The sequence below is a fragment of the Rhinoderma darwinii genome, chromosome 2, assembly GCF_050947455.1.
Source record: "Rhinoderma darwinii isolate aRhiDar2 chromosome 2, aRhiDar2.hap1, whole genome shotgun sequence".
NCBI classification, from domain to species: domain Eukaryota; kingdom Metazoa; phylum Chordata; class Amphibia; order Anura; family Rhinodermatidae; genus Rhinoderma; species Rhinoderma darwinii.
In genome coordinates, this window is record NC_134688.1 from 266,536,395 (window position 1) to 266,639,026 (window position 102,632).

Below are 102,632 nucleotides of genomic sequence, written 5' to 3' on the forward strand. Positions count from 1 at the left end.
TATGAGAGACATCTGTGGCAGGCATTCTTGTTGTGTATCTGTTGCAGACACTCTGACAGACATCTTTGGCTAAGGCTTCGTTCACATCTGATTTATCAATGGTGATGCAAATTTAAACCTATGGTTTCCGTTTGTTTCATTCAGGGTTCCGTTCAAGGGTTCCCCTGACGGAAAGCTCAGACGGAACGAAGGAATGGAGCCCTGACGCACATGTGACGGAAGCCCAATGCACTTAAGTGGCATCAGAGACTTATGCACTTATGGGGCATCTGGGGCTGGCACACACTGCTAGGGGAACCTCAGTGGACTACTCTCAGGGACCAAAAGTTATTGAAAAAATATTGGTACAATTTGTTTTGTTTCAGTGTTGGTATTGTATAAATAATTTTTAAAGTTTGGAGGGTATGTAAAATATAAGAAAAAATGCACTTGCTCATGATATCATCTGTTATGGACGTTTATATGTCACTTCATCATAAACTTAAGGCTACGTTCACACAGGGCAGATATGCTTCGTAAAGGTACACAGCGTATCCGCCCTGGCGACTGCAGGGAATTTACGCTACGTGTGAACTTACCCTAGCACCCATCTTCGTGGAACGATTTTTCCATTGGTGAACAATTCGTGATTTGAAAAGTTGTTCCTGATGATCCTATGGACATTTCCATCCTACCAATCCTTGCAGTCCCAACCAGATGAGAAGCGTCATTTTATCTAATGAAAGCTCTCGTGACAGCCATGCGTTAGGCAGCGTGACATTTATGTTTACAGGTCATATAGATAAAACGCCAGAAATTATGAATGCAAAGATATTTACAGTCATATGAGTAATTTTTCATGTATAAAATTGTTCCAATTTTGCAATGATATAATGATGTTTCATTATTTATCAATTATAAGAATAAATAAACCAAAATTAAATCAATGTGAAGGATACTGCCCTGCTATCTGTAAACATCTGTATAGCACTCATAGTACTCCAGTACTTTATTTTGTATTGTTAGAATTTTTATTGTAATTATTGCTACATGAGTATATACAAGACACATATAGTAACAGCAGCTATACAATTCTGTACATTTTCTGTAAAGGCACATCACAAAAAGTGTCTTTGTTTCCCATAACAACCAAAGTCCATTATTTATATAGAATCTAAAGCCAAGTTGCTATATACCCTTTTTACTAAGTCAGCTTAGCTAGTAGGTTCTGTAGCACCCACTAAACAGCTCCCCAATTTACTTGGCTGATTGACAGGTGGGACTGCAGACACATCTTACAGCATATTTATAAGAAGGGATTCATAGAGCATATAGATTGATTCCTCCCTTCCAATCTGTGCGTACAATAACATCCATTACTTCGATCTATAGCGCCCAGTAGGTTAACCCTTCATGAGCATCCTACAGATGCCACTATTTAAAGTAAATCTGGCTCATGAAAAAGCCACTAAAAATAAATTATTTATCTGTGCACTCATTTTGCTCCAAGTTTATAATGTATGCATTGTTTGTTCATCTTTAATACAGTATATGATGGAGCAAGGCATAATTTTTTTTTCTCCCATGGATTCAGGCAGAATCCATGAAAAAAAAATTGCTGTCCGCCTCCATATAAAATCAGAAGCTCATGGAGGTACACTATGGGCCCATAGTATTGTGTTGTGCTGTATTTCATATCCCTACCACACGAATATGTAATACAGTTGTGTACATGAATCCTTAGGTGACTGGATTTCAATGTAGTGTCTGTAACAAACTTTGAGTACATATGGTTCACACTAATATTAGATTTATTTCAACTGAAGACATTACAAAACGATCAAATAGTAAAATTAATAAAAAAAAAGGTTGTCAGTCATGTTTATTGTTTTCATAGGTTTTTTTTTGTGCATCCGCCTCAATGTTTCTGCCCCCCTTGTGGTCTTACAAGTACATTGGTACCCAATAAAGTACATGATAAAGTAAAAAAATTATTATTCATACATTTTTGGTAAGCATTAATCATTAGATTTGTTTTTAATGTCAAATGTGTAATAATCTTTAAGCACATATTTGTTAAGCAATTATTAGTCAAAGAGGTTGTCCCACTATTAAATATCATATTCATTATATACATCATAAAAAATGAACAATGTTTGCCATTTAAATGCTGTTAAAAATTATCCAGTGAAGAGTTATGACATTTACTTACATAGTATGGCGCTACCTTATGTTCAAAGTCTATAGCAATGCACACTTCAACTTGAGCTGTAGGACACACATACTCAGTCACCCTTCTCACAGCCAGGTCTCTGCATAGTGATTCTCTGTTCACTGCAAAGCTGCCAATTGAAATACCTTTCTGAAAAAATGCCTGAAACAACATCATACCCAGAGCATGCTGCATTTGGGGAAAAAACCTCACTAAGCACATAAAGGCCAAAAAAAACAAACACCACAAACAAAAAACAGTGTATGTAGTGTTTTTATACTGTACTACAGAGTTTAAAGTGGGTATCCCATTACAACAACTTATTACCTATCCACAGTATAGGTGATAAATGTTTGATTGCTGGGGGTCCCAACGCTGGAACTCCCACCGATCAAGAGACCAGGGGTTCCAAGTTTTCTGTATGAAGGGGGCATAGCTGCCACGCCATTTATTCTCTATGGGACTGCTAGACATATCCATTCTCTATGGGAATGCTAGACATATCCGAGCTCGGCTATTTATGGCAGTCCCATAGAGAATATATGAAGCAACACACACGCATGACCTGCCACTATTCAGGACCCCCATTGTCTTCATTATTCTAGTACTGTATCACTGTATCATGCGTGTGCGATCCCAACATGAAAACTTCACAACCAGCAGCCATCTTTTAACGACGCCTGGATTCAAAGCCCAGTTACTTCTGCCGCCTTTGTATGGCAAGTGCAGGTAAACATGTTAAAGTGGCTCTGTCCCCACATTTTAAGTGGCCTATATTGTACATGATGTGATCGGCACTGTAATGTAAATTACAGCAGTGGTTTTTATTTAGAAAAACGATCATTTTTGACGGAGTTATGACCTATATTAGCTTTATGCTAATGAGTTTCTCAATGGACAACTGGGCGTGTTTTACTTTTTGGCCAAGTGAGCGTTGTACAGAGGAGTATATGACGCTGACCAATCAGTGACTAATCAGCGTCATACACTTCTCTCCATTCATTTACACTGCACTAGCGATATATCTATATCGCTATGTGCAGCCACATAAACACACTATAACGTTACTGCAGTGTCCTGACAATTAATATACATTACCTCCAGCCAGGACGTGACGTTTATTCAGAATCCTGATACTTCGCTAATACAATCCCGACACTACAGCACAGGAAGCGTAATCTCGTTTGAAATGACAGTTTACAGCGTAATCTCGTGAGATTGCGCTTCCTGTGCTGTAGTGTCGGGATTGTATTAGCGAAGTGTCAGGATTCTGAATACACATCACGTCCTGGCTGGAGGTAATGTATATTCATTGTCAGGCAGTAACGTTATAGTGTGTTTATGTGGCTGCACATAGCGATATAGCTATATCGCTATGTGCTGTATAAATGAATGGAGAGAAGTATATGATGCTGATTGGTCAGCGTCATACACTTCTCTCCACAACGCCCACTTGGCCAAAAAGTAAAACACGCCCAGTTGTCCATTGAGAAACTCATTAGCATAAAGCTAAAATCGCTCATAACTCCGTCAAAAATGATTGTTTTTCTAAATAAAAAACACTGTTGTAATCTACATTACAGCGCCGATCACATCATGTAGAAGATAGGCCACTTATAATGTGGTGACAGAGCATCTTGGGCCAGTGCTGTGTGCTTGCCCCGCAGGATAAAATTTGCCAGCCCCTGGAAGGGGAAGTAAGAGGAGACTATATGGTCAGCTGCCATAGGGGAAAGGAGACTGATTCTGTTTAGAGTCTCTTCCCCAGCAGCACAGATTAGAAGCAGCACCAAGGGGGACACATGAAAGCAAAAATGATAAAAAAAAAAAAGGGGATTTAATTATGCTAGAAACACTGCGAATTACATTAAAAAATCTATTAACAGCATTTCTGGACTTTTTGTATGAAATTGATTCTTGGGTCAACCCCCTTAATTATGTGTATGGCTTTCATGGGGAGAGTATAATAAATATAAAAATATATTCCACTATATATTTTTTTATGTTGTATTAGCTTGCTTATATTGTTAATATCTACATTGCCATGAATCTAATCACAAATTCTCATATTTCCGAAATATATGTTTTTTTTGTATACTGCATAATAAAATAAATTACATTGAATGGTATATAATTAGAAATTGTAAAAAAATGCATTCCATCAATATAAATATGAATGGTTTATGTATCGTTCTGCCAAAATTGAATCTAAACATTTATTTCACTTTGTCCAACAGATTTTCATAAAGAACAAATGTTACGTCACTTATTATGCTACATTTGGATCCTGGAAAGATATATGTATTATTATTTCTAAATATATCAATTTATATTTCATAGAAAATTATTTTTACTTAGCTTGTTTTTAATTTTAGCAATAATATAACACAAATTCCACCATGGAAAAATATGAAAAAAGATAATTGACTATGAATACCATGATTATTTTTTTTTAAGTGTAGTACTTCATAATAAATTAGCAGAAAAAAAAAATCCCAATGTTGGCCTTTTATATTTCATTGAGGCAGGATCAACCACACAGTTTTGATGCAGTTTTTGTGGCAGTTTTTGACTCTGCTTTTGGAGCCAAAGCCAGAAGTGGATCCATAAGGAACAAAAGGTATAAAGAAAAGACTGATGCATCTCTTTTCTTTTGTATCCACTAAATTAAACTGTGTATGTGATCCTGGCCTTATGCTGCTCCTTAAAGGGTAACCGTTGTTTCAATTTATTCCCCATAAATCAAAAGTACAAGTAGTGATTAGAAACTTTGTTATAAATCTTATTACAGAAAAATGCCTCTGTCTTAACTTACAGACTACTCTACTTCCTCCTGCACTGATCACTCTCTCTCTCTCTCTCTCTCTCTCTCTCTCTCTCTCTCTCTCTCAATTCACTGGTAAAATTAGTACACAGGAGTCAAAGGCAGGGGCTAGACCTAGACTTTTATTTTGTAGTGAGCGATAAATCAATGTCCATAGGAATGCATTAGGCTAGAGCTAATTATCCCACTACAAAAAAATCGCTGTGATATCACTGTGATCATTTGTTGTCCATAGGAATGCATTGAGTAGCTTTAAAATCTCTTCAAAACCGTAAAGAGATTTTCTAGCGATTTATTTTTAATCTCTACATTCTGGAATTTCTGAACACACTTGTCTGGAGCGATTTTTAAAGGCTACGTACACCTTTGAAAATGATTTTTTTTTTTGCTTGTTTTTTTTAATAAAAACTTTGGATCAGTGTGTTTGGTGCAACTTTCTAATTACTTTTTATTAAAAATAATTTTTATTTTTTGATATACAGCTGCTTTGTATCCTGTATACAAAGCAGCTGTATCTTGTGCTGAGACCTGAATCCGTCAAGTCAGCAGTCCCCAGTGCTGGATTCAGATGCTCCTGCTGCTTTTGTAAGTGTGTGTGTTTGTGTTAGAGAGAGAGATAGGGGAGCAAGATTTGCTCTTTTTTCTATGTGCTGTGTATAGTCTGCCATCATAGCAGCTAGTCTCCGTGCCCCCTTGAGATCAGCTCAGAGTAAACGGACAATTAAAAATAGAGTCTGCAGCGAGGGAAAGTGGTAATAAATGTAAAATACAAGTCATATAATGGTCACATATTATGTTATTCCTATACACACAAATAACAGCTTATATTGAAAAGTCACCAGAAACAACAGTTACACTTTAAAGGCTATGTAGACTTTTGAATGTGATTTTTTTTTTTTTTTAATAAGAAGGTCAATCAGTGTTTTTTGTGCAACGTTATAATTAGTTTTTATTAAAAAAATATTTTTACTTTTTGAGATACAGCTGCTCTGCATTCTGTCTACAGATTAACCTTTTTATTTAAAAAAATTCCCTTTCAAAAGTGTACATAACCTTTAAATATAATCAACATATCATAATGAAGAACATTATTATTTTTTCTTACTAGTCCCATCAACATATTTTCTGTTGAAGCATGTCTAGCAACCAGCTCTCTGCCAACTCTGGGACCACAAATGCAGCACAGAAAATATATGTACTGAACTGGTCACCAGACATCCAGGCTACTACTAAAATTGGAAGATATTCTACCCACAAAAAAAATCTTCTCTATTGTGACAAATATGAACTTGGGTGGTTAGTGTAAGGATCCATAAGGAATTAGAGAAGGGCTGGGGAACCTTTTTTCTCCCAAGGGCCATTTGGATATTTATTTAATCATTCGCAGGCCATACAAAATGATTAACTTAAAAATTAGCCTGCTGTATTTGGTCAAACATTTAATTAACTCACCCCTAATGTGATGTCTGGAACTGCTTCTCTTTGGTGATGTTAGCCGGTATTAATGATGTTGCTACTGCGTCGGTCAGTCTGGAGAGCAGTCGACTACTTGGTATGTTTTGAAAAGAACTCGCAGCAATACGTTTTTCCGACTTACTTACTTAAAGGGATTTCCCATCAGGGATGTTTATGACATATTCACTGGATATGGCATATATGTCAAATAGATGCAGGTCCCATTTCTGGGACCCGCACCTATCTCTAGAACAGGTCCCCCTAAACCCCGTTCTATCTCTTTGTGCTCCGGGTGATTTCCGACCATGGAGAAGAAAACAGCGTAGCTCGCTGAGCTGCGCTGTTTCCGTAACTCCCATAGTAGTGAATGACAGTTACAGAAGCAGCATAGCATGCAAGTTACGCTGTTTCCGTAACTACTATTTAGTTCTATAGGACTTACGGAAACAGCGTAGCTCAGCATTCTACACTGTTTTCTTCTTCATGGTGGGAAATCACAAGCTCAAGCAACTACACAAAGAGGTAGAACGGGGGTTTAGGGGCAATGTTCTAGAGATAGATCTAGGACCCAGAGGTGGAACCCGCATCTATCTGACATTTATGACATATCCTGAGGATATATCAGAAATGCCCTTGATGAAAAAAAAAAAACTTTAAGCCACCTGACCTCACTTCGAGTGAGTAGGGCAAGCGGACGGAGCCAAGGAGGGAATGACACTTGGCAGTGGTGGTCAGAGTGATGTTGGGGCATGCTGTGACATGAGTGGACCATTCCAGTCACCTGACCTCACATCAGTGACGTGTGGTCAGGTGAGTGGACTGTGCCAGCCCGAGAGTGGACCAGTCCGGTCAACTGACCTGAGTCACCTGACCTCACGTCCCTGACACAGGTCAGGTGACCGGACTGCTCCACTCTTGGGGCGGGCAGAGCAAAGTAAAGTGTGACTCGGCAGCAGCGGCGGTCAGTGAGTGAGGTCGGGCCAGACCAAATGATCTCGTGATCCTTATACGGTCCACGGGCCGGACGTTCCCCACCCCTGAATTAGAATAAGACCATAAACTCATTATGGTCTGAAAAATTGGTACCATACGGCACTCTATACAGATGCGAAAAATGTGAACTCTTATATGATACTTAAAGGGGTTTTCTAGCCAGTAATATCAGTATCAGGATAGACCATCGATAGCTGATGGGTCGGGGTCCGACTCCCGGGACCCCCGCCGATCAGCTGTTTGGAAGGGGTGCAGCGCTCGTACAAGCGCTGCTCCCCCTTCATTTCTACTTACTCACTGTGAATATTTGACACACACATTTAGCGGCGATTCATAGGTATTGCAGCCTTTTCTCCCATTCACTTCAAAAGCGTGCCGAAGATTCACAGTAAGTGAGTAGAAATGAAGGGGAAGCAGCGCTTCCACAAGCACTGCACCCCCCTCAAAACAGCTGATCGTGGGGGTCCCAGGAGTCGGACCCCGACCCATCGATTTTTACTGGCTGGAAAACCCCTTTAATGTTTTCATATTTTGTACCATACAGGTACCATCTGAGTTTCGATAATTTCTACTTCAAAACCAGTATTCTTGAAGTTTAGGGCAGAAAATGCATACTCCGTTTTCAGACGGATCCATACACACAGTTGCGGGGCATGGCTGCACACGGAGTGTGTACAAAGAAAACCTCCTTACAAGCATTTAGCGCCACATGAGGCCTTAGGATTTAGCTAAGCTTTTTTTTGTGCTTTGTTTCCCTTACCTTTTATAACGTTATCAAGAATTCTAAAATTGTAGTTACCTTATTACTAGAATTTTAAAATCATAGTTACTAGTTTTTATTAGATATTTAGAAATGTAAAATTGTTATACAATGAAGGGAATCTTTTTTTCATATTTTAAAGCCCTCTTTTTCATATTTGTCTAGGAGCATTATATAATAAAGACATTTAAATTGATTAGACACTAAATACAGCAATAAGTATATGTTACATTATGTATGATGCCTCAGTGAAAGTGTGGGCTTATGTTCTAGACAAAACAAATTAAATACAGGAAGGTTCATCTGCAATGCTCATTAACTAAAAAGAAAATACATTTATGCATGTGAAGAAGAAATGAAGCGAGAGATGAAAATAACAAAGAAGGCACAAGTGATTATCTTCAGGATTGATCCTTTGCGGACTAGAGGAGCAGTATTAAAGTGCACCTGGCCATCCAATTTCATGCAGCATACAGCACTTGTAGCATTACAGCATTCCTGGAAACAGTTGCCATTAGTGATGGCGGTGCAGGATTTAGTACTAGTGGAACAGGTATTGCTGCAGCCTCCCTCATAAGAGATGGCACTGTTTTTCACAATTTTTTGCAACTGCATGGCGAAAAAAAAAGAAATGTTTTAGTTTTATTGTGATACACCCCCCCCCCCTTCCTTTTAAATTCAAACATCTCATGTACATGGTTCTATTACGAGTCTGTGCAGGAGTCATATATTTAGTGCCAGAAACAGGTTTGGATCAGGAAAGACTCCCCCCACCCCAAAAAAAAAAGGTTTTAGGAACAGCTGTCCTGATCTATATATATTACTCCTACATAGACATGTAATGCATATATATGCATGAGCCATAAGCCTCACGTTTCTGAAGTGCTCAAAGAAAAAGTAGTCCATGACAGCCAATACGAGTTCTCCAAATATGCTCCCGGGAAACATGACAATTCATGGTACAATGTATTTCTGCCAACATCAATGATCATAAAATACACAGCACAAAAATTTACTGCCATCTTTTAAAGGGAATCTGTCACTAGGTTGGGAGCCACTAAACTACCAGAATGTCATTATGGGTTAAGTGTTCCAAATCTGGCACGTTGAACCCTCAAGTTCAGGCAATAGGAAAAATGTTCCATGCCAGAAAACTTTCTGTCCAGAAGAACAGATTTCCACTTTTTAGATACAACACAATAATCTGTAATGTCTGTCCCAGTCTTAAAATAAATATTTCCCCTTTAACATGTTAATCCAACATTCTGTACTGTAATTTCTTTATAGTGTTTGGAGTTCTTCTTCTCGAAACAGAGGTCCAAATCCCCTGCAAAGCCATAGAGATAACATTCTGTCTCCCTACAGACACCACTAGAGGGAGCATATAAATGTAACTATTTTGAGCCTTAAAGTGTACCTAATCTATCATTTAAAAACCTGAAAAAAACAAAAAAAACCCTGACTTGTGCCTCAACACTGCCGCAAGAACTCCTGACCACGTCGCTAACCTGGTTTGCAGTACTTTTCCACCTGTAAACACGGCGCCATGATCATTCAAAATTTGTGCTGCTGCCTGGCTAAGGCGTGTGATCACACTGCAGTGTCTACCAGTACATTGCGTACAAGAACTGATGCCCTCAGTACCAATAAAACATTTTGACCAGAATCGTGAGCCTGCACCACACTGTTATATGACATAGCAACAGAGTCGCAACCGTCCGTAAATTTACGGATGATCCACATAACCCATTGTTTTTTCTGACATCCGTAGCGTCTGACAGAAAAAAAACTGTCCGGGATTTCTTCCGTTCCCTCTGATAATTTGCACTGCGCATGTGGCAAAATTTACATGCGCAGATGCAGTGCAAACAATAAGGGAAGCGGGCCCGCGGCAGCCGGAACCGGAGTGGACTTGGAGCAGGGGAGGAGTTTATGACAGTCTGTGACTGTCTCTGACTTAGATGACCACAGTCAGAGACACTTCAGTGGGTCGGTGTCGGGACCAGTAAGTCACCTGGTCCTGACCTCACGTGACATCACGAGTCGGGGTTAAATACACGGATTATGGGGGTTATATACAGGTTTGAAGGGGTAATATATGGGATAATGGGTGTTATATACGGGGATGATGGGGGTCCCTGTATATAACCCCATCATCCCTATTTATAACTTCCATCATCCCTTTATATAACACTTATGATTCCTGTATATACCAGCCAGCCATCACCCCTGTATATAACCCCCATCATTCCTTATATAACCCCCATTATCACTGTAAACAAGGTCAATGGGGGTAATTTACATTGATGATGGCTGGTATATACAGGGATGTGGGGGTTAAATACAGAAACGATACGGGTTATATACAGGGATGATGGTGGTTATATACAGGGATGATGGTAGTTATATACAGGGATGATGGTAGTTATATACAGGGATGATGGCGGTTATATACAGGGATGGTGGCTGGTATATGCAGGAATGATGACGGTTATTTACAGGAATGATGGCGGTTATATACAAGGATGCTGGCGGTTATATACAGGGATGATGGGGTGATATATAGCGAGATGATGGGGTGATATACAGGGATGATGGGGTACATCAGGTTTATCACTAGCTCTTGATTTTGTAATGTGTCCTTAAAAATGTTGGTCTGTCTGTGATTTTTAGCTCAGTTGTTCAGAAATTACTTAAATGGAGGTTGGCAACCCTGCATAGCAATAGATGATATTAATTCGAAATATTTTATATATCATTGTTTTCTTGTTGATACTGACAGTGCCCTTTTGTTGCTGCCACAATACATTTCAAGGAAAAATTTGTAATTCACCGTACTAAGTTCTTATAATGTAGGGCAATGCACAGTCTAGGTGGTGATGCCCCCTTACTGCTGGTGGCGCAATTACAGTAAGCCTTTTCCCCTTCCCTTTCTATTTGTATGACAGCTAAAGTACAAATGTGCTTTGTGGTTCTCTGCAATTAGATGGGGCTATGCTGTTGAGATTGGGTCAAATTAAGCTCAAAATACATATTCCCTTTCAAATAATTTTGATTGTTCCTGGAGGGTATATACTTATGGTTATACTCCTCTTCCTCCTCTTTTTGTGGGTACCTCATTGAAACTTTGAGTCGCCTGTCGATCCTGCTTGTCCCGGTCACAGCTGATGCGGAGCTCCTTTCAGCAATTCAGGCTAAGTTACAGACTGAGCGTGATGGTTGCTGACCTCCCTTCTAGGGCAGGCAGTCTCTCACCCTTTGTGAGTGGCCAGTGGACCGCTCACACTCCTGCCCATTTTTGGCTATACATTCACACGAGTGTGACAGATTTACGCCCGTAAAAAACACGCGTTAAATCTGTCCATGTGCATTGTCTTATGCATAAGAGTGCTTTGTGAGTGGCATGTGTTTATCACGCACTCGAAAGCAATTTTTTTTTTTTACTGTAATTGATGCGTAAAACATGGATGTGCTTCTGTGTGCTGTCCGTGGTTTTCACGCACCCATTGACTTCAATGGGCGACTAGGTGTATGAAAACGCACCAATATAGGACATGCAGTGAGTCTCACACAACGGACACACGCCACGTGAAAAACTACGCATGTGTGAATGGCCTCATTGAAATCAATGAGTCCGTAGGCTGTGCTTTGTTTCAAAGCACAGCACACGGACGAGAATCACACTCGTCTGAAAGAGCCCTTAGAGTCCTATGCTCCTTCACTCTGAATCCTCATGCCGCAGGGTGTATCAGTCGGATGCAGCCTCAGTGTACCCACTCCTGAGGTGCGTAGAACGGAGGCTTGCGTCCTGGTGCCTATTGCCACTCCCCCTCTTGCTCCCGACATCTCATGGACACTACAGAGCCGCTCTACTAACATGCGGCAGTTTACCGCTCCCCCTGCTACTATGGGTAATGCCACCAGTGCTAGCGCCTATTCCTCTGTGGAAAGCACTATTAATCCCCCTGCCACTCAGCCCCCTGTGGAGACGCTGTTGGTCGGTTCCCAGCCTCCTCCTATAGTTGGTATTGACCCCCTTAGAGCTGGGGCCTGTGCCTAAGCCTATATTGTGATTGATCTTGGCTGTGCCCAGTTCTTTTCCTTTTTCCGAATTAAGTGGTTATTTGAACACGAAATAGCAAAGCTGACCTCGCTCTTCCTCTGGGGCCACTTCACGTAGTCCTGTCTGCAGCTGGCGCAGATTTTTTGGGTGCCTTAGGCACTGGTCCTGTCTACGTTCCCGGTCTTCTGCTCGGAGCTGGCAGTCTGGGCACTCTAGATTTTCAAGGTGGGGGTCTTCATCATCTTCACGGAGCTCCTGCAGCTCACGGAGCTCTGGCCGTTAACCAGGAGGCACAGCAAGAGGTTGGAGCCTAGTCGTTCCTCAGAGTCCTGACGTCACGTTTCCAGCAGGATCTGCGAGGTTCCTGCAGTTCCAGATGCCGTGCAATCTGTTCCTACTATTCCCAGTGAGTTACATTTTTTGGGGGATGGGTGACTTGGGTGGCAATATACTCCTTGATTTGAAGGTGCTAGTACAAAAATGAGACTCCTTGTTTACTGTTGCTGCGCCAGCTTATAAGACTGTTGCAGCCGGGTTCCGCTGACCTTCCTAGCATTTAGTCATCAGGGCCAGTGTTCATAAAGACGCTTTTTTTTGTGGGAATAGTCCCCTGGGTTCTTATGTAGATGACGACACGAAGGAGAAAATATGGGTGAATGGTTACGTTGATATTTGGTCCTTTGTGTCAGTGGAGCAGCACACCACTGACAAGGAGCATTGCTCTGAGAAGCCGTCTCAGCGGAAGCAATGGGCAACTGGCTTCAGGCTTTCTCTTTACTGGGTTGCATTATGGGCCAGCAGCACCCCGAGCGCTGTGCGGAGCTTTTAATTTACATGGATTCTATTTACATTGCGTATAAGTCGCATAGTGGTAGGCAACTCGCGTTGCAGCCGGATTTTGGTTGGGGATAAAGGCCACGATTCCGAATATGTGGCTTCGTCTCATGTTGGCTCAGAGAACTTTGTCCTTTCCAACATCAGCCGCTGTCACCTCTTAGTCTCCGGGGTCAGTGGCCGTCCATCACCTGGCTGTTATTTAAGGAAGGGCATTGTAAGTTCTATGATTTGTGCAAATACAAACATGAATGTTCATCCTGTATTGGCCCCATGCAGTCCTCTGCTGTTCCACTCTGTGAAGGCCTTGCCCAAGCCTGGCCAAAGTGACACTAAGGACCCCGGTGAGCGTAACCCCGAAGGGGACGTGGCTAGGCCTGCATCCCAAAAAGCAGCAGCAGCGTTCTGCATTCTGATTTCAAGTTTGGATACTTTATCCCTTTCATTTAAAGCAAGTGCCCGGTTTTTTTTCCTGCCAATTTACAATCTGCCAGGCAGCACCCCGAAGTCCTTCTGCACAAAGTGTTAAAAGGGATCTCCCTAAAAAGGCTAGTTGGTCCCTTACCGACTCTCCCTTTCTCTAATTTGCGTATTTCACCACTGGGAGTTGTTCCTAAGTAGGATCCTGGTAAATTTGGGCTCATCCATTACCTATCTTATCCCAGGGCTTTCTCTTTTAACCTGTTCCAGCGCTGCGACGCAACTGTACGTTGTGGCAAGTGGTTACTTCCCGCACCGGGACATACAGTTACTGCGTGGATACTGGGGCATACTGCCCTAATTGACAGTGTCAAAGAACCAGGAGGTCAGCTGTCCCCGACAGCTGACACTCCACTCTTACAAGCCAGCAATTCATCGCCGCTGATTTTGTCAATTAACCCCTTAACTGCGATTGCCGCATTTAAGGGGTTGGTAGCACATCGGCAACCCCCACAATACGATCGCAGGGGCTGCCGACGGTTGGAATGCCAACCAGAGGCCAAACAATGGCCTCCGGGTCTGCCATGTACAGTAACTTATAGGCTTTCTATCAGAGTGACTGTCACGTCACACTGACAGTTATAATACATTACACTATGTAGGTATAGTAATTTATTATAGCAGCTATCAGTGCTGTAGGTCTTCAAGTCCCCTAGTGGGACAAAAAAAAAGTTACAAAAAGTTAATAACAGTGCTTTATAAAAGTGTAAAAATAAACATTATAAGTTAAAAAAAACAAGAACTGCTTTTTTTCCTATAATAAGTCTTTTAAATTATAGGTAAAAAATTAACACGTTAAGAAAGTACACATATTTGGAATCACCGCGTTCATGCGACCCAAACTATAAAACTGTAATGTTATTTTTCCGGCACGGTGAACAGCACAAAAAAAAATGTAAGAATCACAATTTTTTGTTCACCACCCCTCCCAAAATATAGAACAAAAAGTGATCAAAAAGTCACATGCGCCCCAAAATAGTACCAATAAAAACTACAACCCTGCCCGCAAAAAAACAAGCCCTTACACAGCTTTTTTGACAAAAAATAAAAAAGTTATTAAAATAAAAATTTTATTATTATTTAAAAAAGCGATTTTATTGTGCAAACGCTGCAAAACATGAAAAACTATTTCTATTTGGTATCTCTGTAATCATATAGACCCACAGAATAAAGTAAAATTGTCAGTTATAGCGGACGGGGAACACTGTAAAAAGAAAAAAAAAGCATTGTCAGAAGTGATGGTTTTTGGTCAGTTTGATGCCAAAAAATGGAATAAAAAGTGATAAAAAACATTGCATGTACCCCAAAATGGTACTAATGAAAACTACAGATTGTCCCGCAACAAATAAGCCCTCAGACAGCTCCGGTGGAGAAAAAATACAAATCTTCTGGCTCTCAGAATATGGCGACACAAAATGTGCAAAGCGTTCCAAAAGCGGACAAGATTGGGCGCCATTTATCAGTGCCACACCGGCCACACATCTATGAATTATTATTTATTTACCGCATTATTATACCCTCTTATTATGACCTCATGTATTCTGCACAGCTTACATATGGCCCCACATTATAAACTGAAATACCAGCAAAAACCCAAACAGAACTACTACCAAGCAAAATCTGTGCTCCAAAAGCCAATGGCGCTCCCTCCCTTCTGAGTCCTACAGCATGCCCAAACCGCAGTTTACGTCCAAATATATGGCATCACCATACCCGGGAAAACCGGCTTAACATTTTATGAGGTATTTCTCTTCAGCAGCACAGACTGGGCACAACATATTGTGCACTAAAATGGCATATCAGTGGAAAATTTCAATTTTGACTTTGCACCATCCGCTGAGCATTAACCCATTTGCACTCTATGACTAACCCGGGACTAATGGACAGGAACAGTGATCGCGCTGTTACAGAAACCTGTAAAAATGACAATATACTGCAATACATTAGTATTGCAGTGTATTGTACCAGCTATCAAATGATAGGTGGTTCAAGTCCCATAGGGGGACTTATAAAATGTGTAAAAAAAAGTTAAAGTTATTAGTAGTGAAAAAAATATTAAAAGTTTTTCCTCTAAAGTAATCTAATAAAATAAATTTAAAAAAATTTGTATCGCTACATCCATAAAAGTCAGAAATATTACAATATACCATTATTTAACAGGCGTGGTGAACGCCGTAAAAAATAAAAACTTTAAAACAACAAAATCGCTGTTCTTTGTCCACCTTAGCTACTAAAAAAATGTAATAAAATCTGATCAAAAAGATGTTTGTACCCAAAAATGTACCAATAAAAACGACAGCCTGTCCCGCAAAAAATATACCCTCACACAGCTCAATCGACAAAAAATTAAAAAGTTATGGCTCTTGGAATGTGGTGAAACAAAACAATTATTTTTTTTAACAAATAGATTTTTCTTTGTAGTAAAATAAATTTGGTATCACCTTAATCGTATTGAGCCACAGAATAAAGTTAAGTTGTGGTTTTTACCGCATGGTGAAAGCCGTAAAAACGAAACTCAAAAAACAATGGAGAGATCTCAGTTTTTTCCAATTTGAGCCTGAAAAGAATTTTCATATAGTGTTTCAGTACATTATATGGTACTTTAAATGGTGTCAATAGAAACTACAACTTCTCCAGCAAAAAATAAGCCCTTACAGCACTCTATTGGTAAAAAAAGAAAAAAGTTATGGCTCTTGGAAGGTGGGTAGTGAAAAGCGAAACTGAAGAAGAAAAAAATGGATCAGTCCTGAAAAGGTTAATTCATTTCTAATGAAAAAAACACTTAAGACCACATGTGGGGTATTTCTGAACTCGGGAGAAATTGCTTTACAAATATTGGGGTGCTTTTTATCCTTTATCCCTTTCGAAAATTAAAAAAATTAAACATTTTAGTAGAAATAAATGTTGATATTAATTTTTACGACTTCATTCTATAAAATTCTGCAAAAGACCTGTGGGGTCTAAATGCTCACTATACCCCTAGATACATTTCTTAAGAGATGTAGTTTCCCAAATGGAGTCACTTTTGGGTGTTTCCACTGTTTTGGTTCCTCAGGGGCTTTGCAAATGCGACATGATACCTAAAAACCATTCCACCTAAATTTGAGCTCCAAAAGCCAAAGAGCGCTCCTTCCCTTCTAAGCCCTGCCGTGTGTCCAAACAGCAGTTTATTACCACATATGGGGTATTGCCCTAATTGGAAGAAATTGCTTTACAAATGTTGGAGTGCTTTTTCTCCTTTATTTCTTGTAAAAAAAATTACAATTTCTATGTTTTTTTTAGAAAAAAAAGTTGATTTTCATTTTTACAGACTAATTCCAATAAATTTATCAAAACACCTGTCAGGTCAAAATGCTAACTATACCCCTAGAAAAAATCCTTTTGGGGGGTTTCCACTGTTTTGGCACCACAAGACCTCTTCAAACCTGACATGGTGCCTAAAATATATTTTTTTTTAAAAAAGAGGCTCCAAAATTCTCTAGGTGCTCCTTTGCTTCTGAGGCTTGTGTATCAGTCCAGTAGCACACTAGGGCCACATGTGGGATATTTCTAAAAAATGCAGAATCTGGGCAATAAATATTGAGTTGCATTTCTTGGGTAAAACCTTCTGTGGTACAAATGAAAATGTATTACAAATGAATTTTGGCCAAACAAAAAGATGAGATTTGTAAATTTCACCTCCACTTTGCTTTAATTTCTGTAAAACGCCTAAAGGGTTAAGAAACTTTCTGAATGCTGTTTCGAAAACTTTTAAGGGTGCATTTTTTTAAATAGGGTGATTTATATGGGGTTTCTAATATATAAGGCCCTCAAAGTCACTTCACAACTGAACTGGTCCCTGCAAAAATAGCCTTTTGAAATTTTCTTGAAAATGTGAGAAATTGCTGCTAAAGTTCTACACCTTGTAACGTCCTAGAAAAATAAAAGGGCGTTCAAAAAAACAATGCACACATAAAGGAGACATATTAGAAATGTTAACTAGTAACTATTTTGTGTGGTATTACTATCTGTCTTACAAGCACATACATTTAAATTTAGAAAAATGCTAATTTTTGCAATTTGTCTCTAAATGTTGGTGTTTTTCACAAATAAATACTGAATCTATTGAAAACATTTTTTCACTAACAAAGTACAATATCGAGAGTCTGGAAAAAAGATGTTCCTTGTATCGGGCACTCCTGTGCGGCTGGTTGAGCAATTCCACAGAACCATCGGATAGATTTAAAGGGAAGGTGTCATGAAAATTATAAATTTTTTATAATATTGTTTTTAGTATGATATTAAAATAAATTACATTTATTTGTGTTCTTGTGTTGTACTTTTTTCTTGCTTTTACTTCTCTATGGGGGTTGCCACTTTTTTTTCATCTCTGTACAGAGATGGAATATGGCACATCCAACCCCATAGAGAATGCGAACGGGAGCCGTTCCATTTTCTGCAGTGTACGCCGTCTGTGTGGGAACGGCGCATGCTCCGCTCCCACACAGACCAAAACGAAGGTGTTTGGCAGAGCGAAATCCGGCGCCATTTTCATGTGGACCAGAAGCCGTTGCCGGACAGTAAGATGACGACTTCCGTCTGCAGCTTCTGGCCATATGTTCAAGGAAGCGAAGGCGCAAGGAGTGGGAGCGGAAATGGCAGTGGCGGCAGGAGCAGGTAATATATGTTCGTGTATGTGATGTGTGTATTATGTTTGTGTATGTTTGTGTTATACTGTATCTAATCCTCCTACACTGTGCAGTCACTCAGAAAAAGGCGGCAGACAGTGTAGGAGGTTTGAAGATTCAAACCCTTCAAACCCTTCCATCTTCTGGCACTAGCCAGAATAATGGAGGGGGGATTGTGTGAGGACACTAGAGCGAGTGTGTCTAGCCCAAATTTGCAGCATAAAACAATGAGGTTTCTTTACCACATTGACCATGCTGCAATTTTGGGATCTGCTCCGTCTAGTGGCCAGCACATGAAAATGTTATAAATTAGAATCTAATTTATAATATTTCCTGACTTGTGAAAAAAAAAAAGTTAAAACAATGTTTAATCACTTACATAATAATTGTTTAACTAAAAAAAAAAAAAATTCTAGCGACACATTCCCATATTAAAACAATAAGAGTAACTGCTGCAACGCGTTTCAACCTTGTGCTGAGGTCTTCGTCAGGCATATCAAATTTTAAAATAGACATCATCTTAAATAGCCATGTCCTATCGTTCACGCCCAGGTGAGAGTTCATTATAGGGGTTTACTGGAGGTTCATATATTGTATTGTTTCTAAACCTTTTATTAGTTTATTTGTGATTACTTTGTTCATAGTGTCTACTTGTTAGTTTTGGGATGTATCTCTAAATAGAGTGAAAAAGGGACATATTGAATATTACACCTTATATTCCAATTTCTCTTGTTTATATTTATTTATTTGTTTCCCCCCTCTCTCTCTCCACACTATGTTATTGTAGAGTTTTGATGAGTGGTTTTATGTTCACAACTTTATGTTAAAGGTCCATTATACTGGTATGGGGTGCCTCATTTTTACACATTGGTGGAATCATGGGTTACATAGCAACATTGTTTGTCTCTGTTTAAAAACAATTCTCATTGAGTCCATTTGGGTTCACGGATTCAAATTTAAAAATCCAAAACCCTTTTTGGCATTGAAGCGATGACCATTAAGTCGAAAAAGGAAGTTACATCAAATGTAACCAACTAAATTTTTCAAATTAATTATTTTATGAACTGTGACACAGACTATGTCATATATATATGATTGAATGTGAATGCGGATTACAATACATAGGGAGAACAACACTGACATTACCGAGTAGGCTTAATGGTCATCGATTCAATGCCAAAAAGGTTTTTATTAAACACAGTCTATCAAGACACTTGTTACAAAATCATCAATTAAGTTTTAAAAATATAAGAATCTCTCCGTTGGAACAAATAGACCCAAAAATACACAATAGAATATCAATATTAAATAAACGCGAATCCTATTGGATTTTTACATTTGAATCCCTGAGCCCAAATGGACTCAATGAGAATGTAGACTCTGTTTGAGCCATTTGAAAAAATAGAATTGTTTTTAAACAGAGACAAACAATGTTGATATGTAACCCATGATTGATTAAAAGCAACACATTATCCTTTAGAAAATGATGCGCTACCCAGTTAGCAAAAAGAAACAATATATCACCGCACCCAGAAAATATTAAAGAAATCTGTGATATAAGTCACGCTCAAGACACATGTAAAAATAATAACATAGCATCAACATTACCTTGGATGTCTTTCTTTCGTTTCGATCCCTCCGGGCTTGCAGAAACGTGACAATCGAAATAAATTTAGAAAGAATTATAGAAAGAAACCTAACATCAGTTACACCAACGTGGAAAAATGAGACACCCCATACTAGTATAACGAACCTTTAACATAAAGATGTGAACATAAAACCACTCATCAAAACTCTACAATAACGTAGTGTGGAGAGAGAGGGGGGAAACAAATAAATATAAATAAGAGAAATTGGAATACAAGGTATAATATTCAATATGTCCCTTTTTCACTCTATTTAGAGATACATCCCAAAACTAACATAGACACTATGAACAAAGTAATCACAAAGAAAATAATAAAAGGTTTAGAAACAATACAATATATACGAACCTCCAGTAAACTCCCATAATGAACTGTCACCTGGGCGTGAACGATAGGACGCGGTTATTTAAGATGTCTTTTTTTAAATTTTATATGCCTGACGAAGACCTCAGCACGAGGTTGAAAGGCATTGCAGCAGTTACTTTATTGTTTTAGTATGTCCAATTATATTGATTTAAATCTATCCGATGGTTCTGTGGAATTGCTGTACCAGCCACACAGGAGCGCCCAATACAAGGAGCATTTTTTTCCGGACTCTTGATTCCAAGTGACCACGGAAAAGAAACTCCACCCTTGGAGCTCAAAACCGTGGGTCAGCTCCAGAGGCTTGCTCAAGGAACTTGGGTGAAATCACCTGATAAGTATCAAAGTCAAGTTGTGCTGATGATCCTGCACAACTTAACCAGGTGAGTCTACCAACACTTACCTGTACGTTATCACCTTAGAGGAGTGCCGTCTTTTCCCCTTTTTTTCTCCACATTTCGAGCATAAAGTACAATATGTTATGAGAAAACAGTCTTAGAATCGCTTCGATAGGTAAAAGCATTGCAAAGCTATTACCACATACATTAACACTTGTCAGATTTGAAAAAATCGGCTGTGTCCTGAAGGTCAACGTAGGCTGTGTCCTGAAGGGGTTAATGATGGTATCTCCAAGGAGGAGGCCTTTGTGTTCTATGTTTCTTTTGACAGGGCAGTTCCTTGCTGCGAGCTCTGACGGTGATGTCGGATATTTACCCTTTCCCGCTTTGGTCACTTTTGACCTTCCTGACAGAGCCTGATTTTTCAAATCTTACATGTTTCACTTTATGTGGTAATAACTTCGGAATGCTTTTACCTATCCAAGCGGTTCTGAGAATGTTTTCTCATGACACATTGGACTTTATGTTACTGTTAAAATTAGCTCGATACATTTAGTATTTAATTGTGAAAAACACCAAAATGTAGTGAAAAATTGCAAAAATTTGCATTTTTCTACATTTGAATGCACCTGCTTGTAAGTTAGGCAGTTATACCACACAAAATTGTTGCTAATTAACATCCCCCATATGTCTACTTTTTGGCATAATGTTTTAAACATCCTTTTATTTTTCTAGGACGTTACAAGGCTTAGAACTTTAGCAGCAATTTCTCCCATTTTCAAGAAAATATTTAAAAGGCTATTGTTTCAGGGACCAGTTTAGTTGTGAAGTGGCTTTTAGGGCCTTATATACTAGAAACCCCCAATACATCACCCCTCAAAGTATTCAAAACAGCATTTAGAAAGTTTCTTAACCCCTTACACGTTTCACAGGAATTAAACCAAAGTAAAGGTGAAATTTACAATTTAAATTATTTTTTTGTAACACAAAGTTTTACCAGAGAAACGCAACTCAGTATTTATTGCCCAGGTTATGAAGTTTTAGGAAATATCTCACATGTGGCAAAGGAGTACCTAGTGTATTTTAGGCCTCCTTTTTATTAGAATATATTTTAGGCACCATGTCAGGTTTGAAGGGCTCTTGCGGTGCGAAAACAGTGGAAATCCCCCAAAAGTGACCCCATTTGGGAAACTACACTCCTCAAGGAAATTATCTAGAGGTATAGTGAGCATTTTGACCCTACAGGTTTATTGCAGAAATTATTGGAAGTAGGCTGTGAAAATGAAAATCTACGTTCTTTCAAAGAAAATGTAGGACTAAAGGCAAAAAAGCACAACAACATCTTTAAAACAATTTCTCACAAGTAAAACAATACCCCAAATGTGGTCATAATTGGCTGTTTGGACACAGGCAGGGCTTAGAAGGGAAAGAGTGCCATTTGGCTTTTGGAGCTCAAATTTAGCAGGAGTGGTTTGCGGAGGCCATGTCGCATTTGCAAAGCCCCTGAGGGGACAAAAAAGTGGAAATCTCCCACACGTGGCCCAATTTTGGAAACTACACCCCTTGAGGAAATGATCTAGGGTTATAGTGAGAATTTTGACCCCGCAGGTTTTTTGCAGAAATTATTGGAATTAGGCCGTGAAAATGAAAATCTACATTCTTTCAAAGAAAATATAGGTTTAGCTAATTTTTTCTCATTTCCTCAAGGATTAAAGGAGAATAAGAATGACAACGTTTGTAAATCAATTTCTCCCGAGTAAAACAATACCCCACATGTGGTCATAAACGACTGTTTGTACACACAGCAGGGCTTAGAACGGAAGGAGTGCCATTTGGCTTTTGGAGCTCAAATTTGCAGGAATGGTTTATAGAGGCCATGTCGCATTTGCAAAGCCTCTGAGGGACCAAAACAGTGAAAACGGCCAAAAAGTGACTGCATTAATGAAACTACACCACTTGTGGAATTGATCTAGGGGTGTAGTGAGCATTTTGACCCCACAGGTGTTTCATAGATTTTATTAGAATTAGGCAGAGGAAAAAAAAATAATCTTGACAAATTTTTCTTCCATAATTTAGCTTTAGCTCAAAAATTTTCATTTTCTCTACAAATAAAGGAAAAAAAGAACCCAACATTTGAAAAACACCTTCTCTGGAGTATGGAAATACCCCATATGTGGTCATAAACTGCTATTTGGGCACATGGCAAGGATCAGAAGAGAAAGAGTGCCATTTGGCTTTTGGAACACAGATTTTGCTGGATTGGTTTCTTGACACCATGTCGCTTAAGCAAAGCCACTAATGTACCAGTACAGTGGAAACTAATCAAAAGGGACTCCATTTGGGATACTACACCCCTTGAGGAATTAATCTAGGGGTGTAATGAGCATTTTGACCCCACAGGTGTTTCAAAGATTTTATTTGAATTGGGCAGTTAAAATAAAAATTACATTTTTTTCCAATAAGACGTAGCTTTAGCTTAAAATTTTTTATTTTTTTAAAAAATAAAAGGAGAAAAAAGCACCCCAACATTTGTAAAGCAATTTCTCCCGAGTACGGCAATATACCCCATATGTGGTCATAAATTGCTTTTTGGGCACAAGGCAGGCCTCAGAAGGGAAGGAGCACCATTTGGCTTTTGGAGTGCTGGATTGGTTTCTGGTCGCTATGTAGCATTTGCAAAGCCTCTGTGGGACCAAAACAGTGGAAACTCCCCAGAAGTGACCCCATTTTGAAAACGACACCTGTAAAGGTATTCACCTAGTGGTGTAGTAAGCATGATAACCCCGCAGGTGTTTTGCAGAAATTAGTGTGCACTCGATGTTGCAGAGTGAAAATGGGATTTTTTTCCATAGATATGCCATAAATAAATGCGCTGTGGATGGTGCAAAGTAAAAATTCTAATTTTTCCCCAGATATGCCAATTCAGTGGCAAATATGTCTTTCCCAGCTTATGCCACTGGATACACATATCCCAAAAATTGTTAAAAGAGTTCTCTCAGGTATGGCGGTGCCATATATGTGGAAGTAAACTGCTGTTTGCGCACGCCGTAGGGCTCAGAAGGGAGGGAGCACCATTTGGCTTTTGAAGCGTAGATTTTGCTTGGTAGTAGTTTTATTTGGAGTTTTACTGGTATTTCCGTTTATAATATGGGGGGGGGGAACATGACACATTTAATATTTTCTCCTAATATTCAGACTCATCGTGTACATGTGCGCCAAGTGTTACAGCGTCTGCGACAGAACTCTCTGTTTGCTAAACTGGAGAAATGCCTCTTCGAGAATAACAGCCTGCCTTTCCTGGGGTATGTCATTTCTGACCAGGGACTTCAAATGGATCCAGCCAAGTTATCCTCAATTCTCAACTGGCATCGTCCGCAAGGACTCAAAGCTGTCCAACGCCTGTTGGGATTCGCAAATTATTACTGCCAGTTTATTCCTCACCTCTCCTATGACAGCTCCTATTTCTGCACTGACCAAAAAGGGGGTTAATGGCAAAGACTGGACCACGGAGGCCGAAGCCGCATTCCAAGCTCTTAAAATTGCCTTCTCTTCTGCTTCAGTCCTACATAGACCGGATTCCACCAAATCCTTTGTTCTGGAGGTTGATGCTTCATCTGTGGGAGTCGAAGCTATTCTTTCACAAAAGACTTATAGAGGGAGACTTGTGGCCTGTGGCTTTTTCTCCAAATCTTCTACACCTGTTGAAAAAAATTATGGTATTGGAGATAAAGAACTTTTGGCTATTAAATTGGCCCTGGAGGAGTGGAGACATTTGCTAGAAGGTGCGCGGCATCCTATTATTATCTACACATATCATAAAAACCTCCTTTACCTGTAATCTGCTCAACGCCTAAATCCTCGCAAAGCTAGATGGGCATTATTCTTCTCCAGATTTGATTTCCATCTTCACTATAGACCCATTGGAAAGAATACCAAAGCTGAAGCCTTATCTCACTCTGAGCCCAGTCCTCAGTTTATTATAGATCCAAAACGTATTAAGATCTCTGCCCCAGCTGAAGTGGTACACATTCCCCGAGGAAAGACCTATGTACCCCCTAAACAAATGGATTGTGTTCTTCGCTGGGGTCATGTCTCCAGGGTTTCTGGGCACCCTGGCATCAAAAGGACTCTCAATTTGATTGGCCGTCAGTACTGGTGGCCTTCCATGTCCGAAGATAAAGACTTTGTTTCAGCCTGCTCCACCTGGTCTCAGAATAAAGTCTCCCATTTAAGGCCTGCTGGTCTTTTACATCCTCTACCCGTGCCTGACTCTCCCTGGTCGCACATTGCCATGGACTTCATTACTGATCTGCCAAGTTCTCTGGGGTGTACCGAGATCTGGGTAGTTGTGGATCGCTTTTCCAAAATGGCGCATTTTGTACCCCTTCCAGGCCTTCCATCGTTTTCCCGACTGGCTACACTGTTTATCAAGCACATCTTAAGCCTTCATGGTCTTCCTAAACATATTGTGTCTGACAGAGGAGTACAGTTCACATCCAAGTTCTTGAGAGCCTTGTGAAAACTGCTGGAGGTTAAACTTGACTTCTCTTCCGCTTACCATCCTCAATCCAATGGTCAAGTAGAGCGGTTTAATCAAATACTTGAAAGTTTCCTCAAAAATGTTGTGTCTCCACGACAAGACAACTGGGCAAGTCTTCTTCCATGGGCCGAATTTGCCTACAACAACCATAGGGGGAATCTACCCGCTCTTCTCCTTTCTTCTTGGTGTATGGCCAGCACCCAGGAATCCCTCTACCAATCTCTGTGCCTTCTGAGGTTCCAGCGGCTAACATGGTCCATCGTGACTTTGTACGTATATGGCAGGAGGTCAAGGACTCCATCAACAAAGCCGTAGCCAGGTTCAAAAGTAACGCGGATAAAAAAACGCAGGATTCCACCGCAGCTTTTTCCTGGGGATAAAGTCTGTCTGTCCACACGTTAAATACATCTGAAGACCCCTTGTTACAAGCTGGCTCCTCGTTTTCTGGGTCCTTACGAAAAAACGGAACAAATCAATCCAGTAACTTTCAGACTTCAATACCTATCACGAAATGTGAGGACATATGATGTATCCACAACTGGATGAATGACACACAGCACACAATATGTACTATGAAACTATGGAACAAACTTTATTGAAATACACATAATAACATATTGGCCATCAAAAAATAAAATCAATGATACAAGCAATAAAAGGATAGCGTGGAGATACAGCAAGGGCACATATAGATGACATGCCACTAAAATGTAAACATCATATGATGTGGTAAGGTACAGAAATCTACATACCAGCACAAGAGTATAACATATGTAGTATAAAACACATAGTTGTCATATAGATCTGACCAGGCATATAGACAAATGTGCACAGTTATAACCATACACAGTCTACTAACATTATATAGGAGACATAGAGAGAAGCCTAAAATACAAAGCTCAACAATCTGTACCAACCCGTGGATTGCATGATGTGTCCCACCAAAGGTATCTCCACGGGGGCGTTTAGTGTGGAGATCCTAGATGTCAAAAGAACTCGGGGGAGATTGTGGTACCTGGTGGACTGGAAAGATTATGCTCCTGAGGAGAGATCATGGGAGCCCGTGGAGAATGTCACCGCCCCCGATCTCATCAAGGACTTTTAACGCAGGTTCCCTAGCTAGCCAAAAAAAAAGGGGGCGTAAAGGGGGGAACTCTAACTGTAACGGCTGCCGCGCCGTTCCCCGCCTCTTCGACGGTCTTTGCTCTGGCTCCTGCACCCTCCATTTCCTCATGCTTGTCCCATGCTCCACTCCACCCGATCCAGACGCTCTGCAGGCTCTGGGCGTCGCATCTCTCACCTCCATCCATGGCCGTCATCCACGATGTGCGGTTGCAGCCACTAAATGGCGCGCGCGCTGACTCTTTCCTACTTAAAGGGCCAGCACGTGCCAAAATTCCTAGACTTCCTATTTAAGGATCCTCCTTCCTCTCAATCCTTGCTTGTTCAACCAAGTTCCCCGTGACTTTCCCTGTACCCTGGTTCCCTGTTTTCTTGCCTACTGCCTTTGTCTGGATTTCCAGTTTTTTTTACCTCTGCCTGAACTTGACTATCCTTGCCTGCCGCCTGCCTTGACCTATTTCTGTCGATACCCGTAACGACGTCTGCTGCCTGTCCTGACTTCTGGCCTATACATCCGACTGCCTCTAAACCTGCTGTGCCAAGCGTAACTAGCACCATCTCCTGGACGACACAGAGGATCCACAAACTAACCAGGTGAGAACTGTGACAGTTAGGAGAGAATCAAAGCCGTATGTGGATAGGAGATGATACAGCGTGTGCTATTATAGTTCCCACAATAGAAGTCTGTAGTTGAATAAAGGAGGTAAGCAATATTGATAGTGCTAACCTATTGATCAGCAGAAAAAAATTGGGTCTGTAGCCCTTTAAGTGGATGATGTACCTGACTGTAGCAGGTATTGCGCTGTTATAAGGCCTCTTTCTCTGGAGTGAGGTGTAATATCATATGGGGACTCAAGTACTCACACTTCTCTTGGACTGATGTGAGGGCTGGGGTCCAGGTAATCTGGGCTGTAGATCAGTCAGCTGTGGTAGGGTGCAGGGACCGTCGCCGGCTCCGTCTTTTCCCCAGGTGTTGCTGCTCCACTCTCCTGTCTGTCTCCGGGCAGGGGTATGAGCAGTTCAGGAGTTGCCCTCCATGGGTGGTTCACCCTTCTAAAACGTCGGAGGAGGCCGCGACTGAGTCCACGGCCGCGCGGCTCCAAAATCGAGGCTTAGGGATGTCTGGACCGGAGCTCTGAAAAAGTGCGTCCAGCTAGCCCACCTGGGATGTTTCTGCTTGTTTGTTTCTTTAATGCTTTGGGATACATAGTCCCTACCCTCTGTCAAACACTATAGATGCCACAGTCGCTATGAACTGCGACATCTAAGGGGAAAAATGGCCATCGACACAGGTATCTCAGATCCTGGTCTTTACAGCGGGAGCCCAGCTGCTAATCACAGCTCCTGTGCCAGCACGATCATAATGACGTACATCTACAGTATGGTGCCTTAATACAAGACATTTTATGATGTATAGTACATATAGGTCAAGATGTGTGTATAGGTTAATGCATACTGTTTTGTTATGAAGTTGGATCTATAAGTCATATTCAGTTCGCTTCTAGGGCCATTTTCAGATGTGGCGGAATTTTTCAGCTGAAAATTTTACTGCAGATTCTTTGCGAATTTGCAGCAACATTTTCATATATGACAGGTAATTCAGACGTTGTGGATATCACAGCAGACTTGCTGCAGATTTCAGCCTTTGCAATGCAAATGCTGAGATCCGCAGTGAAAGTCCGCTTCTTCTCCGCAACATAATGAGAATGCTGCGGAGGGAAAATTCTGCATCGCAGCCTAATTTCCGCACAGTTATTTTCCGCAACGTCTGAACTAAGTTTCCTAAAAATGTATAGAAACAAATGTAAAAAACGGCTGCTGCAGAATTCCACTGCGGACTGTCACGTGTGAATGTGCCCAAGGTATGAGTGCAGGCAGCTAGAATTGTATCTTTTATCTCTGTCTATGCAGGGAACTCTGACCAATATAAGAATATATTAAGAAATGAATCAGCACAGAATTTTGGACCCATTTAGAATGAAAAAATAAATAAGATAGGGATCAAGGGTGAACATTCACTTTAAGACTTGTCATCTTTATTGTAATAATGTACTAGATGAGATACACAGTATGAGGGATATGTATTTAAACTTCGCCAGTCTTAATAAAAATCAAGCTGGAGTAAGTTGCAACAAATTTATTAAGAGGCGCCTCTTAATAAATTTGTTGCATCTTCACCACTGAATGAAATGCTGGCTGGCGTAGATTTCCACTATAATTGTAAATTCTACTAAATGTGTTAGGCCATAGGTGACCATGTCCCCTTTTGCTAAGTCCCGCTTCCTTTTTTTTTTTAAAAAAAAGTGGCGAGAGCAGGGAAATCTACCCAAAAGTCTCTATTTTGGGACTTTTGGGTTTTTTTTGCGACATTTCTACGCCAGGAAACTGGGGTAAAAAAGTTGTTACATTCCCTTTTGTATGCTTAAAATCTCAAGATTGTAGAATATATCACATATAAATTACCTCACAATGATTTATTCCAACTTGACATTGTATTGTTTGTGAAGCAGTCTTATAACAGTCCGTTCCATCACACTTAAATGATCTACATTTCTTATCCTAGAGAACAATAGAAGAAGAATTCATGGAAAAGTTGGTGGTTGAGAAGAAAAAAAGTGGTAAATTCTGCAAATTATCTATAAACAGGGCCGGAGGCACCATTAGGAATGGAAGGTCTGAGCCTTACAGCTTTGGAATGAGGAACCTTGCAATGCACATTATAAATGTCAATCTTGTATCTTTTACTGAGACTAGTAGTCCTTCTGCGTGGATCTATGACGGTAAAATTGCCAACCAAAATTTAATTGGTCCAGTTAAATTAAATTAAATTATCTTTTTTCTTGCTTCATATGAATGAACACGGCATAGCTGCACATGATTGGACATTTCATGGCTAGAGTGAGGCTGGATCTGGCAGGTCACATACTACTATGCAATTGTACAAGGCTATCTTTACTGGGGGAAACCTGAAAGGTATTTTTATTATGTTTTATTCCTGTATGATATGGGGTGCTTATCAGAATACTGCAATTCTACAATCATAAATCAATGCAAAAAGGACAACTCCCAGTAAGAAAACTGTAGAATATTAAGAACATGGTACAACACATTATTATACGGATATGCATTGCAGATGGGCGATACACTGAAAACCTTTGAACTTATAACTACTTTATCTATCTAAAAGGAGATATGTAGAAGTATATAATGCAAATTATTGGCACAAAGGGCAATGCAAAAAAAATAAAAATAGCTACAGACAGTTTTGTGTAAAAACATTGTTCCACTTTATAGTATTTGATAAGAGCCTTTAAGGTCAACTATAATAGAATATAAAGAGATATCATACAAGGTCAGGGGTAGACATGCCATATGGATGTAGCCATCTTTATCTTGACTGATAACTTGCTGCAGCGTGATATCACACAACAAAAGCCAATGAAAAGTCATTGAAAAAATCAAGATAAAGGATCTTGCCACGGTGTATTGTATTTAATGCGTTAAAAGTCAAGATAAAGACGGCTACATCTGTATGTGCAACCTGTGCAGTTACACAGGGGCTCAGTAGGTAGAAGGTCCCGCTGTCACCCTAAAAGCAGCTTCTTACTGTCTTAGATCGCTTATGAGGGACTGTGCCAATGAATATAATGGCTCATAATTATTGGTGGACTGTTGACTGGATAAAGAGACTCGAGGTGGATGCTCTATTCTGGGCTATTCAAGAGCAGTATCTGCACAGGGGTCCTCTGATATCTGTGTCCGCCACTGCACAAAGTGGGAACCCTTAATAGCAGTATACAGGTCCTTAATTTGCTACTAAAATCTACAAGCTCGACAATTGGGCTTGGCTGGTGCTTTGTAATTATTTTGTGGTAACAGAAGTAAGTAGAATTTTTTTAACATTAATCATGTTACGTAATACTTACACTGTATACAATTGTTGTTGTAGTGGTTGAAGACATGGTAGAAGCAGGTGTACTCATAACTGCTGTGCTTGACATCGCTGTACTGTTATCTAGGGTGCCTATAAAATTAATTTAAAAATAAAAAACATAATGTGTAACTTTTTCTCAGAGACCTAACCGTTCATATCAGAATAGATTGATCAGTATGGAGGAAGTAAGAACTACTTTTTTTAAATTTATAATATGTAACTTAGTTCAACTAAAATCATAGCCGTGGCTATAACATAGACTTACCTTTCAAAACGTATATATGTATTGCGTTATTTTGCAAAATGTAATTTGTTTTAAGTGAAATAAAATAGAATTTGCCTACAAGAAATATTACACAGGCCGGAATGTTCTGCTTTGAGCAACAAGATTGAATGTCTTAATATACTCTACCTTACGACAATACGTTTCAACAATAATGTTCTTACTTGTGTCTAGCCATCTTATCTTAAAGGGATATGCCCATCATACAATGTATTGGCATGTAGCTAGGATATAACATTTGGATGGGTGAGTGGTCTCTGGATCTGCAGGGATCTCAGAGGTTGGACAAAGTAACTGAGCTCCCTTTGGCTTTTCTCCTGCACAGCTTCACACTCGTCCACCTGTTAAAAGGAAATTGCAACACATCCGCATTTAAATGAATAAAATTCAAGTGTATTGCATTTACCTGCAAAACAAGGGCCCAGGAGTTGTAAAGGAGCCAGATCCTTACCCAGGCACTGCCGTCCCTTTTTTCTGAGAATCAGTTTGGGTCCTGGCAGTTGGACCCCCACCGATAAGTAAGTGATGGTATATTCTAGCGATATGGTAACATTTAAAATGCTGGGATAACCTCTTCATCAAACTCCGCAAATCAGTGTACGCTGTTAGTGATTTATAGAAGACATTTGCCTAATTGTTCATTAAAACAACTAACCACACAATCTTAAGGTTTATCACACACACTGAATTAAGAAAAGTATAAAGTTGTAGTAGCAAAGGAATAATAATTAACCATGGAACCCATAGCAAAACTGTACATAGGGCCCCACTCTGTCATGACCACCATCAGCGCCAAGTGTGTTCAGGAAATTAAACGATCATGGTTATTATGTTTTTCACTCTGCACCCTGTGTCTTTTCCTCCCTTCCTTGGCTGCTCAGGGATATGCATCTCCCCATGCACAATCCGTAGAAATGTATCTCTCAGGCAGCCCCTCAATAGATCTAAGTAAAAAAAATTCTCCTATCTCTTTAAAAATTGTGATCTCTCTGTCTCTCTTCTGGGGAAGAGGATTTTTTTTGACCTGAGTTTGTGGCTTGCCGGAACAGAAGAATAAGGCAGAAAAGTTGTAGAAATTATATTGGTAAGTATATTGTTATGCCACCAGCCACACATTAGAAGCCATTTAGAGTAAACTGGCCAACCCCCTTAAGGTTACTTTGGTAGTAATTAAAAACCGGAGCTGCGTTCATACCATTATTGCGAGTGTTCGGTGACATTGTGCATTCCTTTGAATTGCAGCAGCGCATAGTACATCCATCTGGAGCTGATTCATTACACAGGTGATGGTTGCAATGTTCATCACACTTGGACTCATAAAAGGAACTGTTGTGACGATATAACTGAAATGAGAAAAAAAATACAGTTTTATCTATTATAAGAAATTGTAGCTTTCTAATCTCTGAAACCCGCAGTGAGCTACCAAGGGATACCTTTGAAACTAGTGTGAGCAACTGTTGCAAAGTAAAGTGATATGAAGGGGTTGTTTCAGATCAGAAATAAAAAAAAAAAATTATTTTTTGCAGAAACAGTGCCACTTGTATACTTGAATGAAGTGATCTGTAATACCACTAACAGATTATGGACAAGAATGTCCCTGTTTCAAAAAGAAATTTCAATATTATCGTAAATGTTTTTATAGCGTTAACAAAATCCTTCTGCTTTGTCCTCTGAAACTTGCAGAGCGGTATAATTTATTCTTTTTTTTGTAACATGGGAGCCTATAGGTGATGTATGCCACTGTACAGCATATGTCACAGCTATACGTTTAATGTAAATGTCACAGGCTTGTCAATAGCCTTTCATTACAAATATGTTAAATGAAAACCATCATAGTCTATGGGCGACAGATACGTTAAACGAATACAGAATAGTGGCATCCGTCACCCATAGCTTTTTCCTGGTGTATATATCAAATGTAGGTAAGAAACGTGATGTCAACATAGCACATTGCACAGCTGCAACAAAAAACATGTTTAGAAAATAGAGTGTAGCAAAATGTATTGTCAGAAGACATTTTTTTTCTTTTTCTGAAAAATAGAAGTGGGTAAGAAACACAACTGTTTCCATATGCCTGTACATATCAAACGAGAAGATATCGTCACGTGTATCTTTTCATCAAATAAAATAGTACGCACAATGTAGTAGTAGTAGTAGTAGTAGTAATAGTAATAAAATATATAACTTTATTTCATAACTCTCTAAAAACAGGGGTACAATCACCACTGTGAAAAGCCCCACCGTGTGTATTAAAAACGTATTAAACAATTACTCCAAGTCCTGATTCAGTTGCGAACCCTCTATGACTGGGTGTACTACAAAGATACCAATCTGGAATCAGCGTTTAAACATTGGTGTAACAGTGGTTTAGACCCTCAAACACACCGGAGCCCACGATAACCGCACCAAAAACTCCTAATGCTCAGGTACACAACAATGCCACTGTCCCCTACGCTAAAATTCCTCACTTGAAACCAACCCTACGCGTTTCTATACTTATCATCAGGGGTCTGTAGCTTGGTCACTCTGGCCAGGGTGCCAGCGATATTACTTCAACAGCAGATATTCTGCTGTACACCACGGAAGCATGCTCGCATAGATATCAGCGGCATACTTCACTACGGGACTCTGAGTTACTATGAACACATAACTCCTCCCCCAAGCCTCAGCGGCGCACTCCGAACCAGCCAATCACACTCACCCACCAGATTCGTGACGCCTGACCATGTGACTCCCGGCTGTCATCTGACATACCCGGAAGCAACATAGACAACATCAGAACGAACGCGCAGGCGCAGTGGAGGCTGTAGGAACACCTCATTGCCGTACAGGAGCTCATTGTAATCGAGGATGGAGTATAACGATAATAATAATTTTGGATAATTAATGCGGGTCAGCTCAAAACTGCAACTGGACTACCATCGATAAAGCACCATCCCTGTAGATACATATTGTATGAATGATTGAGCAATACAATGTCTACCGCGCTTTGGAATTTTGATTCACTTCCTGAAACGAAGAACCATGCCTCTTAACATTAAATGGCATAATGTAAGCTGCTGTACAAAGACTTGGCACAACGGCCATAAAGGACATAAATCTATCTAGAAAACCCTCATGATATACAGACGATAAGGATGCATATTTATATGAAACAGGCATAATTTGTCTGCTCATTTAACCCTTCAGGCTGTACACATTCCAATCTGTAAATCCATTGGGCTTCTTTACGCAGAATAAGGTTGTCCCAATCCCCTCCACACTTAGGAGGACGTATTAGTTAAATTGCCTGAAATTTTAAACATTCTGCTCTGCCCTGATGTTTAGCATGTACATGTTTGGATATAGGAGTATCTCTCGAGTTAACAATATCACCAACATGTTCTCTAATCCGGCGCCGAAACTGCCGCACCGTTTTAACCACATAATTCAGGGGGCATGGACATGTTATTAAGTAGACCACTCCTGCTGTTTTACAATTCACGAAGTCTCGAATATCATACTCCACATTTGTAGTTACACTTTTGAATTTTTTCCCACTCTGGATAAAATCACAAGCTTTGCAACTGCCACATCTATGTGTGCCCGGTACCTGCCTGTCCAGCCAAGTTCCTTCTTGTGTAATGGGGTCAAAGCAACTCTGCATCACCCTGTCCCTAATGTTTTTACCTCTATGGAATGTTACTGAGGGCCATTGTGTGATCTGATCCGCCAAGTCTACATCAGCACTTAGGATGCGCCAGTACCTTTTTAAAATTTGCATGATTTCAGATCGAGCTACAGTTCCGGCGTACTCTCATAAACTGGCCAGTTTATGAGAGTACGCCGGAACTGTAGCTCGATGGATGATTTTGAGATACAGGCGCAGGACCTCACAAATAGATTGAAGGATAGAGGCTTCCCTAAGGGGGTAATCAGAAAGGCCTATGAGGGAGCGAGGGATGCAGATAGGCAGAGTCTTCTTGTCCCTAGACAACGAAAAGAGGAAAGAGTCACGAGACTCATAGGTACTTATGACTCCAAACAATCTGAAATCATGCAAATTTTAAAAAGGTACTGGCGCATCCTAAGTGCTGATATAGACTTGGCGGATCAGATCACACAATGGCCCTCAGTAACGTTCCGTAGAGGTAAAAACATTAGGGACAGGGTGATGCACAGTTTCTTTGACCCCATTACACAAGAAGGAACTTGGCTGGACAGGCAGGTACCGGGCACACATAGATGTGGCAGTTGCAAAGCTTGTGATTTTATCCAGAGTGGGAAAAAATTCAAAAGTGTAACTACAAATGTGGAGTATGATATTCGAGACTTCGTGAATTGTAAAACAGCAGGAGTGGTCTACTTAATAACATGTCCATGCCCCCTGAATTATGTGGGTAAAACGGTGCGGCAGTTTCGGCGCCGGATTAGAGAACATGTTGGTGATATTGTTAACTCGAGAGATACTCCTATATCCAAAATGTACATGCTAAACATCAGGGCAGAGCAGAATGTTTAAAATTTCAGGCAATTGAACTAATACGTCCTCCTAAGCGGGGAGGGGATTGGGACAACCTTATTCTGCGTAAAGAAGCCCAATGGATTTACAGATTGGAATGTGTACAGCCTGAAGGGTTAAATGAGCAGACAAATTATGCCTGTTTCATATAAATATGCATCCTTATCGTCTGTATATCATGAGGGTTTTCTAGATAGATTTATGTCCTTTATGGCCGTTGTGCCAAGTCTTTGTACAGCAGCTTACATTATGCCATTTAATGTTAAGAGGCATGGTTCTTCGTTTCAGGAAGTGAATCAAAATTCCAAAGCGTGGTAGACATTGTATTGCTCAATCATTCATACAATATGTATCTACAGGGATGGTGCTTTATCGATGGTAGTCCAGTTGCGGTTTTGAGCTGACCCGCATTAATTATCCAAACTTATTATTATCGTTATACACCATCCTCGATTACAATGAGCTCCTGTGCGGCAATGAGGTGTTCCTACAGCCTCCATTGCGCCTGCGCGTTCGTTCTGATGTTGTCTATGTTGCTTCCAGGTATGTCAGATGACAGCCGGGAGTCACATGGTCAGGCGTCACGAATCTGGTGGGTGAGTGTGATTGGCTGGTTCGGAGTGCGCCGCCGAGGCTTGGGGGAGGAGTTATGTGTTCATAGTAACTCCCGTAGAGTCCCGTAGAGTCCCGTAGTGAAGTATGCCGCTGATATCTATGCGAGCATGCTTCCGTGGTGTACAGCAGAATATCTGCTGTTGAAGTAATATCGCTGGCATCCTGGCCAGAGTGACCAAGCTACAGACCCCTGATGATAAGTATAGAAACGCGTAGGGTTGGTTTCAAGTGAGGAATTTTAGCGTAGGGGACAGTGGCATTGTTGTGTACCTGAGCATTAGGAGTTTTTGGTGCGGTTATCGCGGGCTCCGGTGTGTTTGAGGGTCTAAACCACTGTTACACCAATGTTTAAACGCTGATTCCAGATTGGTATCTTTGTAGTACACCCAGTCATAGAGGGTTCGCAACTGAATCAGGACTTGGAGTAATTGTTTAATACGTTTTTAATACACACGGTGGGGCTTTTCACAGTGGTGATTGTACCCCTGTTTTTAGAGAGTTATGAAATAAAGTTATATATTTTACTCATATATCACTTCAGTGAATTTACAATTTTTTCATATTTTGTGGGAGCGCAAATCATATGTATCGTTCAATACAGTGAATTAGTAATAGTAGTAGTAGTAGTAGTAGTAGTAGTATGTGTATGTACGGTTTTGAATTAGGGTATCTGTAAACATTACAGAAAAGGAAAGCTAGCTATGATAGATGCCTGATGGAACTAAGCCGAAGTCAATTGTGTAGTGTGTCCTCAACATCAATGAGTCCTCTTAGCACAAAATGATGTCCTACTACACTTACTGACATTTCAGTCATCTTGATTCATGTGGCGCACAACGTTTGCTTACTTCAAGAGTGTGTTTAGAAGGTGCCAAATGCATCTAATAGCATTTCTATATTATGGCATCTTATGGATGCCTTTATTTAAAGTGAAACATTTTCATAGTTAGTAAAATGGAGGCACCAATTAAATATACCAGGAACATTCATTCTGTCAAACTGGTCCCTCAAGTGCAAATTTTTGAGGTGCTCTGTACACTATACTGTAGGTCTCTAATACCACAGGAAATAACAAAATGGCTTCATGTTACTGGGCTGTACAGCAGACGTTGGCAAAACAACACCCACTTCTCTGACATCACTTCCTACTCTGCAGCCAGGGGCGTAGCTAGGGGTGGCAGGCGGGGCATGTGCCCCGGGCGCAAGGGAAGGGGGGGGGCGCCGAAGAGCAGCTGATCGCTGTTGACAGGCGCCCCGTATGTTGGACACCTGCAGCAGCTTAGGAGAGCAAGGAAATTAGGGCGTTCTGACTGGGGTCTGTGACGGCCAGGGAGTGGACCAGTCCAGTCACCTGACTTGTCACCTGACCTCACATCAGTGACATGAGGTCAGATGACTCAGGTCAGGGGACAGGTCCACTCCCGTGCTGCAGCCTTCCAGCTCTTAAGTTACACATGCCGAGAAGCAGAGAGGAAGCTCCGCCCACAGCCGGTCCTGACCTGTCAGCAAGGAGACATGGTGAGTGTCTTGTGTGTATATGTGTGTGTAGTGTGAATACAGTGTGTGTCTCTGTATGAGTATGTTACAGTGTGTGTGTGTGTGTGTGTGTGTGTGTGTGTGTGTGTGTGTGTGTGTGTGTGTGTGTGTTTGTGTCTCTGCATGTGTTTGTCTCTTATATCTACTACATTATCAGTACTCAGAGAGTTATCACTGTGCTATCTGTAGTGTTACATAGGACTGCAGGTAACATCTACTACATTATCTGTACTGTGTAGCAGAGCTGAGATTGTAATTTAGCACAATGTGTTATCTGTGCTGTTACATAGGACTGCAGGGGACACAACTACATTATCAGTACTCAGAGAGTTATCACTATGTGTTATCTGTGGTGTTACATAGGACTGCAGGTAACATCTACTACATTATCTGTACTCAGAGAGTTATCACTGCGTTATCTGTGGTGTTACATAGGACTGCAGGGGACACAACTACATTATCAGTACTCAGAGAGTTATCACTATGTGTTATCTGTGGTGTTACATAGGACTGCAGGCAACAGCTACTACATTATCTGTAATCAGAGAGTTATCACTATGTGTTATCTGTGGTGTTACATAGGACTGCAGGTAACATCTACTACATTATCTGTACCCAGAGAGTTATCATTGTGTTATCTGTGGTGTTACATAGGACTGCAGGTAACATCTACTACATTATCTGTACCCAGAGAGTTATCATTGTGTTATCTGTGGTGTTACATAGGACCGCAGGTAACATCTACTACATTATCTGTACTCAGAGTTATCACTGTGTTATCTGTGGTGTTACATAGGACTGCAGGTAATACTACTATATTATCTGTACTCAGAGTTATCACTGTGTGTTATCTGTGGTGTTACATAGGACTGCAGGTAAAACTACTACATTATCTGTGCTGTGTACATATGTGCCTGTGTGCGTATATATTGGTCTGTTTGTGAATGTGTCTTTTTGCTTGTATATATGTGTCTTTTATGTATTTGTATATGTTCCTGTCTGTGTATTTATCTGCCGGTGTGTGTGTATATGTGTCTGTACGTCTATATATTTACCTGTATGTATGTATTCCAGAACGTGTGTTTGTATATTTTCCTGTATGTCTAAATATCTGTGTCTTTACGTATGTACAGTATATATGTTCCAGCGTGTCTATATATGTGGTTAATTTTTGGTTTGTGTAGGGGGCGGCAATAGAGAGTCCCGCACAAGGCGCCATCCAACCTAAGGCTGGCCCTGGCGGTCACCAACCCTAGTCAGAAGCATGACCTCCTCGGCTCCTCCGGTAAGTCACACCAGGCAGAGCGGAGAGTGGTAGCGGTAGGCTACCGCTCACCGGTCTGTTCACAGTGTGGCGCTAAGTACAAGGGGTGGGAGTGTGGCGCTATTTAAAACGGGGGAATGTGGCGCTATTTACAAGGGGGGGGGGAGTGTGGCGCTATCTACTAGGGGGGAAGCGGGCTGTGTTTGGCACTATGTACAAGGGGTGGGGGGGGGGGGAGTGTGCCGCTATCTACAGGGGGCTGTGTGTGGCCTCTTTAATTTATTTTCTGTTAATTTATTTTTATGTTAATTACATTATAGAACTATATCACTTGTAAAATGTAGAAATGCTTTTATACTCGCGTTACATTAAAAAATTGTGAAAAAAAAATTACACCTCATTGATTGGTAGGGAAAGAAAACATGGCGAGGGGGAAGGAGATGTCGGGAAATAAGTTGTGGGGGGGGGGTGCCAATCTGAATCTTTGCCCCGGGTGCAGGAGAACCTAGCTACGCCTCTGCTGCAGCTATTTGCCGAAACTGCATCTCACAGACTTCCTGCTTGCCAACGCTCTGCATGCACCCTGTACATAATACTGGTAATACTCACGTTCTCTGCTCAATTTTATCTGCCTCCTCCGGCATTTGGACCAGAAATATAAAAATGACCTGAAATCAAGCAGTGATTACAATATTATGTGCAGTATAAATGCAGGGGGCGGATAGACCAGGAATTCTGTAAGTGAAGCTTCAGAGAAGGAAGTAATGTTAGAGAGTGCGGGGGGGGGGGGGGGGAGTCTTTTTTACAACCTCTCCTGTACAGATAAATAACATGCCGCCATTTTATTATAGGCTATATTGTGTCGTACATCTCGGAAACCTGCATTTGAGAGACCAGAGTGTAGTTTTTAATGGTCCTGGTATGTTTAATGACCCTAATAGGTTCTTGACTTATTATGAAACTTTGCCCGAAGTTCCCCTTTGTGCTAGTACCACCATTTAAAGAGGCTCTGTCACCACATTATAAGTGGCCTATATTGTACATGATATGATCGGCGCTGCAATGTAGATTACAGCAGTGTTTTTTATTTAGAAAAACGATCATTTTTGACGGAGTTATGACCTATATTAGCTTTATGCTAATGAGTTTCTCAATGGACAACTGGGCGTGTTTTACTTTTTGGCCAAGTGGGCGTTGTACAGAGGATGGAGAGAAGTGTATCACACTGATTGGTCAGCGTCATACACTCCTCTCCATTCATTTACACTGCACATAGCGATATAGCTGTATCGTTATGTGCAGCCACATACACACTCTATAACATTACTGCAGTGTCCTGACAATGAATATACATTACCTCCAGCCAGGACGTGATATGTATTCAGAATCCTGACCACTTCTCTGCACTTCTCTGTGATTTACAGCACAGCACAGCGAGATCTCGCTGTAAATGACAGTTTACAGCGTAATCTCGCGAGACTACGCCTGCTATGCTGTAAATCACAGAGAAGTGCAGAGAAGTGGTCAGGATTCTGAATACACATCTCGTCCTGGCTGGAGGTAATGTCTATTCATTGTCAGGACACTGCAGTAATGTTAGTATTTGTGTATGTGGCTGCAGTTAGCAATATAGCTATATCGCTATGTGCAGAGTAAATGAATGGAGAGAAGTGTATGACGCTGATTGGTCAGCGTCATACACTTTTCTCCACAACGCCCACTTGCCACTTGGTCAAAAAGTAAAACACGCCCAGTTGTCCATTGATAAACTCATTAGCATAAAGCTAATATAGGTCATAACTCTGTCAAAAATGATAGTTTTTCTAAAAAATACTGCTGTAATCTACATTACAGCGCCGATCACATCATGTACAATATAGGCCACTTATAATGTGGTGACAGAGCCTCTTTAAGTTACAGTATGTGACCATTTTTCTTATCTAGGTTTTGGAAAAAGAATCCTCTTACCGCACAGTAAGTAGTGCATGTGCCATTGGCAGAATTTTCAGGTAGTGATTCATTCGCGTAACAGTGCTCTCCCATGCAGTTAAAAAGGTGACACTTTGCTTCCTGTGGCAACATTGATAAATAAGATTTGTTAGTAAATTATTTGTCAACAGAGCAAATTTGGCATAAATTGGCAGTAGGCATATTTATGAAATTTATTATTTTTCTGCATGATAAAATAAACATTTTTTAATATGTGGCCTTTTTCTAAATGATATAGTCATTTTTTATTAAGTACATTACAAATTCAAGAATCTCAACCAGAGTGTGAAGATTAGAGCAGAGTACATACATTCTCTCCATTATAATCAGTGTCAGGAATTGTTTGATCTGGAAATTGGTGTGTGTACCAGCCCCTACACACCCAAAACTAGTACCATTGTTATGTGTGGTAGACATGCCATTTAATGATGTAACTGAAATATATATTTAAAAGGGTTGTCCAGCAATAATTGAAAATATAGTATTTCTTGAAATCAATTGATGACTGTGTAATACATAGTCAAGTCAAGTGAATAGATGAAGGGGTCCCAAGCAGAGGACCCCTTGTGGTGATATTTATATGCTCTTGTAGGGCATACAGATAGGTGTTGACCTGAGCAGTTTTTTTTGTTTTTTTTTTGCCATAGCCAGAAGGGCATCCAAAAGGAATGGGTAATACAAAAAGAAAAAAACGTATGCTTCTCCTTCCTGCTGGTTCCACTTCTGGCTTTGCCTCAAAAAAATGCATCAAAACCGCAGTGTCATTTTCCAAAAAACGCTGTGTGTGAATGCATCCTTAAGAGTTCATATAGAAAAGTGTCATTTAGCGCTACTTTTTATCCTGGTGCATTCACAAATACACATTTCTGTGACAGAACTGCACTTGGCAGTAGGCAAAAAAGAACATGTTCAGTACAACTGCTATATGCCTAGGATGTCCTCCTGACAATGGTAGATAAAAGACAAGACAAAACTGCTATACCTTTCGTTAACTGATGGTGTTGAGTTCCCTAGTGAATGTGTGTTAACAAGTGTAACTTTTAGGCTAAAAGCTACACTGGTTAACAAATGTGCACTAGAAAATACAACGCAATCCTAATTGTGTGCTTTACAATGTTAATAATATATTAAGACAGAAGAGTGACAGGACTGACTAACAAATTTCTATCATGAGCTAAATGTAAGAAGACCCTACACAAATAATAGTGGGCCTATTGTATTTTAGTGCCTGTTCACATAGCGCTCCCGGCGTACACATCGAACCCATTCATCCTCCGTATGACCTGCCAGGCTGGTATGTATCTGCATAAATTTTTTTTTCTGCTGTATAGAGTAGCATAGTAGACTACACAATTCTATATAGATGAATAAAGTAAAAAATAGTATACTGCGCAGTATGTATTTTTTTTTACAATTGGAGTTCATGAGCGACGTATCCCACTGTATGCCTATACAGTGGGATAAGTTGCAGCCTCCTGTTGGAGGAATCTCTTGGAAGATCCTCCCGATGTATAGATTCAAAGTATGGCTGTTAGGCCCTATTCACATGTTCCGGAATTCAAGCTTAAAAAATAGGCCTTAAATTTCTGTGGTGGATCTGAACATAGCCTATCATGTAAACAACAGCTTAACAATAGCAAAACCGTTAAAATAGGTTGACTAGGCTTCTGTTACTAATGTTTTATCTTTGAATAATGAAACGTTGTAATCTGTCTAATACTTTGCATTTCAGTTCCTCACTATTTCCTCAGTTTTCTGTCAGTGAATAGATGCATTGTTATCTACATTCAGAGGCTAAAAAGAAATACTTACCTAGTGTAGCTGAAAGGCTATTAACCTGTAGTTTAGGATAGAAGAGAGATTTGTGCTACTGTTGTGTTATCCCTTAAAGAGGCTCTGTCACCAGATTATAAGTGCCCTATCTTCTACATAATCTGATTGGCGCTGTAATGTAGATAACAGCAGTGGTTTTTATTTTGAAAAACAATTATTTTTGAACAAGTTATGAGCAATTTTAGATTTATACTAATTTGTTTCTTAATAGACAACTGGGGGTGTTTTTACTTTGTACCAACTGTGCGTTGTACAGAGGAGTGTATGACGCTGACCAATCAGTGACTAATCAGTGTCATACACTTCTCATTATTCCAGCCCAGCTTCTTTCACTGCACAATCACACTGGGCTGGAAGAATGAGACGTGTATGATGCTGATTGGTCACTGATTGGTCCATGTAATACACTCCTCTGTACAACGCCCAGTTGGTAAAAAGTAAAAAAAAACACCCAGCTGTATAAGAAACTAATTAGCATAAATCTAAAATTGTTTATAACTTGCTCAAAAATGATAGTTTTTCAAAATATATTTTCACTTATAATATGGTGACAGAGCCTCTTTAAAGGATTTTTTTTAACCAAATTGCAGCTGTGTGAAAGTAGCACTAGGTCAGGTCAGTGACTACACAGCTATTTGGAATTGTGTTATCAAGTGACAATCCCTAGTAACCATTGACCTCCTAGAGAAATCCCTGCATTGCCCTTTGTTTCCAGACAACATGTTTCTTTTAACATAGTGATCAAGACACTCACATGCCCTTGTGTTTGTGTAGCCTGAGCTGTATCTCCTGGCCAATCAGTATTTGCCATTGGTGAACTACCTATAAAACAATGAAGATACAGGTGAAATAAATCTGAACTGTACTGTTACCATGTGTAGAAGCCAAAAGTACTTGTAATAGCCGATTCTCACATAGTTTGTGCGACATATGCAATGTATTAAATACATTGCATTTAATTGAATCCTGCAACCATTTTTAATTTGTTTATTTAGTGCCAAAATATTCCACAGAGCTGTACAGAGATTGTTTCCATTCATATTAGTCCCTGTCCACAATGGGGCTTGCAATTTACACTCCTCAACATTGAAATTGCAACACAAAGAAGTAAATGTTTTGGAATTGTGGAAATCACAGGATCTATAGACATGTTAATGATATGCAAATAAAAAAACAAATAGAAGCAAAATAGTCCAAACATCCTGATTTATTCAGTATGGAGTATGAGCGCACAGGGATACATGCACTTACACATCTTGGAATGCTATCAATGAGGTTATTAATGGTTGACTGAGGAATATTATGCTACACTGAATGCACTTGGACACATCAAGATTGGCTGCTGGGAGCTCCCTTTGCAATTGCCGATCAATGATGTCCCAGATGTGCTCGATAGGAGACAAGTCCAGAGACTCTGCAGGCCATGGTAGAACGTTTAGGCCACGCAGGCTGCTCACAGTAGCACAAGCAACATGCGGCCTGGCATTGTCCTGTTGAAAATCGACTTCTGGGACACTTTGGAGAAATGGCCCTATTACTGGTTCCACGACAAAATCAATGTAAGGCCGAGCTGTTAGTGTACCTGAAATGAAGACTAGAGGGGGCCGGCTACCATGCATTATGCCACTCCACACCATAATCCCGGAAGTAGGATCGGTGTGACGTCCCTTGTGAAGGCCTCTTTATGGCATTGCCCATGTGGTCTCCAGACCAATCTCCGGCTATCATTGCATCTGAGACATAAGCGGGTCTTATCACTGACGAGGATAGACGTCTTTTCCAGCCTCCATTGCCGTCTTGCTGTGCACCATGATAGCCTTTGAGAGCGGTGGCGTGTAGTCAATGGAACACCTGTAGCTCGACCTCTGGCTTGTAGACCAATATCGTGAAAACGCCTTCTGATGGTATGTGTCAACACTGGTTGCCGCCCTAGGCTTGGGATGTGATGTCCAATTTCCCTTTCAGTACAGAATGGATCACTACGTGCCATTTTTCCAATTGGAAGATCAATTCGTGCAAAGGCTCGCCTTCGCGTACCTCTTGCTGTCATTCTTGCTCGTTGCTGTTCTCCCAACCTCGGGACATGCACTGTTGAACAATGCTGACATCCCGACCTAGGCGTGTAGCGATCTGCCCGAGTGATAAACCAAGGTCTCTCAGTTCAAGGATTCTGTCGCTCTCAGCTTGCGACAAGCGGCGATAATTGGCAGGTCGACTAACAGGAGGCATCGGACAATCATCCCACAACACTTGATCTGATTTTTGAGGTTTCATGTGGCTAAAAAACGTTGCTTTCAATCTGGCCCTTATGCCCCTCCCACATGCCACAGATTGGAGCTAGCTGTTTGAAAATGCCCTTCTTGGTGTTGCAATTTGAATGTTGAGGAGTGTGTGTGTGTATATATATATATATATATATATATATATATACACACACACATAAATGTATGTAAACATACCAGTGGGAGAGATTTATCAAAACAGGTACAAACGAAGGTATAGTGGTTGCCCATAAGATTACACCTTTTATTCCTCGGAGGGCTTTGGAAAAACGAAAGCATTTATTTATCTATCTTTCTATCCTATGTTTATCTATCTATCTATCTATCTATCTATCTATCTATCTATCTATCTATCTATCTATCTATCTATCTATCTATCTATCTATGGATCCGGACGGTTTGCCTCGGTTTTCCCGAACCGTTTGTTAAAATTACAGCCTGTTCGCAGAACCGGGATGTAACCGGAACCCGGAACCGGAAGTACGGAGACACTTTAGGCCACGCAGGCTGCTCACAGTAGTATGAGCATGCGGCCTGTCGTCCTGTTAAAAAATGGCTTCTGGGACACTTTGGAGAAATGACTGTACCACTGGTTCCACGACCAAATCAATGTAACACTGAGCTGTAAGTGTACCTGAAAAGTAGAGTAGAGGGTTTTGGCTACCGCACACAATGCCTCCTCACACCATAATCCCAGGATTAGGACCGATGTGACATTCCCTAGTGAAGGCCTCTTCATGACGTTGCCCACGTGTTCTCCAGACCAATCTCCAACTATCATTGTGTCCGAGACAAAAAGCGTGATTCATCGCTGAAGAGGATAGACCTCCATTCCAGCCTCCATTGCCGTCTTGCTGTGCACCATGATAGCCTTTGAGATCGATGGTGTGTGCTCAATGGAACTGGACATCTGGCTCGTGGCCCAATTTTGTGCAAACGCCTTCTGATGGTTTGTGTCGATACTGGTTGCTGCCCTAGGCTTGGGATGTGATGTCCAATTTCATTTGCAGTACAGAATGCATCCCTATGCACCATTCTTCCAATCAGATGATCCATCCGTGCAGAGGTCCACCTCCACCTCTTGTTGTCATTCCCATTTGTTGTTGTTTTTCCAACCTCCGGGACACGCAACGTTACACAGTGCTGACATCTCGGCCTAGGCGCATAGCGATCTGCCAGAGTGATAAACCAAGGTCTCTCAGTTCAAGGATTCTGTCTCTCTCAGTTTGCAAAAAGTGACAATTGTAACGCCGGAGGCGGACCCCACATCTGACAGCGGTCCCTGCCACTGGGTCTCACAACTTTCTCAGCAGCCTCTACCTCCACGAGTCCTCAGTGGCTTACGGATTCCTTGTGCGCACCCTGCTGCTTCCCAGGACTACTTAATGTTGTTGTACTAATACAGTGTTAGCCTGCAAAAGTTCTGAATCTTGTGTCAGTTACCAGTTGGTATCCTGTGTCTGTGACCAGTCGGTATCCTTGTTGCAATTTCAATGTTGAGGAGTGTAATTTTCTCAATTCAGACACAAGCACTATGGTCATTTTTATATTATAAGATGCCAATTAACCTGTTTGTTTTCAAGTATGGGAGAAAACCAACTACCTGGAGGAAACCTACACAAACATGGGGAGAACATACAAACTCCATGCCACCACACAGCTACCATGTATTGTAGTTGTACCTGTGGGACCTGTAGAGCTTTCTTCAATCGTAACCTGAGCTACAGATACTGTAATCCCAATCCACAGGAGGAGGCAAACTGGAAAACAGATGAAAACATAATTTGGTGATATATATCCAATATAGGAAAAAATTGAAAACTTTCCTCTAATTAGTGCTAAACTCAATTTAGCTTTGGTAACAGAAGAAAAATCATGTAACTCAAAATCCATATAAGTAAAGTATTTACAAAGATGCTCACATTTCATGTATGAAATATTGTAAAATGTCTTCTGTACTGGTTATTAATAGTCATCAGTATCATTATAGTTTGACTTGTAGCAGATGCTTGTGATCACTAGGAAGGCTTCTTGACAAGTAAAGGGGGGGGGGGTGGATCTGGCAGTAAGAGTTTAATTTCCCTGCAGCGCCAACACAGGGGAATTTAAGCATTACACAGTGCCTATTCAAATCAATGGGTTGTCTGCGTAATACAGGACACGTCCTCCAGAGCAAGATATGCTCCTTATAAGGGCCATCTTACATGGGTCAATGATTGGGCAAACAATTGTTCATAAGAATGCTCATTCCCGATCATCTATAAAGACCTGAAAGTTGGCGTGTACAGTAAGTAGACTAGACAGTTACAGTATATCAGTGTAAAGCTAACACAATTGATGCACATCTAATACTCTTTAGAAATATCCTTATGAGGAAAATGAAGCAGCTGACTGAGGCATATAGGAAATTCATTAAGCTAGTGCTGATCTTTTTTAGGTAAATTCCTATATTAGAAAGTTCTAGCTTGTATTAAGCAAATTATGAGGGGCATGCAATTTCAGTTGACACATGTCAGTGGAACTAAGCTGACTATTCCAGGAGAATAAGATTTCAGTAAAGTTGCACAAGATAGTACAAAGAATGATGAAACCAAATTTCACGTAATATGTCTCCCTGGAATAATTTACCACATGCATTACTATATCCCAGGAGATCTTTCAGTTATGTTCCTTGACTTAATGTTCACACACAGTCAAGTCTGTAGGGGATATTACTGAAACTGCCAGGTCACTTTTTTTCCCGTAATAATTTTCATTGTATATAGAAAACATAATCCTTGTATTAAATTTCAGTTTCATATCGTAGTAAAGGCCTGAGAAAACCAATTAATTTTTATAGCAGATTTTTCTGAAAATAAAAAGCCACGTGAGTGGCTTTTTAGATGGCCATATGTGTTTATTTGGCCATATGTGTTAATTTGCGGGCACAGGCTCAATAAAATGTACATAGTACAAAATGTAAAATCATCAAATTTAAAACTACTAACAGTTTAAAACCGGCAACTTCATTTAAGCAGTCTTTCAAAGGGGGTTGTCTAGTGAAGACATTTGCCCTATTAAGGCATATGGACTTCCCTTTTATCGGGACTACCTTCTAAGAGCAAGAGCGGACAGTGGCTCTGCAAGACTCGCGCCATTCATGTATTACATGTATGGCCATTACCGCCAAGTAACACTTTTCCCCTGCAGCTGTGGCTGCATGTCATCTGTTTGCTGTGGAGTGTCGGGCAGCCGGATCCATAACGATCAGCTGATTGCCACTACGGCTCCAATTTGCAAAAAGTTGCCTGTCCTGAGACAACCCCTTTAATTTCCAAATCTACAATATTACACTGTTACACTAGCGCTTGGAAGTTAATAATTCTCCTTTCGGAGATAAAGCTTGTAGGAAATCTTTAGGACAATGCTCCCTCTAAAAAATTATTATTCATTCCCCCAGAAGTAGGAAAACGGTCTCTCTAATACCAAAACCATACCTACTAACCGTTCCAGATTCAATAGGGCAGTCCTGGATTCCGGGTGCTGGCCTCGGCGGCTGGTGGTGGTATGTCGCGGATTCAGCTGTATCTGCGTCCTCTGGACATCCACAGTTAAATCCGTACAAAAGTCCAAAGGAATAAATCCAAGGAAAAGACAGCACTCCAAAGTAGTAAACAAAAAAAGATGTTTATTCACCTGGAGTGCTGCCTTTTTCCTTGGATTTATTCCTTTGGACTTTTGTACGAGTTTGATTGATGGGGTTATTGGTCTAGATCCCCTAAGGCTCCTATTTCTTTGGCTAGATTTCACAGTTACATCCAATACTGAAGCAGGGAACATTATAATGCTAAGGGAGCATTATACTGTATGGTGGCAGTTAAGGGGAATTTATATAGTGTGGGGATAGCTATGGGAGCATTATACTGTGTGGGGACAGCTATGAGGGCATTATAGTATACGGGAGCATTATACTATATTGGGCAGCTATGGGGCATTATACTGTATGGGGGCATCTATGTGGGCATTATACTGTATGGGTGCATCTGTGAGGATATTATAATTTTTGGGTGCATCTGTGAGGGCATTATACTGTATGGGGGCATCTGTGAGCGCATTATACTGTTTAGGGGCAGCTAAGGGGCCATTATACTGTGTGGGGGCAGCTATAGGGCATTAAACTATGTGTGGGACAGCTATAGTGGCATTATACTGTGTGGGGACAGCTATGGGGGCATTATACTGTGTGAGAGTCAGCTCAGGGGCATTATACTGTATGGTGAGCACTATGGGAGCATAATACTGTGGGGAGGCACTATGCGAGCATGATACTGTGTTGGGGCACTATGGGGCATTATACGGTGTGGGGGCAGCTATGGGGTGATTATATTGTGTGGGTGTTCTATGGGGGCACTATAGGAGTATGATATTGTGCGGACTAAACTGTGTGTGTGTGTATAGGTGGAGATTGGGCGGTGTTAGAGGTATGGCTTAACATTGAAAAATCTTATTTGTAATGCTTGAAATTTGGGAGTTATGCCAAAACTCATTTAAATATGAGTTACAATCTATCATCTCTAATTTCATTGCGCTAATGTCACCTCTGTGTATCTAAAAAAAAAATAAAAAAAAATAGCGGTACAATGGAATAGGTAGAATGTATTTACAGTATAAAGTTTGATACGGACCTATGAAGTCGATTTTAAACAGTGGCACACAGAGGTGTTTTTTTATCATGGATATTCATGGATGTTTCATCACTTTTCCATATGACTAAGATATTCTTCTCTGAAAACATTGCTTCTAGGGGAGAATATGGTGGCTGACAAAGGCACCATACTGCTGCATACGGAGTTACCATGACATGCTGTAATCATGAACACTAAAATACTTGCAGCATGGAAAGGGACTCAATATATAGTGCGTGCGTGTGTGTAAAGAACCCATTTAAGGATTATTATGTAAGAAAAGCTAAGAGCAGCATTGTGATTCAGTGTTGCATCGTACCTGAAAGTACATTGGTTCACTATCCAATTCATTATGCCCACATGGACTTAAATCTAATACAATTACAACCTATAAATGGGCCCTCTGGTTCACTATATACAGAAATAGCAAATGGTGATATATTTACTGAGCAAAGTGGAAAACATAGCCGGTCTTGACCCTGTAGACAGTGGCTGTCCTGAACTCCTGGCTGATACAATGTATGTGGGTGCATAAACGTGAACAAACCAGCTGTGTAGCCATAATGCTTATTGACATAACAAACTATTTAGAAGCAACAGGTACATAATTATGTAAAGATTATATTATTTATACTTGTAATAAATACAATGTAGAAGTTTACCTTGCAGCAGACGGATCTGGTTCCTTATCCGTTCCATTGTTGTAGAAGGGGACTGTAGCAAAAAAAAAAAAAAAACAACCCTCATATATATATATTTTATATATATATATATATATATATATATATATATATATATATATATATATATATATATATCTATCACAAAACATGAAGTATATTTATTAAAGCAGACTAAGGATCGTATATTCTATACAAAATAACTGCAATAAAATTTGAATGCACGTATGTTTAACCAGTAATACCATTATTGTTATTATTATTAAGAATAATGTTAGTAAATGTAGGAGCCCTGTTCTAATATTCTTAGCTTCTTCTGTTCTTATGGTATAAAATGTAATATTTTCACAAAATGTAATGTAACCCATTAGGGGTATATGCGGAGATATATAATGGATGGCCTATCCTTAAGATAGACCACCAATATCAAACTGGTGGGGCTCTTACTCTTGGCACTCCTGACGATTAGCTGTTCAAAGGGGCAGTGGCACTCATGCAAGTGCTGATTCCCAATACATTTCTTTTACTGCTCTATACTGTCAAACACCGATTGTAGCGGCGGCGGTTCACAGTGTTACAGCCTTCTCCTATTTAAGTAAAATGGGAGAAGATTGTAATACTGTGAACTGTCGCTACAAGTGTGTAGGCGTTTTACAGTATTGAGCAGTGAAAGGAATGATGGGTAAGTAGCACTTGCATGAGCACCTTGGCCTTTTCAAACAGCTGATCGGCGAGGGATGCCAAGAGTTGGACCCTCACCAATCAGATATTGATGGTTTGTCCTGAGGATAGGCCATACATTTTGTCCCTTAGGATAACTTATTTAAGTAACTAGTTTTGCAATAAATGGTTATGTGGCACTGCTGAAGTAAGACATGGGTAAAGTAAATACTGATAGTAGCAGAAAATAGGACAAGTACATCCTGACAGGATCATAGTGGAACTTTATAGTTTCCATTGAAAAAAACTTATATGGCAGAGAGATTAAAATTTACTAACCCTTTATATCATCCCCCTTTAAAAAATACAATCATGCAATGGGAAAGCAACATTAAGGAGGAGAGTCTGAGCTTCACAGAAGAATTGGGTAAGAGCTAGCGTTACTGCAATGATTGGCGGGGGGAATTTATTGGCGTGGGTATTTTATGTGTATTTATTATTATTTTTTTTTACTACTATGGTCTGTCCCTCAAAGGTCATAAAAGACCTTTGGGAGACTTTTTTTTTCTGCTTTTACACCATGTTTTTCCACTGTAACTGGGGCTGTACAGTCACTAGTAGGGTTGTGCTGGGTCTAGTAAAACCCAGCAGAAGCCTGCTACTAACGGCACCCGGCGATCATTTGACCAGTAACATGATCACCGGGACCAATAGAGGCAGTGGTTCTGCCGCTGCCTCTATTCATATACACAGCACACATTGAGCATTGTGTAGAAGAGATCAGAGGAGACAGAAGCAGCGAAAGCTGCTTCTATCTTCTCCTCAGGGTCCCCGGCAGTCAATGACTGCCGGGGACCTGACATTCAGCTGCCCAATCGCTCGGGCAGAAAGCTAACACCTGCGCCATAAATACTCTATGGCTGTAAAGGATCTGCCAGGCACAGCTTCGGGGTTAACTCCCAGAACTAATCAGTCAGCACCTGAGAATACATCCCTGAGACTGACTCCTGCTTCCACCATTCAGGCTGGCAGGCTTAGGAGTGGGAGAGCCTATCGTAACCTGGCCAGACTCAGCTAGCTCCCGCCCTCTGTCTATTTAAGCCTGCACTTCCTGTCCCTCAGTGCTTGTGATTCTTTCCTTGTGGTTTCCTGGCCCAGCTACAGCTCCTGCTATTTTTGATCCTGCTCCATACAGACCCTGGCTTACCGACTACTCTTCTGCTTTTCGTTTTGTACCTCGCACACTCCTGGCTTGACTCGGCTCGTTCACCACTTTGGTTGCTCACGGTGTTGCCGTGGGCAACGGCCCCTTTTCCTTGCTTGTGTTCCTTTGTATGTTTGTCGTGTTTGTCGTGCACTTACTGAGCGCAGGGACCGCCGCCCAGTTGTACCCCGTCGCCTAGGGCGGGTCGTTGCAAGTAGGCAGGGACAGAGTGGCGGGTAGATTAGGGCTCACTTGTCCGTCTCCCTACCCCCTGCCATTACAATGGCGTGGGTTTTATGGCCCCCGACCACCAGCCGTATATACACAGTCGGCGGTCATGACCCAGTTAATGTTGCTGTAGGCCTCTTGGTTGCCTCCTGCAAAGAGAGACGTCATACCCGACGCGCGTTTCGGCAGAATGCCTTCGTCTGGTGACTCACTTTAAATCGAGGCCTCCGCTGGAGAGACCCCACCCCCAGACGAAGGCATTCTGCCGAAACGCGTATCGGGTCTGACGTCTCTCTTTGCAGGAGCAACATAATGGGTATGTTTCCACCCTCTTTATACAGATCTGTTTAGACCTCGTTTCATGTTACAGATAATTACACTTGGTTGTCATTTACATGGTACATTTGTATTCCTATATGTGGGTTTACTCTTTATTTCGGCACTCCCTTGCAGATACACACATATTTGCTTTGTCTCCATTTGCTGTGTATTCCATGCCCCTTGTAGGTCATATATCGATTATTGTGGGTCATTGCATCAAGTCATACTTGGTTTGAATATGTTCTTGCCCCCATTTGATATATAGTAGACATTTTATTATCTGCACGTGGGCAATATTTATCCAGAATGTACCAATAGGTTGTGTCTTACAAAAATAAAGCAGGGATTTTTGCTTACCTAAACTATGATTCTCAATATCTTCTATACACTGTTACAATACTCTTGTCCAGATCACAGATTGTGTTAACCTCTGACTTCTGAAAAAAAAAATTAAAGCAGGAATCATAAATATCCATACAACAGGGCGCATTTCCATTAACTGTAACTAATCAGTTTTAGTACCATAGACAGAACAATTATCGGCGTTATCATTTGGATAGTTGACAATCTTCAAGTCTAGGACTAGCTTTGCTTACAACATATAACTGTATTTAAAGGGGCTGTGCAAGATTCCAAAAAAAAAAAGAATCTGCTTTTATTTCTTCCTCAGAAAAGGCTCCACTTTGTAATTCCTTTCAAGGGGGAAAATGGGCAGATATAGCAAAAACTAACAAGTTCCTTTGTAGTTTCTCCCTATAGTAATGTAGTTTGGTTCAACTAATAAAATTAACCCTAAAAATGAATCCGCTAATTCTCCTCTGAATAAGGATAACAAATATAGTTTATACGAAGTACGAGCCACGCATCCTTTTAAGAAGGGTCTATAGCACCCCTACAAACAGGGGACTAAACTGCTAGCAAAGTACAATGGCCTGTGTAGATTTTTCCCTGCACAGCACTACTTCTGACCCAGTGCCCTCACCCTGGTACAGTCCTGTATTTTTACATACAGCATATTAGAGTTATAGAGCAAACGGTAACAAAATTTTGTTATTTTCCACATTAAAGAAAGCATTTCATAATCAATACAATATTCTAATGTTGAATTGAAAGCATACAAAGGAAAAATACACCGATATACTGCCTATAAGAGGCTAAAGTATTCTTATTTTGTAGCCGCCACTTTTTTTTTTAAACTCGTTTTATTGAACTCAAATCTTGTACACGAATATAAATGAAACATTACATGAAATATATATATAAAAAACAAAAATAAAAGGATATATCATATATAGGATATATAAGTACACATCTAGTACAGAACAAAATGACATAGCCTTAGTCCCGTATAAGCAAATCCTGCAAGGTAACAGCGACAGTTAAAGTATTAGCCCTACATCTTATATACATATTCAAACATCTGACAGTACAGCAATAGAGGAGTTAAATAAATTCGCAGAACCAAGAGTTAAGGGTGACGAAGTCCACATATTCCAAACTTTGTCAAACTTCTACAGGCATTTCCTATTTCGGTAAACCACTTTCTCATAAGGAATAGTATTATTAACCAGTGATTTCCATTGAGCTAGCGACGGGAGTCTATCTGCCATCCAGTGTAAATCAATAGCCTTTTTTGCTAAAAACAACATTTCTCTCAGAACTATTCTGATATGGTGAGTCCCAATAGGCAAACCGCCAGTGTAACCAGCACCTCCCAAAGAATAATCTGAACCAACAAGGAAGTGACCTCCCCAAAAGGAGCTAATAAATGGGTAATGCCATATGAGATGTAAGAAATTAGCATCTGGTGTGTGGCATCTATGGCCATGTGGACATATGGCCCATCCTATAAAGCCTGGTCGGGAGTGAGATAACACTGGTGAGTTATATATAATTGGTTCAGTCTTTTATTTACAGAGGGAGAAACATGCATATCTGATTCCAAAGCTTCTGCCCAATCATCCCCAGATAACGATGGTATAACCACTCGCCATGCCTCCTCTGCTGATAGTAGCTGAGATTCCACCTTAGAATTAGGGAGATGAGTGTATAGTGCTGAAATAATACCTTTAGGGCCTTGCATTCTTAAAACCCCAATCAAAAGGAAGTTGTATATAATAGGGCCGCCCCTAGGAAATTGTGAAGTAAGTGCATGCCGAAGTTGTAAATAATAGTAGAAATGTGCCTGTTCTATACTGGGAAGTTCCTGCAATAAATAACAGAAGTGACTTATCTTTATAAATATCTTGTAAGGTCAGTACTGCATGTGACTTCCTGACATCCGATCCCTCTAGCAGCTGTACATGAGGGAACATTGGGTTACCCCAGAGAGGGGTTTCCTCTGGCATATCCTCAAATCCCCTTAGATCTTTGGCTGCCCTCCACACCTGATGAGCTAATTGGTGTAATAACATTAATTTCCCCATAAAAAATGTGGGTTGTTCCAAAATAGGCCAGAGATCCACCAATTCAACTACCTGTCCCAAAATATATTCAGAAAATGAAAAAGTCTGGTTCACGGACAACCATGATGCCAGATCCCCAGGCATGATGCAACTGATCCCCAGGAAATAAAGGTAAAAGTCAGTTTGTGCCTTAGACTTCCATAGACTGAACATTACTACATAGCTTGGTGTCATCTGGAAAAATAGAAATAGTGCTATTAATCCCATCCTCTATATCATTAATAAATAAGTTGAATAATAGTGGCCCCAGCATGGAACCCTGGGGTACACCACTTATAACCGGTGACCATTCAGAGTAGGAATCATTGACCACAACACTCTGGATACGGTCCTTGAGCCAATTCTCAATCCAATTACAAACGATACTTTCTAAACCTATAGTCCTTAATTTACCCATTAGACGTCTATGAGGGACAGCGTCAAATGCCTTTGCAAAGTCCAAAAACACTATATCCACAGCGGCCCCTCTGTCTAGGCTTCTGCTCACCTCTTCACATAAAAACAAATCAGGTTGGTTTGACAGATTCTGTCCTTAGTAAAACCGTGCTGGCTGTCACTTATAATACTATTTATTGTCACATAATCCTGTATGTAGTCCCTCAATAGCCTCTCAACATTTTCCCCACAATGGATGTTAAGCTTACTGGTCTATAATTACCCGGGGAAGACCTAGAGCCCTTTTTGAAAATAAGCACCACATTTAATATTATGAAGAGGGGGACAGAAATAACTGAACAAAGATCTTTAACCCCTTCGCGACATTTGCCGTACATGTACGTCATGGAAAGTACTGACTTCCCGCATCTTGCCGTACATGTACGCCAAATGTTTGGGACCGGCTCAGAAGCTGAGCCGGTGCCATCATCACCGGATCTCAGCTGTATCTTACAGCTGACATCCGGCTGTAACGGCGGGGACCGAAATTAGCTTCGATCCCCGCCATTAACCCCTTAAGTGCAGCGCTCAAACGCGATCGCTGCACTTAAGGTGTTTGCAGCTCATCGGAACCCCAGTAATGAAATTGCCGGGGTTCCGGTGGCTGCAATGGCAACCGGAGGCCTAATACTGGCCTCCCGGTCTGCCTAGCACCGAAGCCGGTCAAGATCCGCCCGGCGGCGGAGCCTGATCGGCTTCCGTAGCTGCCGGCAAGATGGCGCCGGGTCAGGAGCTGATCCGGCGTCATCAGCGGTGGAAGTCAGCTGTACTGTACAGCTGACATCCACCTGTAACGGCAGGAACCGGAGCTAGCTCCGATCCCTGCCATTAACCCCTTCGATGCAGCAATCGAAAGCGATTGCTGCATCGAAGCGGTTACTAGCAGATCGCCAGCCCTGACAGGCAATCGGGACTGGCGACTGCTGTTATGGCAACAGGAGACACAATGGTCTCCTGCTCTGCCATTACGGAAGCCGATTTAGGCCCCGCCGGGAGGCGAAGCCTAATCGGCTTGCTGTCAGTGAATGACTGACAGATCTAATACATTGCACTACATAGGTAGTGCAATGTATTAGAAAAAAAAAAATCTGACCGTTGGAACTTCAAGTCCCCTAGTGGGACTTGAGAAAAAGTGTAAAAAAAAGTATAAAAAAGTGTAAAAAAAAGTGCAAAAAATAAAAGTTTGAAAACAATAAAAGTTTCAAGTAATCAAATAAAACACAATCCCCCTTTTACTCTTATCAAGTCCTTTATTATTGAAAAATAATAATAAACCATATGTATTTGGTATCGCCACGACCGTAACGACCGGAGGTATCAAAATATTATATTATTTATTGCACGCGGTGAACAGCGTAAAAAAAAACGTAAAAAACGTTACCAGAGTTTCTGTTTTTTGGTCACTTTGCCCTACAAATATTAGAATAAAAAGTGATCAAAAAGTCGCACGTATCCAAAAATGGTACCTATAAAAACTATAGCTCGTCCCGCAAAAAACAAGCCCTCATACACCTCCGTCGACAAAAAAATTAAAAAGTTATGGTTCTCACAACTTGGCGACAGAAAAAATACATTCTTTTTACAAAAGTAATTTTATTGTGCAAAAAGTTGTAAAACATAAAAAAGTTCTATAAATTAGGTATCGCCGGAATCGTACTGACCCACAGAATAAAGTTAACATGTAATTTATAACGCATGGTGAACGCTGTATAAAAAAAAAACGAAAAAAGCTGTGCCAGAATTGCGTTTTTTTGTTTACCTGGCATCCCAAAAAATAGGATAAAAGGTGATCAAAAAGTCGCATGTACCCCAAAATGGTACCAATAATAACTACAGCTCGTCCCGCAACAAACCAGCCCTCATACCGCTACGTCTATGAAAAATAAAATTAGTTATGGCTCCAATAAGTCAGGAAATAAAAAGATATGCAGTTGTGCCCGAGGGGAACATTTCTTCTGTTTGAAGAGGCGATTTTTCAAGGACCTAAAATTAGGGAACCAGGAAAGGGAGGGCCCAAACATATCTGCTGGAAGTGACGGTGCCCGTATTATACCAGGACAACACTTTCCCAGCAAAATTCCCCAAACTACAAAGGCGCGGAGTGTGGACCAAAAGGGGGATAAGAAATGACACCATTTATCAGTGCGACACTGGCCTGTGCCGAAAGGATTGCTTCACAGCGTAACACACATCTATGGATCATTTTATTGGTTTTTTTTACCCCGTTATTATACCACCTGACTATGCCCCTTATATACTCCGCCCGGCTTACATATGCCCTACATTATAAACGGAAACACCAGTAAGACTCCAAACAAAACTACTACCAAGCAAAATCCACGCTCCAAAAGCCAAATGGCATTTCCTCCCATCTGAACCCTACAGCGTGCCCAAACAGCAGTTTCCTTCCACATATATGGCATCGTCATACCCGGGAGAACCCTTTTAGCAATTTTTGGGGTGTGTGTCTCCAGTGGCATAAGCTGGGCACGACATATTTGCCACTGAATGGCATATCTAGGGAAAAATATAAATTTTTAATTTGCACCATCCACAGCGCATTTATTAATGGAAAAGACCTGTGGGGTGAAAATGCTCTCTACACCCCTTAATAAATGCCTTGAGGGGTGCAGTTTCCATAGTGGGGTCACTTCCCAGGGGTTTATTTTTATTATTTCACATCTGAGCCTCTGCAGTTGTGAACCAATACTTTGTAAATCGCCAAATTAGGCCTCAATTTTACATGGTACCCTTTCACTCCTGAGCCTGGTCGACTGTCCAGGCAAGAGATTAGGGCCACATGTAGGGTGTTTCTAAAACCAGGAAACCCAGCATAATAATTAGAGAGCTGTCTCGTTATGGTGGCACAAGCTGGGCACCACATATTGTCCACATATCTGTGGAAAAAATCCCATTTTCACTCTGCAACATCGAGTTCACACTAATTTCTACAAAACACCTGCAGGGTTAACATGCTCACTACACCCGTAGGTAAATGCATTGAGGGGTGTAGTTTCCAAAATGGGGTCACTTCTGGGGGGTTTCCACTGTTTTGGGCCCACAGTCGCCCAGAAACCAATCCAGAAACATCTGCACTCCAAATGGCGGTCCTTCCCTTCTGAGCCCTGCCGTGTGCCCAAACAGCAGTTTATGACCACATATGGGGTATTGCCGTACTCGGTAGAAATTGCTTTACAAATGTTGGGTTCTTTTTTTCCTTTATTTGTTGCGAAAATGAAAAAATTTGCGCTAAAGCTACATCTTATTGAAGAAAAAGGATTGTTTTTATTTTCACTGCCCAATTCTAATAAATTCTATGAAACATCTGTGGGGTCAAAATGCTCACTACGCCCCTAGATGAATTCCTCAAGAGGTGTAGTTTCCTAAATGGTGTCACTTTTTGGGCGTTTTCATTGTTTTTTCCCCTCAGGGGCTTTGCAAATGTGACATGGCCGCCGCAAACCATTCCTGCTCAATGTGATCTCCAAAAGCCAAATAGCGCTCTTTCCCTTCTAAGCCAAGCCGTGTCTCCAAACAGCTCACTTGCACCCCATTATCCATTTATTTCTATTGAGGCACTTCATTTATTACTGCCCCCTATATTTCACTTATAGTATTACACTTGCACACACACTATTCATTTATTATTTCTTACTACACATCCCATGCACCACACACCACTCCCCTCAAGACTAGTGGGAGTGGCTATTATTATTTAAAGCACCTGCTCGCCCTTTCATCAGCATTTCTGGCCTGGCTGTGTCCATTTGTAAGCATGGCCTTTTTCGGTGTTTTTGTATATGTCCCTGTGTTTTTATCGGTTCTGTTTGTGCATCTGGAACGTTCTGTTCCAGTTTAGGATTTAGGGACTCGCAAGTCTGGGGATCCTTGTCGTGGATTGCGAGCTTGCGTCCTTTTGGCCAAAATGATTACCAATACCCCAGGTATTTTTCATTATTATGTACATTCGCTTCTCTTGGACACAGCTGGGTCTTTGATGCTGGGAGAGCATGGTGTGTTGTTGTTTGGCATAGCAAGCAGGGTAGCCCGCTCTATGAATTATCAAGGCGTCACAAATAGGCTTCTACCTGGCTATACACGTTGTGCCTCATGACGTACACACTATCCCTCCATGTTTCACTCACTTGCACCCCATTATCCATTTATTTCTATTGAGGCACTTCATTTATTACTGCCCCCTATATTTCACTTATAGTATTACACTTGCACACACACTATTCATTTATTATTTCTTACTACACATCCCATGCACCACACACCACTCCCCTCAAGACTAGTGGGAGTGGCTATTATTATTTAAAGCACCTGCTCGCCCTTTCATCAGCATTTCTGGCCTGGCTGTGTCCATTTGTAAGCATGGCCTTTTTCGGTGTTTTTGTATATGTCCCTGTGTTTTTATCGGTTCTGTGTGTCTCCAAACAGCCGTTTATTACCACATGTGGGGCATTGTTTTACTCGGGAGAAATTGCTTTACAAATTTTGTGGTGCTTTTTCTCCTTCAGTCCTTGTGGAAATGAGTAAAAATAAGCTAAACCTACATTTTCTTTGAAAAAATGTTGATTTTTATTTTCAGGGCCTACTTCCAGTAATTTCTGCAAAAAACCTGTGGGGTCAAAGAGCTCACTATACCCCTAGATAATTTCCTCAAATGGTGTAGTCTCCAAAATGGGGTCACTTGTGGGGGGTTTCCACTGTTTTGTCTCCTCAGGGACTTCGTAAATGTGACATGGCCTCCGCAAACCATTCCTGCTAAACTTGAGCTCCAAAAGCCAAATAGCGCTCTTTCCCTTCTCAGCCCTGCCGTGTCTCCAAACAACAGTTTATTACCACATGTGGGGCATTGTTTTACTCGGGAGAGATTGGTTTACAAATTTTACGGTGCTTTTTCTCCTTCAGTCCTTGTGGAAATGAGAAAAAATTAGCTAAACCTACATTTTCTTTGAAAAAATTTAGATTGTCATTTTCAGGGCCTATTTCCAATAATTTATGCAAAAAACCTGTTGGGTCAAAACGCTCACTATACCCCTAGATAATTTCCTCAATGGGCGTAGTTTCCAAAATGGGGTCACCTGTGGGGGGTTTCCACTGTTTTGTCCCCTCAGGGGCTTTGTAAATGTAACATGGCCTCCACAAATGATTCCTGCTAAACTTGAGCTCCAAAAGCCAAATAGCGCTCTTTCCCTTCTCAGCCTCGCCGTGTCTCCAAACAACCGGTTATTACCACATGTGGGGTATTGTTTTACTCGGGAGAAATTGCTTTACAAATTTTACGGTGCTTTTTCTCCTTTAGTCTTTGTGAAAATGAGAAAAAAAATCGCTAAACCTACATTTTCTTTGAAGAAATGTTGATTTTAATTTTCACGGCCTACTTCTAATAATTTCTGTAAAAAAGCTGTGCGGTCAAAATGCTCACTGTACCCCTAGATAATTTCCTTGAGGTGTGTAGTTTCCCAGATGGGGTCACTTTTGGGGGATTTTGACTGTTTTGGCACCGCAAGAGCCCTTCAAACCTGACATGGTGCCTAAAATTTATTCTAACAAAAATAAGGCCCGAAAATCCACCAGGTGCTCCTTTGCTTCTGAGGCCGGTGCTTCATTCCAGTAACACGCTACGGCCACATGTGGGATATTTCCTAAAACTGCAGAAACTGGGCAACAAATATTGAGTTGCATTTCTCTGGTAAAACCTTCTGTGTTATAAAAAAAATTGTACTAAAAATTTATTTCTGCAAAAAAATATGAAATTTGTAAAATTCACCTCTACATTGCTTTAATTCCTGTGACATGTGTAAAGGGTTAAGACATTTTCTAAATGCTGTTTTGAATACTTTGAGGGGTGAAGTTTTTAAAATGGGGTGACTTTTTGGGGGTTTCTAATATATAAGGCCCTCAAAGCCACTTCACAACTGAACTGGCCCCTGTAAAAATTGCCTTTTGAAATTTTCTTGAAAATGTGAGAAATTGCTGCTAAAGTTCTAAGCCTTGTGAGGTCATAGAAAAATAAAAGGATGTTCAAAAAACGATGCCAATCTAAAGTAGACATATGGGTGATGTTAATTAGCAACAATTTTGGGTGGTATAATTGCCTGTCTTACAAGCAGATACATTTAAATTGAGAAAAATGCAAATTTTTGCAATTTTTCGCTAAATTTTGGTGTTTTTCACAATTAAATACTGAACATATCGAGCAAATTTTGCCAGTAACATAAAGTCCAATGTGTCACGAGAAAACAATCTCAGAATCGCTTGGATAGGTGAAAGCATTCCGGAGTTATTACCACATAAAGTGACACATGTCAGATTTGAAAAATGAGGCTCGGTCAGGAAGGTCAAAAGTGGCTAAAGAGGGAAGGGGTTAAGAACTCAAGGGTGTAACCCAACTGGTCCCGTGGACTTGTGTACATTTATTTTGTTTAATTTAGCTTGGACCATCTCTACATTCATCCAATTCAGTATATCAACTGATATACACCGCATTCCAAATTATTATGCAAATGTTATTTTTCGCTGATTTTCCTAAATAGTCGATGCAAATGACAGTCAGTATAATCTTCAAGCCATCAACCGTTGGAGTATAATGCAAATTTTATTGAACAAATCTCCTAAAGATAACAGATAATAGCTAAGTAGAAATTCTAACAACCTAACACAACTGTTAGATGCATATTTATTTATTTATATATTTATTTTTTAGTATTTTAGGTGGAAATACTCTTTATTTCTACTGTGTGGGAATACAGCATATAAACAGATCTATTTGGGACACATCGAGCACCTATTTCACAATTTCCAATTGCTCGAACACAAACTGATCTATCTAATCACAATGGGGGCATCTCCCAATGGATTTTTGTTTTTTCCAGAAGCAGCCTCTGATCCTAGTAACATTGTCATGGTGACAGCAGGTTGGCAAAGCACACAATAATAATGACACCTCAGGGACACAAAAGCATGCTCAGTCAAAAGAAGACACGGTTACCTTGCTTGTAAATTGAAAACACATCACAGTGATAAAGGGTGAGTATTTTACCTGCAGGTCTTTTTTGTTTATATAAAATACACTTATTAAATCGTAATCGTATGGAGCCAAGCAAGGGAAACTTGCATCTTTTGTACAAAACATATAAAATCTCCACTATTTCAGGAAAATCGCGTTATCAGTACAAAAAAGTTCCAACTAATTTCTAAACTAGGACATGCGCTATGTGGTCTGACGTAGTGGATCCACTTAAAGTACAAGCTAGGAAGCTTGAAGATGTTTGGCCTGTCACTAATGCAAGGCATTATGTTTCTTGTGCCCAGGGCCGTAACTTGGAGTTCTTGGGCCCCAAAGCAAAATCTGCACGAGTGTTCCCCACTTACCATGTGCCATTTATAATACTGGTGTTTTCTTATGTGGCAGATGAGCGTTGGGGCCCCTCAGACACGAGTTGCTAAGAGGACTGCTCCTGCTACAAAGGTGTTGACTAGCTGTTTCTTTTTTTTGCGGAACCTTCATAGGGACTTATAATTTAGTGAATGCAGTTGTGCTATCTAACTCACATTTGCTATCATAACATCATCTCACAGCCTCATAGCATCTTCCATTTAAAGGATGATTTTTGTTTTATCATTAAATTAACCCCTTCGCGCACCCACACATGTGCCATTACGTCCTGGTGTGGGGGTGATGTTTGGAGCACGTTCATGCGCTGAGTGCGCTCTATATGCTGCGGGTGTCGACTGTGTTTTACAGCTGACACCCCCGGGACTAACAGCCAGGAACAGCAACCGCATGGTTCCTGGTTGTTTAACCCCTCAAATGCTGCGGTCAATCGCGACTGGAATTTGTATCGCTGCATCCGTAAAAGTCTGAACCATTAAATATAGCATTATTTAATGCGCGCAGTGAAAGCCGTACAAAATAAAATATGTAAAATGACCAAATTGCAGTTTTTTTTGTCAACTTAGTAATAAAAGTAAGAAAAAGTAATCAGAAAGTTGTATGTACCAAAAAATGGTACCGATAAAAACTACAGCTCGTCCCGCAAAAGAAAGCTATCACACTGCTCAATCTATCGAAAAATAAAAAAGTTATGGCTCTAAGAATATGGCGACACAATAAAAAATTTAACTAGAAGTTTTTTTTCTTTAAAAATAGTAAAATATTAAAAAAAAACTATATAAATTTGGTATCACCGTAATTGTGTTGAGCCACAGAATAAAGTTAAGTTGTTGTTTTTACTGCATGGTGAAAGCTGTAAAAACAAACCCCAAAAAACAATCAAGGAATCACAGTTTTTTCAAATTTCAGCCCGCAAATAAAAAAAAAAAACAGTTTTCCAGTACATTATATGGGACCAACATTTAAATGCTACCAATGGAAACTACAACTCCCTCCGCAAAAAAAATAAGCCCTCACACCACTCTTTTGATGGAAAAATAAAAAAGTTATGGCTCTTGGAAGGCGGGAGTGAAAAACGAAAATGAAAAATAGTAGTAGTTCTCTACTATAATAGTAGGCTCAGTAATTACAGACAGTAGGTTTAGAGGGGCGTTCCCAGGATAAACCATTAACAAATTATTTGTGTGGGTAATGGTAGACAGCGTTTGATACAGATGAAGTAGTTGAGCAAATGGTTACATCATTGTCTATATTCTGGATGGAACACCCGGACCCCTTGCGGTTCTACTAAACCAAGTGTAACGACAGGGGGGTTGGGAAACAGACAGTGAGCCCTAATCTACCCCCCACTCAGTCCCTGCCTACTTGCAACGACCCGCCCTAGGCGACGGGGTACAACTGGACGACGTTCCCTACGCTCAGTTGGTGCACGACAGACAAACAGACAAGGGGACACAAGCAAAGGGAAATGGGGCAGTTGCCCACGGCAACACCGTGAGCAACAAGAGAGGTGAACGAGCAGAGTCAAACCAGGAGTGTACGAGGTACCAAACGCAGAGCTGGAGAGAAGTCAGTAAGCCGGGGTCAGTATGAAGCAAGGTCAAATAGCTAGGAGCTGCAGCAAGGCCAGGAAACCACACGAGAAGAATCACAAGCAAAGGAGGAACAGGAAAGGCAGGTATAAATAGACAGAGGGCGGGAGCTAGCTCCGTCAGTCCAGGCTGCGATAGGCTCTCCCACTCCTAAGCCTGCCATCCTGAGTGGTGGAAGATGGAGTCAGTCTCAGAGACATAGAACCAGGTGCAGACTGATTACCCATGGGCGTATACACAGAAGTTGTGCCTGGCAGAACCTTTACAGTACCCCCCGCTTTTATGAGGGGCCACCGGACCCTTTCTAAGTGGACCTGGTTTATTGGGGAAACGAAGGTGGAACTTCCTGACCAATACCCCAGCGTGAACATCCCAGGCGGGTACCCAAGTCCTCTCCTCAGGCCCGTATCCTCTCCAATGGACCAGATACTGGAGGGAGCCTTGGACCATCTTGCTGTCCACAATCTTGGCCACCTCGAATTCCACCCCCTCAGGGGTGAGAACGGGAACAGGAGGTTTCCTCGAGGGAGCCAAGGATGGGGAGCAGCGTTTAAGGAGGGAGGCATGAAACACGTCGTGTATACGAAAAGATGGGGGTAACTCCAGCCGGAAGGAGACAGGATTGAGGACTTCAATGACCTTATACGGCCCTATAAACCGGGGAGCAAACTTCTTCGACGGGACCTTAAGGCGCAAGTTCTTAGACGATAACCACACCAGATCCCCGACCATAAACAAGGGGTTAGCAGAACGTCTTCTATCAGCCTGGGTTTTTTGTCTGCTCAGGGACGCCTCTAGGTTCTTCTGAACCTGGGCCCAGACTGTGCACAGTTCCCGATGAACGACCTCTACCTCGGGATTGTTGGAACTACCAGGTGAAACGGAGGAGAACCGTGGATTAAACCCAAAATTACAGAAAAAGGGGGAGACCCCTGACGAGTTACTGACCCGGTTATTAAGGGAAAATTCGGCGAGGGGAAAGAATGAGACCCAATCATATTGACAGTCAGAGATAAAGCACCTTAAATATTGTTCTAGAGACTGATTAGTCCTCTCCGTTTGGCCATTAGTTTCAGGATGGCAGGCAGAGGAGAAGGACAGATCAATCTCCAACTTTTTACAGAAGGCTCTCCAAAACAATGAAACAAATTGTACCCCTCTGTCCGAAACAATAATGACAGGGACCCCATGGAGACGCAGGATGTGTTTGACAAACAAGGTAGCTAACGTCTTAGCATTGGGTAGTTTCTTGAGGGGCACAAAGTGGCACATCTTACTGAAGCGGTCTACTACAACCCACACCACCGACTTGCCTTGAGATGGAGGCAAATCGGTGATAAAATCCATGGAGATATGGGTCCAAGGTCTCTGGGGAATGGGCAAAGAACGTAGTAAGCCCACTGGTCGGGACCTGGGAGTCTTGGACCTGGCACAAACCTCACAAGCGGCGACGTAGGCCTTAACGTCTTTAGGCAACCCAGGCCACCAATAGTTTCTGGCAATGAGGTGTTTGGTACCCAGGGTGCCTGGATGACCAGATAGTGTGGAGTCATGATTTTCCCTAAGTACCCTTAGCCGGAATTGCAGGGGAACAAACAGCTTGTTCTCAGGAAGGTTCCCGGGAGCTGAACCTTGATCAGCCGCAATTTCAGAGACTAAATCAGAATCAATAGAAGAAACGACTATACCAGGAGGAAAAATACAAGCAGGATCTTCCTCCGAAGGAGGGCTGGCCATGAAGCTACGCGACAGTGCATCGGCCTTAATATTTTTAGACCCAGCCCTATAGGTAACCAAAAAGTTGAATCTGGTAAAAAATAGCGCCCATCGAGCTTGTCTCGGGTTTAGCCTCCGGGCAGATTCTAGGAAAACCAGATTCTTGTGGTCGGTAAGGACCGTTACCTGGTGCCTAGCCCCCTCCAGGAAGTGGCGCCACTCTTCAAATGCCCATTTAATGGCTAAGAGTTCGCGGTTGCCAATATCATAGTTACACTCAGTGGGCGAAAACTTCCTGGAGAAGTAGGCACAGGGACGGAGATGGGTGAGGGTCCTGGTACCCTGGGACAAGACAGCACCCACTCCCACCGCGGATGCGTCAACCTCCACGATAAATGGCTCCATTTGGTTGGGCTGGACCAGCACCGGGGCCGAGATAAAGCACTTCTTAAGGACCTCAAAAGCCTGGACAGCCTCAGGAGGCCAGTGGAGGAGATCAGCACCTTTGCGAGTGAGGTCCGTAAGAGGCTTAGCGATGACCGAGAAGTTAGCAATAAATCTCCTGTAATAATTAGCGAACCCCAAGAAACACTGTAACGCCTTCAGGGAGGCAGGTTGGACCCATTCCGCCAAAGCCTGGACCTTGGCGGGGTCCATGCGGAATTCATGAGGAGTGAGGATTTGACCCAAAAATGGTATCTCTTGCACCCCAAACACACATTTTTCGGTCTTAGCAAACAGTTTGTTTTCCCGAAGGACCTGGAGCACCTTCCTGACATGCTCAATGTGGGAGGACAGGTCCTTGGAAAACACAAGTATGTCATCAAGGTACACTACAAGAAATACCCCCAGGTAATCTCTTAAAATCTCATTTATGAAATTCTGGAAGACCGCGGGGGCATTACACAACCCAAAGTGCATGACGAGGTATTCGAAATGACCCTCGGGCGTGTTAAACGCAGTCTTCCACTCATCCCCCTCTTTGATGCGGATAAGGTTATACGCCCCCCGTAGATCAAACTTAGAGAACCATTGAGCCCCCTGAACTTGATTAAAGAGATCAGGAATCAAAGGAAGGGGATACTGGTTCCTTACAGTGACCTTATTCAAGTTACGGTAGTCAATGCATGGCCTAAGACCACCATCCTTCTTCCCTACGAAGAAGAAGCCAGCACCTACCGGAGAAGTAGAGGGGCGAATGTAACCCTTGGCCAGGCATTCCTGGATATACTCACTCATGGCTTCACGTTCGGGACAAGAAAGATTAAATATCCTACCCTTAGGGAGCTTAGCTCCTGGTACCAAATCGATAGCGCAATCGTATTCTCTATGAGGAGGTAACACTTCGGAGGCCTCCTTAGAGAAAACATCAGCGAAGTCCTGAACAAACTCAGGTAGCGTGTTCACCTCCTCAGGGGGAGAAATAGAATTAACAGAAAAACATGACGTCAAACATTCATTACCCCATTTGGTAAGCTCCCCAGTATTCCAGTCAAACGTGGGATTATGCAGCTGCAACCAGGGAAGGCCTAAAACCAAATCGGACGATAATCCCTGCATCAACAGTACAGAGCACTGCTCCAAATGCATGGAGCCATCAAGTTATTCAAAAACAGGGGTATGCTGAGTAAAATAACCATTAGCAAGAGGAGTGGAGTCAATACCCACTACCGGGACAGGTTTAAGCAAATCAATCAAAGGCATAGCTAGAGACATAGCAAATTCCACAGACATGATATTAGCAGAAGACCCTGAATCCACGAAGGCACTGCCGGTAGCAGACCTACCACCAAAAGAGACCTGAAAGGGAAGCAAGATTTTATTACGTTTCATATTTACGGGAAATACCTGTGCGCCCAAGTGACCTCCCCGATGATCACTTAGGCGCGGAAGTTTTCCGGCTACTTATTCTTACACCTAGGACAGGTGTTCACTTGATGCTTGTCTTCCCCACAATAGAAGCAGAGACCATTCTTCCTGCGGAAGTCTCTACGTTGTCGGGGGGACACAGAGGCCCCGAGTTGCATAGGTACCTCCGAGTCTTCCGTGGAAGAGCGAAGCAACGGGGCCTCGGGAGGCATCATGGGGGAGTCAGAGGGGAAAACACAAAAACGTTCAAGTTGTCGTTCCCTGAGACGTCGGTCAAGTCGTACCGCTAAAGCCATAACCTGGTCTAAGGAGTCAGAACAGGGATAGCTAACTAGCATGTCTTTCAAGGCGTTCGACAGACCCAACCTAAACTGGCACCTTAAGGCAGGGTCATTCCACCGAGAAGCTACGCACCACTTCCTAAAGTCAGAACAATACTCCTCCACAGGTCTCTTACCCTGACGTAAGGTCACCAGCTGACTCTCGGCAAAGGCAGTCCTGTCAGTCTCGTCATAAATGAGTCCGAGAGCAGAAAATAAAAGATCAACGGAGGAAAGTTCAGGGGTGTCCGGAGCCAGGGAGAAGGCCCATTCTTGGGGCCTTTCCTGGAGCCGGGACATAATTATACCCACCCGCTGGCTCTCAGAACCTGAGGAGTGGGGCTTTAAGCGAAAGTAGAGCTTACAACTCTCCCGAAAGGAGAGAAAAGTCCTCCGGTCCCCTGAGAACCGGTCAGGCAACTTGAGGTGGGGTTCAAGAGGTGAGGGGCACTACCATGGCAGCGTCAGGCTGGTTGACCCTCTGAGCCAGGGCCTGGACCTGTAGGGAGAGACCCTGCATTTGCTGAGCCAGGGTCTCAAGGGGGTCCATAGTAGTGTGAGGGACCAGGGTAGCCTAGGTATATGTGCTTGTGATTATGTAACGACAGGGGGGTTGGGAAACAGACAGTGAGCCCTAATCTACCCCCCACTCAGTCCCTGCCTACTTGCAACGACCCGCCCTAGGCGACGGGGTACAACTGGGCGACGGTCCCTACGCTCAGTAGGTGCACGACAGACAAACAGACAAGGGGACAAGGGGACACAGCAAAGGGAAATGGGGCAGTTGCCCACGGCAACACCGTGAGCAACAAGAGAGGTGAATGAGCCGAGTCAAACCAGGAGTGTACGAGGTACCAAACGCAGAGCAGGAGAGTAGTCAGTAAGCCGGGGTTAGTATGAAGCAAGGTCAAATAGCTAGGAGCTGCAGCAAGGCCAGGAAACCACACGAGAAGAATCACAAGCAAAGGAGGAACAGGAAAGGCAGGTATAAATAGACAGAGGGCGGGAGCTAGCTCCGTCTGTCCAGGCTGTGATAGGCTCTCCCACTCCTAAGCCTGCCATCCTGAGTGGTGGAAGATGGAGTCAGTCTCAGAGACATAGAACCAGGTGCAGACTGATTACCCATGGGCGTATACACAGAAGTTGTGCCTGGCAGAACCTTTACACCAAGCTTACAGCACCATGGGGATCTATGGTTCTATAAGTTTGGTTCAGTTAAACCATGGGAGTCCGAGTGGAACATCCAGAATAAGGAAAGTTAAACAGAAGTACAATATGTGTATCTGAAAGAGGCTTTAGATATCATTATTATTATTATTATTATTATTATTATAAAGAATATTTTATTATATTATTTACTATAGCAGGTATTTTAAAGAGTCATCAAACTTAAAATGAATGTGTCGCTAGAATTTTTTATTTTATTTTTTTCAGTTAAACAGGTAGTATTTAAGTGATTAAACATTGTTCTAATTTATACATTTTTTTACAAGTCAGAAAATATTATAAATTAGATTCTAATTTATAACATTTCCATGTGCTGGTAACTAGAGGGAGCAATTCCCAAAATTGCAGCATTGCAATGTGGTAAAGCAACCTCATTGCTTTATGCTGCAAATTTGGTGTAGACACACACGCTCTAGTGAGCTCACACAATCAGCCCTCCCTTATCCTGGCTAGTGCCAGGAGAAGGAGGTGGTTGAATCTTCTAATCCTCCTACACTGTGCATTCGCTCAGAAAATGGCGGCACACAGTGTAGGAGGATTAGATACAGTGGTAATCATACAGTATAACACAAACATACACGAACATAATACACACATCACATACACAGTAATAACTTACGTGCTCCTGCCGCCTCCGATCCTACTCCTCACGTCTTCGCTGCCTGGAACATATGTCCAGAAGTCGTGACCGGAAGTTGTCATCTTACTGTCCGGCCGCGGCTTCTGGTCCACATGAAAATGGCGCCGGATGTCGCTCTGCTGAAGACCTTCCTTTTTGACTGTGTGGGAGCGTACACTATAATGAATGGAACGGCTCCCGTTCGCATTCTCTATGGGGATGTATGTGCCGTATTCCATCTCTGTATGTGTCGTTAATCGACACATACGGAGATGAAAAAAAAAATGGCAGCCCCCATAGTGAAGTAAAAGTAAGAAAAAATAAAAAAGTAAAATACAGAAACACAAATAAATAACATTTATTTTAGTAACACACTAAAAGCAAATTTATATAAAAGAAAATTGGCGTGACACCCGTCCTTTAAAAGGGTTGTCTCATGAAGACAACCCATGTCTATATGTGAAATTAGAGCATATGGACATCGAGGAGTATGGAAATATGCTCAGGACCCACTCTATAAGTCAAAAGGAAGAGCTGCCATTAAATGCTACATTTCTCCTGCAGGGAAAATGTCTGGCCAGATGTAGCTTCCAACATCTGATCGCCAATGGTGAGAGAACTTGCCAGCTGTGATAAAAAAATAAAATTAAGTCAATTATCAAAAAGACTTTACACTAAATAAATCTATGGAGTTGTGATCAAAGGATAATTATGTCAAATTAATTAAAAAAGGGTTGTGAACCAGACATCCCCATTCCATATGCCCTTTTTTTAAAACGTATGGCTGGCCGCAGCTTACGCTGGTGATAACAGATGAACCTGCGGAGATCAGCTGATTACTAGACAATTTCCTTAAAGAACAATATAAGACTTCAAACCCAAATCTAGTCTATAGGTTAACAGTACATCATTGTTTTGGCTTCAACAACAGTTGCCCTTAATAGCCCACTGTTTACCCAACCTATCATATTTGACTACCAAAAAACAATTCCCCATTGTAACAGGAGCTGCAAAAGTCTGAAGATACCGTGAAAATTCTATTTCCTGTATTCTTTAAATATCACACAATTTCTCAGTTCTATACAGAATTTTCATCAATCACTATCAGTGCTTGTTCTACAAACTATAGCACTTTGCAAAAAAAATGTGGCATGGTTACTCGTTCGCACACCATAAGGAGCCGCAATATGTAAATGAAGAAAAGGCCGGTGCAATTCACTCGTTCTATGATTGTGTACCTTTCTGGGGATAATGCTTTCTAAAGCTAGTCATTAGCTAAAAAGTCTCTACACACTTAAATGAACCTCAAAGCATTGAATACAGTGCATGTTAGTAAAGGTTTTGAAACCATTATGTAATACAAAGTGCCTTCAGGCATTTTATACCTCTGTGAAAAGCTTAAATTGTAGCCTAGGGGTAAATTACAGGATGTTGTGTCTGGATAGAAGCACATATGTTAACATGCTTATTACTACCTACCTATCAACTACTTATTATTTATTAATAAGCTGACAACATGGAAGAGCAGATTCTTTGTGTTTTGTATGTCCCCAAATGTATTATAATTGTAGCAGTATTTATTTTTATGAAAAGCTTTAGTATATTTTAGTGATGCAACTATACTGTATTTCAGAAATAAAATTATCGTCTAAATAGAATATTTAAGCAAGGAAGATGTCTCACCAACATCTATGGTTGTTATTATCATCAGGGGCTGTAAGCAGGTATCTTCTGACCATATGGACTATCCTGTCTGGTAATGACATTCTTGCTTTCTAGAGGATCATTTGGAGGCAACATTTTTAAAACCCATACACACTGTAGTGATAAACCACCTATCCGGTATGGACTGTATTCCATGGACACCTGATGTATGAACACCTTATGGACCTCCCTGACAACCCCTTGTCCGATTTATCCGTCTTCTCACACCTCTGACAGCTAGTAGGTATTTTAGGGATTCTTTAAAGAGTTTATATGAAGACATATTTTTAAATTTTCAATAAGATTCTCCAAGGCGTCATCCTTCCATGCTATTCCTAGGGAATTAATAACTGCACACGCACCTCACAGGCATGTAAGGATGTTGAAAATACTTATTTTTTTTATATTTTTTTATTAACGTGTTTATTGTAAACTTTTACATTTTTACAAGTCAATGTAGAAAATACTTCATACACTCACATGATAAGTATCTTTCACATGCAACCACATGGCTAGAAGTGTAGTTTGAAGCTCTTGGTACAAAATCTGGACCAGAGTGAAGTGGAGTATACAGTATGTGCTCAGTAAATAGTCAGTGAGAATTCAGTTCTTGAGCTGACGCTTAAGTTATGCATATTGGCACACTTGAACAACTACAGGTTTTCATACATGTGAATATTTATAAAAAGGAATAATTAAACAATTCTGTTTTATAAGTGAGGTGCAGAGTTTGTGACTTGTTCACATGGAGAGTAGCATGGTGATCATAATAAGTTAAGCACATAAAAGATCATTTTTAGTGCACAGCATAATTCAAGCATGCCTTGATAATATTTTTTCATACATCAGTAGTATGTGTGAATACGTTCTCTTAATTTTATCAAGGAAAAGCGATATCATCCTCAACTTCCAACAGCCAGTAGTACTCCATTCCTTGCCTGCCGAATCTAAAAACCTCTTCAATTATCATAAATCAGTATAATTTAATACAGTAAATAAAAGACAGGTAGGAGGGAGATGCAGCTGCAATTTCTCATTCCGTGTTTCAGTGACACAATTAGGGGGAAAGGTGAGAGGTAGCAGCAAGGTAGACATTTCATTTGATCAGAGCACACAGCATGACTCTCATATAATATTGTGAAAAAAACGCCCATTTAGAAGGCATGAAACTGAAAAGGTGCATTTACTGAACATTTCTGTCTGTTCCTCATGCAATATACATGTAGAGCTGCCTAAGGAGTAATTTAAATTGGAACACCTTTTAAAGCCATTACCTTACTAACACCAAGTTTGCTCTCACAAAACCTTAATTCAAGCATCCCTGTCTTGTACATAATATGCAGTCTACTTTTACTCTTGTAATAATATGAAGGTTAAAGAGGATTTCCACTCAAAATGTAAAACGGTCATATACTACGGTAGTAAACCAGGAATTAGAGCAACTGCCAGAGAGTGGCTATTATGTTTGTTTTACCTACATAGATATTGGCATTTTTCTATTCAAAAATGAGTTACCATTTTTATTGTATGAATCAAAGTAATAGCGAATGGCAATTTCTCTATAAGAAATAAGAAAATAGGGGGTTATTTACTAAAATTGGCGTTTCACATGTCAGTCTTAATCAGAACCCTATGGGGTAAGATTCAGTACATTTATTAAAAAACACATGCCTAAATTTGTCACATCTTGGTCGGTCCGTGCGCCACAAACTTAAATCTATTGTAGCTACAAGCAAAGATTACCTCTAAAATGTATGCCAATTTCTGGTGTAAAGTATAGTAAATTTGTCGTGCCATGGGTACCTTACCCCCCTGCTAAAATCCCAAAAATAAATTTTAGCAAAAACTGGCAACCTTTTTCTGCCAAAAAATGGTGCTAATAATATAATTAATCTCCCCTATAATGACCAAATGTAGTTATTCACTAATACAGCAATGTATAGACACTTTGTTCCCGCTCTCCCCCAGAGAGAAACATTGCCCTAACATTTACCCTCTCCAATTCCACAATATTATTTTTATTAAATAAATATTGTCCCGCATATTAATGGTGGAACTGTGCTAGTGTATTATATTCATAAGTTACATGGGTATTTGGCACAAGACAGCACTATAGGGGTTTAATGCTGAGCATTTATGCAGTGGTCTAATAGGTCATTCAGGTAAATGGAATCACACAGTCGACACTTTACGAATCTCCGTCATGTGTTACATGATGATTTAGCTGCGGATTTTCCACAGATTTGGACATTGCATTGCAAAGTAATTCAAAAGAATGAGAATTATACGGATATTAAAATCTGCATCTATTTTGTCATGCTACGCGTGGATTGGGTTTTGAAAACAACATCCACATGTATTTTAATTCCTGGGAATTTCGGTACAGATTCCACACTGAAAATCTGCGGCCAATCAACTACTCCTGATGCGCCTAATCTGATGTACCCATATGCGGCTGGTTCATTGGGTACCTATTCTGATAAAGTTATTAACGTTGATGCATACCTCCCAACCATCCCGGATTCAGCAGGACAGTACCGGATTCCATGCGGTGTCCCGTTTTCCGGGCGGCCGGTTGTTTGTCCCAGTGTCAACTGTATCTCCGTCCTCAGGACGCAGATACAGTTTAACCCAATGCTAAAACAGGGAACCGTTAGCTCCCTGCTTCAGCATTAGTACAGAGCGGAGGAGCAGAGGGAGCTCCTCCACTCATCGAGGACAAAGGCACAGCGCTACTTTAAGCCCTTGACGTCACTGTCCATATATGGACAGAGACGTCAGTGGCTCCTCCAGGAGCGGAATCCCCTGACAGATCGTTAACGATGCTCTGGCCGGGGATTTCGCTCCTAGTGGGAACCCCTGATGTCACTGTCCTTATATGGACAGTGACATCAGGGGCTACTCCTGCAGTGGAATCCTTGGCCACAGCGTGGCCGATGCACTGGCTGTGGATTCCACTCCTAGAGGGAGCCTCAATGGCACTATCTACAGGGGGGTGGCACTATGTACATGAGCACTGTGGGACTATATAGGGATACTATCTACAGGGGACACTGTGGCACTATCTGCATGGGCTCTGTAGCATAATCTACGTGGGCACTGGCACTAGAGGCAGTTAAGGGGCATTATACAGTATGGGGGCAGCTAAGGTGGCATTATGCTGTATGGTGGCAGCTAAGGGGGCATTATACTGTATGGGGGCAGCTATGGGTGCATTATATTTTATGGGGTAAGCTATAGAGGCATTATACTGTATGTGGCAGCTGTGGGGGCATTATACTGTATGGGGGCACCTAGGGGGCATTGTTCTATATGGGGGCAGGTATGGGGAAGGGGGGCCCATGACGGCTGGCGGTGCGGGCCCCTTCATGCTGCAGACCCAGTAGCAGCCGCTATGGCTGCTACAGCGGCTCCTAGACAGGGGCTCCCTCTATAAGCAGAATCCCCGGCCAGAGCGTCGTCAATGCTCAGGCCATGGATTACACTCCTGGAGGAGCCATGACGGCAGTGTCAGAACCTGGTGACCGAGGGGATTCCCCCAAGGGTAGTGGGCCCCGGCACTTACATGGTCACTGTGGAACTATCTACGTGGGCACTGACACTAGGGCCAGTATATAATATGGGGGCAGCTACTGCGGCATTATGCTGTATGGTGGCAGCTAAGGGGGCATTATACTGTATGGGCAGCTTTGGGGCATTATATTGCATGTGGGAAGCTATAGGGGCAGTATACTGTATGTGGCAGCTGTGGAGGAATTATATTGTATGGGCAGCCAGGAGACATTACACTGTATAAGGGCCGCTATGGGGGCATAATACTGCATGGGTGCAGCTATGGGGAAGAAGGGAGCCATGATGGCTGGCAGCGTGGGCCCCTTCATGCTGTGGGCCCTGTAGCAGCTGCTATGGCTGCTACAGTGGTAGTTGCGTCACTGACTCCTAGACAGGGGCTCCCTCTAGAAGCAGAATCCCCAGCAAGAGCGTCGTTAATGCTCTGGCCAGGGATTCCACTCCTGGAGGAGCCATGACGGCAGCATCAGAACCTGGTGGCCGAGTGGTTTCCCCAAGTGTAGTGGGCCAGGCACTTATGTGGGCACTGGCACTAGTGGCAGTTAAGGGGAATTATACAATATGGGGGCAGCAAAGGCGGCATTATGCTGTATGGTTGCAGCTAAGGGGGCATTGTACTGTATGGGCAGTTATGGGGCATTATATTGTATGGGGCAACTAGGGGACATTATACTGTATAAGGGCAGCTATGGGGCATCATGCTGCATGGGTGCAACTATGGGGGCATTGTTGCAGGTAGAGGGTACTGTACTGTATGGGGGCAGCTATTTTGCATTATATTATGTGGGAGGCACTATGGGATCATGATACTGTGTGGGCTGGACCGGGTGTGTATGGGCGGGGATTGGGCGAGATTAGAGGTGTGCCTTAAAAAGAAAAAAAACTGCTGCTTCGGTTGTTCCTTTTTGCGATACAACATTGCCAGTTCGGACCTGGCATTGATATTTGCTACTTTCCTTGTTAAAAAAAACCTGTCATAAATCTTTTATTAATGAGTTGCATGTGTCTGAAAAAGTGGCACTGGGGCTTCATAAATATGGCGTTCTGCGTGAACACCATATAGTTTTTGATGAATTTATGCCAGAAAACGGGTATAAATACATGAAATAGATAAACAATGGGGCAGTCATGTACTCTATTTCAAAAATAGTATTTCTAAAATTAGATGTTCCCTATATCAGCACAAATGCATCGCACTGTGTTAATATTATATGAGTTATAGGTTTCTTTGATGCTTTGTGTATAATTTTCCTTAATGGTGTTCAGGTAAATAAAATAGTTCCATGGCGATCACTATGCATTTGTTAAGCTCAAAGGGACAGAGCACATGTGATACAAGATATGAGCAAGCATTTAATAATTAACATATTCTGTTATAAAATATTGTTGTATTTCTCAGTTTGTTCTTATTTCCCAATACCATTTAAATTATTACATCCAACTGTCACTGCAAACTTATCTGCGTGCCTCCCTGTTATAAATGAACTGTCACTAATCAGACTCCCTATGGGCAGGTAATGTGCCCAGGGGCGGATTATAATGAGGACAATCTGGGCAAGTGCCCAGGGCCCGAGGCTGGAAAGGGGCCCAGTTCGCCCCGGTTCTCCCGTACTGGCTGTTAAAATTACAGCCAGTTCAGAGAATCGGGGTGAAGCGGGACCTCTCACCAAATTGTATCCTCGTCCTTGGATGCGGATACAATTGCTTACTTTAGCGGAGGCGAGACAGGGAACTATCCATTCCCTTACTTTCATTCGGCGCTTTACTAGTGACACAGTCGGCGCGATGATGTCATCACGCCGACTGCGCCATTACGCTAGATGACGCCGTCTGGTCTCTGACCAGTCCTGCATTGCTGGAGGATGGCGCGGGAACGGGGACAGGTGAGAATTTTTTTTACTGGGCAGTGTTGGGGGCAATATCTACAGGGGGCATTATCTAGAGAGGGCATTGGAACTGGCGCTATCTACAGGGGATATTATCTACGGATGGCATTGTAATTGGCACCATCTACAGGGGGTATTATGACTGGCGCTATCTACAAGCGGCGTTATCTACAGAGGGCATTATAACTGGCACTATCTACAGGGGGCATTATCTACAAAGGGCATCGTAAGTGGCACTATCTACAGGGGGCATTGTGACAGGCGCTATCTACCTATCTGGCATTGTTAGTGTGTGGGGTTTTACTTCATGGGCACAGTGTATAATACTATTATATTTAGGGGTGCAGTGTATGGTACTAATGTATTCAGGGACACAGTGTATAGTACTATTATTTTCAAGGGCACAGTGTATAGTACCATTATATTCAGGGGCACAGTGTATAGTACAATTATATTCAGGGGCACAGTGTATAGTACAATTATATTGAGGGGCACAGTGTATAGTACAATTATATTCAGGGGCACAGTGTATAGTACAATTATATTCAGGGGCACAGTGTATAGTACAATTATATTCAGGGGCACAGTGTATATGTAATGACAGGGATAGGGAAACAGACAAGTGAGCCCTAATCTACCCGCTACTCAGTCCCTGCCTACTTGCAGCGACCCGCCCTAGGCGATGGGGTACAACTGGGCGACGGTCCCTACACCCAGTAAGTGCACGACAGACAACCAGACAAGGAAACACAGAACAAAGGGAAACGGGGCAGTTGCCCACGGCAACACCGTGAGCAACAAGAGTAGTGAACAAGCCGAGTCAAACCAGGAGTGTACGAGGTACCAAACGCAGAGTAGAAGAGTAGTCAGTAAGCCAGGGTCAATACGAAGCAGGGACAAGTAGTTCAAGAAGCTGCAGCAGGGCCAGGAAACCAACAGAGAAGAATCACAAGCAAGGAGGAACAGGAAAGGCAGGTATAAATAGACAGAGGGCGGGAGCTTGCTCTGTCTGGCCAGGCTGTGATAGGCTCTCCCACTACTAATATTGAAAAAGAAAAAGAAAAAATTGATCCAGGAATATAACTAGGCACTCTTGGGTTGGATAAAATTTAACAAAATATTTTATTTATGAATCCAGATAATACCGGCAGTGTAAATTTATACAGCAACAATTTAAAACATTTTTTCTCCTGGCCAGGAAAAGAGACATATAATAGAACCAAAACATCATTACCAATCACTCTACACAGGAACTCTGGCCACTTTGTGACAAAAACAGCATATATGGTTGAAAATCGCAAGTGTGAACATAACCCAGCGTTTTTGTTTTGAAAATTGTTTTCTTTTCAAATTTGTTCCGTGCATATATGGTGTTTACATACATACTCATGAGGTGATATTATAGAAGCATAGAGGTGCTATTATATGTCTCTTTTCCTGGCCAGGAGAAAAAATGTTTTAAATTGTTGCTGTATAAATTTACACTGCCGGTATTATCTGGATTCATAAATAAAATATTTTGTTAAATTTTATCCAACCCAAGAGTGCCTAGTTATATTCCTGGATCAATTTTTTCTTTTTCTTTTTCAATATTCTTTATCAGGAATGGCACCGTGCTATATTATATTGCAATTTTGGGTATCTTTAGGTATGGTTTTGAATAACCACATCTTTTTTCTCCCACTACTAAGCCTGCCATCCTGAGTGGTGGAAAATGGAGTCAGTCTCACAGACATAGCAGCAGGTGCAGACTGATTACCTAAGGGCGTGGATACAGAAGCTGTGCCTGGCAGATCCTTAACAGTATAGTACAATTATGTTCAGGGGCACAGTGTATGATGCTTTTATATTACGTTTATAGGTGCGGAAATGTTGGAAAAGTGAGGAGCTGAAGACATCTTAGCTGAAAACTGCAGAAATGGGCCATGCCCAGGAGAAGTCATCATAGAGGTCTGGACCGGATGGAGAAGAAAAGAGAAAAAGAACGTAAAGTAATCTGAAATTTCACCTGTGAGTCACTTAATGTAAATGTTTATTCTCCCTGTGACTGATCAGTACTGTAGTATATATATGTACTGAGCATTGTTCTGGCACTGTATTTATGTATTGAGCTTTGTTCTGGCACTGTATTTATGTACTGAGCTTGGTTCTGGTGCTGTATATATGTACTGAGCTTCGTTCTGAAACCTGTATCCATAGATGCAACAGCCGTATTCCCACATATTTGCCCTGTCATAAAAAGTAATGTATATATAATAATATATCTCTGAATAATTTAGTCACAAAAAACTCCACACCATGACAAATAACTACCAATAATATCACCATTCAGTGACCAAATAGTGGTGAAAAAAACAATTCTACACTGGCACTCTGCAGAGTATAATCACGCTGTACCCTGTCCTACAACTGTACTCAATTAAATCCAGTGACTCACAGGTGATGTATTTTCTGATTGAAGTTTTTCTCTTTCCCTTTTCTCTCCATCCGGTCCAGACCACCATGACAATTTCTCCAGGCCACAAATTCATCTGTCCAGACATCATTGGCTCTTCACCATTTGAACACCTCAACATCTACACAAAACTTCCCATCCTGCTGCCCCCTTTAACATTGCCCTCCTGCTGCAAAAATAGTGACCATGCGAGAGGAAACAGCAGGAGTAGTTGAGTTCACCAACATTGTGGTTCAGTCTTCCTGTCAATCTTTTACTTGATTCATTTTTTCGGGTCATCCTGTCCTGTCATAGGGGCAACATTGCTATAATAGAGTTGTGTATGTAGGAACCATTTAAAATATATACAATATACAGTATATAGGCACACACACACACACACACACACACACATATATATATATATATATATATATATATCTACTGTTTTCGTAAATTCATGGTCAAGAATCACACTTTTCAGCTACAATACAGAGTAGTAGAGTAGGATTTAGGGGGCCCTAGAGATAGGGTTCAAGAGATAGTTGATGGTCCCGGAGGTGGGACCTGCATCTATTTGAAATTTAAGACATATCCTGTGGATGTGTCATAAATGTCTCTGATGGGAAAACCCCCTTAATGTCTCATGAGTGGATGAATGATCAAAGTATTGAGGCTGGAAGCACATAAGAAGCTCATCCAGACCACTGATCAAAGTCCTCTGCTAGTTTATATGAAGCAGGCACAGAATTGGGGGCTTTTAACCAGTGCTTCTGAATGTAGGCGAACATCATAGCAGGTAGGGCTCGCTCCCTCTGGAGCGGAGATCAGGAATTATAGGTATTCTTAATATGTTGGGAGCCATACCTTTATTATTTTAATGGTTGTCTTTGAAAATGAAATCAAAATCTGAAATACTGTATAAAAATACTGAATATAAAAGAGGTTTACATTGGGTTAAATTTGCACAAATATTTGTCTGATTTAACCATATAATTTCAAAAGGACACAGAGGCACTTCATTAGGTGATATAGATTGACAATTAGCTAGTTCTATATAGTAGTTGCTTTAGATTAGTTCCGGAGGGAAAACCCACAGGTCAAGAATCATATTTTTGTGTGACTATTTATTTCTCTTAATACTGGATCCACAACTACACTATGTGAACTGAGATATTTTTCAAAAGAGGGGATCAGAGAAAAAAAAACGCCCCGATGTACACACATAATACACGCCCAGTTGTACTTTTGCAAGCCTCATTTGCATAAATACAAAAATGGTCATAACTTGGCCAAAAATGCTCGTTTTTTAAAAATAAAAACGTTACTGTAATCTACATTGCAGCACCTATCTGCTGCAATAGCAGATAGGGGTTGCAAAATCTGGTGACAGAGCCTCTTTAAAGTACAAGTGGGCGTGTATTGTGTATGTACATCTGGGCGTTTTTACTTCTTTTACTAGCTGGGCATTGTGAATAGAAGTTTATGATGCTGACGAATCAGCATCATCCACTTCTCTTCGTTACCACCCAGCTTCTGGCAGTGCACAGACACACAGCGTGTTTTCGAGAGATCACGCTGTGACGTCACTTCCTGCCCCAGGTCCTGCATCGTGTCGGACGAGCGAGGACACATCGGCACCAGAGGCTACAGTTGATTCTGCAGCAGCATCAGCGTTTGCAGGTAAGTAGCTACATCGACTTACCTGCAAACGCCGATGCTGCTGCAGAATCAAATGTAGCCTCTGGTGCCGATGTGTCCTCGCTCGTCCGACACGATGCAGGACCTGGGGAAGGAAGTGAGTGACGTCACAGCGTGATCTCTCGAGAACACGCTGTGTGTCTGCACTGCCAGAAGCTGGGCGTTGTGAAGAGAAGTGGATGATGCTGATTCGTCAGCATCATTCACTTCTTTTCACAACGCCCAGCTAGTAAAAGAAGTAAAAACGCCCAGATGTAACGAACACAATACACGCCCAGATGTACACACATAATACACGCCCAGTTGTACTTTAGAAAGCCTCATTTACATAAATATAAAAATGGTCATAACTTGGCCAAAAATGCTCGTTTTTAAAAAAAAAAAAAAAACGTTACTCTTATCTACATTGCAGCGCCGATCTGCTGCAATAGGAGATAGGGGTTGCAAAATCTGGTGACAGAGCCTCTTTAAGCTCCAGGCTGCAATCGCAGCCTCTGCACCCACTATAGTTATGCACCTGATGATAGCGTGACCAGAGCCTAAAGAATTAATGCAAAAGTTTTAGAATGGCCTAGTCAAAGTCATGGCTTGAATCTAATAAAGATTTCGTGGCATGATCTAAATCAAGCACAGAAACCTAGGAAACAGATACTTCATGTACAAAAAAAAAAAAAATCAATAAAGAGGAAGTGGCTAAGAATATTTAATAGAGATGTAAAAGACAAATTATATTTGTAAATATTCCTGATAAAAGTGGTGCAACCACATGGGTAATATGAGAGTGATCACTCCATTCTGCAGCGTTAGTTCAAAAACTGAGTTTTTAGGTTTGTTTTTCTAATATTAAATGCTGGAGATCAGAAACTATTCAGTGAAACAAATATGCAATAATAGGGGAAACCTAAATGGGGGAAATACTTTTCCCGCACTGAAGCTGCTTATACTCTACTAAGAAAGAATGGTCCACCATTAAATAGTTTTATCTGAGCAAGACATATTGTACCCAAATCATCAGGGACACATTTGTGTGGTCTAATATTTACCACATTATTAAATTAATCGCAGTTTAATCTCATTGAATTAACTGGGCTTCCCTCAAAAATTATGTCAGGCTAATTCAGAAATATTGATGATAAAGACATCAGAAAAATACCAGTAAGCAATTTATGATGTGCATCTACTATATGATCGTGTTTGAAGTACTAGTTTGGCCAAACTTTTATTACTAGTGTAACATACCAGGGTCATTATTTTTTTCCCTCTGGTCCCGGAAATGAATGTTTCTGGACATATACATATGGGAATTTATCTACCTACCACATGCTTTGGACAGGTGACATGAAGAGTTACAGTAAATTTAAATTGCACTAACCCTATAATAAATAATATATAATATAATAATATATAAAGGCCTTTGTTCAACCCAGACATTGTTTTTTTTTTATCATCTTAACAGTATATTAGACAGATGGCTGCTCTTCTCCCCTAGGGCTCCCTTTTATTTTTTTCAATCTTTAGCTAAGTTGGTGCAGATACATTTTTGCCTTTTCTTCCACTTTACTCTTTGGGGTTGTTAGGGGATTTGTCCCCTTATTCACACATTCAAGTATTACCATTGCCTCTCTCGTCTGTATTTTTTAGTACTTCTCCGGCTCGGCTATTTAGGGTAACTATTTGTGCCCCTTATATGTTAGTGTATACTCGTGCAACTGTGTTCTATGGCAGTGGTGCCATCCTGGGATGACGTCAGTTCTGGCAGTCTATTTACATCTTGTGTATGGCTATTGTTCCTATTTGCTATTTGACTCTGTTCCTGTCCCGTCCCAATCAGAAACTGACTATTTTGGGGACAGCAACCTTGGAATTCGACAGGGAAAGTTCATATCTTCCTGGAACGGGGTTAAGGGTGAAGAAGAGGACATTCCTTAGACTCCACATCCCAGTCTATCCAGCTCTAAACCTATTGCGGCTCAGTGTATCCACTTAGGTGAGAAACATAAAAGTATATGCAGGCCATAGATCCCAAAACGATGCAATGTCTACACTTCTCCCAATACCTGTCTATGAACGTGCTGACCAAGTCACACAGCAAGGTAATTGGCAACAAGATATCGTCTGTGCACTCCGGGGAATAATGGCTTGCTTGGACACTTTGAAATCCGCCCCTACTGCAACAAGTGAGACAGGGCAGAGATCACTGTAGGTCTGACACTTCCTTTCCCCAATGTTAAAATTCTGGTTCCTGTTACCTTGAGTTTCCAAGCTTTTCAAGACCCCGGTATGGCCTTTCTGGAACCGGCCCAGCTGTAAATTTTTATTGGACATTCTCTTCTGCGGCGACTTTAGATTTCCCTTGTGACTACGTTTAACTTCGTTCAATTCATTTTTTATTCCGCAGGAACACATCCCCCATCAAACTTTTCCTGTGTGACTTCAAGTGAGGGTCCTTAACCCTTTGACACACCAGGATGACATTGAAAGTCCTGGTACAGGTGTTAAAGTATGGAGCGGGCTCATGGGCTCACACGTTGCATAAACGGCTAGGAACAGAGAGAACTCTGAATCTGGACATTCAACCACATAGATCCTGCAGTCAAAAGCATCTAAGCTGTTAGAAAAATGTGGGTGGTTCCTTCGGACATCCCATTGGCCCCTCGCAATGCGATCGCAGGGTGCCGATGGTTGTCATTGCAGCCTGGGGGCCTCTGGCAGGGCTCAATAGGAGCCAGTAAAAATGACAATACACTGTAAAACATTAGTATTACAGTGTATTGTACAAGCAATCTGACTATTACTGGTTCAAATCCCCTAGGGGAACTAATATATATATTTTTTTAAATGGTTAAATAAAGTTTATAGTATTACAAAAAATATTGAAAAGGTAAAAAGATAAACCTTGCCCATTTTTCCTCTAAAGTAATGTAAAAAATAAATAAATTGGTATTTCTGTGTCCGTAAAAGTCAGAACTATTACAATGCACTATTGCACTGCGAACGCCGTAAAAAAACCAACATTTAAAAAGTACCGAATCGCTGTTTTTTGGTCACCTTAGCTCTAAAAAAACGTAATAAAAAGTGATCAAAATTTTGTATGTACCAAAAAGTGGTACCAATACAAATTACAGCTCGTCCGCAATCTGTGTCTACATCACAGAGAATTTAAAGACAGTGTATCCGCCTCGCCTAACTGAGCTGGATGCTTCTTCATCAAGAAGGAGGACTGAACCCTAAGGCAATAGAATTAATACAATTGCTGTGGAAAACAGATACCCGCTACCTTCGACGTCATCAATCGGGTTTGTTATTTTATGACGTATCTGCGCGGGGCCTGCAATTTGATTCGAATCATGGATGGAGATGAGTGGAAAACTGCCTTCAACATCTGGGATGAGCACTATGAATACCTGGTAATGCCATTAGTTCTCTGCAAAGCCCATACTGTTTTACAACCGTTTGTGAATGACATCTTCAAGGATGTTTTTTGTAATGTCATGGTTTAGCTAGACAATATCTCTATCTGCTCCAAAGATCTAAAAACTCATCGTTCCCATGTCCAGCTCTGAGAAAAATCCCTATATGTCAAGTTGGAGAAATGCCTGAAAGATCAGAATTTCTATTCCTGGGCTATATACTCTCCTCTGAGGGCCTTTTTATGGTCCTAGTCAAGGTATCTGCTATTTAAGACTGGCCCCAACCTGTGGGTATGGGGGCCAATACCAAAGATTGGTCAGCTTCTGCAATTCAAGCCTCCTGCCATCTCAAGACATGCTTCTTGTTGGTTCTGGTTCTCAGTCATCACGTTCTTCTTTGAGGTCAATGCTTCCAAAAGTCTGAGGGTAAAAGACACATTCCATGTGGCTCTTTTCCAAGAAGTTCTCTTCTGCTGAGAAAAGCTATTCCATTGGAGACCGAGAATAGCAGGCAGTGAATCTATTGCAGGGTGCAAGGTTTTCTATAAATATCTTCACTGACTGCAAAAATTTGGAGTTTCTCCAGTCTGCTCGAAGACTTAATTCATGTCAAGTATGTTGGGTACTCTTCTTTTCACGGTTTGATTTTTTTTCTACACTTATCGTCCAGCCGACAAAAATTGTAGAGCTGATGCTCTTTCCAGGTCCTTTGTTCTTTATGATTTTCTCCCTGAGGATCCAACACTTATCATTCATCTCAACTGTATTTGTGCCACTACAATGTTCCTTTGTGCCTCCTGATCTCCACCAGAGGGTGATATCTTGAGTTCATTTGTCATTGATGTAAAGACACACTGCATTCAAAAAGACGAGCGAATGGCTCTCACAATAATATTGGTGACCACAATGAAGAAGAGTTTTTTTGACCCTGTACCACCCTGTGCTCAGTTTAAACCTTCTAGGTTTCATCCAACCCTTGCGATTCCAACCAATCCCTGGACTGAGATCTATATGGACATTGTCCCAGTTTTGCCTCCTGCTCAGAAATTCACTAACATCTTGGTAGTGCTGGATCGGTTCTCTAAAATATACTATTTTGTACCGCTGTCTGGTCTGTCCTCAGCTCCTTGGTTGGTTTAACTATTCCTTAAGGGAATATTCTGCCTCCATGGTCTTTCAGTTCAGATTGGGTACTACAGTTTGTTTCTAATTTTAACAGGGCACTGTGTAACTCTTTAAAGATCTCTCTGGACTTTTCCTCTTGTTATTATCCTCAGATTAACAGAAAGACAGAACGAATTAACCGGGTTCCCGAACAGTATCTCTGAACCTATGCTAATGATCATCAGGATAATTGCTCCGAGCATCTACCTTGGACTCCAGGTCATTAAGTAAATCTTCAATTGAGATGGTCTACGGTCAAAGTCTTAATATTCCCCTTTCGATCACACCACAGCCTCAGAAACCTGCTGTTGTAGAGGTTAGCAATAATCTTCCGGACATCTGAACTAAGGTCCACAAGAATTTGGAGGCAGATGCAAATGCCAAGCACTAAAGCCTGGGTCCCAGAATTGTTCCTGGAGATCATGTCTGGCTGTCCACAAAGAATATCAAACTTAAGGTCTCAATTTATGAACTTCCATTCCAGGTACTTAAGCAGATAAACTAAGTTATCATTCGACTGAATTTTACACCTTCCCTCCAGATTACCAATAGTTTCCATGTCTCTTGTCAAGACTTCTGCACTTGCTCTCAAGACCTCATCAGATTTTGAGCTTAAGCAAATCCTGCATTGTAAGACGGTTCGTGTTAGACCATTACCTAATAGAGTGGAAGTGATATGGTCCTAAAGAAAGAGAACCTGGACTCCTAAGGAGGACGTTCATGCTCCAAAGCTCGTAAGGAAGTTTCATTTGAAGTATCCCCTCAATGCTCTCTTTACCCTTTCAGGGATGGGCCCTAAGAAGGGGGGCGCAGATACTCACATTACCTGGTTACAGCAGCATGTCTCCTTGAGAGGCATAAAAAGAGGTGTCCAGTTGCTAGAAGCTGCTGCCACTATCTTCAGCTGTGGACCTTTCCCCGCTGCACAGCCAGCAGCGTCAGGTTGGATGACGTTGGTCCTGTCGGCTTATTTTAAGTCGACTCTGGCCTTCTATCCTCGCCTGCCTTTTAAGTTTGGCTATTTCTATGTTTGACTATTGTTTCTATTGTTATTTGACTCTGTACCTTAATCCTGATCTTAGCCATGTTCCTGGGTTTACATTCTGGTCTTGGATTTGTCACATAATTCTTCTTCTTCTGGCCTATCTCCTGACTTTGACTGCATCTTATCCTACTTCTTGTTGTATCCTAACCGCTTATTTGTTGAGGACTTCTGGCTACATTCCTGACTTTGCTACAAGTTTTACACTACAGCATATCTGATGTCTGTTTCAATATGTCTTTATTAAACAGTTGAGACATCAGAATATATATGTGAACAGTTCTACTCGCATGTAGAAGTAAATAGTTAAAGTCTCAAATAATAATTAAATTGTTAATTCCTATGAGTTTTAACATTTTGAGAAAATGGGATTCAAAATAATATGGATAATAAAAGAAAGGTAAATAAAATAAATGTTGTGAAGAACGTATACAGGTCATCATAAAGAAAAAATAAAATGTATACAACAGACAACGTATGAGCTCCCACTAGAAAGGGAGTGGTACGGCATATACAGAATTATTCCAACACATCCAATCTTTACAGAACCGGTAATGCCTTTGTATGCTACAGGCATAAATATATTCATATTGATAGTTTGTATTGACTTTTTTAATGAAGTCTGTGATGGTCGGGATGTTACATGTTTTCCATCTGAACGCTACAGCTGATGTGGCAGATATTAAAATATGACATATTACAATTTGGAATTGTTTGGGAATAACATCAATTCCAAGCCGTAGTAACCCAAGTTCCGGCGTGAGGTTAATATTTTGAGTTGTAATCTCATTTAGTAGTGCGCAAATTGATTGCCAGAAGGTTAATAATAAAGGACATTCCCAAAATATGTGAAGTATGGATCCCAAATGGTTACAACCTCTCCAACATTGGGGTGATGCATCACTATATATTCTGGAAAGTTTATACGGAGTGAAATACCATCCATAGAATATTTTATAATATAATTCTTGATGATTAGTACAGGAAGAGGATTTAAGAGAGATGGAGAATGCTCTTAACCACTGGTCTCTTGAAAATTGGCCGTTCAGATCTCTATGCCATTTAGATATAGGTGTTTGATTTTCAAAGTTGAATGATTGGGAACCAATCTGATAAAACGTGTTAATACCTTTGTTTTTAATTGGTTATTTAAGTACGTAGAAGCCGGCATAGGTAGGGAGAGTAATGGATATGGAATCTCTCTCATAATAGTTCTTATCTGCAGAAATTTGTAAAATTGAGTTTTATCTAGTTTGTATCTGAATGATAAGTCAGAGAAGCAACAGAGATTAATTTCCACATATAGATCATCTATATATGTTAAACCTGCGTTTATCCAGCTGTTTATGTCTAGATCTGGAAGAAAGTCATTCAAGATTTGGAATGGGATTTTCTCTATTTTGGTAGGCATATCCAGATGTTTATATTTAGTAAAATTGTTCCAAATCTGTAAAGTAGCATGTACTGTAGATGTGGAGCCGTGTTCTGGTCTATATTTAATGGCTTTTGAGTACAATATATTTTTTAAGTTATCTACTCCTAGGGAAGCTTTTTCTATGTCTACCCATTTCTTATCAGAATGAGGGAGCCACCATTCTTTGAGTTGGTCTAGTATGGCAGCATGGTGATACAACTTCAGATTCGGAACACTAAAACCTCCATCAGATTTATGTTGTGACATCGTTTTTAAAGCTATCCTTGGTTTTTTGTCCGACCAGATAAAGTTAGACATTTGTTTATGTAGTTGGTTTATTATATGGAGGGGGATAAGAATGGGAATTGTTCGTAAGTTATATAGTACAATTTATTGCCTTGCATGTTATGTATACTTAGGACTGCACTTTATATATACTTTTTTATATTGCACTTATGTGTCCATCTGTGCAGGGCGTACCACGCCTAGCACCTGCTCAGTAATCTATATGTATGCACTTTAGCCATGTATAGGAGGTATTGGACCATTTGTACATCTGGGGGGACACTCTGCTTTTATGTTCGGATTCCGTTTCTGTTTGAGGGTCTATGGTATTTTATTATATATAACTGTTATATGTTTTTTTCTGTGTGTCTAATTGACTTTAATAAAGATTGTTTGTATTTTTTCAATTACCTGGTCGTGACTTGTTCTTTTTTCTGGTTTTGTAAGTTATATAGTATAACAGGTAAGGTCATCATTTTATATAACGCAATTCTACCACACCAGGATGGTTCAGATTTACTCATATGATCTAAATCTTTCTGAAGTTGAACAATTAGAGGTTTAAAGTTCTTATCAATCAAGGCCTTGATTGACGAGGTTAGTTCTATACCTAGATATGGGATAGATTGATCGTGCCATTTAAATGGAAAGGAATGGGTTATAATGTCCTTCATTTGCGGTTGTATGTTTAAACCTAGAAGTAATGATTTATTATCATTGACTTTGTAGTAAGATAAATATCTTGATTGTTTCTGATACAGTTTGGAGGGAAGATAATGGATTTCTCAGGGCTATTATAATGTCATCTGCAAATAAGCCAATTTTACGAGTAGAATTATTAATTTGTACACCTTGTATTTGAGGGTGTGATCTTATGAGTTCTGCAAAGGGTTCTATTACGAATACAAATATTAAAGGGGAAAGAGGGCAGCATATCTGATGTCAATTGGTGACTATTCCAGGGACCGTGACCTGGGAAACCAACTGGGGAAGCCTAAACCTCCTTGTGTGGGTTAAGGCTTAAAGTATGGTTAGATTCTTCAGACCCTGCACCTGTTTATCCAGCCCGACTGTGGCTTAGTGGATCCACTACTCAGTTGAGAAATGTAACAACATGGTTAAATATTTCCTGGGGTAGTAGTTTTTACTTGAGGATATTGGGGGCCTGTGCCAATCGGACCATCAGAAACAGAGCTGCATTGTACTGACATCAAATGTTACTGCTTCCTGCTTCCTCAGCAACAGTACTATACTATAATATAGTTTGTAAGGCTAAAAAAGATATACGTCCATCCAGTTCAGGCTAATATTCTGCAGTGTTGATCCAGAGGAAAGAAAACCACCAATGAGACAAAAGCCAATTTCCTGATCTTAGGGAAAAATTAATTTTCGACTTGAATATGACAAACAGAAAAAAATCCCTGGATCGACAACTCATCCACAGTTTTCAAGTAACCATACCCTATAATAGTATTACACTCAGGAAAGGCATCCAGGCCTCTTTTGAACTCTTTCCATGAATTCCCCATAACTTCCTCTGGCAGAGAATTCCCTAGTCTAACTATTCTTACAGTAAAGAATTCCCTTCTATGTTTGTATAGAAACCTTCTTTCCTTTAGATGTAGAGGATGCCCTCTTTTTATAATTACAGCCCCAGGTATAAAAAGATCAGGAAAGAGATCTCCGTATTGACATTTGATATATTTATACTTAGTTATTTGCTCACCCCTCAGCCGTCTTTTTCCTAAACTAAATAACGCTAATTTTAAAATCTCTTGGTACTGTAATGCACCCATTCCATTTACTACTTTAGTTGCCTGCCTTTGAACCTGCTCAAGCTCTGCTATGTCTTTCTTGCATGTGGTTGACCAAAACTGGAAGCATTATTCCATGTGCATCTATACTTTTGATGTACCTTATTTGATCCATTTGTAACAGAATATTGTTTTCCTTTAGGTTAATTACTTTAAACAGTTTAGTATAATCTGCAAAAATGTCAATGTAACTGTGCAATCCCTCTGCAAGGTCATTGCTAAATATATCCTTCAGTGGGCAGAATTCCAGAGCCCCTGCTCTAAGGAAAGTGAAAGAGCTCGGTGTCTTCTGGCTAAGGATACGGACCCATGTAACAGCATCTACATGCGGCTGAAACATGGCTCACTTGTAAATGCAAATGACCACACAATTTGGCCATCACATGGCCGTTTTCAGAACAATGAAGTTCTATGGGTGTATTCACACGCCCATTTTTTTAATGCCCGTTAATACTGACCGTCAATAAATAGGACATGTCCTATTTTTGGTCATTTTCATGGACCGGCGGCCCCTATAGAACTCAATAGATCGTTTTTTTAACAGCCGTTTTAAGGAATCAGGAAGGCCGTTAAAAACTGATCTTGGCCAAGAGGACTCCCAGAGCACAGCGCTACTTTAAGAGCTGAGCCCAGGGAAGCCCCTGACATCACTGACTATGGAGTCCTCGGCCCGAGCGTCTCAAACTCTCTGGCCAGGGACTCAGGTCCTGGGAAAGCCCACCACCCCCTGTAGATAACGCTACAACCCCCCCCCCCTGTAAATAGCACAATTAGAGCTCCCTCTAGGAGCAGAATCCCCAGCCAGAGCGTTGGAGATTCCGCTCCTGAAGGAGTCCCTGACTTCACTGTCCATATATGGACAGTGACGTCAGGGTCACCACCGGCAGCAGAATCTCCAGCCAGAGTGTCGGCAATGCTCTGGCTGGGGATTCCGCTCCTAGATGGGGCCCCAATAGCGCTATCTACATGGGTGGGGGGTGGTGCTATTTACAAGGGGGGTGATGCTATCTAGGGAGGTGTGTGGCGCTATCTACAGTGGGCACAGTGACACTATCTACAGGAGCTCTGTTGTGTTTTCAGGGGGATTGGGAAAAAAACCTTGACAAATTAAATACATCCTTTTTTTTTTTTTTTTAACGTCCATGAAAAACGAATAGCAAACGGATGACAAACGGCCATTAAAAACAGACAGACGGATTGGAAATGGATGGAAATTTGGAGACACACTGATGCAACATGGCCATGAAAATCTGACAGTTGATCAGTTTTTAATGGCCATTTTTTTTTTTTACTGTCGTGTTAAAGTAGTAATGTGTAACAATTTTGTTTACCAAACTTATTACAAAGGACGTTCTAACTCTGAAGTACAAAAACCTATTCTGAGTAGATATTAGCTTGCTCTGCAAGGGGGAAATAATCTTTGCTGGCACTGTGACAACAGCCACTTCTAATAGACTACATTTCTTATGTACTCCCTTTTAGTTGCTCCCCATATAGGGGATATAGTAACTTGTGGGAGAACTTCCAAAAGGTCCCTTTAGAGTATGTGAAAGGAGTTGTCCAGGATTAGAAAATCATAGCGCCTTTCTTTGAAACACAGCACCACACCTGTCCACAGGTTGTATGTGGTATTACAGTTCTGCTCTATTCTCTTCAATGGAGCGGACCTGCAATACTCTTCAGCAGCCATGTTTTTCTAATCCTGGACAAACTCATTAAGGATGTGTAAGGACCTATATGACAACACCTACATCATGGCAAACAACAAAATGTACACACAGGACCAAACTATGGATTTTTAAAGGTTTACTAAACCTTCAACAAAATTCTGACATGTCATAGTGACATGTCAGAAGTTTTGATCGGTGGGGGTCTGAGCACTGGGACCCCCACCGATCGTGAGAACGAAGCAGCAGAAGCGCTCGGGTGAGTGCTGAGGCACTTAGGCTTTTCTCGGAAAGCCGATGTAATGGTGTACAGGCTCAATAGAAAGTCTATGAGCCTGTACACCGCTACATCGGCTTTCCGAAAAAAGGAAACAGACGCACTGTCTCCTAGTGTACAGTTATGAGCAGCCTGCAGCACGGACCGCGGCCAGTACATTATACTACTATTTAGAAGCAGAATCTGCAATGCAAGTGATTTAGAAAAACTATAAATGTGCACACTACTGCCAAGGTAACCATAGAGCACCAGAAGTATCACCTGCAAAGCTCCTTCTCCTTCCTGCTGCATCAATCCTTCTCTAACACCCAGCAGTTTCCCAATCCCTCCCATCAGCCACATATGTAGAAAATGCAGGATTGGGGTAGGGGAAGCATCTTATCCACAAAAATATTTCAGGCCCTGAAAACAGACTCCTAAATAAGTTCAGACCAGAGCACTAAATAAATATAGACCTCAGACTATACCCCCTAAACTAATACAGACCTAAAAATTAATACAGAACGCTGATCAGATCACATTTCAAGACCCAGTTCAGTGATGCCCAGAGGTGAAAAGGACTCAAGAACAAGTTATGCAAAATTAAACAACCCCTCAGTAGCACCCTCCTCTGTGCACCACTGGATGGAACTACCCATGAAGAGCTGACTTTTGCCTCAGCTACATCCTGCAGGCTAATTAATACACTGCTGCAGGCAGCATAGGGATTAGCCACCTAGTACTGAATTGATGCTCCAGGCACCCTGAGCTTTACGGTCTTTACCTAGGCTAACCTACCAATTGCATCAGAGATACCGTAGTAAGACAATGCTTTCTGCGCCTACCAGTGTTGACTTTGGTGCTGCCTGCGCTACGTTTCAGACTATGACTTATTTTAATATATAGGGAGGTCTCAGTTTCTCAGGGTCTGACAGATCAGACTCAACACTTATTTATATTCTAAGGGTATGTTCACATGCGGAGTCCAAAAAATCTGAAAATACGGAGCGGTTTTCAAGAGAAAACAGCTCCCGATTTTCAGGAGTTTTTTAAGCCACTCGCGATTTTCGCTGCGTTCTTTACGGCTGCTTTTGAAGCTGTTTTCAATAGAGTCTATGAAAAACGGCTCCAAAAACGTCCTAAGAAGTGACCCGCACTTTTTTTGCGGCCGCTTTTTTATGCAGCCGTTTTTCAAAACAGCCGCGTAAAAAACGGACCATTGGAACAGAACACCATTTTTCCCGTTGAAATCAATGGGCAGATGTTTGGAGGCGTTTGCAACCGAAAAACGGCCGAAAATAGGCCGTGTGAACATACCCTAATACCCAGACTACTCACAAACAACTGGTGCATGTGTTGGTTGCGGACAGTGACGACGAGTGTGTGTGAGACACCGTGACACGTGTCTGTAAGACTGAGTCAATCCCCACTTTGAGCCCCATTTAAGGGGTAAAATTTGACAAAACTTCTGACGTGTCATAGTGACATAGAAACAACCTACAAAGCGCAAAAGCGCAAGGGACATAACATCCCAATAGAATATGAAGATAACTACCATGAATAGTAAAAAATATACATCTTTATTATTACATAACGATACATGGTATTACAATAATAAATACAACAAAAGTAACGGATCATATATCAGGAGAAATAGCAGTCAGGTAAAGATGACAACATACCATGAGGGAAACAAGAGACAACCAAACTCTGAAACACGTCCCAATACTGCACATGCCATACACACAAGTATCATAAAATGCCAATAAGGTATACAAAGTATATGTATATGCGGCTACATCTATAACAGAAATGCTGCCCGTTGCAAAATATGCATAGCAAATGCCCGCTACAGATCAACGGCGCAGAAACAGGCAAAAGTAACAGATATATGCCAAAAAAGGTTATGTGAAAACTAATATACCTGTGGACATGATGGCAGTACGGGACGTGGAGAGATGGCACAGGAACGCCTCGACGCGCGTTTCGCCTGCGACCGGCTTAGTCAGGAGTATTACTATTCAATACGTGTCATAGTGACATGTCAGAAGTCTTGATCGGTCCGAGCACCGAGACCCCCATCGATCGCTAAAATAAAGTGGCAGAAGCACTTAGGTTAACGCTGTGCTGCTTAGTTTCCGATAGTCTTTTCTCAGAAAGCTGAGCAATCGGTGTTTTTGCTCATAGACTTTCTATTGAGACCGTACACTACTTGCTTGGCTTTCCGAGAAAAGAGAAGAACGAAGCCACACAGAGCTCACCTGAGGCTTCTATTTTAGCAATTGGTGGGGGTCTCGGTCAGTGCTCGAACCCCCACCGATCAAAACTTCTGACATGTTGCTATGACAAAAGTTGTTTTAAATGTTTAGTTACCCTTTAAGTATTAAATCATGTGCCACCCCTTTTTTTTTTTTTTACCAAAAATCTCTGGCAAATTAGGGGTATAGAGTGGCTCTAGTGCCTATGGTGGTATTGGGTGGTGAAGAGGTTAATATTGATATCCATTATTCATGGTTGTCTAGGGTTATGGAATAAGATTTCCACAAGGAGCTACGATTGGTAATGTATAGGGACGAGAGATCGTTACTACGATCGCTCATCCCCATGCATTTCCATTATGTCGACACAATATCGCCCTCAACGCCGTTATTTATTGGTGTGTAAATTATACGATTAGCTGATGACTGAGCGTTTGCTCATTCATTGGCTGATCATTGCTATGTTTACACAGGGCAATGATCGGGAATGAACATTCACATGGATGCTTGTTTTCCCATGTAACAAGGCCTTAAAGGGGTTGTCCACTACCAGACAACGGATGACCTATCTGGCACCCGGACCTCGCACCGATCAGCCGCTCCGGTTGCCTCCGAGCACCAAATGTCCATGCCAGAAGCAGATAGCTCCGGTCACTGAATAGCGGCCGAGCTGCTGAATTGTGCAGCTCTGCTCCAATTCAAGTGAACAGGAGCAGAGCTGCAGTTTGGCAGCACGGCTGCTATGCAATGTACGGAGTCAACTGCTCCCGGCTCCATACATTGCATACTGTGCAATGACACCAGGTGCACGCAGGCAGCAGACACAGCTTACTGGTGCGGGGTCTGGATGTCAGACCCCACTGATCATATACTGATGACCTATCCGGTAGTGGAAAACCTCTTTAAGCATACCTCGTGAACAGGTATTGGATATACATCTAATATTAGGCTATATACAGATGTACACAGAGTTATGCCAATTTTTCCATGGATATTGCTGTGGTTTTTACCCTTTGCAATCCAAATAAATATTTTTTCCGTCACGTGTGAATGAGGTTTTCTACAACCCTATCCACTAGCATTGTACTGAACTGCACTGAAAATATGCAACAAATCCACCTGGTCTGAACGTGGCTGAAAACTCGCCAGTACAGCTACTAAGTTGTTCAGTGAGACATGTTTGTTCAGCCCAGTCAGTTAGGGAGCCTCTTATATGCCACATAGTGTAGTATGACTAAAGTGACTATATAAGATATATAGTCCATAGATGTAACCCATGGATATCTGAAAACAGTTTATTTTCTATTTTCAAATTATTAGCCTAAAAATGCTAAAACACTTCAAAGTGATCAAACACTGTTGCATTGCATCCACAATAAATATTGGCTATAAAATACATCATGAAAGCGATTCACATATAAAATCTCATTAAAGAAAAAAAGAGAGATATCTGTAAAACTATTTAACTAGATGAAAAGAACAAATATCCCCATAACCACAATTATATTGTCGTCATTTCATTAGCATTTCACAACCTCTTTCTAAAATTACAGTGAGAAAATAAAAATATTAGCCCCAGACACAAGAAATATTTAAGATACCCCATAGTACCCTACACTGAACTAGATCTTACACAAACATAGATAGAAAGATAGATATATAGAACTAACTCTCCCCTATCATCTCCTGTGCTGTATATGTTTGCAGAATTACACTCACGTAAGAGATGTTGCGTGTGAAGATGCAGCTGCACCACCTCTGGAGCCGCACTGTGCAGTAATAATGACTTATTTGATCCGTCCTTTCTGTTCATAGACTTCCTCACTGCTCCACCCTCCAGAGGTTCTCTATTCCCAGAGAGCCGGTCTCCTACCACTTGTAGACACAATGACACAATGCAGGTGACTGTATTCCGGACTAACATATGACCACTTTCTATTGTTCTACAGTAATTTATTGGATATAGTGTACACACAAAGCTACTTGTTTTAGACTCTGGGCTTATAATATGTCAAATAGCTACCTGAATAATACTTAAAGGCTATGTACACCTTTGAAAGGGATTTCTAAATAAAAAGGTCAGTGTGTTTTGTGCAACTTTATAATTAGTTTTATTAAAAATTATTTTTACTTTTTGAGATACATCTGCCCTGTATTCTGTATACAGAGCAGGTCCGCAGGCATGATGGGTTCAGTGTCAGCGGGTCCTGCGTGTCTCTGACACGCAGCATCCGCCGGTTATCCATCACATCGAAGTTCATAACTCATATGTGATAGATTACAGGTGGATCCTGCGTATCCGAGACATGCGGGACCCGCTTTCACTGAACCCATTAGTCCCGCGGACCTGACGAATTCAGCTCTTAGCGCACGATACAGCTGCACAAAACACACTGATTGACCTTATTAAAAAAGAAAAAAAAATCCCTTTTAAAAGGTTTACATACCCTTTAAAAATATACGTTGTCAATTGTGTCTACTAGTTCAGCTTTGTTAGGACATTGTATGAATGCTCTGTTTTATAGTTCAATAAATCATTAATGTTGTGTTAAACTAGAAAATCAGCCATATATTCGCTCATTCCCAGTTAAGCCCAAAATTCAACATTCAGCAGTAAAAGATTAAAATAGCGAAGGATTGGCACACTTGTTTATTTCAATAGGGAGAGGGCAATAAACATCTGGCTGTTCTGATCTCCCTGAGCAACAAATAATCAGACATGTTGCATCACACAAGATCATAGACCATTACGGCTAAAATATGAGGGTTATGCTGACTTTTTTTTTTAATGTCTATGGCTAGCTTAGGACAAAGACCTCATGGAGGTTAAAACTACGCACATGAACCGGTGAATAAACACCTAAATTATATCTTGGAGTGCTGCGCTGTCTTTCTACTTGCTGCCTTTGTTAAAGTCCACGGATCAGAACACCGGACACTGTGCACCCCCTGCGCTAAGAGGGCTATCTGTCAAGGTAGCATTGTCCATCCCTGCTTCAGCTTCACAGCAAAGTAGACTAAAGCGGACCATACACATGACAACCGTTGGACAAACTAGAAAACGGCCAACAGATATTTCTCCCAACTGCACCATAAACCATGTACACTCGACCGAGCGTGCGTGTTTATTTCAATGGTTAGAGGGTAATAAGCTGCAGCTACACCTCTCTGGTAGAGGCTTATCTTCAGTGTCAAGGTATTACTACACTAGTGGCAGTCCTTGAAGAGCCTCAGCAACCCTTTCTTGATCACTGGAAAAGAGCTAGGGAGGATAGACAAAAATAATAACTTAGAGGAATTATCCACAGTCTTTCCTTTAATCTCCCACCCCGATGTGTGTATAGTTGGAATATAAAAGACAAAGGATCTAGGGCAGTGGTGGTCGACTTAGCACATTATGGACAGCTTCATATGTGGCACAGGCCTGCATCCAACGCCAGCACTTTAAATTCAATGTCACATGCTCACTGTTTTCAGCACAGAGGTGGCTGCATATGCATAGCCAACTTAATTTATAGGAAATACAGAAGCAGTTTCTGTGTTTTCCATTTGTTATAATGGATAGTGACCATGCTGGTCCTGCCAAATCTTGCTGCAAACAGACGATGCGGGATCCATTTTTTTGGAATTTTTTTTTTCTTTCTATCATTATGTACCTGTCTGCCCTATATCTATATATATATATCTATATCTATATACATACATACACACACACTAGATATTCCAGGTACCCTGGAGATTTGATTTAATGTGTCCTGTATACTACAATACTTAGAATATAGCATTGCTCGGTCATCTTTTTTTTCATACTTTTCATTTTCAGCCACTATTTCAATAACCACACCATATAGAATTCCAGGATGGAGTGCATAGATAGAAGCCACACTCAACTGAAACGAACTTGGTCACAACAAAACTTGGGCGACTTTATTTCGGTTTATAAAGCCAGTACCCTGTTCTTCCATAGTGCCAGGAATTGGAGCTATAAGTTTGTTTTCACGCGTGACAATTCTACATATCTTTTCCGCTTCCACAGTATATCTGATTCCACGATAAAATTCTTATTTACCGCTGCCAAGTCAAACCATCTATCTTTAATAAAAGCACACACTTTTGTTATAAGGGAAAATTATATTTTGGTCAGTCTTTTACAACTGCCAAAGTTAGCGCAAAAAACAACAAAAAAAACAACCTTGGTCTTTTATAGTTCATTTTGTTCAGGACTTGCGGAGTGTTCGTGAGAATGACCCAAAAACAGCTTTTCATTTTTTACACGCACTTTATAATTCAAGTGTGACTTGACAAAAGGGTATAATTGGTCAGAAATATAGCTATTGTACAAATTCGTTTCAAGTTTTACAGATTCCCTTAAATTGGTAATACTTTTTTTTAGTCAATGCTGGAAAGGAAATCTATTAAACTATTGTAGTTTGAACAATCTCAGGCAAGAAATGCCCCTATAATCATATACACTGGATTAAAAATAAATTTGATAATACACACACAATAAAACCATAACATTAAAACCACTGACAGGTGAAGATGTTGCTACAATGGTGCCTGTCAAAAAGTGTGTGTGTGTGTGTGTGTGTGTGTGTGCGTGTGCGTCTTACTTGAGGAAGAGTTGCCACCAGGATACACTATGGGATGAAGATGACCAGGCAGAGGCGGTGCGAGGCTCTAGGCAATGTTCTGTTGGGATACCTTGGGTCCTGGCATTCACATGGATGTTACTTTGACACTTACCTTCTTCCTAAACATTGTTCCAGACCAAGTACACCCATTCATGGCAACAGTATTCCCTAATGGCAGTGGCCTCTCAGGAGAGAATGCACCATACCACACTGAAAAATTGTTTAGAAATAGTTTAAAGGAACATGACAAAATATAAAACTATAAATCACAAAAATATACTTTAAGAAAAAAAAAAGGTGTATGTTTCTGTATAGATTTTAACATGTAAAAAATATTTAATCTCAATTTATGTTCTGCCCCTACAATGTCACATTTACAGGGGCTCCAGAAGTTGAATTTTAAGAAATAGTTTGGTAGAATGCTCACAGTGAAGTTGGTGGTAATAAGAGAAATTATTGAGTGGAGTTAAGTTTTAAACTGCTTACATAGATGCTGTATATTTTCCACTATAAAAGACATGATTACGAGCTCAATGCAAACCTGTATACTTTATTTAGCGATGTGAAGGTTTGATAAAAATAGTCTCTTTTGTAATGTTTTGTGGAGAAATAGACTCAATATCCTAATTCAATGGTTCACAAATTTATTCAAACCACAGAACCCTGAACCAGTTCGATTAGAGTGCTTTATAGTTAAGTATGAGAAAATTCCTTTAAACAGAAATCATTACATTGAAAAATTAAAAAAATAGAATTAGCGCACATACAACAGAAACTTAGTCGATGACCAAAACATTTTAAACCTATTTAAAAAACGCACTGCAGTCAGATAAAAACGTTACCTACATCTACATTTCCTAAACACCCTACGTCTTCTACCTAAAAGGTAAATCAAACAGACATTGCACCTAGTGACACCGGTTATTCAGAATTCTGTTAGCCATACGTAAACATCTTCTCAAAGATACCCTGAAAAATCACAATCAGAACTAATCCTAGTCATGGCTGTTTTAGCAACTCTACCCAACCAGTGCTGTTCCTTAGCCATCGCCATCGCCATGCCAAACCAAAAAGTGAATCCATAAAGTTTAAAGACTCTGAAGTTTTGCAGAGTTTTTATAAGGCAACAACTAAAAAACACTAAAAACATTTTTTTTTAAAAAAAGAGTCGCAAAAAAGTAAATCCGCTGCTGGGCCTTCAAGACTAAAGCGAATATTAGACCATGTCAGATCGTGAGATATAGTTATTCCGAAGAGCTTAAACTTTTTGTTTTACCACATCCACCAGATTCCAACTCAAGGTCATATAAAGAATGAACCTGTTGATTTTTCTTGAAATCAATAATCTCTTCAGATTTTTCTACATTCGGGACTAAATTATTCTACCTATACCACCTCCGCAAACGTATTTCAGGTCGATAAGATGTGTCGTTCCCACCAGTAATCAGGTCAATCAGCGTCATGTCATCCGCACATATGCCAGGCTCTAATGTTAGGGAGTTTCAGGTCCCTAGTTTTGTGTGAAGACCATATAGGGGGATGCAGAGCCGGTTTTAAGATCAAATTGAGAAGCAGGACATTTAAACCTTTAGTTTCATCTATTAACACGGGTAATGTACGCTCACTGGGAAACAATGCTGATGAATTTTCGGCCTTAGTTGGGAGTCAGAGGAGTGTAGCCTCTTCTTTTTTTACTGAGACCTGGTTACATGGCAATGTCCCAGACACCAATATGTCAGTACCTGGGTTTCATCTACTGAGAGCAGAGAGACGTGCAATCGAGTGGGAAAGAGAAAAAGAGCTGGTGTAGTGTTGTGCATGAACACAACATGGTGTCATCAAGGGCATTCGACTGTCAGGGTGCGTCGCGGTTGTCGCAACATTGAGATTCTAGTGGTAACCTTGCATCCTTATTATATACGGTGTGAATTCCCTGCGGTGGTTGTTGTTATAGTGTATATTCCGCCGTCAGCGGACAATGTGGTAGTCTGTGAGGTACTGGCTGATTTGGTGGCTGTCCTACAAACAAAATATCTGAATCATTTTATTGTAGTTTCTGGGGATTTTAACCCCTTAATGACCAGCCTATTTTAGACCTTAATGACCAAGCCATTTTTTACGTTTTTCCATCATCTCATTCAAAGAGCTATACACTTTCTATTTTTGTGTCGACATAGCTGTACAAGGTCTTGTTTTTTGCGGGACAAGTTGTATTTTTTAATAGCATCATTTTGGGGTACATAGAATTTATTGATTAACTTTTATTAACTTTTTTTGGGGGGGGGGAAATAGAAAAAAAACCAGCTATTTCGCCACACTTTTTTGCATCCTAAATTTGCGCCGTTTACCGTGTGGTATAAATAACACAATAACTTTATTCAGCGGGTTGTTACGATTGGAACTATACCAAATTTGTATAGTTTTTGTAGGTTTTACTACTTTTACACAGCGAAAACACTTTTTTTCAAAATTATTTGTTTTTGTGTCTCCATATTTGAAGAGCCGTAACGTTTTTATTTTTTTGCCGATGCAATTGTAGGAGAGCTTTTTTTTTTTGCAGGACGACTTGTAGTTTTTATCGGTACCATTTTGGAGTAGATGCGACTTTTTGATCACTTTTTATCACATTTTTTTTTAAGGCTGGATTCAAAGAAAATAGCAATTTTTGCATGTTTTATTTTTTACGACGTTCCCCGTGCAGGTTAAATGATGTAATAAGTTTATAGTTGGGGTCGTTATGGATGCGGCGATACCAAATATGTGTAATTTTTTTACTTTATTTTGTTTGTTAATAATAAAGCAATTTGTAAGGGGAAAAAGCGGGTTTTTCCTTTTTTTTTTTTCACTTTTTTGCTAGTCCCACTAGGGGACTTCACTATGCGATGGTCCGATCGCATTTATAATACACTGCAATACTTCTGTATTGCAGTGTATTATGCCTGTCCGTGTAAAACAGACAGGCATCTGCTAGGTCATGCCAGAGGCATGATCTAGCAGGCATTCGCTAGAGGCAGACCTGGGGGTCTTTATTAGGCCCCCGGCTGCCATCGCAGACACAGACACTCGGTGATCTTATCGCCGGGTGTCAGTGGGATGAGAGGGAGCTCCCTCCCTCTCTCCAAAACCACTCGGATGCGGTGCACGCTATTGAGCACCGCATCTGAAGGGTTAAACGGGTGAGATCGGGTGACCTCTGGCAGCTGAGAGCAGGGAGATTTGACAGCTCACTGCTCTGTTTACTTATTCCGATGCCGCGACGTAAAAAGTCTAATGCATTGGAATAAGGCCCTATTAGTGACAGACGTAGAAACACTATGGGCCGGTCACTAACGGGTTAAGATTCCTCCAATCAACAGCCAGTGCCCTCCGCCTGGTGACCCCAACCAGGACAGGTGATTTAAAATTAGGCCGCTTATTTCACTTCGGAGTGAAACATTTTCAGAGGCATACACCCCTAATAAAAATATTGCTATAG

The 102,632-nt window shown here is 41.1% G+C and overlaps 1 protein-coding gene across 1 annotated transcript; it reads right to left on the minus strand.

Moving 5' to 3' along the window:
* Window positions 1–12,343: 12,343 nt before the first annotated feature.
* LOC142741808 (uncharacterized) lies at window positions 12,344–96,289 on the minus strand. The gene is made up of 11 exons (XM_075851140.1): window positions 96,243–96,289; window positions 52,628–52,707; window positions 49,840–49,891; window positions 46,196–46,273; window positions 42,986–43,053; window positions 40,378–40,479; window positions 31,689–31,836; window positions 30,203–30,300; window positions 28,740–28,835; window positions 25,371–25,605; window positions 12,344–12,558 (listed from the first exon to the last, which is right to left on the minus strand). The coding sequence occupies exons 3-11, from the start codon at window positions 49,874–49,876 to the stop codon at window positions 12,344–12,346; spliced, it is 1,077 nt and encodes a 358-aa protein (XP_075707255.1). The 5' UTR covers window positions 49,877–49,891; window positions 52,628–52,707; window positions 96,243–96,289.
* Between the last annotated feature and the right edge of the window lie 6,343 nt (window positions 96,290–102,632).

Bases quoted from the DNA above. Each gene is read 5' to 3' on its own strand.
- LOC142741808 (XM_075851140.1), bottom strand. From the start codon at position 49,876: ATGGAACGGATAAGGAACCAGATCCGTCTGCTGCAAG. The intron at 30,301-31,688 runs GTATGAACGCAG...TTAATTTTATAG, and splicing joins ACCGAACACTCGCAATAATG to GCACCCTAGATAACAGTACA. The intron at 25,606-28,739 runs GTAATTTATATG...TTTTTTCGTAAG, and splicing joins TTGGAATAAATCATTGTGAG to GACCCAGAAAACGAGGAGCC.